At 47.6% G+C, this 131310-nt stretch overlaps 17 protein-coding genes across 17 annotated transcripts; 9 read left to right on the forward strand and 8 right to left on the reverse strand.

Moving 5' to 3' along the window:
• Positions 1-27290: 27290 nt before the first annotated feature.
• On the forward strand, positions 27291-31857 carry HER10_EVM0007245 (uncharacterized protein). Its single transcript, XM_035476806.1, has one exon. The coding sequence runs from the start codon at positions 27729-27731 to the stop codon at positions 29235-29237; it is 1509 nt and encodes a 502-aa protein (XP_035325811.1). The 5' UTR covers positions 27291-27728; the 3' UTR covers positions 29238-31857.
• A 5335-nt stretch (positions 31858-37192) lies between these two features.
• On the forward strand, positions 37193-38539 carry HER10_EVM0012514 (uncharacterized protein; the record flags this gene model as incomplete). The annotated part of the gene is made up of 2 exons (XM_035481908.1): positions 37193-37793; positions 37869-38539. The coding sequence occupies 2 exons, from the start codon at positions 37193-37195 to the stop codon at positions 38537-38539; spliced, it is 1272 nt and encodes a 423-aa protein (XP_035325839.1).
• Positions 38540-55264: 16725 nt separating this feature from the next.
• On the forward strand, positions 55265-57312 carry HER10_EVM0004240 (Ulp1 protease family protein; the record flags this gene model as incomplete). The annotated part of the gene is made up of 2 exons (XM_035473892.1): positions 55265-56443; positions 56500-57312. 2 exons carry the CDS (start codon positions 55265-55267, stop codon positions 57310-57312), a joined length of 1992 nt encoding a protein of 663 aa, XP_035325792.1.
• A 3852-nt stretch (positions 57313-61164) lies between these two features.
• HER10_EVM0002910 (uncharacterized protein) lies at positions 61165-63006 on the reverse strand (the record flags this gene model as incomplete). Its single annotated transcript, XM_035472603.1, has 3 exons — positions 61165-61872; positions 61927-62382; positions 62446-63006. 3 exons carry the CDS (start codon positions 63004-63006, stop codon positions 61165-61167), a joined length of 1725 nt encoding a protein of 574 aa, XP_035325781.1.
• A 3591-nt stretch (positions 63007-66597) lies between these two features.
• Positions 66598-68046, reverse strand: HER10_EVM0010485 (putative NADPH-cytochrome P450 reductase (CprA); the record flags this gene model as incomplete). Its single annotated transcript, XM_035479942.1, has 2 exons — positions 66598-67522; positions 67634-68046. 2 exons carry the CDS (start codon positions 68044-68046, stop codon positions 66598-66600), a joined length of 1338 nt encoding a protein of 445 aa, XP_035325829.1.
• Positions 68047-69360: 1314 nt separating this feature from the next.
• HER10_EVM0007159 (benzoate 4-monooxygenase cytochrome p450) lies at positions 69361-70920 on the forward strand (the record flags this gene model as incomplete). Its single annotated transcript, XM_035476725.1, has 1 exon — positions 69361-70920. One exon carries the CDS (start codon positions 69361-69363, stop codon positions 70918-70920), a length of 1560 nt encoding a protein of 519 aa, XP_035325809.1.
• A 425-nt stretch (positions 70921-71345) lies between these two features.
• On the reverse strand, positions 71346-72484 carry HER10_EVM0006496 (NAD binding Rossmann fold oxidoreductase; the record flags this gene model as incomplete). The annotated part of the gene is made up of 2 exons (XM_035476079.1): positions 71346-72387; positions 72447-72484. 2 exons carry the CDS (start codon positions 72482-72484, stop codon positions 71346-71348), a joined length of 1080 nt encoding a protein of 359 aa, XP_035325802.1.
• Positions 72485-73897: 1413 nt separating this feature from the next.
• HER10_EVM0003888 (glycerol dehydrogenase Gcy1) lies at positions 73898-75255 on the reverse strand (the record flags this gene model as incomplete). Its single annotated transcript, XM_035473550.1, has 3 exons — positions 73898-74299; positions 74391-74887; positions 75234-75255. The coding sequence occupies 3 exons, from the start codon at positions 75253-75255 to the stop codon at positions 73898-73900; spliced, it is 921 nt and encodes a 306-aa protein (XP_035325789.1).
• A 198-nt stretch (positions 75256-75453) lies between these two features.
• Positions 75454-77768, reverse strand: HER10_EVM0008710 (fungal specific transcription factor domain-containing protein; the record flags this gene model as incomplete). Its single annotated transcript, XM_035478221.1, has 3 exons — positions 75454-75525; positions 77005-77108; positions 77168-77768. 3 exons carry the CDS (start codon positions 77766-77768, stop codon positions 75454-75456), a joined length of 777 nt encoding a protein of 258 aa, XP_035325820.1.
• A 1380-nt stretch (positions 77769-79148) lies between these two features.
• Positions 79149-80507, reverse strand: HER10_EVM0003629 (putative 3-hydroxyisobutyrate dehydrogenase protein; the record flags this gene model as incomplete). The annotated part of the gene is made up of 2 exons (XM_035473296.1): positions 79149-79746; positions 79795-80507. The coding sequence occupies 2 exons, from the start codon at positions 80505-80507 to the stop codon at positions 79149-79151; spliced, it is 1311 nt and encodes a 436-aa protein (XP_035325787.1).
• A 1038-nt stretch (positions 80508-81545) lies between these two features.
• HER10_EVM0004444 (uncharacterized protein) lies at positions 81546-82815 on the forward strand (the record flags this gene model as incomplete). Its single annotated transcript, XM_035474088.1, has 3 exons — positions 81546-82294; positions 82357-82471; positions 82519-82815. 3 exons carry the CDS (start codon positions 81546-81548, stop codon positions 82813-82815), a joined length of 1161 nt encoding a protein of 386 aa, XP_035325794.1.
• An 848-nt stretch (positions 82816-83663) lies between these two features.
• Positions 83664-85793, forward strand: HER10_EVM0003501 (monooxygenase protein; the record flags this gene model as incomplete). Its single annotated transcript, XM_035473176.1, has 4 exons — positions 83664-83958; positions 84022-84436; positions 84512-85088; positions 85206-85793. The coding sequence occupies 4 exons, from the start codon at positions 83664-83666 to the stop codon at positions 85791-85793; spliced, it is 1875 nt and encodes a 624-aa protein (XP_035325785.1).
• Positions 85794-86598: 805 nt separating this feature from the next.
• HER10_EVM0013100 (sugar transporter) lies at positions 86599-88393 on the forward strand (the record flags this gene model as incomplete). Its single annotated transcript, XM_035482468.1, has 3 exons — positions 86599-86672; positions 86732-87485; positions 87644-88393. The coding sequence occupies 3 exons, from the start codon at positions 86599-86601 to the stop codon at positions 88391-88393; spliced, it is 1578 nt and encodes a 525-aa protein (XP_035325843.1).
• Positions 88394-90647: 2254 nt separating this feature from the next.
• Positions 90648-91691, reverse strand: HER10_EVM0010828 (short-chain dehydrogenase; the record flags this gene model as incomplete). Its single annotated transcript, XM_035480276.1, has 1 exon — positions 90648-91691. Exon 1 carries the CDS (start codon positions 91668-91670, stop codon positions 90648-90650), a length of 1023 nt encoding a protein of 340 aa, XP_035325832.1. The 5' UTR covers positions 91671-91691.
• A 3113-nt stretch (positions 91692-94804) lies between these two features.
• On the reverse strand, positions 94805-97215 carry HER10_EVM0005498 (uncharacterized protein; the record flags this gene model as incomplete). Its single annotated transcript, XM_035475112.1, has 2 exons — positions 94805-96589; positions 96703-97215. The coding sequence occupies 2 exons, from the start codon at positions 97213-97215 to the stop codon at positions 94805-94807; spliced, it is 2298 nt and encodes a 765-aa protein (XP_035325797.1).
• An 802-nt stretch (positions 97216-98017) lies between these two features.
• HER10_EVM0003546 (uncharacterized protein) lies at positions 98018-101522 on the forward strand (the record flags this gene model as incomplete). The annotated part of the gene is made up of 4 exons (XM_035473219.1): positions 98018-98029; positions 98632-99303; positions 99366-99641; positions 99693-101522. The coding sequence occupies 4 exons, from the start codon at positions 98018-98020 to the stop codon at positions 101520-101522; spliced, it is 2790 nt and encodes a 929-aa protein (XP_035325786.1).
• A 1824-nt stretch (positions 101523-103346) lies between these two features.
• HER10_EVM0011051 (chromo domain-containing protein) lies at positions 103347-103934 on the forward strand (the record flags this gene model as incomplete). Its single annotated transcript, XM_035480493.1, has 2 exons — positions 103347-103723; positions 103832-103934. The coding sequence occupies 2 exons, from the start codon at positions 103347-103349 to the stop codon at positions 103932-103934; spliced, it is 480 nt and encodes a 159-aa protein (XP_035325833.1).
• Between the last annotated feature and the right edge of the window lie 27376 nt (positions 103935-131310).

The raw sequence follows: 131310 nt of genomic DNA on the forward strand, positions 1-131310 counted from the left end.
GCAGCCAGTGAAGGTGTTGGATCATATTATGCTCACCCACCCGAGGAACAGACATCAAAAAGATCAGAAGCAATAGAATTTGGAAAGAAGAGAAAATCCACAACGGGCTAGCCTGCTAGATCAGTTGCTCCCGGGGTCAACCCGGTGCGGCGAAGGATGGAACGCACCTCATGCTGGTTCATCATGGGCATGAATTGATCATTTTTGTACCAAATCGAATGTACTCTTATTCACTTCGACGGATAAGGAGAGTTCAGAAGCTATGCCTCCTTCAGGACCTCTTACCACGGCGGCGAGGCTTTTTTGACGACGCAAAAATTCTACTCTTTCAGGAACTATACACTGGTTGTGTGTTTCGGTCGAGAATGAAGCCATAATGGGGAGGTCTGGATGTAGAAAATTGAGATGGCAGTTTAGATCATTCTCAGAGAACCTAGCCAGTCGAGGGAACGCATATGCTCTGAGGAGAAACTCGAGACATATAAGCTCACGTGTCTCAACCATCAACCACTGTTTTCTTGACAAGTGCATGTCCGGGGATATTGATACATCTTCCACCAAAGAGGCTCATTTTGTCATGCGCCAAATCACCTCAAGATGTCCCTACACTGTGTTGACCATCATCGTTTGGCCTCTTCTTCCCCATTCTTATTGCAGTGGAATCTATTCTATTCGGTATGTCACGCTGCTTCAGATCCTTGACAATAACATCCTTACCCCTAAAAAGGGTATCCACTACGTCAAAAATCACCCAGCTAGGACAGACCTTTTCATTTCAGATAGCCTCTCAGAATCAGAGAATCAAGTTGAAATGCAGACTCGGCCGAAGGTCCAAGCACATAACGAATGAACTGTCATTGAGTAAAGCTCTGCGGATTATGACGGGAGGCCGCGACATACCAGGCACTTGACCACTCGGGCTCGATGGGCCGCACACAAACTGAAGGGGCGAACTTAACAAGTGCAGATAATGGAGCAAAGAATGAGCTTCATCACTTGCTGTAAGCTAGACTAACTAGAAGGACAGACCAAAGCAAGGTCTCCATCATATAGTAGTGAGCCCAGAGTGCAACTCAGAACCGGTCCATCACTGCTTGGCTTTCATCGTTGGTGCCTTGAATATAGACCGTTCCTCATCACGCAGAATCCGCAATGCAGTCAGGTCGACCAAAAGCCGCTAGCAACACAAAGTGAAATATCCACCCCCCCCCCCTCCCTCTGGGCTTGGTATGTCACACCTTCCGACTGGAACGTGCCTCTAGTTCATTTCAGGCGTGTCAGATCATGAATTATCACACCCTTTGATGTTAATAATCACTTCTGGGTGTTACTGTAGGATTGCATTCGTTCGGCTGGTAGTTTGAAACAGAAGGGCCTCAAAAACAAGCTCATCTTCCCCAATTTGAGGGCTTGGTGTCCTCTTTCCTTGATTAAAAGCATTGAAGCCAAACTAGGTATAAAATGAAGTGGAATAAGTCGGTTTATCTTCTTTTCAAGTCAAAACAGCCAGAGCTTGATTCGGGTACAGAATGAAGCTTTAGACTGAGGAGCCTGATGACACATTTCATCCGAGCCTGAATTGTCGTCAAGCGCTCTGAGACGCTACGGCGGGCTGCTTGATGATATGACCTTATCGATTAGTCTGTAAGCAGAGCCGGGAGACTGCAGTGAAACTAGACTACTGACCAGGGATCTGGAGTCATATATCGTCTGAGAGAAACCTCAGCTTGGGCAGTCTAGCCCACTTGGTAGACATGGCGTTCTCATACGATAGACCATCCTTTCCTGGGTGATATCTACTCGGATGCAAGGAAGTCAAGAAGGCATGAAAGACAGGTGTAAGCCCGTGAGAATGTGCCAGGATGTGACCTGCCAGTCAGCCACCATGTGTTACTACCCGTGGGAATTTGGCTGAACCTGACTCGCTGGCGGTAGTCGTGACTGCCAGTCCGAAAGAAGAAGTTTAAGCATTTCTGGGTTGAAGGAACAGATCATATGACGCCGCTGTGAACTCAAGAACTAAACACGTCTAAATTACTGGTAGCTCCAGATACGGCTTGTGTTAGAGTTCAATAACCCTGTCTCATTCGTGGTGAATAAGTACGGTAGCGATGAATTGAATTACTACTTTGCAAGAAAACCTTCAAGGTGAAGTAGCATGAAACAAAAAAAAAACAGAGAAGGCTGTTGTTACTCATTAGGTACTATGAACAACCGCCCCTTGCTCACTGATTGCTTTGGCACTTGGGAGGGCCCAGTGGCTCATCCACCGAAGAAACTTATGGGATAGATACAATACTCATTAGGTACTATGAACAACCGCCCCTTGCTCACTGATTGCTTTGGCACTTGGGAGGGCCCAGTGGCTCATCCACCGAAGAAACTTATGGGATAGATACAAACATACTCCAGTGAACAGCGCTTGGAAAGATGCCCTGATGACGTTCATCTGAGCCATCCCAAGTGAGTCTGTGTTAACGGACTAGTGCCAAATCTCATGACAGGCTGCTCAAAACAGAGCAGGAATCAAGGTAGTGAACTTGCAATTGATGGCCTGGATGGTAAATTCAGATAGGTGGAATGGTCGAATAGATGCGCTGCTTGTGATGACTGCCCGCATGCCAGGACCATCTTTCCGATGTGGATTTGGGCCCTTGAACACCAACAAGGCAGGTGATTACGTATTGCGTGTCATATCTTCTCATCATTGGAACAGCCAAGCCCCCCGTATCAATACATCTCATTCCAATTGCTTCCAGACTGATTGTGTCTTGGTACCACGCATCATACTTATGGGTAAAGTCGACGGACATAAGAAAACATACTGGACGGCGCAGGCCCTCATACTGAGGGTCACTGAGCATTCGTCACCCTCATATACTGGCGCCGATAGAACAGGGGTAGTAAGGGGAGTTGTTTTTCTGAGGTAAAACCATCGCTGGATCATGAATTTGATGACCTTGCCCTGTTTCGCGTGAGCGCTTTTGACCGTGTTGTATGTGTGGCTTTCAAGCAAAGCCGAGAAGACAAGTACAGAGGCGGATTCCGAGGCGCGCGTGCCATGACGTTGGGGAGATGCTGAAGCTCCAATGATAGGACAAGCAACATTCATGCCGCCAATTACTCTGGACAGTGAAGTCAATCTCCTTGGTGAATGCTGGAAATGTTCTTGCACAGGAAACCCTTCATGAATCGCGCAGAGACCTCGCAATCACTACGGTAGTGAATACATGGAGTAAATTCAAGTAAGCAAGACATAGGCCATCGCGAATAGCGACAGCTTCACTGAGAATCGACAAGGCGGGAAAAGAGACAAGGTGAAGGAGGTTGAAGTTGTACATTCCAATTACGAAATGTCTTCCCTAATAGCGGGCTCCACACATTCTCCAATAGAAAATATCATGCAAGTTGGGCTGACACGTTGTAACCTGCATCTCAGAGAACAAAAGAACCACAAGTTGTGGAAGTGCCGGACTGGGAATTGATAGGAAATGCTTGGACACCGGTGACTTGATAGATTCAGCCGATTTGTAAGGCTCGTAGGGAGGGCTCAGATATGGTGTCGTGTGGCTGATTACTTCCTCGAATAATCCCGGGGCTGGCTGGTCGAAAAGGGCTGCTACGCCGAAGTCTGCCGCAGCCTGGCCGCCGTCCAGCACCATGACCCCACGTGCATTGCAAAGAGAATGACAATTGCATGTCGTAGGAGGGGGTTGCGCCTGTCTGAGCTGAGAACCGGCGTTGGAGACGTCATGAACGTAGATGTACCGAGGGATAATGCTGCGAAGGTAGGCCGCTGCGATCGGTAGGACACGCAAAGCGTGTTGGGCAAGGGAGCTTCTGGCGAGAACGTAGACAGAAAATTTCTACCTTTTGATGTGCAGCACTTTGAAAAGCTTGATCAGCGTATTATGTGCGGGTGCAGTCACTAAATTTAAACCTGTCGGATTATCGGCAGAAGGCGGGATCCGGAAGTGTTCGGGCCGTACTTACACCCAACGGAAGAATCGTGGCCTCTGCCCACCAACATCCTTCTTCCGCCATACCATATACGCAGTCGAATATGCAATTGCTGGTTGAGCCTCGAACCGATCGGTATACAGTTGCGGATTAAACCTTGTACTAGTGGGTATACGATTGCTGGCTGAACCCCTTACCGGCCGAGAGGCTTTGCCCTGCTGAGCATCCCTGCTGAGCATTACAATCGCTCCAAGCACATACGGCGCAACACTGGTGACGAATCAGACCGTACAGGCCAGACTTGCCGCCGAAGTTATATACCGCCGTTCCGAGGTCGATATTATTGGGCGCATGACGATGATGGCTGTCAACGCGCTGGTGGGAGTACTTTGTGGACATCTTCCTGGTTGTCCATTGCACAGGTGGTGTTTTCTTTCCAAGGACCACCAAGCCACTTAACGCAGGAAATAGTGGGCACTCAGGTGTGGCAGTCACGTCCCTCCAAGTGCCCGCCCCTGCACCGTTTTCTCCCCGAACGCCATCCTTTCCTACCAAAAACGAGAATTCCCCCCGACTTTTTGAAATAGAAAAAGTACCTCCTGGAGCACTGATTAAAGCACTTACGAAACGTATCTTCTCCGACCAGAGAACTCTGAACTGGGTGTGTCGTTTTGGCCAAGATGCTGTTCGAGGCGGGAAGATTCAGGTTATTTGGTGGAAAGGGCTGAGTCGAGGGAAGGAAGGAAGGAAGGAAGGTGCAAAAAGAGAGGCAGGCATGGAGAGGCAGGCGTGCCTTCTTTCCGTTGGGCAGCCGGCGCTCCACGCTCGAAGGTCGCTGTTGTGGCTGTGGTGGCTGCATAGCCCAGCATTGCTGGAAGTTTTTGTGGCCCTCGTCTTTCCGTGGACCGTACCTGAGGCGAAGCAGTCACTTTTGACCCATCCCAAAGTGTTTGTCTTGGGCCCTCTGCTCAGAACAGAACAGCTATCCTGATAACGAATACGGATATGACTGTCGACCGTCGTCGAAGCCAACGTTCATCGGAAGGACCTGGTTCGTCAAGTCGGAATCCCGAGGCTCTTGTCTGGGAAAAGATCCATCCGTCCTGCACAATCAACAGGTCTGCATCGTATTTGCCCAAGCGGAATCGGGAGAAGGCATCTTGGCGTTGGGAGGCATTGGTGGGGAGGCCAGCCAGGAAGAGCGCATAAGATCAGGTGCCTCAGATGGGGGATTTCTCTGGCTGTATTGGGAGAAAATGGAACACAGCATAGTCAATCAATGTGATCATGAAAGTGCACATCAACTTGACGTATGCATTGATCTCTGCGTTTCTACGACGATGGGAAGCTCCCCATGCTGACTAAGGTTCATGGAGAGCGCCACACAAGCACCTGGGCCAAGGACGTGTGGCTGGCCCGACTGGCCGATCTGACAACAGGTAGGCACGTGTGTAGGTAATCGTGCCACTGCCAACGGTTTGCACCGAGGCTTATGTAATACACCACACTGACAGTCGCAATGCGCCCAATTGTGCAGGCAATCAATCATGACTGCGTCCACTGCGTCTGATCAATTGCGACCACATGACCGACAGCTGAGCAACAGATGTCCATCACGACGAGAGACAGTTACATATATACTGATTGGCAATAGCGCACAATCAGAGTGATCGGACTCTTGTGATCGTCTCAGAATTTCCAGCACTGTCCCGCTGTGCAGGTGCGGGAAAGTGGTGTTGGCTAAGGCAGCTGGGAGTGGTTCTTTGGAAGTGAAGCTATCGTGACATTCAATTAAGTGCGCTCGCTCGGGAAAAGTAGCTAGACAAGTGGCGATGCGGTGGTCGGGCGTGCTGTCTCAGACCCTCAGACCCTCAGACATGGGCCAACCGAAAGTACGTACTGTCGTGCCACATACACCCAGTCCCAAGCTGCTGGCAACGCCTGGCACAGCAATCAATCTGTGCTGAGCTCCTTATGTAAGATGTGTCGCGCGGTGAGCCAGTCGGTGCATTTGCAGTTGGGACGCAGGCGTACCTTAGTCAGGTGTGCACGGCTAAAAGAGTGGTTGGTCAATTCTCACCAGCACCATGCTCATTTCGAGACGTCGAACTGAATATCCGTTCTAAATGTTCTACTCCATTGCAACGAATCTTACGAACTTTCATCTCTTGGTTCCCAAGTCGGTGCCAGCTTTTGCGGCTCATGAAGCCAAAAAAGCATGGGCTGCTGCGCAATACATCTGCCCCGTTCCTCTCAACATCGCCAATCGCCTTGCACCCTGATATCTTGGGTACGCAACTTCATGAACATCGAGTGCACATCAAATGAGGGAGGTGGCGCTCTGCTGATCGGCGACATCTTGTGAAAGTCTCATCCTGCTGGACCGCGGGCGACGTATCGGCGACCGGGACAGAGATTGGCATGCGCACTCGAGCCCGCTCAACGCGACGCGACAGTTGACACCAAGTGAGGCTGGCGACAACAGTACTTGGTGGGAAAGACGACCAAATTCAACCGTGCGCACGTGCGCTGTGGTGTCGGCAGCTTTTGGAGTAGGCCAAATTCAACCGTGCGCCCGGCAGCATTTGGAGTGGGCCCACTACCAAATTGCCCAGCCACCACATAGCTGGCCCAAGCGGGCTTTCGGGACGCTCAAGCCACCTTAGCAAGCGTGGCGAGCTCGCTGTGGGGCGGTCACACCCGCGCGACCTTCGTCGTTGAAACACCTAGGTCATTTTCACAAGTGCTGCACGCCCATATCCGCTGTGAGCGTTTGACAAACTTGAAGCTGCACTTTGTACTCCATGTGTTCCGCCTTGTTAAATTCGGTCGGCTCAAATGCTGCTAGGTCCTCGCCTCATGCACCCTCTTGGCAAACGATCCTGGCCAGTGTTGTTCTTGCAACAGGATGCATCGCTGACACCGCCATGGGAAGCATGGGCACCGGAGATACCAAGTTGTTCAAGTTGGATGTGATGACAGAGATGCCCATCCACAGCAGTGAACATGGCGGCTTTGATTCGGTGCCAGAGTTATGCACAGGGCAAAGGGCGTTGACGCTTGTCGTGGTGGTATCAATCATCCAACTAGCCATCGTTGATTACCATCCATGATGATCAAAACCGCCGAGCCTGAATGGACCTGACAGCATGCTGCTGCTCGGAATGATGGTGTCAGATCGGCTGGCTAGAAGCGCCACCCTATCCTCCTGGATTGAACGGCAAAATTGCTGCTGTTAATTCTGTCAGTGTGATGTAGCAGAAGTGCCTCTGTTAGATTTTCGTCGTTGAGTGGTATTGATGCTGCTGCCAAATGGGTCAACTAGCAGCACCGTGCTTTCATGACATTCTCGACCCTCCGCGATCACAGACACACTGACAACGATCTGAGAATGATACGTGGAACAGCGCTCGATGGCGGAGGATGATACAACATGGCAGACCAACAACCTGAGGTACCTTCTTACTGGAATATTGGCGGCAGATTCGGAAGGTGGTCGGGCCGTTGTCAACGACGTCCGCCCACCAACTTCCTCCTTCCAACTCCATACGCAGCAAGGGCACGCAGTCAACAGAAGAGGTATCTTCAAACGGGCAGCCAGCTCTATTGCCGATTATTTTAGGACTGAGGCTCGCTGGTAGGATCACGATCGGCCCTGTGATACCTACCCTCGACTGCGGAAGCTCGACGGAGGCTCGATGGAAGCCTCGATCCCGCGGACATTGTCCCCCATCAGCGCAGCGCATTGTGTTTGCGCAGCTGGAACCCTCTTCTTGATATCTCTTTTCTCTCGAACTCACCTCTTACACCCGACATACGATCATCATCTGCAGGCGCAGCCTCTGTAATCAGACTTGCGATAGACCGACCTAGTGCGGCTGGCGGGACAAGACGAGCTCTCAGTCGACCGCAGTCGAAGAATATTTCCCTCATTCAACCTCCTGCAACAACCGCGAGCCCAGCTGCCGCAAGATCCGCGACTTCATTTGTGCTACCTTTTCCGACCCAGAGGAGACAAAAAGATGGCAGTTCAGGACAGTCCGACCTCCTTCCGCCAGAAACCGACTGCACAAGATTCATCTCGACAAGCCCTTTCGCGTTCTCTATAGATTTCCTTCCACCGAAAGTCGGCCTCGCCACACAAAGGTCACGCCAACAAGGTTCGTTCTGCCGAGACTACCCGTGGAAAGAGCTCCGCCGACAAGACTCCCAGCCCACTAGACCGCTGGTTCAGACCACTGATCGCTGAAAGGGCTTTCCAACACGCCCGCTTCGACCTCCTTCCGCCTGCTCGCTGCAGAATGATCTCACCCTCCTACACCACCGCCGGGATCCGCTAGCCAACAACCGCCGGGATCTCCAACTTCCGCCGCAACAAACACCAGATCTCTTCCAGGGCAATCATATGGGTTGGACAAAGGTTCTAGCCACTGCGGATATATTCCGCTTTCTGCGTACTTGCAGCCAGCCCAGATCCTCGATTTCCCCCCGCCTTCGTGCCTCCTCTTCACACAGAATAGCCCCAGAATCTCCGTCAATGCGGCCAACGCAGGTTGCCGGGCACTTACACTCTCTTCAGCCACGTCGACGGCACTCCCACTACCTCCAGCCAGTCCGACGGCAAGCACCTCGTCCAGCCACTCGACAGCAAGGTGCCTATAGTAGCCAATTCGACGGCAAGGAAAAGGACAAGGGCAAGGCCAGAGAGCCACTCAAACGCATGGTTGAGACAGCAGTATACTACCGGCAGCAAGTCGCCGAGCGAATGTATACGCCGCTCGGGTTTCTGGTTTGGAGAGAAACGGACGTTTTCGTGGGGCGGTCAGGCCGATAGAAAGCTCTTTTCCAACCATTGTGCTGTACGCGTTTGACCGGAGGAGTATAGGGGTTTTGGACTTTCAATTTTCAATGCACCACCATTACTGCCAAATGCTGCCAAAATTGACACTCGGGAGGTTCAGATATAGGGTGCGAAGGAGGGAGTCTCACCGCTGAATTCCGCAGCCCCATGAAGCCGCAGATTCGCCCGAATTCGCTACTTTTGCTGCCTTCAATCCAGACACTGCCGGTGCTGGAACGTAGACGGCGGATTCGGGATGTATCCGGGCCGCTGCAAACGGCCCTTCAGTCTACTTACACCCAACAGAGAAATCGTAGGCTCTGAGAAGGATGTGCAATAATACTGATCCATCTCGCACTGGAAAGATTGCGACAGCCAAAGATGGTGACCTGATGAAGAGATCGAACCGCAAAAAAGAAGAAGACCTTAGTATGACTGAAACGAGCAGTGGCAAGCCGCTTTTTGGCTGTAATTCCTACACAGGTATGATTCGGAGGATACATCAGGCCAATCAGGTCGCAAATCCAGAAGCGACCATCCAAGACTGTCCTTGAACCAGTAGGAGAAGGCGGAGGTGGTGATTGAGGATTCGTGCATTCGTATGATTGCGTCAAGACTCCAACTGTGATCAAGCCGTAGCACCACGATTTGGAATGCAGTTTGCTTCATCATTGTATGGGATGTCGCAGATTAAGGGGCATCCCATTAATACATGAAATGGCATCTGCAGACGTCAATGTCCGCAGTCAAAGGTTTGGTTTGTGGTAGGGAGCCACTTCTGTCGACGACACCAAGGTAAACCGGAGCGGAGATGGGCCCATATCCGAGGTGTGAGATTGAAGAGCTGACCACAAAGTCTTTGGGGAGAAACACATTGTCCGTAGCAAAGTACCATCTACTATTACTACGTTGACGAACAACTGGCATCGTTTACTCGTTTCCGGACCTCCATTCCTTTGCCTTCGTGTCACGATCTACGTCAGAATGCAAACAGATGCTTGCAAAACTGCATGCTGACACAGAATTCTCCCTATACATCTCCCTTGTCTCCCACATTGTCCGCCACGACATCGTGGTTGACATGAATACAATCGTTCATCATCTCGGTAGCCTCCACGGAGCTCGTATGAACCTCGGCCTGCCTTTTCCCTGACCAATGTCCCGTATTGTGTGGCATGCCATCGTGCACGACCTGAATGCAGTCGGCGATCGTCTCAGTTACTGTTAGTCTCGACCGAGCTTGTAAGGGTGTCGGGTGCGTCTCTGGTCACCTACGACTGGTTCAGCAATCTACTGCAAGGGTCAGAATAGGGACAGCCGGTAACAACGCCAGAAAGGCACTAAATCACTTTTTGGCCAGTCTCTTTATCTTGAACTTCGATGCTCGGAGCCTGGGAGAAGCGGTTATTCATTTCAAGCTCCCCGAATGTTTGAATGGTATCGGCATCAGCCGGAGCAAAGAAGGAAGAAGACGACCCTGCATTCTCGTGGGGTGGACTGATTGAGGAAGACTGGTACCCAAGTCGGGAAGCCTGAGCATTAAAGCCGGCGTTCGAGGAGCCATCGTCAAGTCGGACAACAACGGAGTTCCGTTCCGCGCGGGTGAGTGTGCGGCCAACAACTGCCCAACACTCGCGATCCTCTCTCCACGCCCAAAGAAAAGCGACGGTATCGGATTCGTTAGGGATGCGCGGTTGGGCGTATCTCAGAACCGACTCCCGGCGGGAATAATGATGGTCATTCTGGCTGTGGCGGTCGACGAATTCTGCTATTGCAGGCCGAAGAAGGCGGTTCGGAGATGAGAGGTCGCTTGCTGCGCTGAAGGGAAAAATGAGTATTTTGGCCAGAAGATAGTCCAGGGCAAGTTCTCATGTGTTCGGGTTGTCCGTTTGCTTCCACTCTCTGCCGCGCACTTCCTGCCTGGCCGTATTGTTAGCCGAAGCCCATCTCGAGATCGAAGAGGAAAGAGAAAAGTCATTAGTGCCAACCTTGATATTTGACTGCCATAGCCCAGCACGTCAGTAGGGCAATCGTTCGGTTAGCACGAAGGCCAATAAAATGATGGTCTATTGCTGCGTATGAAAATGGAGGGAGGAGGAAGTTACTGGGCAGAGCCTACGATTCCTCCAGCAGTGGTATGTAAGTGGGAAGGGGCCGTTTGTATGGCCCTGGCCGCCTTCCAGATCCACCTTTCCTGCCGACTGCACAACATAGGTTCAACATTAACCTTGGGCAGGCAAGACCCGGGGCAGAAGTAATAGGGAAGCACGCGAAAGGATTTTGACAAGATGCTTGTTTGCGTCTGCACAGCCAGCAAAAAACCACCACATGCATGGCAGAACCAAGCACACTGTCGGAAGGCAAAGCCTGGGAGGAGCAAAGGTATCTGCCTAGCGCTTCGCCTTGAAACCACATATCAGGGCCTGTCTGGAACCTGAATACCTTAAGCTCTGACTCAAGCGGTGTCGTGATGGCTTCAACGGTCCGCGGCTTCACCGCTCCTCACCATTCTGACTGCACAACCGCCAGGATCTCCACAAAAAGAAGGATCACGGGATTGACTCCAGAGACAAAACAAAGGACATACAACACCAGGTATTCGCTGGTCGTCACCGACCCAACTACTAATCCGGCCCTCATTGGCTTATCTATGGGAGAGCGGACGGGATCCCGAGTTTTCCAACGGGTATGGTCGTATGTGACAGCTTAACGGTGCAAAGTTGATCATATCCCCATCCAGAGCATGACGTTGAGCCACAGCTGGAGACCGGTGTCCATGGTGGAAGCAAGATATTGGCGTCGCAGTATTGGCCGCGTCTACCCCTAATTGACAGTGGATCACTGCCGAGGTCACTACCCTTCAAAGACAGACGGCTCAAGGTGGACTCTCAACCTCATGTCGCAGGAGCAGAGACCATGTCAACGTTGGCGCGAAGAGTCTCGTTAATTGGCTAGATGCGGCACCAGAATCTTTCGCACGGCCTATCGGGATCATGGTAGGTTTCAATTCAGCCGGTTCAAAGTCCGTGTCATGTCCGGCGAAGTGAAAACCGGATATGTGGAGCGTCTCCCGCGATTGAAAATGCCCGCCGCGGTCCTCCGGATTCACGCTGGTTCGTCCGGGTCTGGTGATGGTGACGCTTCCATGAGTCCCCTCCTTCCATCACGTGTCATCTGAGAAGCAGGGAATGGAAGAATTCTCAGACTATTCTGACTTTTTGAGTTCCATCAAACATGTCAAAAGCCCTCGCGAGTTCTTCTTTCACGATCCTATCAATGCCATCCATCCAGCTCATGGATACGGACCAGGGATCTGGGAGGGATCTGGAATGCCAGATGTCATTCTTGCTTCACCCGCTGGAAGCATAGAGTGGCCAGGCATGGGATCGAAGAAAACTGCGCGACGAGGATCGATGCGCGTAAAGAGGATAAACAAAGCCGGTTGTCAAAGCGATCCCACACATTCTGGAAACCGGGACAACGAAAGAAGTCATACAGATACTGTCATAACACCATAGATTAGAACGCCCTATTCTTGACCGTGGATGGAATATGCCAACAATGTTCCATGCCGGCCACTTAGTGACCTTTTTGGACATCAAAATCTTCACCAGCATCCTCAAGCAGCATTCGGAATCGTGTAACAGGCACTTGCTTCGTCGGGATTTGGCAGAAGGCTTACTTCTCAGTCATCACATTCCTTTCGGAGATGCCCGTGATTAGGGAAAATCAGGACGAAGGCGATGATCGTGGACCAGCGCCCTATTCACGCCACTTTCACACCTAGCACCTTTGTCAAACCCTGTCTTATGAGCGACAGAAATGGCCTCTCTCGACCATACTCACCCTTTCGGCTTACTGGCATTCAAATACTCGTAGTATCTAAATCTGTGAGTAGAAAAGCACGGAATTCTGTTGACTTTGTAGCAGAAACTGGAATTCAAACTTCAGAACTCGACTGCTAAAATTTTGGCATGGCTTCCGCTGTAATTGTCGTACCAAGATTCCATAATCTCATTGCTCAGATGATTCCCTTATCATTCAACTCATCCGCACACGCGAGTTTCTCTCCAAGCCAGAGCCCGAGCGGCGTATACGTCCACTGGACCACTTAACGCCTGTGATGTGCTGCTGTCTCAAGTACGCGTGGGTGACTCGACCCTTGCCCGCAAGTGGCAGAGCGAGGTGATTCGCCGTCGAGTTGGCTGAAGGAGGTTCTTGCCGTTGGATTGGGGAAAGAGGAACTGCTTGAAGAAGTGCTGAGTATTGCTGTTGTTAGTTGAAGTATTGAAACTTCTGGCAATCTATTGTTCGTCTGGCTATCTGCGGTGGGGGTGGCTAAGAAAGGTGACTCATAATCGGGCTGGTATAAGGGGATACTCACGTCCAATAAGTTAAGCTGGAAGTGACTGAAGGAGGTGCCGAGAGCGCTGGCTTTTGCCGTGAAGTGGCTACGGTAGGTGGAAGCGTCTGGAAGTTTCCGGGAACTTTCTGTCGACTGAGGGAAATATCCGGCACTTTTCCTGTTCATCGAGCCCCCCTTCCGGTTGCTGAGGAGCTAGACCCGCGGGGGAAAAAGCAAAAGTTTAGGCTGACTGCTGATTTAGCAGCAAAGAAAGAACACGGGCGGTGGGTAGAGGATTTATCGAAACCCAAGGGATGTCTTAGGAGAGAAAACGCGAGAGCTAGAAACTCGGGCAGCTGTTGAATCTCGGTTCTGGTGTTGGAGGGCACAGGGCGAGTATCTGGTTGAAGGACATGAAACTAGGTGTGTTGGAACGCCCTGTCTCCGCAGCCAGCCCTATGAATCAGCACCCAAGTGCCGGAGGGTTTCTGGATGGGCATCTTTCGTCAGGGGATTCTGGAGGAACGAGGGTGGTTGAAGTGACCCTTCCGTAGCGAGTCAACTCTCCGCGGAGGGAAATGGTGAAAGTCGGATTCTTCCACGGAGATCTGGCGAAAGGAAGCCTTTTCGCGACGGTTAGCGATATGGCGATTGAAACGTGTTCGATGAAGCTCTTTCCACGGGTAAGTCTGGCAGAGAAAAGCTGACTGGCGTGACTTTTCCGCGGCCAAAACTTTTTCTGGCGGAAGGATGTCGTCTGGCGTCCTGGAGACCCGGCGAGCTGCTTGAAAGCAGCTCGTTCTGCAGAGAATGCTGATAGGATAATAGCTTATCGAAGTGAGCTTTCTGGGGCGACTTCGACTTACGGCAGAAGGAAGTGCTGGAAGTGGAAACCTTCCATATCGAGCGGTCGGGAAAAGTCCAGCGCAATTGACGCTAGAGAAGGTCTTGTCGAAGTGACATTTTCCTTGGAAACCAGCGGTCTAGCTATTGAGGGCTTGTCGAGGGAGCTCCCCCCACACGTCATTCTGTGGCAGAAAGGAGCTTGTTGGAGTGACCCTATGGTATCGAGGTCAGCTTCCGGCGGAAGGACTCGAAGGAAGTCGTACGGCGTACTTGACTGCCATCTTCTCAACGGCCAACAGTCTAGCGATTGACCTGGTGATCGGTGTTGCGGCTGGGGTTTGGAAAAGTGACCTTTACATGGTGGATTTCAGGCGGGAGAGGTTCTGCGTGGTGGAACGCTATCTCGATGGCTTGAGACTACACAACTTGTGGGCCAGTGTCGACGGTGGAGAGACTGAGGCAGCGGAGAATGGAACGAGTATTGTCAGTCTCAACGACCTCACTAAGGTAAACAGGAGAAAGGGCTGATGAGATGGCTCGGAACCGCTTCTTTCGTCGGCCATACCCCAGCTGACCTGTGATGGAGGGGGGCGTTTAGTTCAACCACTGATCAGTGCCCCTCTTGGTATGTATGTCATGGTGCGTTCCGGCCGGTACAAGGTCTAATGATTGCACATTGACTGCCGTGCGTATTGGAGATGTGAACGGAAGAAGTTGGTGGGCAGGCCCTACGATTGCTCCGCCGAGTGAAAGTACGGCCCGACCACCTTCCGAATTTCTCAGGTCTGCTGGCACCTACACATGGTACCTTATTCCAACATCTTGCTTTTCCCCGGGGTACATCCGGCCGTTAGATTCTCGACAATGGAATGGAACCTTTCCTGACTATTTAACCAAAGATTCTCTGCTCCTCCCACCTTCTGTTGCGATCTTTCACCGGTACTTATTGCCCTGTATCTTCGTTTCCTCCTCGTACCACTGTACTTGCTCACCCGAGTATCATTGGGGCAACCGCAGAACCGACGACCCTCCTAACCTATCTCACTTACCACGCAACAACAGCTTCCCTGGCCGTCTTTAATGTGTCGACGGGTATTCTGCTGTCAATAGGCATAAGACGCAGGGGGGAAGCTCGCAGAAGCCATACCTTAGTTGTCCCCCCCGGTAATCACTCATTAAAACATCCTTCGCAGCAGCCGCAGACCCGACGCCCTTCCAGCCTCGCCTGCCAGAACAGCAACTCTCGCTGTCTCAAAGACTCCGTCGAGTAATCCGCACCTTTACAAGGGCTATCCCGCCAGAGACATATCTACTCCAAGTAGACAAATCACTCTTCAAGTCGTCGTTTTGACTTCAAAAATCAGTCAACAGAAACGAGAAGGCAGAAGATGCAGTGGAGGAAAGTTGGCTCTCAAGAAAGTAGGCGCTCGAGACGGGAAGGAGGTGGTTCGACGCGCCTTCCTCCGGGAAGTGTCGGAGAAATAGAGCTCCGGGCCGGAAGTGGCTGTTACGGCGGTGCAGTCATGTGTAGCCCGACATTTTCTTGAACTACCTAGCCCTGTATGGGCACAGGATGCCCTTCGTGTGAGTACGGTATAACGGCGCTGAGTCTACCAGCAGAACCGGAGGCGAGTCGACTGATGCTTGCTTCTCCTTTTTGCGAGACTCCGTGGACACTAAGGCGAAACGCAGCATCGTCAGCGGCTTGATCTACAAGTCGGTATCTGGTAGCGGCCTCGTCTAGGTACGTCAAAAGGAAGATCGTCTGAGATGTTGCAATGAAGTCCCCAATGATCTCGTCACTGAATGTCAGGTTCTGCCCGGATAGGGGTTAGTATAGGATCAATAGGGGAGGTCTGAGCAACAAAGGAGCAGCTTGAGCATATATAGAGCGCAGAGAGTACGCCTCGAGGGAAGGGCAGATTTCAGTAATTCCTCTTTTGAACCCTAACAGCAGTTGGCCTCTGTGAGCTTCTTCCCTGCGTCGAGCACCTATTGACACTGAAATTCTGCCTAGCAAGAACCGACAGCCCGATTATTGTGGCGGACAAGGTCAATGATGAAGATATGCAAATCCCTATCAACCGTGCTGTATACGATGAACAATGGGGAATTCACCGACGTCAAGAACGAGACTACGAAGTTCATACCCAGTCCAGCCCACATAACCGAGAGGAATGACGTCTCAAGCTCGGTATCAGGGGCGTGAGCACACTTGCGCTCGACGCAGTACGGGAGGGAATGTACTGGGCGTCGCCGAGACCCTGACCTCGAAGCTCCGAAGCACCCGATGGCGGTCGGCTACACGAGCTTCCAATAACTCCCACCCGTCGCCAGAGTTGTATTCCTTGAAGTGAAGAACGCCGTAGCCACCATTAGGATCGGTAAGGGCATCGAGCTGCCCAACGCACCGTTGAGGTATGACTCGTGGTCATGGAGGACCTAGCCCTCGTAAGATACGTCAAGATCAGGTTCAGCGGCGAGGCTTTCGGCACCGCGATCGCCACGGAGTGCATGAGAATGAGGGAAATTGACAAGGTCGAACACAAGAACATGCACAGGCTGAGCGCGTGCATGGTCTCGACCGCCGCCTACTTGCCCACCGATATTGAGCTCTCAATTGATATCCTGGTGCAAGCCTCCAAAACGTGCAACCCTCTTCGTTCCTGTCTCAAACACGTGCAATGAGAAGTCTATGGACATGCGGAACTCCTCATGGATCTCCCAGCACGTCGCAGAGAACAGGTCGTCCCCGAACATGTCGTCCCCTAGGTTATCGACGGAGTCTGGGTGCTAGGTGCCGAGGGGGAACATCTTCTCCCCCATCAGTCCGGTGAGGTCAATGACGAAGTAGTGACCCATGCATGCTCTCGCGCCCATGACCCAATACAACTCCGTGGAATCAACCACGACCTTGCTGCTATGCATGATGGACCCCGCGTGGATGAAACTGATGCCGGTCGAACCGACCCACGAGATGGCTTTGTGATTCATCCAGTATCCCTCGGACGCCGACTTCCAGATAAACAGGCACGTCCTATTGTTGCCCGGCGGGTCGGGGTTCATCGACCGACGCTGATCATTAACGAGAACATTGATCATGCCGTACGTGTTTAAGATCTCGGACGTCCCAGACGCTGTCAAAGATCTCACAGTCTTGCCAACGGACAAAACTTCATTTAAGTACACGAGAACCCTAGTCCACCACATCTTCAAATACGTTCTTGAAGTTGCCGAGGATCCTTCTGCATCACGCTTGTATCGTGATGCACAGTCGAGGTGATGCACGTGTACTGAAACTCGTGCTCGTCTTCTACATCACGCAGAGGTCCATCGTCTTGTTTTAGCTCGTGACTTCGTTCGTCTCCACTCGAAGAGACCAGCCAACGGGCCTCCCAACTTCTTGCACAGCCAGTAGTCGTGCCACACTTCCTCGACGTTCGTCTTGCTCACCATGCTGTTGAAACAGTTGATGGTTGACTTGTTCGACGCCTCCCATATCCATGACGACCCTTTGTTGGTGAAGTAGTAGTTCTAGACCATCTTTCAATATAAGGCGCACAACATAGCCGTTCAGCCGACGCACCTCTCTGAGACAATATATCCTGAGATATTATTCCGGACTAGACACGTTGAGGTCATGCAAACATCTAAACTTCATCCCCCATTCTCCTCGCTTGAGGAGTTTACTTAGAGAATGTAGTATCAAGTCCGTCTTGAGACTCCGTCTGTCTTAGGACTCCGCCTGTCTTAGGACTACGTCTGTCTTGGGACTCCGTCCGTCTCAGGTCCTTATCTGTCTCAAGTCTTTATCTGTCTCAGGACTCCGTCTGTCTTAGGACCTCGTCCGTCTCATAATTTTGTCGTTCTCAGGACTTATCTATCTTAGGACTTCGTCTGTCTTAGGACTGCATCTGTCTCAGGGCTTCGTCTCAGGACAATATCCGTCTTAAGACTTCGTCCGTCTTAAGTCCTCGTCCGTCTTAAGAGTTTGTTCGTCTGAGGCTTCGTCCGTCCTAGGTCCCAGGCTTCGTACGAATCAGGGCTTCGTCCTTCTTAAGAATCTATCTATCTAAATCATCCACCCGTCTTAAGAGGTTATCTATCTCTAGAAGTCCTTAGTCTCAAGAATCTATCTATTATGGAAGTATTTCCGTCTTGAGAGCTTATTTGTGTTATAATCCGTCCGTCTTAAGAGTCCATCCGTCTTAAGAGTCCATCCGTCTTAAGAGTCCATCCGTCTTAAGAGTCCATCCGTCTTTAGACTACGTCCGTCTTAAAACTATATTCGTTTTTAAACTATAACTATCTTAAGTATTAATACGTTTCTCATTTTTCCTAAAATATTATTTTAAAACTAGGGTCTTAAAACTATATTATTTTATATATGTATTTTTTTAAAATATTTAATTTAGTTTAATATTTATTTTATAACTATATCTATTTTAAAATATATTTATTTTAAAAATATAGTTATTTTAAAATTATGTTTATTTTAAAAATATATTTATTTTAAAACGTTTTATTTAATATTATATTACAAAATATATATTATTTTTAATTTCTTAGCTTTTTTACTAATAATTATACTTTTTAGAGTACAATATTTTAGTATAAATTTTTAAAAGCTTTATAAAATAAAAATCTTAATAAAATAATAAAGAGAGTATTAGTAGTACTAAGGTTATTTTATAAATCTTAAGTAAAATATTATTTTTATTTATTTTAAAAATCTATCCGTTTTTAAACTACGTCTATTTTAAAGCTATATTTATTTTTAAATTATAACTATTTTAAGTATTAATACGTTTCTCGTTTTTAAAATATTATTTTAAAACTAAAAGTTTTAAAACTTTATTATTATATATATATATACTTTTAAAATATTTAATTTAATTTAATATTTATTTTATAACTATATCTATTTTAAAAATACGTTTATTTTAAAATTACGTTTATTTTAAAAATACGTTTATTTTAAAACGCTTTACTTAATATCATATTATAAAATATATACTATTTTTAATTTCTTAGCCTTTTTTTATTAATAATTATACTTCTTTAAATTATAATATTCTAATATAAATTTTTAAATTAAAGCTTTATAAAATAAAAATTTTAATAAAATAATAAAAGAGTATTATATTATAACTTAATATATATAATTAAAACTAGGCCTATCCTGCAAGCTTATAATAACTATAATATACTATATATATATAAAACTAAAAATATAAGAGTTATTTTATAAAATAAAAACTATAAAATAAGTTATATATAAATAAAAAGTAATTAAGTAATAAAGTAATTATTATAATTACTCTAAATAAGTAATTATTAATATTTATCCTTAATTATTAATAAATAAAATAAAATATTATAAAAGATATATTTAAAAACGAGATTTATATATAATATAAACTTAAGCTAAGTTTAAAAACGGATCTTTTATAACTTTTAATAATTAACTTAATATTAAATTTTATAATCGTTTTTAAGTATTTTTATTAAGAACCCTTTTAATAAAACTATGATTAATTATTAAAACTTTATTTATTTTATAATTAATAAATATAACTTTAAGGAAGTTATTTATAATTACGATATTATTTATTTAGCGTAACCTTAACTTTTATTAATATATTTACTACGACTAGCTAGCTATAATATATTAATAATACTAAGGTTATTTTTATAAATCCTAAGTAAGATATTATTTTTATACTATTAGTTATATTATTTTTATATTAAAGGAGTAAACGAAGTACTTATTGTAGGGTTCGCTTTAGCCCTTAGTATAAATATTAGAGGTATTAAGGTTTCTGGGGCTGCTCAGTTAATAATAAAATAAGTGACTAGCAGTTTTGTAGTTTATTAACCTCATATTTCCCCCTGATTGTATAAGGATTCAAAACTTGTACGGCGATCTAAAAATTTTCCGATTGCTCATATTCCTCGAGTATCAATCTTTCTTCCCTTCCCAGAAGGAATGTTGATGGGATTGACACGAAGATTATGTAATGACTGAAGTCTAGATATCGTCAACTGCATGCTTGATTAGAACTCCTTTCCTTATTGCAGGGAAGTTGCCACTTTATATGCCTCTAAATCTCTGTGGGTTTTGCCCCTGAAATGGTAGTTATCTCAGCCCCCTGCCATTTCCCAGTCTTTGCATGTGAAAAAGACGGACCCACTAGACTGGCAACGGGTAGATAAAGAAAAGTTAGAGGCCGAGTATTTGATCTGGACAAGGTTCTGACTTCCACTGGCTCACCTGATGGACCAACATTGGGCTCGAATCGTGGCTTCTTTGTCTTCCTCCTGCTGTTGCTATACGGTTTTGGCCTCATTATTTGCGAGTATGTCTTGAATTCCTCACCCAACAATTGTATGGAGGTGTTTTCCGGGGGCAGAAAGCCATTCTGAAAGCTGAACCGAATTCTTTAGAAAAAGGTTTCCAAAGGAAGGCATAGACTTCAGAAGTAGGAGTATACTCTCCTAGGAAAGACAGCTTCCTTGCACAGATAGGTTCCCAAGGAATTGGGGAGATATTGGAATTTGGGCCTTGAACTCGAAGCTGGCTAGCCCGCGTTCCAATCAATTCCTCCATCAGGTTATTGAAGTATGGGTCGGTCAAGGTGACTAACAAAGCAGGATTTTCCCCAGCGGGCCTTGCCCGCCTGCGTATTCACGCCGAAGAGCCCAATTCTCTCAGAACCAGTCATTCCCTTCGATACTTTGACGAAACCTAGAGCGTGATCCTGAAAGCCTTTTGGCAATCGATTTGCGTTCTCCCGGAACACGATTAGAGAAAATAATTTCTATCTCAGAGGACTTGACTAATTGAGGCATTGGTATATCATTATCGCCTGGTCAACATCGGCTTGTATTGACCAGCCAGGTTCCTGCGTTCCATTCATGAAAGCTGCGTTGGAGGTATGGCTTCTATTCAAAAAGCACTGTAGGAGTGCCCTGCTCATTCATCCGGCACTTCCAAGGTCTCTTAGGGACTCTTTACCTTACATGGCTTACAACATGGGTCCTTTCACTCATTGGCCATCATTCCCGCTTCTAGACTTCTGGGAGATAGAGATAAATGTCCGCTTGAGGTCTTGAGCCACTCTCAGCAAGACTAGCACCTCTTTGTTTGTTTCATGACACTCCTTCTCCATCTTACTAGGCGTTAAGCCCTTCGTTCCATTCTATTCTATCTGGAGGAGCTTACCAACCTGCCTTCTTTCTGATTCTCGGCCTGGTAACATTTGAGAAACCAGACCGTTTTGGATTCGCCTCTTGCTTTCCTCACTTCCGGCACATCACGTAGCTGACTTCTCATACCGTAAGACGATTCTCGTTTTTGCATACTTCAATTTGTATGCAATTTCACTCCACTTCCGTTTCCTTGCCGTTCTGAGCCGAGCTTTCTTTCGTTATGCAGCGAGAAATGGCTATACTCACGTGCGAAGGTTTTGGCGCTAGCACCGAGCCCGCAGTCTTTTCCGACCAAACGCTTCGCCTTCACCTGCCAGTCAGGTCTGTTATTGACTGATTCAAGTATCTTCTGCGGTGTTTTGCAGGCCCAGGAAATAGGATTCGTGGCGTAGGATCACTCCCCCCTAATCGTAACTTCTTTTTGATGTTGCTTATTTCCTTTTTGTCCCCTCACACGCAAACATCAGTCGGTCATGCTTCCGTTTTTCCCTATTCTCCAAGCAGAACGGCAGGATCCAAGTGAAGATTGCCTCTCATTTCTGAGACCAAAACCAGCCTCAGGCGACACAAGCAGAAGGAGGTACTCCGTTGATAGCTGAAGGGCCCCTGGACCAGACTAAACCAATCCGAGCCCAACTCGACTGAGCTGAGAATAGGCCGAGAAGAGCGGTATAGGAAGCTATCAAGGTTCATAGAGTTTCGGAGAATACGGAGCGGACTGCTTGGATTGTGTTATCAACGTGGATGTCGGTAGTAGGACTGGGACAGTAGCCAATATGGTTAATGCCTCGACAGCCAAGAGCATTGTACTGCCAACGGCCTACACTCAATACACTATCAACACGCTACTTGACTAACTTTAGGTTAGACGTGGACATCGGCACTAAAACAAGGAAAGGAGTTGCCTAATGTGTAAGATTGGATTTCAGTCACACGTTTAGTGCGCCGCTAAGAGCTTGCGCGCCGTTACCATAACAATTCAGCGCACATCGCGGCCGGTTGACAGCCTCCTCTTCCTGACCCCGGCTTTGTTAAGCAAATTCTGGATCAAGCCACTGGATGTGAGATTACGAGTGAAGGCGAGTGTTTCTGAAACTTGGACGTTTATGAAATATCCTTATTGTGAGATTATTGTCCAGTCAACTTTCTGGACTTCATCGACTTTTAAGCTGGTATGAGTGACCACCGTCCCTGATAATCTGCCCTTGTCCTGCAAAACTCGATCTTCGATCGCCGCCTCGTTCTACACAAGGCGTCTTAACGAGTAGACAAACAAATTGGTTCTCAAAATGGGCACATGGTGCTCCTGTCATTGGCGAGGTCTGCGAAAGCTTAAGGTACCTTAGTCTACAGTCCACCCGAGCTTGGGGGTCTCCCCGGAGTCACGGTCCTCAGACACGAATGATCGTTTATCGCGAGTGCAGCAGACCTTGCAGAACAACTCACTCTTCACACCGAGCTACGGATGAGCATAGTCGAGGCCGAGATTGGAACATATGAGATGCTGGAGGTATTGCAGTTCTCCTGTAACCGGGCGTCCATATAGAACTAGCCGGCATTCTTGCTCAGTAACTTTTCTATTCGCTGCTTTGTTCAATGACTCCATCTTCTAGGATTACAGGCACCGGCATTGGTATTCCAGTAACCCCAAGGAGCATGGTAAAATGAATGTTTGGATCATATCAGTATGCACAATGCGGGTATTGATATTCGGCGGTCGTATTGTAAATTTTAAGCTTCACCAGCATTCACAGCACTTGCGACCCTACTCTCTCTGAGATGTTACGCCCTGCTCTGCAGCTTGTACACTGTACGACGCTTGAACTACGGCACTCACATGTCTTGAGCCCTATCCTTCTCTGCTCATGGTGACGGCGACCAATGGTAGGACCAATGACGCCGGCTTCACAAGACCATTGCTAAGTCAAAATCTGGAGTCGACATCTCAAAGGACAATCACCACAGCTGGCGATAACGTCGGACGGTGGTTGGAACCTGTGAGACCCCCTTAAGCAGTTGAGAACATCGTATTCGCTGACAGTGAAGGAGGGTTTTACGAGACCTCGTGGGATCGCGAGATGCATTCGCAATTCCTTCCTCTCCCTTTGTGACGCCATCTTGTTCTCATCGTGTTTTGACTTCACGGCCTCATCTCCTGAATCGCTCATCGCTCCCGGCATTCGCTCTGATTGCGCTATGCCAGTGTCGGACTCACGGTGACGCGCACCGAGCATGCGACGCAATGTTACTAGGTTAATACCTTCACCGACTCTCGAAATAGAGACGTATGAAGCTGGAAGGTTTGCCACTGGAGGTAAGATCCATGCTCGAAGCGACTGCTTGACTTGTTTCTCTTCTATATACCTATCTTGGCAGGTAGCTAATTCAGTAGAGAGTCCTGGTCTGTTGCCCAATACCACCCGCATCTGACAAGCACTTTCTAAAGTGCGCACTTTAGAAACGATCATCGGGCTTACCTACGACATCAAGGGAGCGCAGTTTCTTTACTCATTCATCCAGTCTCTCGACTGGCAGACGCAAATACCAACGGGCCTCGATGCCACTTCATGATGCTTGGGCTTGATGAGATACCGGACAGTAGCATGGAGACGACGAAGGTCGTCTCATCATAGGTCATTTCACAAGACTTCTGAAGATGGAGTGTCACTGGATTCTTCGAAAAGAGGCAGTGGATATGTGCGTCTTCTGACCAGCCTGTGCTTGCCAAAGTAGGCTGTTCAAGACGGACACCTCTAGGAGGTCCAAATGAAAAGTAGCACGCGGCGCAAAGCAATCTTGCCATGGTGAACAGTCGCCTGTGGGATCTCGAGCTCAAATCTTACTTACTTGCCGAGTGAATGAGGATAAGGATCCAGTTCTCATTGATACCCATAGACGTATGGGTTGGTCATGAAAGATCTCTCATTCAGAAGGTAAGATACTTCGAATCAAGATGCCTTTTCTCTCGTATAAGCTAGAAGGATTTCACAGATTGGGATGATTGGGAAGTTTTCATATCAGTTGATCATACATTGAATGTACGAGGACGATGTAAATGGTACTCAATTTGGTCCAGTCTCCACGCGCTATCGCCCACAACTGCCCGGAATTTTGGAGCTTACGTAGCACTTGCGTCTGTAAATGATTGAACTCTCAACTCTTCACGCCATATCAAGTCCAGCCTTTACACTGCTCTACCTTAGACACCACTGGACTCACCGCTTGCGAGTCCGGTAATTGAAGCGCAGCTACCTTCAAAGATACGATATCCGATAGGCGCTTTCCAAAGTAGCACAAGTTACTGATTGTAGTAAATGCATCGGGGAACCTCGCTCGGTCCCGCGTTCCAACCAGTTAAGATAACATACGAGGATCGCCCCGACTTACGTGCCATGTGCAGAGGTAGCGTAATCACCATTCGACTTTGCTGGGGTCTGAGGATGCAATCTGACAGCAATGACGACGAGGACGAGATATGATGGGGTATGACGTTTTGAATCCGAGTGACTTCTGTCTTAAGGCAACTAAGGATAGATTAGAAACAGGCCCGATGTCCCGGACAAGCGTAGTAGATTCCAATATTCGATCTTGCAGCACAGCGGTCACAAGCACGTTGTCATCGGGCGGCATGGAGCAAGAGTACACCTCATAATCTTTGGGTTCCCCTGGAAAGCTGTGTCGGTGATGATCATCCTGCAACCATTACGGTACGCCTGGCGCAAGGCAGCATCATCACAGCAATCGTCGTGACGCACAGCCTCGTCAGATCCACCTTTGACACAGCCTTGCCCGCTTGTAGATGTGATTTTGCGGCTACGGTGATGCGATGACATCGGGAGCAGAAAGGAGGGACCAGAGACTAGCCCAATGCCGGTGGCCAGTTTCTCGCGAGAGCAGGCGGTAGTGCTTCTTTCACCGGGAGATTTCTTGAAGCTGTGGCGAAAAAGGCAGTTTTACCAGAGGATTGCATGATTTCAGCGTCGGATATACAAACGTGGTTGACACAATGGGGGCTGGTGTGAGGAGACGAATGTCTTGGGTGGGTGTCTACTCACTTGAGCTGCGACATGCTGTTGGCATAAGTAAAACATCTTGGAGGAGAGAGTGGTGTAGTCTGGAGAAGGATCCTAGCGGCCTAGGCACTCTGGTCTCCATCTCAACTCTGAAAGAGGTTGCGGGTATGAGCGCTAGCCGTTTTATGTGCAAAAAATGCTGGCGGACTCCAAGCTCTCTTTTTGAGATCAGGAATTTCGGTTGCTTTTGGGAGTAGACCGGAAGGAAATCTTCATCTACCCTGCGATGAGTAGCCACAACAGGGAGACCACAGATCAGGCAGGAAAGACTTGCAAATCATCAATACGCCAAATATCTTTGCCACAAGCTATTCTGCAATATCATGGTGTGGTTTCGCCAAATGGTGTGAGGTATAGCCCGAGTTGATTGATTATGAAGCCGCCAGTGTGTGCCACGCGGTGGTGCTAATGGCGATGTCTGATGTGGAAGAAGCTGGTGGATGGAACCTCTGGCTTTTCTTGAGAGGCGAAAGGATAGGAGATTGCGTTCCCTGACGATGGGCCAGCGGTCAAGATGTGAGCGACTCTGCGATCCTGGTTTCTCCATGATGTCTCAGTGGTGCACCAATCAACGGCGCGAACGAACGAGACGATGGCAAAGTGAAGACACGCGTTCGAACATTAGCAGGCAGGACAGCGGATGTGGCCAAAGACAAACCGGAGAAGGAGCTGCGCCTGACGCGAGCGAGACAGAAGAAGCCGATGAAGTTGAAGTGGAAGAAGAAGCACCGGTAAAGCGGCGGAGCAAAGGAGTTGCCTGTAACCTGGATCTCAACAGGGGAAAGGCATGACTGGAGTTGAAAGGTCTTGTCTGTTTTGATCCCACATGTGTGCGCGCAACAAGGCTGTGCGACCACGATGGCACTCGAGAGCTCCGGTGGTATTCGGAAGCATCAGCCAGGGTAGATCGCTCATCAAATCCAGAATCTCCGCAACAAGCTGGCAATCGATGGATTCAGACGTCACGAAGACGAATACGCATTGCTGCCTTTCGAAATCATTCGGAAAAGAACGTCAGCGGTCTACCAGCCAGCGTTTCGAACTTCAAATCCATGAAAGCCGCCCTTGGAAGCTGTGAGGCCAGCCCAGACAGAATGTCGCAAACCTCGGCCACCTCTGCTGCCTCGTTGCGCAGCCTCAGTTGGCCTCTGGCTGTTCAACATTCTCGCAGGGTGGAATGACCATTACAGCGCTCTGTTGTGCTGGGTGCGTTGCTGACTGTGCCTGTTTGAAGGATAGGATAGCGCGTCGTTGGTCCCGCATTGCCCTTGCGCTGCCCTTCGTAACTAGAAACACGACTTCGTGGTAGTCTTCTTGACCTGACTCTGGGAGAATCATTGAGTTAGCAAAGCATCGCGCCAATAGACAATCACATATCGCAGTCGTCCTCTTGCCAGGACGACCTTCTAGCCACCTTGATCGCTTGCTAGTCCGTGAGAGCCGTGTTCGTCATTTCGACCGCCGACAGTCGCGTCTGCTACACCCGACCGAGTCCTGCAATCTGTCCAGCTGCGGCTCAGGTCTGTTGGAACGGTTTGGTGGAGCTCTGCGATGGAGAGAGCGGCAAAGGTAGTCGCAACGGCTGTGGCATTGTTGCAGTCTGCGTAGGTGGCCAGTCCACTGTTCGTGGATCGACTAGACTGTGGTAGATAGGATGCCGACATAGTGTTTCTGCGATTCCTGATGTACATCTGCACGACCTTGGTTTCGCTATCGATGCCGCGAACGACACCGCCGTGTTTGACTTGTCGAGTAGCGAAGTCATGCAGAAGATGAACGAGGCATCTGAGATGTGTTACCTGCATAACTGTCTTGTTGCAACATAATTATGTAACTAAGAGGCATACGTGGGTGCACGGACACACGGGGTAAGGCGACATGCGGGGCACAGCCTTCTCCTTACCTAAGCAAATGCCCATAGTCCCATAGTCGGGTAGCATACCACGTGATCTCGCGCCATCTCCACTCACCGAGTCCCACCGGCAACTCCCGTTCTGTCATTCACGACGTTCATCATCACCTTACCTTGTCCCCGACAAGTTGCGGCCCTCCGACATCAAATCCATCTCCAGCGCCGCCTCCTCTTCCTCCCGCTAGTATTTCTTTTGCGCAATTCTAACGGAGAGACCTATCCTGTTCGTTCCGACCGTTCATTTGCTGGCGTGGCTCATTGTGCGAGGAGGACTGGGTTCCCGTCAGAACCAATTCGAAGCGTAGCTTGCACCCGCAGCGTGACGCCTCGAGTTCGTGACTAGACGCCCCGGTCAATCTACTGTTCGTACAATAGCTACTCATGCACTTTGAGCAGGGTCACGATCGTTACCGGATGCGTCTTCTCCATTAGGACCGCGCGACGGACTTGCTGCTAAGGGCAAAGAAGTGCGATAACAGCGTAACTGTAAGTGTCGGGCTCCCTCTCTCTCCCTTGCGTGCTGTCGGGCTACGCCCCTCCATGTCTAAACCTACAGGATCAGCCGACATCGACTCCAACATGCTGCCCTGCGACTCGGATGATTGCGATTTTGAGGCACCCAACGTCATTGCGGTGCGTGAAGATGAGGAACAATCGCCTGAAGTGATTGAGCAGAGTTTCCGATTGCGCATCCGATATGCCTCCCCCGGTCTCGTCTCTTTCCGCCTGCTTGTAATCCCCGACGGCATGTCAACAAAAACAACGTCTTGGCTACAGATCAGAGCGGACTGCATCGAGTCACTTGAGAAGATGCTCTATGACAAAGCCAACACCAACGGCCCAAGCCCACCTTACCTCGAAACTGTCCGCTCGCGACTCAATGGCATGCAGTCGGTAGCCAGTCTCCAATTTCAGCTGCACCAGAACGGTCGTATCGACCTAGTCACACCCATCGATTCCGATAGCGGAAACACAACTGGCGGCGAACCCGTCTTGGAAACACGAGCATCACTCAAGTCCCTTGCGACTGCCTCGCGGTTTTCCGTGTTCTTTCGGCACGACATTCTGCGGCGGAAGACATTTCTCAAATACAAGAGGGCTATTCAAGACTTTCCATCTTTGTCAGACAATGACAAGCTTGCATATGAGTGTATGGTGGATGTACGTAGGCTGTATCATGGCGTTGGCGGCAAGGTGCACACATCCCGCGGCCTTCGTGATCCTTGTCCTCCTGCCGAGGAACATCGCGGCTCCCCCGATCCGACCACGCCCGCATCGTGCGGCGGTAGCACCGTTCCCTTTGACGATGTGCCACCTGATCGAGGTCTGCCCCCGCCGTATGATGAGTGCTCGAGCGAGGGACAGTCGCCGGAGACCCGACCAAGCCCTGCAGCCATAGTCGCCGAGAAGTCAAGACGCGACTGCGAACGCGATCCGCCGGAATATGTTGATCCTGGAAGGCAGAAGAATGCGCTGGAACCCTCCCTGGACGTCTTCCCCCTGGGAAATGCAGATATGTACACACCAGGCACCAAAAGAAAACGTTCGCCAACCACCGTATGCACCACAACAACGTCCGTGATAGACGCACCTCGCCCGGGCAAATTGCAATACCCGCTACTAGCCGATCGGGGCAGCCCACTGATGCATGCGCTTGAGCAACAGCAACAACACATCCATGATCTACAACAAATGTTCAGGGAATCGCAGAGACGTAACGAGGCGCTCGAAGCACGGTGCGATGAGCTGGAGAAAAGACTTTGTGAACTGGAAGAGGGTCAATCTGAAAATGTCGAGACGGTCGGGAATCTTGACATCACCCTTGATCAACTCCAAGCTAGGTGCGATACTCTCGAGAAGCAAGTGCCGGACGTGTGTGATGAGATGGAAGACCTCAAGAAAACATGGTTGGAGGAGTGCAGAGAGGAGCTTGAAGACAAGGAGCGCGAATCATTCGAGGATCGCATGGCGAAACAGGTGCGCGAGAGTGTCGAGGCTGAATTGAACAAAGTCAGAAGGAGGGTCTTGAAAGCCCTTCAACCACCATGAATCAACGAACAAGTCAAGCCGAAGTACGGCACCCACCGCATTGCTTTCGGTGTTGCTGGTTTCATGCTCCCTGCTCCCCATGGCACACAACTTCTGCACTCCGAGAGGAAGAAGATGAAGCAGAGGAGATACTTCTTACGTTAGAGGTGGTAACAAGCAAGCGAGCCACCAATATCGACCTTCCTCATCTGTTCCATCCTGAGACTCATCATGAGCGTCGCCTTCGTCGTCGGCACGAGAAATGACGACCATGCAACCCCCGGCCGCCCCCCTTGTGGCACCTACATACAACCCTTGCGTAGGGGTGCTTCCTGATACTTGGGATGCCATTATCGCGTACCTTGGGTTCGCTCGGGCGGTGGCACCGCCACCCTGGTTATAGGCCATGTCGGTATTGCTATCAAGCCTAATGACATGAAGTCGTTCTTGGCAAAGGCCGAGGAAGACTAGGAAAGCATTGGCTAGTACCGGACACTGAAGATTTACGAGTGTGGCGGGGATGAATTCGGCTACATCAGCTCAACCCGCGCCCAGCGCAGCCCATATGGGCAGACCTCCCCTGATCGCAATACCTCGAGCCTACAGTGACTACCCAAGATATGGGAGTTGTAAGAATGTCCACGGTACCCCTTTGGCACGGCGCGTGTCTTGGGTCACCCAAGTAGGATTTGCCCTCCGTCAAGCACCTACCTACTTACATGTCTTCCTCCCTCTTGAGGTGGCCAACCACTCGCTGCCCGCACGGAGACGGAAAGGCACTACGTCCTCGGTTGCGGCAGGCAGGCAGTGTTGCAGGACATATCCCAGGACGATGGGAGGAGGCAAGTGTAATTGTGAACATGATCCATCCCGATTGCTTCTGTCTATACCAGTGATCACGCAGGTAACTTGATGGGAGAAGAAATTTACGTGTACAAGGTCGCCAGCAATGGGGACTTGCCGCTAATTTGCGCCCTGTTGGCGCCAGTCCAACTCGTCGGCTATCGGGAACAGAGGCCACGAGGAACGGTTGCGGCAATGTAGGGATACACTCCCGGTCAACGAGCCGTCACCTCAAGTGCGGTAAAAGGGCAGTGAGCTACTCAACCATTTTGGTTCAGCATAATGACGGAACGCAAATGTTCAGCTCGAGTAGTCGGAATTTTGAGTTGTTGGCAGGACAGGGAGATCTGCCACTCGCATACCAGTTGACGTCTGGAGGAATCGTGGTCTTCGCCCGCTTCCCCTTCCTTCCACCTCCCCTAGTACGCAGCAATAACACACCATTATATTGACGCGTGTGCTAAGCGATCGGTTGCCCACTGACGAGAGAAGTATTGTTGTCGGCTCTCAGAACGCAATCACAAAGATAGCTACACCGAAACCCCATACTTCTCTCAAAGTAGTATTTGTCATTGACATGTGCTTAGTCAATATTGCCGGCTTTCACGCAAGCTTCAGGCAAATGGAAAGCATTCATCGAACCACCTCTTGACGATCCTCAGCCTCGACGATCCTCAACCTCGATGGTCATCAGCCTGGGCGGTCCACAGCCTCGCGGCTTGCTTCCCGTCGACCGATTGACTGCCAAAGCCAGATCTCGTTCTGAATACAGTGCCAATGAACGTGTAACGTAGGGCGAAGGCTTCCAGATGCCAACTGCTGTTAGCGTGGTCTCGCAAAGGTGTTGCTTGTTGAAAGAGATGTGCCACGGTCGCCAAGTTGAGCCACAACGCTGCAGACCATCGGGCGGCTGCACAGTTAAGCGCTGTTAAATCCATGTTGTCTTTGGCATCAATCACAGCCTTTTCCTCTTTAGGGAGGGTGACCATGAAGCGTCAACCATAAACCGGGAAATTGGCCAGTGTAGAACTGTCCGGCCCAAATTATTATGAAAGTTGTCGCATTCTTCATCTTCCTAAGAATAGTAAACTTGATGTTCTCGTAATCCTACCCGACTACCTTGATGAAAGGAGTTTCTCTTTCCGACGTAGCATCAGAAAAGTTTACACTTGGAGAAGCAAGCATACTTCAAGCAGCACACTCTCGGCCATAATGCAAGGCGAAAGTCAACCGCGTCCGGCCTCCTCTACCTCGAACACCTGGGTCAATGCCGCTGATTTTCAGAAGACATTTGACAGGGTGATAATCACCAAGAGCAGCTTGCTAAGAAGCTACAGCGTGCTGTAATGTCTGAGTATCTCTAAGTTCAACCCAATACTAACCACGTGAAGCAGAAGTACCAGCAGACCACTCTGAAAGAAGTGAAATGTTATCGGAGCTTATTCAATCTACCACAGTCGACCAGTTATGGAATCAAAATCTCGGAAAAGAATAGCCAGACTACACTTTCGGCCTTCCGCCCCTGTAGATAGGACGTAGGCCTCGAAGCCGCCCTTCTTGAGATGCGATCAAGCAAGTAATGGCGGCAAATGTGTATGTCACTTGAGCTGGAGGAGATGTGCATTTCTTGAAACATGTCCTGCAGCTCAGAGATGAGGTGCTTGTCGGAGAGTCGCTGAGCATCGAGCGTTGCAGGACGGGATCTCAATCGCATAGTATCATCGTGACGAGCCCTGCAATGAGCTGAACAGTCATCGATTATAAAGTTACTGGTACGGTTTTACGACATGGCAAGCGGTCCACTCATCATCAAAATCCTATAATCGGGTGGACGTTTCCACACTCCATATGGAACGATTTCGTGAAAGAAACAACTGACACAGCGCCTTGTGAGTGAAGGAAGCCGGGATAACTGGTCTTACCCTCACTCTCAACGATGGCGGGAAAAGTTCTTCTTTTTCTTCTCCACCCTCATGGATCGCTTCGCTCTTGGATTTCCCAAGCACATCGTCTCTCATCGAGTCTCTCTAGCGCTCCCCTCTATGCCAAAGCCCGTCGCAGCAACGATGACAGGAGAAAGGCAACAGGGAAGTCGTCCTTATGCCGAGATTTTGAATACTGCGTACCCGATGTGAATGAACATAGATACACCGACTGAGGGAATAGATCTTGTTAACGCGCGGCATACTCGAGAGCTCGAGCTACGAGCTTCAGGTAACTATGGAGGAAGTTGTGGTCGCATGGCGGGATAGGGGCAGGAGATGCAGCTCGGCGAACCTCAACGAAACGGGAGCAATCACTAGCGAATAGTCTCCCTTGCATTTGGAGCTTCGATACTTCTAGTGCAGATGAAGACCAAAAAGCCTCTATTCGATGACTGGAAAAGTCTCGCGGTGAGGATGAGAAAGAATTCTACCCCAAAAAATTTGGTATATCATCTTTCTGGGGGAGTTGGGTAAGCCCTGCGTCACCCTACTTGACGTCGATGAGCTTGCGAGGAAAAGTAATTCTGTCTTATTTGGTTACATGAAACGCTCGGAGTACGTTCACAAGCATCGATGAATCGTCTCGATCGCGCTTCCAGGATCGTATCCATCTAGACCGAGATATGCCAGACTGTCTTTAAAGCCTGCCTGCCTCAAGATTCACTGAATTTCAATCAGTGAAAAACTTGTTCGATCATACCAAGTCTCAGTGCTCTGCGCAATATCTTTTGATGTCAGAGACCATTTGATAGGGCGATCCACGAATGTGACCCTTGGAGCAAAGTCCACTTTGCTGAGGTGAGGACATCTTTCCTGGAAGAAACGTCCCACGCTTAGGATCACCTCCACGTCTCCAAGTATGCCTGAATACTTCCTCATGACATGACTGATTGAGATTTCACCAATAGTGAGTGGCTATCTAGGTACCAAAGTCGAAAAGAGGGAGGTAAATAGTGCAGATCAGTATTTGCTGTCAGCTGAGCCCATGATTCGATGAACTGGTTTTTTTTGTTATTGTTGTTGTTGTTGTTGTTGTTGTTGTTGTATTGTTTAACGCCGGTTTAACCCGCAAGGGCAAAGGGCGCTTATATTAGCTATTGTATACTATCTACCTCTATATATAGTGCGAGTTTAGGAGAAAAATAATAGTTTAATTATTTCTAAACTTTTAAACTATTATAAAATCGATCTTAGTAAAAGTATAGAGAGGAAGTATTATATAATAGAATAGGGGGTAATTACCTTAATATCGAGATATAGGTATAAGATATAATATAATATAGTAATAAGAATAGTAGTACCTATTTAGAAAGTTAGTTAAAATATCGTAGTACGTTAAGTGCTTATAATACTTAATAATCGGAGTAAGCGTAAGGGCGTAGACTTAGGTATATAGTTAGAACGCGTAGTATAGATTTTTAGTAGCCCTATGTTTTAGATACCGCTTTAATATAAGACCTTAGTAGCGTAACGTGCGAGATAGAGAAGCGGTCCGGCTGCTATACTGCGACTTTACTATCGACCTTAGGGGTATGATTCCCCTGTTAGTAGAAGCTGATCGCTGATTGCTAAGCTGTTCTCGTCTCCTCGGAGGCGGGGCGACCGCCTTCGATGAACTGGATCTTGATCTCTTTGAGCTTTTACTGTATGAATGAGCTCCACCAGAGACCAACGCCATCGATGATGAAGAACCAGATCAGTGAAGCCCATTCAAAATTACCATCAGCTCTCGCCTCAAAAGCTGATAAAGTTTTATTGCTAAAATTGTTGTTCAAACCATTCGTCTGGTCGTCTTCCAGTGTCATCTCGAAAACATATGCCGTCATGGCGGAGTGAACTTGCTGTGTAGTCACGAAATTGAGATGGATGGAACAGGAGCACACCAATGTGTCGATATCTACTCAGTCCGACGTGTAATGGCAATAGGGGATGTGGTCTTGCTGGTTGCGACGAGGTCGAAAGTCTAACGTTAAATGTCACCTGATGATTGTGCAGTAGCTCGTCCAATGCATGGACAAGAAAGCAAACAGCTATATCTTTAATCACACCAATAGCGATCTGGAAAGTACCACACAAGATTGGCCCCGAGTCTGTGATTCCCGAATCAATGACTTTGTGCTTATTGTCGATAACCTAGGGCAACTTGAAGTCTTTCCATGGCAGCGAATGAATCAGGGAGAGCACGAGATTTTCTTCGACGCAATCTCTGTCGTCCTTTCATGAGCAGAAAAAGTAGATGTCTTCAATGGGCTCGAAGTAGGATTTCAATTTTGGTCAATCAAGAAGCAGGTGAATACTGACTGACAGAGGTCTAGGTATCCGTGGAGCTAGGACATGTTGCTCCCGGAATTTGAGAGCCACAGCTTGAGCGCTTGTTCGTTTACCAGCAATTCTGAGGTATCTTGGCGGGCTTAATGGCATTTGGAAAGAGATTTGGCGTACTCGACTGTTTCAAATGGTCTGGTATGTATAGGCCACTCGAGCTCGGCATTAAGTCGCTTCAACTGTCCGCAGTCTGAGGTCTAAGTAGGATGAAACAAGAGCCTCTGTGATGCAAAATGGTCGAATACCTGATTGATTCTCTGAATTCTTGCAGTACGGCCGAAATATGCCTCTTACCAGGTGGACGTGTCATCTCGTGGTGATCTGGGTGCCCGATCTTGGTTGTTTCCTTTGACCATCCAAGTTTCGAGGAAAAGTCACCGGGAACATATGGACCCATCAACTAGTTGGAGCTCATCCGTTGTAGTATTGAAGAGCTTATTTTGACCCACGTCAGCCGAGTTTCGACCTTCTTGGAATGAGTGGATACAGTTTTTTGGTACTCGCCAATTGGCGACGTAATCTTGGATAAGATTCAACGACCCGAAATTTGAGAGCAAGGCCATCCAGTGGGGTTTGGTTAAGTTTGGATTCGGTCAAGCCGGTGGCGACCGGTGAGACAGTGGGCGCTATTTCAACGAATCGACCCCTGAATGTGAGGCATGCTTTATGCCAGCTTGAAAAGCACTATGTTCATCGTGGAACTGCTTGTCATTTTCTCAGCAAAGTCACGGTGGTGGTCTTGGATGGAAACGATGTGAACTGAAGACGGGTTCAAGGGCGTTGGACGATTGCAACAACGCAATGTCTCCCTTTCTGAGATTTACGACGAGTTAAGTGATACATTCGTCTCACCGTACATTAAACCTACAACCGGACATTGGCACATCTAAGCGACTACATATGTGAGAGAAACCGGTTGAGAGGTAGGCCAATGAAGCGGGTGAGACTGGATGCGACCATCATCTAAATGCATCTTTCGGGTGATTGATTCCGCTTAAACGCTTCACATGTCTATTTACGTTCTCTATTTCAGTTCATCCGTAGGATAACGACACTCACAAAGTGAACCGACGTAACTTGTGAGCGTGTGGATTAAATGGCTTGATGATGTTTGTTGTTAAAGTATTACACTGCTCCAAGGCTTGGGACGCGTCTTAACTAGTTTTAATTGGTGTTCCACTTATTCAAAACTGAGAAACGGGTATATTCTGATGATTAACATGTGCTTTCCTGTGTCGGAATCCCAGAAGCATGAACCTGATACTCTTCACTCAATCTCTTGTGCTGTGAAATGAAGTAAACGCAATCGAGGCTGCTATTTTGTGAGACTAATCGGGCTCAAAGAACCGGGACTCATACTTCAACAGTGAGAGAAATGACTTGTTTCATGATATCACCCCAATAAGGCAAATAGCATTGCTTTTCTCTCTGCGATTTCTCGGTCTGCCAGAGATGATCTATTATGATTATACTGTGTGGCATGCCGTTTCTTCACTTTTCTGCTACTTTTTTCACCCTTCTTATCATAATTACGAAGTTTGCTTCATTACTAGTCTTCAACAATAGGTCATTTTCGCCACTCCTGTTCACCGGGCTCATCGTAAAATTTCTCTAGGCTCATAACCCACTCAGTCTCACACCATCTTCTGACCTCAAATGAGACTTGGATCCCGAAGAAGAGCAACAATTTCACGTCCTCGTGTGCCGCCTCAAATGCATCACAAATTGCATATGCGATCGCTTCCTGCATGCCACCGGCAACAAAGCTTTCAACGCAGTATGGGTTTCGAATTGAAATCTCACTTTTGGCGTTAATAAAAGTCTCTCGCTTTCATTATGCGCCACGGTCTTTGGGCGGCTTGTAAGTGCAGTCAATGCCCTTGACAATGTCAACGCCAACATGTCATGCACTACATCTGACAATTACCCATCTCATCACCAGAGCTCCCCGATGACGACTAAATTCAGACATTAACGACAGATCCATTGTGAAAGTCAGCGACTCCATCTTGGACGGCTGGACAGACTCCCAGAAAGAGCCATCAGTTTGCACGATTATCCAATGTATCTCTGGTCTAGATGCCGGCGCTTGGGTACGTTGAGCCCAGTGACGAGAGCTTCCTCGAAAGGGTGAGGAGACAAACATGGCAGCTTCCTGTCGGCCCTTCTTGCCCATCTAAACCTTTGGGCTGCCCAATTTCGGGCAGCAGATGACTCAGCATCTGCCCGAGGACGGGCCAAGAGCTGTTTCCCTCTCATTGCGTGTGGTGAAAGGTGATGCCTTCCATTTGATATCTTGTCCCGGACGCCGCCTTCTTCCGCTTTTTGGTTTCTTCCATTTACAACGTTCCTGCGATGTTTTTGCAACTTAGAAACCTTGGTGAGTTCCTCTTCGACTTCCATTCTTTCTTTCTCTTCTCAAATTCGATTTTCCATTTCGCCGGTCCGACTTCCTCTTCAACTCCAGAGGGAACACGAATGGGCCGTGAGCTCACCTGCTTGAAAGCTCTCACTCGCAATGCACCGATTTGCTTTTGTGCTATCAAAGAGTTGCAGGTGCAGCTGAGCCTGCAAAGATATGAGGTACGTATATGCGCGCTTCATGAGATTGGTCGCCTCCTTCGTGATGTTTCGTTTCCTGATCTCTTTGACCTCGACACGCACGCCAGCATTGCCGCCCTTTTTTTTTTCCGCTCGCTTTCGGTGCTGTGTCTTTTCTTCACTCGCGTTTCGTTTCGTTCCGTTTTGTTTGTGTAGATACGCTCTCTACAGTCCAGGACTCTTCCCTTTCTGAGCACAGGTCTCATCCCAAGCACCACCAACATGTCTCTCAGCATAATCCCGAAGCCAATCGAAGAGGAGAACGATATCAAAGTCTCTCTCCAGAACCTCCACCAGGCAACAACAATCGCAGGGAACGTTCTCGTAGGGGGACAATCAATCCCTGAGCTCTGGCAGACCCTTCATAAACAGCATTGGCGCCATGCGTGGCGGGCTCATCAAAAAAAGACCCAGGAGCAGCAGGACGACGACCCCACAACCGACCCGCGTGACTGGGTAGGATTCGTTAAAGGGGTGATGTCTCGACGAGATCTTGATTTCGTAATTTTGGTGGTGTACCGCGACGAGGCCCAGACGCTGCGAGACAACTCTCACAAGGAATTCCAACGCCGATACAAGGCGTTTAGAAACAACATAACTGGGATGAACGACGAGGAAGTTGTTTTCCAACTCAGCTTCGACGCCATCACCTCCGTAGCGGCCCTCAGGGCCATGAACGGCATTCTCTCTTCAAGATCGCCCGGCGAGCGCATTGGGGCAGAAGAACTCTTTGCGGTGGCTCGACGCGAAATGCTCGTGAGGCACCGGGACCCATGCACCCCGCCGACTGTCGCCATTCAGGATGTGACCAAGGCCGTCAAGTGTACGTTTTCTCATTCTTCATTAACACCCTCCATCTCACTCTCTGTTCATGTTGCTCACATAATTTCGACTCTAGTCCTCCGAGCCCAGCAGCCCTCCCTCGCGCCCGCTCTCAGTCCCGCACCAGTGCCCGCTTCTGCTTCCGCTTCTGCTACCGCTACCGCTACCGCTACCGCACCCGCACCAGTTCTTGCACCAGCTCCCGCACCAGCGCCCGAACCCGAGCCCGCACCAGCCCCGGAGCCGCAGCCCCAAGCCCAAGCCCAGACGTCGGAGCCCCCTACGCCAAGCCCTGCTGGTCCAACGTCTCCCACCCCCGAATTCACCGGTCTGAAGCGCGCCGCCTCCTCGCTGGCACAAGGATCCAAGCCGCCAGCACCGAAGCGTGCCCGTGTTGCTTCAGACGAGGAGGAGCGCGGCGATCCAGAGCAGGAGCAGCAGCCTGACAACGACGCTGATGAGGACGACATCGACTTTGGGGATCCTTTTTTCAACCTGGGCGAGCCAGACTTCCTTGACAACGACTTCGAGCCTCTGAGCGACAAGCCAGAACGCCCGGCCGACCGCGTCCAACAAGAAGCAGACGTTTGGAGGGACCTCGTTCGTCAGATCCTCGCAACGCCCCTCCCAACCACGGCCCCAATGCTCTTCAATGGCCGCGTGGCCGCCTTACTCGACGCCGCCAAGGAAGTCGGCTTGCTCGCCGACGACGTGTTGGAAGAAGACCCTTTGCATGAGGATTCCTAGTCTGTGTGTGTGTTGTCGGCCGCTCGGTTTGGAAGTTTTCGGTTTTCGTGTCTTGTTATGTTTCGGCTTTGCTCCCGTCTCGTGTTTACGCCCCTAGCCTACTCCCCAATTTCGTTTTTCTCGGTCTCTTTCTTGTCGGTTTCTGTCGTTCTGGGCTTCGTTTTCTCTTTTCTTTTTCTTTCGCCAGAAGAGGAGCTCACGTCCATGACTTGTCGCTGCTGTTTCGCTTCTTGTTGTCAGTGCTGTGTTATTGCTGTGTATGACTTCTGTTTCGGTCTCGACATGACTATTGGAATCCGGTCTTGACCGTGGATTTCTGCATTTCAACTTTCGGCAACTGTTTTTCTCTGATTTCCCATTCCCATTCGGACCAATGCTAATACCCGTGTCGACGCACAGGATCTTAACTGCCCATCATACATCATCGAAAATCCATGCCCGACACTTCGGCAGCATCATGGCATTGGAAGCCCCTAAACCTTTATCACCGTGTATGGGCTGACATCTTCTTCAGGGATTGTGCAGATAACTGCAATATTTTCGAGATTCAACTGTGGCCTTGCCGTGACTCACATTCACCAGCCGAACAACAGCGCCTTGTGGTACCAAAGGATACATTCTTTTTGCGGTAAGTAATCCTACTACCAAATGTTTCGTGCTACATAATTCAAGTATGGAGAATCGCAATATTGTCTGCCGTTGCTTCTGCCAATTCATTGCTGCCCACGCAATCTACCATTTGCTTCTGATGTCTAAGATCGAACAGCCTGTAGATGCTATGCACCAGGATCTATGAGTGTTGATCAAATACTTACGTGTATAACCATTATTTAAAAGGTCACATCGGGCGAGGGCACCAATTCCCTGGTGTCGGAGTTATTCAATTGGTCATCTGCATAATATGTACCCCGTGTCAACTTGTACATTTCTCTCCATAGCTTAATCTCTTAAGCATCATCTCAAATTCTGAGCCTTATTGATGGAGACGAATGTTTAGCGCATTCTCACTTCAAAGAGGTCGCGAGATTTTTGGGTCTTGCGTCCTCAGCAAGATTGAGATTGTCCATGTCACAAAATTCTACTGTTACCGGCCCATGTTGAACATAACTACTTGTCCTGACTGGAAAGAGAAAACAAACCACGGTACTTGGTGCCAAAGACATTTTGGTCTGCTTCCATGAACTGGAGTGGGGTGCATTTCTTGGTCCAAATAAATCTTCTATGCGCGTGTGGTTCATGACACTGTTTCCGGTTCGTTCCAGGCGAATGGAATGAAATCGCGTTGGCGAGACGTTCACTCGAGACAGGTCAAAGTCTTTCGCTTATGCCTCTGGCTTCATGTTGCTATTTCTCTCTCGGAGTCTCTTGGTGTAATCGGAGCCATGGACAATGAGGATGGGATCGCGGACCCAGGCTACCAAACAAATCTTGTGCCGGCCTCGGTCAGGCATTCAGTCCATCAATACTGCAACGACTTTGCTGCCATCTGTCATATGTGGTTATGAAGCGATACTCACGCTGCCAAAACCTCGCACAAGAATTGCCGAGAGAGATTTTACATCATCAAAAACCATCTAACAAGCGGATACGAACTCTTCAAAAAGCGCTTTGAACTTTCGGCTTTTTCATTGTGTCAGATTTAGCTTATCCTTAGCTAGTATCCTTGGACCTCCCTCATTAATGCTCAAGCGGCACCCAATGGGTTCAGATTGGGGCCGGATGGAAGACACGTATTCGCGGACTTCACACTCTCTCATTATCTCCCAAAGCCGAGGAGAGCCCTAGGTCTGACAAAAATGCCTATCCCGCGTTCGAAATGAGTCGCTGTTTTTCTCTTTACTTATGAAAGATGGAGTGACCGTTCTTTTGCCAAAAAGACCGTGCTTCTATCTTCTTGTCGCCGTCCTAGCCCCCCCGTCTCCTCTAGACATGACCTTCCTATATGAGCCCGAAAACTCCATCTTCACACGCTTGGCCACTACCAACAACTTTGACGATTCTATCATCTCGGACATGCCTTACTCTCCCTTTGGCAACTCTTCTGATGCCGTCATCGAGATTACGCCGTTGCCCTGGAAGCAGAGCTTCTCGAATGCTGCCACTGCAAACAACCTTGCAGACGCTGTCATCTCGACTCTGTTGTTCCCTTCCGCTAAAATCTCGTCTGACATCACCATCACTTATTATCACTATGACGCCGTTGATATTCACGTCAGCAGGGTGACCGTATGGATGGCACGAAGGGTCAAGGAAGTGGTGTCTATTGGGGCGTGTGGAAGTGAGAAGATGAGAAAATGAGCGAATCCACGATTACTCCAGAGGTGGTATATGAGAGAAAGGTCCATTTGCACGGTCCTGACTGACCCCTGCCAGACCGACCTTCTCCGCCGACTGCCCAGACTCCAATATATGCCGTCATCGGGATCATGTCTTTCCCATCGGCTGAGAGTATCTCGATCGCTACCGCCGCCGACAACGCTTACGTGCGACCACCATGCTTCTGGGACTGCAGCTCTAATAAAGTTCCAACCACCAGTGCCCATCCAAGCTGGGGAGCGATACCTCGGACCGGAATTGACCACAAACAGTGCTACTCTACATGCCAAAAATCTTGCAATGTTATAAATTTGATGTAACAAGAGGCTTGGAAAAAATGGAAAAGACTAGATTTCGATGACAAGTCTACCTTTTAGATCATTTATCTCGCACTTGTCTGCAATTCTTTCGCCCTCATCTTAGGTATACTAGGTAAAAGGTGTAATAGCTGAAATTGTTATGCCTAAACACTAGCTTCGACCATTTCGTGACCTCCTCAACCCAGCAATTTATTCAGCCTTGGACTGCGATCTTCCAGATGATGGAGATTGAACGTGTAAAGGGGAAACTCTCTCAACACTCCAAGAACCAGCCGAGTCCGGTCCCGTTTCTGAACTTGAACTTGATTATCCTTCCCACAGTCTCCTCGGGATCACCAAATCCGACACCAAGATCGGGCATCAGCACTCTTGGTACTTGTGACGCTAGTTGCACACCAAATCCGCGGTTGTCGATGATCATCACACAGTGGCTCAATGCCTTGGCGAACTGAACCGCGAGAAGGCCTAGCCCGCCGGTGCCAACAACAATCTGGACTGACCTGTTTTATACCAGCCTCACAGACGGCGTGCTACGCAGTTGCACCCGCGAAACGCATCATCGGCGCCGCCTACTTGAACGATACTCTGGCTGTTAGATGCATGATAGCGTATTCTGCCTTATCACTCTACTCATGTAATCGGAAAGATCGTCGTCTGCGCCGAGTATGCACAAAAGTGTCTTATTACTTGGCTAGCGAGCATCTGAATTGCCTGCTGAGGATACTAATTTTCCACGATACCCACTACAGGAGCCGCATTGGCTAAGGAAATTGATAACGCTGACGCGATCGTGGGCCATCCAGCGTCATTAAGGCCCAAGGAGACGAAAATGCCCATCGGTCCGCGAGATTGATTCACCAGCGGCTTTGTGTTTCAAGCGCCTTGGCAGATCTGATAGTGGGTGTAACGGAGTATGCCCGCTGTAGCACAGATGAGGACCTCACCCTGACCGGATACGGGCACAGGCACATATGTCTGTAAGTCTCAGTCCTTGTTGAACTTGATTGCTTTGAATTAGCCAAGCTCTGGAGGATCTCGAATCACCTTGAACAGTGTTAGTCGGCGAGACCCTGTATGAAGCTACGAACCTGGGATACGGTGAGCATCTTCATGTGCTTCCAAAGCCACTTAACCATTGGCACTGTACGAAAACCAGCCACAGTTGATAAATGGGAAAAAAAGGATGATTGCGTCAATTCGTCAAAGAGCTGGATCTGATGCGCGATAGGTAAGAGTTCGACGATGGCAAAGAGGGCGCAAGTGTCAAATAGTACACGTAGGTGTGAAGTATAGGTGTTTGCGATCGATTATATCGACAATGCACCTAAGATCCTTCACCTGTCTATTCGGTATGCTTCTGACATATGCGAAAAAAGACGGAAACCATCGATTGGTTTCCCAAGCAATAAGTGTGGCACTTCTGGGTGTGGAATGCGGCTAAGCTAGATACTTATCCAACGGACCCTTAGTCACCAATGACAAGTAAACAAGCACACTGCCATTGCAAGACCTCAGCCGAGTTCTTAACCCCATATGCCACGACCATCGCCTGCTACGCCTCCAGCTATTTATTCATCAATCTAAGGAGCCATTTTCTGATACTGAGGCGGAGATCAGCTTGGCACGTAATAGACATACAGTTGACAAATCCTGCTGGTGTCAATTATGGTTCTCAGGATAGGTATGTTATAGGAGGAGCTTTTCGTCCTTTCGGTTTGATTATTTGCTGGTTACCATACTCATTCCCCTTACATTCGAACGGTGTTCCCAACCGATCATCCTATTACTCCCCAAGCCGCTCAACCTGGTTTTCTTGCCCCTGCCAACGAATCGTTAAAATAGCTATGAATTCCAAGACCATTCCCACTTTTCTGTGTCACGAGAATGCCAGAGTCGTGACGATGCTTGCCACAGGAGATGTTCTCGCTAATGTAGAAGGCTTGTCAAAAGAGGACTACATGTACGGCTTCATCAAGCACGGCACATTATTGATCTGATTGATCAACAGCCTTCACACCCTCTTCAAGAAGAAATATCTTAATATTTAGACCCGTATCGTCATTATCGCTATTACACTGAGTACTGTTGTCGTCAAAGTCGACGTGGAACGCGACACGGCTGAGTATGACTACACCGATTTCCACACTATGATGGAGTTTGAGGAACAACCGAAGATCGTTGCGCAAGTCCTCCACTCCTACCAGTAAAGTAGGAAGAGGAATTTGAGGTCAAACCAGCTGGAAAGATGATGGGTCAGTGGCCTAGCCAAGGGAGCCGACGGAAACCCCATTTTCTTCTTCCACTCCGTCACGAGGTTTCATACGCCCGAGTACCTTAAGAATAATGAGCTAATCCATACTTTTGAATGCGCATGATCTGATACCATAAAGTACCCAATAAATTGATGCAGCAAAGCCTGTATTTGAGGAATTATTTGGGCTCCCTATAAGAAAACGTGGGAGTCGCACCAGGGCGGAGGGGTGTCGGCCAACCTGGAATCAGGATTAACATATCTATGCTCTATTCCATCATGTCTTCTGTTAGATCTTCAAAGCACCTCAATTACTACCTCTGATATACCTGATACTCTCTGAAGATCTCTACCGTATCCCTAATCACATGTCGTTCTGAACCATAGGTCCAGACGACCAAGTCGTTTTCTTCAGACTGACTGATAGGCAGCATCACGACAGAATGACCCGCATCCGTAAAGCCTTGTATTTGACGTGCAGATTCACCGAACAACCTTCAGCAACAACTCTCAAGTCTCTTTATCTATCGACTTGACGGAAACGCCAATATCTCGCCACGCAAGCACCCCAGAGGTTTCATCACAGGCCTTCTCGCGTGTCCATTGCCGCACAAGAAAGAGGAAAGCCGACCAAATGATCCCAAGTGCGAAGTTCGTTGTCAGTCTGACTTAAAATATGCTTTCATTCAGCGTCGCAAGACGCGATAAGGCGCCACTGTTCCCTGGGAGCCGAGAAGGTAACGCGCCTCGAAGTACGCTTCTCCCCTTTGGAGAAGAGTCTGGGAGATGTGAACAGCATCCATCCAACAGCCCATACCAAGGCTTCTACATCGAGCTCCTTGATGCGCCTAATATTATTCAGGGACGTTCCACAGACCCAAAGTCAAGTCTCGTAGCTGTTCCCCTTAGCCTCATAACGTAGATACTGTTCGGCCTCACTCATGCTTCGTCGTCGAACACGAGCTGGCAACAAGAGACATCGTCTCTCTCGGTAGCGCAGTCGTCTCCCTCTTAGTACGCAAAAACAAGGATTGAATTATCATCTCCAGCATGTCCGCCCTAATTAGTTCTTCTTGGATGGAGAGTTTCGAGAGGACTGGTATCGAAAACTCAAAGAACAGTGAGCGCGTTTGAGTCGCTGCCAGCAATAATTTGTAAGCATGGTGTACTCGATCGTGTCCATCTAGTCAAGGTCTACTGATTGAGCATGTTCGTAAACTAATAGGGCGCGATCGTCACACGAGATGGCTGTCGGTAACTGCCTTCGATACGCTTTCTGCTTGTCATCGAATCTCCACACCAAGGCAAACCTCCTCCTCCTCATACAGGCTTCCTACAAGTCTATACCATTCGCTCTTCACAACAGCACCAATGAGGTTATCCTAGAAATTTACTGAATTTCAGGGTACCCATACCCCTTAATCACTCTGATCCAGAAACCGAAGATGCGCATAGAGAAGACAGTAGGACATCACCACCCTGGTACACTGCTACTCGGCCTACGTAATCTTTCATCTCTGTGGTCTCGGCCGTTCCAGAATCTGCAGCAACCTCCACGAAAAGGTTTGTGCTCCATGTTGAACTCTCATAGCTTTTGCTCAGGTGTTCTGCCAGTCTTCTCAATAGCAGGATGTAGAAATAGGAACAAGGTGTCTGACTTGTATTCGACGTGAGTCTCGGGAAGACTGCGTCACACGCCTATTGACACTGCAGCTACTTGAACAATGCAGCGTTGGCAATGACCTCTTGTTTTCCTTCTTGAAGGCGCCCTAAATGTACCACACAACCATATTTCAGAGCTCTGACATCAGTCAAGGGCTGCAATGTTGCTGGCTCAGGCTTGTTAACTTCTCGCATCGATAGGAGGCGTATTGAGATTTTTGATTAGGCGTCCCTGCTTTGTTACATGAGACTCCTATAGCTCTCTCTGTTGATGCCATGCTCTCGTTCGAGTCGCGAAGCCGTCTTCAACAGCCAGACCATGCCTTGGAGTTTCCACTTGACTTTCAGTGCTGCTGGAAGGCTTTCGATTCTTTCACATCTTCGCATGATCGCTGAAGCAGCTTAGCCACGCAGTCACAAACTCTCCCATATCTGCTATCTCATGAATCATTTCCATGGCTACGAGTAACTCGTACGGAAATAATGGTGGACCGCTTGGGTAATTTAGGCTTGCCATCTTAAGCCTGTTTCGGAAATTATGAAGGAGAAAAGCGAATTGAATTGAAGTACATCGGAACGGACTGGAGTGTTTTTGTAGAAAGATTGCAAATCTGCCGAAGCATCAAGAGAAGGCCGAGACCCCGATATCTTGTGATATGGATCTGAATTCTATCACTGCTTACGGCACAAACCCAAAAGACTCCTGTATGTTGTCGGACCAGTTCTCCGCTTGGCATGATACGCCTAGAGATTGCTCGCAATTGATGAAGGCCAGTGTCTACTCAAGGAGTAAAGCGGTATTTCATTAAATGGTTCCATGTCATCAGTGGCGCTGAATCGGGATGTTTATGTTGGACTTAGTTCGCCATCCTTTTGGGGCGTCTTGCTGCTAACAGGGTCCCAGACCTCATGCAGAGCTAAATGAGGTCAGACAATGTTACGGGATCAAGTCTAGGAAGCTTGGTCAAGGAATCTTTTAGTCGTGCAAGCATCTTCACTGATGTCTCTACCTAGCCAAATTGAAGCGATTTGGGGAGAGGATAAGGCCCTTCTCAAAGGCATTCCCTCTTGCATAGGTCAAAGCACAGATCTCTGAGGGCGGAGCGAAGTTGTTCTTCAGCCGGAAACACGGTTTCACTGGGGTGCTTACTGGATGACGATGTAATCAAACCCCGATGTTTCTTTCTCGGGTTTTCAGAGCATTCGCCGTAACGCCTTACTCTTGCAGCCATTTTTGGACCCTTTGAGACATGCTTTCGCCATCTTGGGGTGTCTTGAAACTCGTATAGAGATGGCCAGCCTGTTACTTGGTGAGTTTATCAGTGTGTAAACCGTTCCCGGCGTTTAAAATTTTCTTGCAGTGGGCTGAACCATTCTTGAATGGCCCTGCAAAGTGGTGATGTTAATCTTCTTTGAGATAGGCTTATCTTTGTACTCATCGACTTGGGTCAATATAGATACCAGAATGGCAATACTGCGCTCGTGGAATCTTTGGAGTGCCTGTAGTGGGATACCCCTGACCTGGAAGTGCCTTTTCTGAAATGCCATGACTCCATAAAGTTAGGACTCACAACAGCAGGAATATCAGAGGCATCACTTTCACCGTTCAAAGGCTTGAGACCACGCTCGTGAACTTGAGTGCTTTGACCCCAACATTCCCGCAATCAGCGGTTTCCACGGTTTGAAAAATACGGAGATATGGGAAATCAGTTGATCAGCTTCCTACAGAGTCACTACGAAGATGCCAGCTAATGCTTCCCTCCATCGCACGACATGTTTCATGATAACCACAACATATTACCGCCGACTTGGTACAAATGTGGTTCTTCGCTGCATTTATCGTGAGGACGTGTGTCTTACTAATACATGGTTCAGTCACCAGAATCAGTCACCGGAAGAGTGAGATTCAAGACCCCTCCGGCCAACACAAAAAGATCTCATAGACTGGCATCTGGGAATTTATCGTCAGCAGTGGCATGGAAGACGTCCATTACCGCGTTTGAATCCACGTATTTGACAATGACGGACCTTAACTCGACCATACCTTTGCCCCCTCGGGCAGGGTTATCGTGGATACAAAGTACGGCCACTATCTGGCCTTGGACGTTGGAAATCATGGTCTTGATGAGCTTGATAGTAATGGGACCTGGAAATAAGACATGAAAGAGATGGAATGGCAAGACACTATAAGGGCCTGGCTGTAACAACACCGAGCTGCAAGCAGACACTCGACTGATGTTTTTGTTTCGCAATGCAGTGCCCTTGCGAGGCCACTCAGAATCATACTCAGATAGCGACTTCACCATACCGGATATGCTGGGGAGCCTGCGTATCTCATCATGGCGATGCTGGAACGAAACTTCGAAGATTTCACAAGAAAGTATTAGAGCCAGATCATTCGCCACGTCGACTCTGATCAGTGTCGAGCGTGTTCTAGGTTCTTGGCACCATCATCCTACTTTGAGGCCTAAAGCCGAGACTTGTTTCGGACTTATCAGCTGATGTATTTGACTCTGCTGAAGTGAACAGAACTCACCATGTCCGTTGGCCAAGATCCTATTGGTCTAGAAATATGTCGCATGCCATGGAGGAAGGCATTCTTGACGTTCCACCTCCATCCCCTATGAGATTGTATCTCCAACACACTCACCGTTATGAACACAGAGACTGAATAGAGGCTGAGAGTAAACGAATTTCCCGCTAATTGATTTAAGGATCGTCCCTCTTACGCTGGTGACGCTCAAATTCGCCGATGTCGGCATAGGTATCTACCATTCCTTAAGCTGCCGAACGTATGAGGAAAACCTGTCGGTGGTTGACAAGCGTAGTACATAGAAAAGCAACATATCAAACGACGCCGTGTGCGTCAAGCACAGCAATGTTGACCCCCTTGTGCAGCAGCACCTCTGGGTACGTGCTCTCGGAGTAACAACAACTATATACCCGTAATTCCCTCAAGTTGATCAAGTCACCTGAAGCCTCAACCGTGGCTGCATTCTACTTTGAGGAGACTATGGCTGCGTGCCTTGCCAGTGCAATTTCATGAAGACTGTCTGTGCGGAGATGCCTTGCTGTTGCTTGTGTAGTGTCAGGTGGATTGCTTATGCTCATTGCCGCCGCTAATAGCTTTGCAGTCTTGAGGTGTTTGCGATTCATGATGGGCGCGACTGGGCATTCCGTTCTTTCCTGTATAAACACACTTACTGCCATGTGGTACTAGGAAGAGAGCAGCCTCTCTAGACCGCCGTTACGTTTACCCCCTACTTATTCAAGTCAAGAATTCAGCCATACTCACCTTCAAATCCATCTTCAACTTCCAACTGGAGAATCACTCAATCCAATAGCCACTGATTCTCCGCCATCTTAGCTCATCCCCGGAACGATCTTTATGTGGCATTGGAAATGCCAACAAGGGCATTGCCTCGTGGTGGACGCTCACTATCCCTTTCGGCGGCGCAACGACGATCTGAGGCATCATCCTTGGAATTTCCATCTTAGACTCCCCGCTGCAAGAGAGTTCCGCGTCCGTCAGAGACGAATCCATTGCTTTGGACAGGGTCAAAGGTAACATGACGGGCGTGGAAGACAGTTTAAGCATTTAACCTACCACATTTCCCTAAGGATCAACAATATCGGCCCATACTAATGACCACCCGTAGACTGTCAAATGATACCAATGCAGGGAACCCTTCATGAATTATAAGATCTCCGCCCCTTTTCCTATCATAAGTTTGTGCGAATGTACCGACTGGTGGGCCTGTTGCTCTTTAATTACTGTTCATCTCTGGCATTGGAAACTCACCGCAAAACACAGATTTACTAGCGATGTATGCTGTCGGCTACATTCCAGAAATGTTGCCAGTTCTTCGGAGGCTTTAGCTCCGGAATGGCTGCGCGAAAACGATGCCTTGAAGTGCTATCCACCATCTAATTTCTCTAGCTTTGTCATCATGAGAGACATACTGCTCATGCTCGCTAGGCTAATGCATCATAGGACTTCACGATCCAGGGTTTGCGCTGCGGACAAAGAAATTTTGTTTCGAGCGTGACTATGACTTCAGATCAGCTAGACTATGATGAAAGAACTATCCGGCGGTCAAGGGCGAACCGTCGTGCCACGCCATCGATCGGAGACACTCATGAAATCTCTGGATTTACCATGAACTCCAATTCGATCCGGGGAAGATGAATAGGTTTGTTGAACTGCAACACGATATTGTCCGACTTATCTCCACAAGCCGCTCAGGTGTTCTTCTACATGTAAGAAGAAAAGAAGGTGAATCTTGCTCCATAATTGAGATGGATAACTTAGCTGTAGTGAATGGCTCGCTGACTGTGGCTTGGGAAATACCTAAGCGACTGAGTCTCTCCTACTTGAGCGAAAGGTAACACACAGTGCAGCCATGGTGGACATACCGATGATTCTCAACAAGCCAAACTGGCCCAATACTTTCTTCAAAAGTTCAGATACACATGGTCATCGTCGCTCGAGTGGGGGGCTGGGTAGGATTGGTTCATTCACAGATTGTGACCGAGCATGTCATTGAGAGACAGGCGTCTAAGGAGGGCCTGGCATGCCGGGTGGTTGGTTCTGGGGCTCCGTCCAAAGATGGCCCAATACTCCCCATCGATGACTTTCCATGGATCAAAGATACCCCAACAAGCAAGATTAAATGAGCAGACTCGAGGCCCGACGAGACGGTGATACTGGCAGGCCAGCATTCGAGGCCGTTAGAAATCACAGCCTAGAGACCACCCACCAGGTTGATATGCTGGCCATGGCTTGCCATGGATAGCATCGTGGGGGGAAGGTCTATGTCACTCTGCATCACTAGATCATGATGGAAATGTGGACTTTCTTATCATATTCGAGGGACCTGGGCCGGCTGACCAAAGTTTGTTCATGGCTCTGCTCGATGACATGGACATTGGCATTGCTCTGCTCAAGCTCGTCTCGACTTGCTGATCCATGGGATTCTGCATCGTGTTCCACCGAAAGTGGCGGATTGGGCCATCAGGTGAGTAAGAGACCACAGCTATCAGTATTTCCCACACTTTCCTCATGTTGTCGAGCAACGCAAGGTCCGCAGTGGCCAGTTGCAGAAGTAAGAGCGAATACAATCTTGGTCTCAAGGACACAAGAGATCTGGGTTCATGCGGCCTCTCCATAAGTTCACGTCGCCAAGCAGCTTCGTCACCTCATCATGATCACACACCGTTTTCCTCAAGCTTTTGGTGGTGGCTGGGCTAGCTCGGCCGCGTTCAATACCCTCTTATAGGTGTTATGCGGATTCGCCGTGGGACGTGGAAAGTGGCCGCCAGTCTCAAGCAGACGCATGAACTGGCTGAATCTCACCGAAATCTCACCAAACTCTCACCAAACTCTCGATCACGACATTGTCCTGGAGTCTCGTATCAAGGATGACTATGGAGTTAAGAAGTGCTCGCTGGAATAAGCGTTGTGAGCCATGATATTACAGAAACGTGCCGTTATTCTCGACATACACACGGTGTATTGTGCACCTAAGGTAGGTGGCAAGCGAAGGTACCAAAGAATGGGTCATTCTTATGTAAGCGAGCCCAAGCCCACGGAGTGGCAGATTGTCAGATTGGCCAGCCACGTACCCCGTGACTACCTTACCTTACCTAAGCACGATTCACCTTTGTAGCGCGCACGAGCCACCTTAGTAAGCTCGGTGACCTGGAGCCGTTGCTGCAGGGCGGTCAAACCGCGCAGAGGAATCCTCGCCGCCGTCAAGGTACTCCGTGAAAAGACCCATGGACTGGATTCTAAGAGCGCTTGCATGAGTTCGTCTATCCAGTCCACCAGTCTTTCACCTTGGTTCTTGCTACAGCGATGCAATGGCCATGGCTGTGCTGAGATCTTGACAGCGATACGCATCGGCAGTGAGGCAGGGAGGCACGTGGACCGTTGAATTTGGCAATCGAGGAACCGATACAAGTCTCAACCTGGGCAGCATATAGCTTCGTGAGTCGTGTGGTGTTGGTGTTGTGTGGCTTCGTTTAGATGCCACGGGGGTGTGGCGTGGCTGCTGTGTGGCTGGATGTGGCTAGTAGTGGCTGATGAAGGTGACTTTCAATGGCCGAGCACTGAGTGCTGAGTGGACCTGAGGAACCACAGTGGCACAGATCCAGCGGGCAGAACTTCAAGTCGTCCAAGGCCCAAAAGCAATCAGCACGCCAAAGGGCCCGGCGCAGCCCGTGCTTGTGCTTATGTAAGGTAGTCACCACCTGGGGTCCTTCAACGGCAATTGATGAAATCTGCGTGTCACGGAAATCGTAGGTCGCTTCATAAGCACACGCAGGCTGGTCCCGTCATTGCCTCGCGCGTCAGATACATTGGTGTCCCACGTCCGAAAGTCGATGTGCGGGCTATCTAAAAGGACGGGATTGGCTCGACATTGGACGATCTGGGAAGCCTTCATGTGGTGACAACACATCTTGCTTCAGGCATCCACCCATGTTCCGCCTCAGACACCTGTGATCCCTCGCTGAGCACACTGCTATTTCTTGCTGCTTTGTTCTTCTCTAAGCTACCCTGTACAGACGTTGATGCCACGATGTGCTGGTAGTTCACCTGGGTTAGGCACGAGACGTACTGACGTTCCCGTCACGCCGTCATGTCACAACTTTCTCTTTGAACGCATGAAACGCTTCGTGCCATGATTTTTTGTCTTCATGAGAGTTTCCGCTTCGGGAAGTTGTAGATGAGCACAAGGCAGCAAATCGAGCAGCGCCTCTTACCTAATCACCAACAGTTCTTCTATTCAAGTGTTGGGCATCATCCCTTGCGAACACCAAACGAACAGAACACTCATGGGAGAGTGGGCAGAGGGATTATTGGCCTAATCAATCGGCTAACCGGTTCTTTGCCATTCCTGCCATCCTGTGGATAGACTGCACGGCAAGAAAGTGACTTGTCATAGGAGGGTGTAGCTTCCTTGCACCTTAGACAGGATGGTTGTGGGAAGATTGCTTGGCGACATTGTCGTGTAAACCCTGCGTGTTTTGGCCAAAATTTGGCATCGAAGCAGTCGCCGCCGAATCTTGAGGCAAACCCACATAGCTTGCGGATGATGAGGTGGCATGAGGGAATGGGCAACATTGCCATTGGTGTGTTCGGCGGGCGATAATGATCGAGAGTGATGGGCACCAGCCTCGGTCAGACAAGTGTGTTCGTGGGAGTCAGAATGTCAGATTGACAGTCGACGCGGTCAAGTCGCGCAAATCAGGCCGTGCCTCGGGCGTGTGTATTATGATGATGCTTCGCAGCCTCATTGGTCTAGGACACGGTCGACCCGGCTGCGCCAACAGCCTACGGAGCAAGAGACGGTGTTGTGAAGTTATGAATGGGCGGCACCGAACACCACAGGCGACTCGGAAAGCCATGGTTCTGGAAGGAATTGTCTCCGGTAGCCCGGTCGGTATGGCATTCCTGCCTGAAGTCATCGTGGCGAGAAACGTGTAGGAAACCCAAATAAATGATACCAGCGCCTTTGTGTTTTCGGGAGAGACTATCGACGATCGTGAGTGTACTGCTACGAGAGGCGTTGCGATGACATGAATGGGATGAAGTGGCATCGAAGCAAGACGATGAAGAGCGAAGCAGACCAAACTATCGAGACAAGGGGCTCCGTGCAGAATGATGGACAGTGCCGAGGGTCGTTGGAAGGCAGCAGCAGTAAACGATTCGCGTTGCAGTGCGACTTTGAGTTGGCGGCGATGACTTTTGCGCAGGACGTAGGTTACGTAAGGCATGCAGGCGACGGGAGGTAGCGTAAGATACCTCAGGTGTACGTGCCAGGCTTCGTTCCGGTGTCACTCAGCAGCTCTTGGTGGCAATAAAAGAAGGAGGAAAAGATGAAGTGGCGCAGGAAGGAACGTAAGGCACAGCCGAAGTGAACCTTTTGCCCCGGAGAGGGGAAATCTGAAGAAGTGGGTGAGAGTAAGAGGGAGGAGGAGAAGGGTGTAAAGTGAGGGAAGGAGGCACGACTTCCGTGCCTTACCTTAATGTACCGTACCTCGCCCGTGAGACCTGAAGGCGCAGGTGCAGGTATAGACACGCAAAATCTGAGCGGGCAGATGCGTGCCTTCCACCATTTGTTCTCCAAGTTCCAGCAGGTCGCGTCATTGTGGCTGCACCCGCAGGAACGTGTGACAATTGGAACTAATGAGGAAGGAAGGTGATCACTCACCCAGGCAAACTAGGTAAGTACCCACCTGAGTACCTTCCAGTGAGGTGTCTGAGGTAACTCATGGGGCGGATTGGAGAACGGGACGTTGAATTTAGGTTGCCCCACACACACCCCACGTCTCCCATCTCCCGTCTCCCGTCCCATCCCACCTCGTCTCCACCACATCATTCAACTGTTCTGTTTACTACCTCCTATCGTCAACACCATCAGTCGTCGCAGTCGATACTTCACCCCAGACCTCTTTTTTTCTTTTGTTCCTTTTTCCCACTCGCCACGACAACCATATTGATGGTTGCTGGACCTTGTCGTCGGGATTTGAGCACTTTCAAATCGCCCCTCCACGACGCAAAGCCCTTTGCCATTCCAACCAGCGTTACGACCGGCTTCGTTTTTATTATCCGCCCGGTCCAAATCTAGACGCTCCTCCGCCACTCTCCTTCAACCGCATCCACGTAGGCCAGTGTTGTTGCGTCGTCCCAAACTGCCATACTTCCAATGGCATCAATTCGGCGCAATGTCCCGCCCAAGTGCACCGACTGGCTTTGGTTCCGAGGTTGACCTGCACCGAGCTTCCAATCACATTGGCTACATACGAGTCAATGTTACGAGCGGGAGTTGGTGGGTGGCCAGCCAGTGGAAGCTTCGCACTGAGCTAATTCTGCGGGGCGTTGCCGCCAAACACCAAAATCAACCGCACATGGCGGCAGCTTTCGGAGTTGGCAGCCTTTGGATTCGGCCAAATTCAACCATGAACCCGGCAGTTTTTGGAGTACCTTAGACCAAGTTCAACCGCGTGCCTGGGAGCTTTTGGAGTCGGCAGCTCTTACAACTTCTGCCATCCGCACCCTCCTTCCACCTTCTGCCTGGACATTGCCTCCACCATCCGCACCAGTCTTTTCCAGCGTTCCTTCCTACAATCGCTTGCCTTGCGATCAACTGATTTAGTTCTCACCTTCCTACCTTTCTTCCTACCTTCCTTCCTACTTTCCTTCCCTCCACCCTTTTCCCTTCCGCCTGCCTTTCCAACTGACTCCTTCCCAACTGACTCCTTCCCACCTTACTTCTTTCCATTTTAATTCTTACCACTTGACTTCCGCCTCCCTTCCTCGTGCTCTTGTTCCTTCTTCTCGCTCACCTTCCTTTCTTTCAATCTTTTTCCTTCCTCAGACGCTTCTTCCTCACACTCTTTTCTTCTCCTCCGTCTTTTTTGACTTCCTCATGAGCTTCACGACCTCATCCTCCGGCCCTCGCGCACCCCTTCTTTTCTAAACAAGCCCATTTCGCCATTTCGGCATTCGTCAGTCAATCAATCTTTTCTATTCAATGAACCACCGGTATGACAAACACCAACGATACAGACCTCCCTGCCGCCGACCGAGGCACTTCTGACACCCCACCGCTTCTTAGAACATTGAACGAACTCAACAACATTCAGATTACTGAGGTCGAGCAGCATGTTGACCGCTTATGGCACGACCTTCAGGCCAACTTCACCAACACGAATGACGCTACTATAACTGGGGACACCAAGTTCATTTTTTGGGCGTTCCGAAAGGTCGATCGTCAAACACTCTGCCGAATCCTCGACAAGAAGCACAAAGACGATCTCCAACTAATCAAGACGGATATTCGACGTCGTCTGGCCAACCTGTGCCCGCACTGGGACGTTTCACCCGGCCTTTTTCTCGCAATTTTTGGTCCGGAGATTACGAAATCTCGAAGGTGCCTCGATCTTCTGAGAAACTTACGACGATCCTCCCCGCAGCTTTGCCTTGGTGTCTTTATTGATTCTTTCAATCGCGTACCGAGAACCCACGACCACCGATGGGGCCCTCGCTCAGTAAGGAACCAAGTCAGCGTGTTCAAACTCGCCGTGGGAGAGTGTATGTCATTCGCACATCGCACACCGACAGCTTTTGCTCACACTTTTGCTCTCTAACCAGTTGAACCTGCTCTAGTAATGCGTCATCAACGGTACGCCAAAGATGGCCCGCCTTCCGAATGCGATTCGAGTAGCAACAGCGGTGACTCGGACGATGACCTCCCCGACAACTCCAACCTCAACGAGCACAAACCAGACGCACGTCGACCCCTTCCTGCTGGGCCCTCCTTCATCATCACCAGATCGACACGTGGCAAACGATCATGTCCTCCATTGACACGGAAGCGATCTCCTCCAGCCCAACACATCGATGCATCCCCACCCCCAGAGCAATCCAGACGGGAGCGCCAGACTTTGACGGGTGCACCAAAGGGTTCTGCGCTTGTATTTCAATCCAAAGACAATCTTGGACTCCACAATTCTTCTCTACAAGCGGGCCCATCTACCCACGATGCTGAGGATGACGGTGACGATAACTCCTTTGTGCCCCAGTCAATACCTCGGGCTGCATCTCTTCCTCCATTAACACCGTCACCTTTTGGTACACGGAACCAAGACACACCAATTCCTCCCCAGCGCCAGCGCAAGCGTGCTCGACTCACTGAAGTCAGGCACCCAGACTGGGACGTCAGCAACGACAGCTTTGGCGGTGCGAGACTTTCACCTCTTGACAGAGATGGAGCAGCCACTCCTGTGATTGAGGAACCTGCTTTTTTATCCCCCGCTCGACCCGACCTCACCTCCAGCCCCGTCTTGATAACCATCAAAAGCGAAGAATCCCCTGTTTTGCCCCCTCTGAACACATCCCTAGCTGGCGCTACAATCGAAGCCAATCTTGAAGGGAGGTCCTCAAGGCTCAAGTATCGCTGTTCGATCTCGAACATCTCGGACGATATGCACTGTCTTCTTCCAGGACAAAAACTCAACGACACCATCATCAATACTCTCCTCAACCGTTTGTCCTCAGTCACTGGAAAGGTCTTGGCAATCGACAGTTTCGTCCTTGACTCGAAGAACATACCCGATCGTGTCTACAATGAGATTCAACATGGAGAGCAACACAAGTTACTCATGCCGGTGTGCAATGACGACCACTGGGTATTGTTCGTCTTTTTCTGCCAGGAAAACAAGGTTCGCCTCTTCGATTCCTGTCCAGGCGTTCTGCCTGCCGAGAAAATTTGCCGTGACGTGATCTTGCCGTTCCTCCGTCGGATTGGAGCGAGCGACGACGTTCAAGTTGACCTGGATGTGAGCGGAGTAAGTACCCTTTCAATCATGCTTGGACCCAATTTGAGGTACTGACACACAACCAGTGTGCTCGCCAAAGTAACAACATCGACTGCGGACTCTTCACGCTGTTGTTTGCGCATCAGGTTTCGGGAACTGGGACGGGCATGCCGACAGATGTGACGTCGAGGACACTGGATGCGCACCGACGCCATTTCCTCCAGTGTTTGCTGACCTCCACAGAGGCTGCTCTCTCACCCAAGGAGGCTGGGTACCTTGACGAGCTCGGAGAGACTACAAGTGATCGCTCGACAGCCCTGGCTCGATTGGCGCTTGAAGTATGGGACCGTCAATCTTCCTATCAATCCCTGCTCAAACCAAGCGACTTTTTCGATCAGTCAATGTCGAGATTACAACGACTTCACCAAGCTGAGGCGCGTCAGTGGGAGACATTGTGCATAACATCAGCCCTCGGTCTGACTCACGTGAGTCATGCTAAACTCCTGCGAAATGCTGTTCAGATGGAGTTCGAGAGAGGCGAGAGGAGGAAAGAGATAGACAGACGTCATCATCTAGAAGCTGCTGTCAGGAGTATTCTCACCAATATCCCCCCTGAACATCCGACTGGCTCTTCGGCTGCCCGTTCCAAGCCAGCGAGTAACCTCGAGATCAGTGCCATGCGCAGCTTGCGATCCGCCACAGAAGTGGCGGCTGTCTTTTTCAGGGAGGGCAATCTCATAACCAGCACGGATGATGACAAGAATCCCTTCACGATGTGCGTAGCATACATCGTCGTTGCCCGATTTATAAGACAAAGGCTATCAAGCATCGAATATGGTCTGGAGATTGAGATTGGTCGAGGAGCAGACAGGGACATTTTGGTACGTGCGGGACGATGAAGGGATCGGTAATATGCAGAGACAAGGCATGAGGAATGGAGGCAATAATTGCAAAGTCACAATCCATAAGTTATTGTCGAGGTATCACTCAAGTCTGTGTTCATTATCCAATAGGATCATTTTCGATGTGAACCCCGCCAGGAGTTCAGCATTACATAGTGACAGGCACTGGTAAGAGGCATGTCATTCTGTCTACCTTTCCCGCGTAGCTACCATGGGAACAGCACCCAGCTAGCCTGTTTCCAATACTATTAGCTGCACTTGAGAATATCATCCAATGGTATCTTCCCTAGTCAACCTCACCTTTCTGATTGAACAACATGTCCAGAGGTGGAATCGTGGTGGCCTGGCGCCGTGCTCCTATGTGGTCACATCTAGTGCCAGCTCCAGAGCTGGCTCCCTGCCTTGCGCTCACACCAAGAGTGCATGTATACAAACAAGAAAGAATCGGGTTTCTGAAGTGTTACTACCTCAGAAGCAACCTAGCGGACCTTGACGGGTAGTGTGATGCTGTGCTGCTGTCACCAGCCCACCGACAGACACCTCACCTCACAGTTTGGCGATGTGCAATCACCTACCTACCTTACAGTAGGTATTCGCTAATCTTACCCACTCGAAGTCAGTGATCAGCCTGAGGGCCGCCTCGGTGCGGCAATACATTGAGTGGCACATGACGAAGTAGCCACTTTTCACCGATTACACGCATCTCATCCCGTCGTTCATGGAAAATAATCATCGCTCTTTTATATAAGCTCCATCGACAGTTGTCAAAGAGTCTTCTCATCTAGTCTACCCTGCCGAAAGGTCCTCGTGGCATCTCTTTCATTCCGATTGTGACAATCTGAGTGAGATGACCATCTGAGTGAGACTCGTCGCACACTTCCACCTTGGTGACTGCTTGCTCTCGTGCGTTGCGTGACCGCATATTCAGGGCTCAGTCCATTGCTGGACACGCCAAGCACGAGATGGTACGCATATCTCAAGTCGAAATGGAGTAAGGCCATTTCCATAAGCGTGGAATGGAATAAGTTCCGTCGTCCGAGCACAAAATTTGGACGACTACCACTCGACCAGGTCCCCGTGAGACGCCTCGATACCGACGGCTCTCACTATTCGGGAGGTTTCTCATTAATAGCAGGGAACAAACATGTCTGAACCTGAGAGGGAAGCGCGCCGTTTAGTCCAAGCCATGAAAATTTGAAATTGTGGGCAATTTCTTCTACCAATCAAGACTTCACCACTCCTCACGTAACTTGGACCGTCGAATCAGTCGACTCACATGTCATGGGCTTAATTGCTGTTTTCAATTGCAATTAGGACGGAGAATAGCGGTTCAATTAGACAACTAGGGGCAATCCACTCCGGGTGGTGTTACGACAAGCGGCTCCTGTCTTGCTCTTCTGGCCAGAAACCGGTGGTGGCCTGTAGTCTCGGGTTTCGAACAGCGCAAAACTGCACATGAGCGACAGGAAGATGGTTTCTTCCGAAGGTCTCCTCCGTTTCAGCGATCATTCTTCACCGAAAGCACAAAGCCCACTGTCACCTCAAATTCATATCAACAACTAGTCTTCAAGTAAAGTTCTACACCAAACGCAAGGATGTCGTCATACAGAGCAAGGCCATCGCTCCTCAGTTGTAAGCCCAACTCAACCATCGTGAGAAATGAACTGAACTTGAGGAAATTCAATCTAAAGAAGTTGATCATTTTACTTAAACGCAAATCTCGGAGTCCCGTGTCGTAGTTTTAACCTGCCTGGTATCTGAGCCCGTTGCAATGAGGCTGGTCTACGTAGAAATCAGGTGCGCATGGAGAGAGTTGAATGCGAATGAGCAGACAGTGTGGGAGAACCTCCATTAAGGTTGAGAACTGCCTAGTCCACCCCGACTACTTGGGCCACTTGTACTACGCCAAGAACGCAAGGGACTGCGTCATTCTGAAGGATACGCCAGGTCCGTCGACATCACACGTAGTCGGAGGCTAGATTGTGGAACCAGAATGTCTTGACTGCCGAGGAGAAGGCCTGCAGAGATGGCGTAGTATTGGTACTTAAGGACCGCCACGATATCCCGAATCCTTCCCAAGCAGAAAGAAGGACGGGATCAGGCCCACTGACAGCTCTTAAAGTTCGCGGTGTTTATTGACCCAAGGTGCACCCCGAACACTTCTATCGACACGGCGCTTATCTCGGAGATAGATAGCTTGAGCGAGATCGCGAAGCTGACCAAAAAGCGGTGTACCAGGTGGGGATCGATTGGCACGAACCTGGCAGTGTCGAGTGCAAGGTACCTGCCATCTGCTCACAAAACGAGGTGGACGGGGAGAACATGGTGGTCGCTACGAAGGAGAGCCGCATGTTCGAAGGGTTTCAGGTCTACAACAAGCCTTTGTCGATGTCCCAGAGTCACCGCGCCCTCGAACAGGCTCAAGAGCTGCCACGAGGTCGTTGACGATGGCAGTACGTTATGACCTTGTGGGAGTTGCGGTAGCTGGCCCGTCACTTCATCGTGGTTGTTGTTGTTGTCCTCCATGTTGTACGTGGTCGTCCAGCTCGACGTGTTCTTGCTTCCCTCGGAGTTGGCACTTGTGCCGCACAGAACCGTCCTCGAGGATTTCCATTTCGGTTTGCGAATTGAATCTCGGCTCGATCGAGGGATCTCGAGGCCCAGGCGCTTTTGTACAGCCTTGTAGGTGCTGTTGTAGTGTTGCGTGGTGAAGGTAGTCATTGAGGATGATGCCTGGAACGTGTACTTCATATGAATCTTCCGGACATTGGGTATCGTGAAGGGAGGCGTGGGCCGTTGCCGGAACACGTCAGAAGTTTATAGAAAAGTATGTAGCCGTAGCCGACAATTCAATTGTTCTTGAAGAAGCACAAGGCGCCGATCTTGTAGCGTTTGACGTCAAAGGTCTATGTTGGTTTGTATCGGACGCGCCTCAAGCAAAACTCAGAAAGGTTTCAAGGCCATCCTGGAAGGAATCATCCGCCTGTTAGGTATAATATTCTCCTAGTTTCCACTACAAGGGGTTCGCTGTCACCTCTGCGTCATGTTTCGGTTGATGGAATGGCGATTATTTCGGAACTTGTGCTTGACGAACATTGAGGTAGCTAGAGAGAGATAGGCCCGGGAGAAAAGGATGGAGTGCTTGACATTAGCGTATAGACTGAGAAACAGTTTGGTCCCAAAGACCAAAAACTGAGAGCGACGCAAGTGTCCTGAATACAACACCCTTCCTAGCCCGGTCAGAACCGAAAGCTTTCTCAAAACTGCCTGGAGCGGCCAAGATGTGCTAAGCCCTTCAACGCGAATGCATGCCTGGGAGATACACCAAACATCGATTCGAGCGGTCTGAAATCAACGGTTAGTCGATTGAATTCCAGTGCTTTTTCTCGACGTAGAAAGGGTTCTCGTCGTTGTCAGGAATTGTAGTTATTTTGTGCTCGAGATTTGGGCCCTCAGACTGTGGTAGTATGATCAAGTGGCCGACTGTCATGATTGACTCTGACAGGGCTTCTGTACTAGCTTACTCCCTCGTGTCGCCGGTGTTCTTTTGAGGACAGTGCAGTCTCTGCGTCTAGAGGCAGCCCTCGCTGTTCTATGGCTCGCCATTAGCACTGAATTCGAGGAAGAAATTGATGAAAAGGGAATCAACAGAGTTAGAAAGATGCAGGTAGCTGGGTTGAAGACAGGAAATTAAAAGCCAAAACATCGTGATTGCTAAGACCGAGAACCCGAGATTTTGGCTGCCCTTAAAGTTGCGGCTTGACTAAAGGAAATGTTGTAATTTCCCGACGACTCATCTGGAATGTAGCGTAGGAGATGAAAACCAATGTTAATTGTTGAATGCAATCTCTACGTCGCATTGTCGCGTCTGTTTTGATTACTGCCCTCATATTCTTGTATGTGAGGTTTGCGTTCCGTTTCTGACACCCCTCCCGCAAGCGGACCTGACGCTATACCTAACCCGAGCTCGCGGTTAATGAGATCCATGCGCTCACGATCCGCCCCTGCAATACCTGAACTACCAAAAACTGAATCCATCTCTTCTAGGGTAAGTCGACTGGTTTCGGGGGTGAAAAACCAGATGAAGGCAGCACCTAGAGCGATCAAGATGCCGAAGACCAGAAAGGTACCGTATCGTAAATGAACAATCATGTCGGGGGTTATCTGGCCCACAATAAAATTGTTCATCCAGTTTGCGGATGTAGCAATGGCAATCCCGTAAGGCCGAGTTGAGAGGGGCCAAATCTCTGCGACCAAGATCCATTCGCAAGGGCCCCAAGACCAGCCGAAAAATGCGACGTATGCCCAGACGAGGACGATACATGCCCAGGCTGATGCTTGCTGAGACCTCCACTTATCCTCGTTACGAGAAAAGATGACAGCAATGGCAAGGTGACAGAAAGCCATACCGATAGCGCCGATTGTAAGAATTGGCTTCCGGCCAATTTTGTCGACATAAATCAGAGTGGGAATGGTGGCAACTAGCATAACAACGCCGACGACGCCTGTAGCCAAAAGGGATGTGCTGTTTGAGGACATGCCAAGGGCACCAAAGATCTGAGGAGATGTTAAGTTTGGTTTCCAAGTAAGTCAAGGCTATGAAGCACCTACGGTAGGCGCGTAATATAGAATGGCATTGATGCCCGACCATTGAGTGAAGAACATGGTAACGCTCGCGACCACGACTCGTTTGAACATTGACCGAGTTTTGAATAGATCGAGCATGGCAACGAATTGCAACTTGACGCTATTGATGAACGAAACTTTTGCCAAGTGGGGAAAGTTGGCTTCCGTTGTCCGCTTCTCGAACAGCGACTGGGCCTTGATTTCAAGGAACTCCAACTCGATTAGATTGATATCTGTGTGAGTAGATCGTAGCTTGGTCAAGACTCTCCGAGCTTCGTCATCGTGGCCATGGTGGACGAGCCATCGCGGCGTGAATGGCATGAATAGCATGCCAATGAATAGCGCAATCGCCGGGACTATCTGGAGTAATAGAGGAATAAGCCACGCAGCGTCTGATTGTGTCGAATCCGATTCACCCCCGATAAAGTGACACCCATAGTTCTGGAATTTTGTCAGCAAGTGACGATGCGTGGGCTAGACCTTACCGGTCCAGGTGATTCTCACTATCCAGAAAGAAACCATAACCCCAAACTCAATAGCAAATTGTTGAATGCCAAGCAGAAGTCCCCGGCACTCTGCTGGAGCGCATTCAGCCACATACATAGGCACGATCATGGAGAGGCCACCAACACCCACGCCAGTGATCAACCGACCGCCTAGGATTGCCGAAGGGCCGACATGAATTGCTGTACTCTGAGTGATAACCCCGACGATGAAGACTGCTGTGACGAGAATGACGGTGTACTTTCGCGATAGAGGTTCAGCCAGCAGACTCGCACAAAGGGATCCGAACCAGGCACCGAGCTCGAGTATGGCTGTGAGCCATCCTTTCTTCGTGGTGTTCGTGATGTGATCGCCCATATGGAAGCCGAAGGCAGGCATGGTGAGGATGCCGGAGAAAACACCCTGGTTGTAGCCGTAAAGAAGGCCACCGATGCAGGCAAAGCATGAGATGAGCAGGATCCGTACGTTGTGAGTGAGGCCATGAACTCCAGCGCTACCACTACGCTTGGAACGAGCCTGTACGGCCGAGCCTGGCAAAACTCTTTCGGTGGTGCCAGTCATACTTGATCGCAGGAAATCTTCAATGTGTTTCAAAGGTTATTTATGGAAAGCATTCTAGGAAAGGTCACCCAGATCAAGCTGCGACTAATCGTGTCGCTGCGATGCGTTCACTTTATATACTACGGTAGGATTACTTACATCATCATCTTCATTCATCACAGCCACTGCTGGCTTCCTGGCATCTAGGGAAAATGGCGACAGTCGCAAGCAGACCCCAGCGCAGGAAGGAACGGGTAACTGAGGAAAGGATACGAGACGCTAATTAGGTACAGACAGAATAAGATAATCCGGGGAATCTGGGGAATCCGGGGTATCACCGCAGAAAGTCAACCATGACGACACAATGCCAAGCTTGACCAAGCCTACTCAATTTGGGGACACACTTGCGTTCAGATAGAAGTGAAAGAGGCAACTTTGGTTCGATCCCCGGGCTTGAGTGTCAAATGCGGGGGATGATGTTGTCAGGGTTGGGTAGCCAAACCTACTCAATTGGGAGACGCACTGCGCTCGGACAGGCGCCAAAGAGGCAACTTTGGTTCAATCACTGTGCTCCTAATTTAGCAGGTTTGGCCATCAGCTGACTTTTGAGAATACTCCTCGAAGATGCAGTGTTTGCAAAGGGGGGGTGGGCTCGTCTGCTATCACAACTGCCGCAACAGCCGACAAGTGGCTCCTTGTGCGGAAAATCGATTTCCGACGCACAACTTTCCGTCACAATCCACCATGGTGAAAAAGCCACTAATTGGAAGATTTCCCAAAATACATTGAGACTGATATGAGAGAGGCCAACAGCAAATACACGGATGATCTTGAACACAATGCTCTGCTGAGTGAATTACGGAGGCAATGTACTGGGAGTCTATGTTCAGCGCCGCTTGGCCACATTCTAAAACAAACAAACAGAAATACGGTCATTGTAAAATATTTCATAGAGTCAAATGCTTCTTATACTTTATAGATATTATTTAATGAAGCTATCATTGATTCATAAATACTTAAATCTTAAGGGGACATCTCTTACCACTTACTGTCTATTTGGTATACAAGAGACTCACTCACTCTGCTTACCGTTCTCACCGTCGGCGGGTAATCCGGCCGCATATGAAACTCATAGTACCAGCTCAAATTGCGGGGAAGCTCTGCTTTCTAAGCACATATAGCGCCTGCCAAAACGTATTTTAAGCGACCTTTATCGTGAGAAGAGCTGCCTAGACTTGTACGTCTGTTGAACGCGTTTCTCCGCTTCGCTCAAGCCCCTGTTCGAGGTTCCGGCAGCTCATCAACCCTTTTTGCGGCCGGTCAGTATGACAGTAGCGGATTGGTTAGTACTCTCTGGTGCCCTCTCCGCTCGTGTGTGCACCTCATTGCTCCACACGCCGGGAATAACCGCCTGACTCTACATAGCCAATCGTGCCGGGCACGTCATTTGATATGTAAGATGCATCTTTCTAGAGATTAGTGGTACAGAACTGAGGTCATGAATCAGGCGACAGGCAACAGCCGGTCTGTAATCGTTGCAGCGAAGATAGCCGCACCTGCATCCCTTCCTTCAACGTCCGCTTCCGTCGCGGTAGGACAATCGGTGCATCGGACTCTGATGCCCATGGCAACGGCAAATCGGTTTTCAGCCAATGCCAAGAGTGGGTTCATGTGCCTATGAGACGTATGTCACTGCGAAACCTCATAAGAGACAATGAGCTTAGACAGCTGCAGTTGAATTCATTGACGAAACAGGCACAGTCGGTCTTGAATATGAGTCAGAATCACAGTTAGAAGAGGCGAAGTCGTCATCAACGTCTCCAGCGCCATTACAGCCTAACAAAGAAAGATCAGATGGTCCGCCTTCGATATCAAGCGTTTCGGAAATTTACAGTACGTCACCGGAGCTATCATCAAGTACACGAGAATCGCTCTTGCCTTCTCGCTCGCACAATTTTCAGAAGGACCGAGGGCAACAAAATACACCAAGGAACATCGCAAGGCGACAGGCTCAAGACGGCAATAGTCTATTCTGCGGCAGCGAAGACGCATACATCGCTGACGCCGGACATTCATTGATGGGCATCAACACGATTCATAACAAGCTACAGCTATCTGCTCCCGTCTCATCTTTTTTTGAGTCGCGACCATCATTATATTCAAGCAGAACTCAAGGCCAGCTGGGATGTCGAGACAATGCAGAGCTCGTATTCTACTTCCAATCCGACGTTGGGCGGCCATGGGTAAGTCATACTTGACCTGAGCATTGTTTTGGAAGTGCTAAGTGAAAGTGGCAGTTTGACATCACAGACCACAACTTCACCTTCGATGTTCTTCGGCTCGCTCCTTATTGCCCGCTGTTGCTCTATTCAATACTGGCCACTTCTGCCATGCATAGAAGCAGACGCGAGACAGATCGGAGGACTCAGCACAGTTTAATCACTAGAGCTAGAAGTTTCCACGAACAATGCGTCGCTCTTCTTCTGCCGATGCTCCAAGATAGTTTCTTGATCGCAGATGGTGCCTTCCTTGCATGCTCGACCCTCCTACGGTTTTACGAAGAGATCAATGGTACGTGAAGCCAGCGCGACCCTTCAAGAGCTGCTATGAATACTAGTTTACCTTCTCCAGTGGCTCAACCTCACGGAAGGGAAGACGTCCAGCACCTCCTTGGAGGCTACGTTTCGGTGGCTCAAATGCGTACTGGAAATGTGCTCGCGTCGAGTAATCTAGCCAACGCAGCGTTCTGGGTTCACCAACGCCAGGATCTGTTTGTGGCAATAATTAACAGCAGAGCTCCCAAAACATGCAGTGCGATCGAGACCGAAAGCCACCTCTACAGTGGAGAAGAATATGCATGGACGAAACGGGCCACGACCCTCCATGCCGAGGTGGTTGACTTTTGCTTCGGACCGAGATCAAATTCCGTTGAAGCATTCCTATCAATTGCTAATGACCTAGATGAGTGGGATAGTTGCAAGCCCGTCACGTTTACGCCAGTACATTTCGATGAACCTGACAGTTCTTTAGAAAGCCAGGGCTACCGGGATCTCTGTTTCACACTGGATTGCTGTGGTAAGCAGAACAAGAGAGTTAGTGACTGGAGACACGAGATCTAACCAGTTGTTCTACCAAATAGCCGTCGCTGTGGCGTATCATTGCTTATCGAAGCTACTCATGATTGTTCATGACCCCCAACTCCCCAAACACGGTCCAGACTACCTCGAGAGTCGAAAGAAAACTGAAGTACGCAACAAACGTTGGTAACAAAAACCGCAAGTATTGTCTCTGACATGTGCCGACACAGAACGGCGTATTGTGTTATTTGCGTCTCCTGTGCGGCATTGCTTCTGGGAACCCGGTTCCACCAGCAAGAACTGTCAGCTGCCTAGGGATATCCCAATGTACGAGACACCACCATAAGCACCCGAAACACTTGCTGACTTCGGAATGAGTTGCGGCGTGGGTCAATGATCCACTCGACCGAGACGCCATGTTAAGAGTATTGCGTCTAGTTGAAAAAGAGGACCTTTGGCCGACGTTGGACGCACAAACACTCTTGTTGGCACGATGACATCGTAGACATTAGATTGATATGAAATTTCGGGCACTCTAGCCCCATACATCCTCCAAAATTCGCTTCGACTGTTGCATCTTTTTGACCCATGCAAGTGCCTCAACCTCCCCCACGTTGCAAAACGTCATCTTCAAAGTGGCCAAGGTGGTCATGACATTCCGAGCCATGGCCGCAGCTCCACAGATGTATACCTGGCACGGCACATCGCCATTCAATAGCCTGAAAATCTCTCTTCCACTTTGGATCAATAGGTCTTGGACGTGCAGTTTTTCACACTCGTCGTCCCTGCTGAACGCAACCTTATACTTGAAGATGGCAGGGGTGAGTATTTCTCTCCACTCTTTCCACTCGTTTCGGTAAATGAAATCCACCGTGGAGTTCCTGAATCCCATGAGCAGAATTGTTTCGCCAATTTCTTGCCCCAGCTCCTTTCTCTTCACGCGTTCCTGTACGAACCCCCGGAAGGGAGCAATGCCAGTTCCGGCTCCAATCATAATAATGGGAGTGGATGCCTTGTTCGGCAATTTGAATGAGCTCTGCCGAACAATGCCAAACATACTCTTGCCTGCTAAAACTGCTCCTGGTCCATGGAGGTCGAATGGCATCGTTTCCGAAGGTTGAACTTCACTGGTCATGACAGACCGTTTGGTATCGTTGATCGCCGACTCCAGTGCTCGGAGATACGCAGTTGTCAGCCCGTAGCAGCCATTGTAGCGATGTGGTGACCTCGGGGGACAGGCCGGGGTTTTTGTTACGACCGCAGTGATGGAAACCGTTCGCGGATGAACGATTGTAGAGCTGGAGATGGAATAGAGTCGTGGCTTCATCGGCTTTGTCCGTTCAAGAATAAAAGATAATGGAATGTTCCACACGCCTACACCTTTGGCGCATGTGTTTTCCAAAACGTCCGCCAAAGTCGCGTGTGGGACTACGATCTCTGACTGAAAGTCATCTGCACTGCTGGAGATTCGACGCAGTTCTGCTTTTACTGCATCTGACTCAGTAAATTCTTGGAGATCGGCAACTGTTTCTGCTGACAGCAAGGCGCATATCTCGAGGTAGTATCGAAACAGCGCGTGGATAGTCGTAGGTGTGGGTATAGAAATGGGCATCTGTCCAGGCTGTTTGGCAGCTTCGATGGTTATCGGAACGTGCTCCTTGCCCGTAAGGCTCAAGGCTGCAATCAATCGGTCCACTTCGTGACTGGGATTACTTGGCCAAATCGCAAGGTGGCCTCCTGTCTTATATTTCACTGATCGATCGACCCCGAGATCCACGTCGATGTGAAGACACAATCTTTCCGCAGTCTCCCACAGCTTCCGAATCGTTCTGATCTCCAATGGCTGGGGTCGCTGTCCGCGATCTGCTATTGCCGGTAAGGGATGCCCATGGAAGATTTGAGAAACTGACAAATTGGTGTTTTCCTGTATCTTCAAGCTGGGTTGGTATGGGATAGTGTGCTCTGTAAAATTGAACTCTCTCATGAGAGTCTTCTCAAGGGAACCTCTCCATAACATAAAGTCACTCTCGGTGCGGCTGTTGCTATCGTCGCCACAGCCTGCCTCTCCGTATCGTACAGCTCCGAGTGCTTGCAGAACACGGTCGGTCTGCTCAGCAATGTGATTGAACTGTCTGTACTGGGAATTGCCGAGCCCGAAGAGAACGTAGCGTAGGTTCTTCAAGTCAGTCCTCGCGACATGTAGCGTATATAGAGTATTCCAGAACTCTGTCGCGTTGTCCGGAGGATCACCATCACCGTAGGTTGAGAGCACAAAGCCACAAAGATGACTTGGGTCAAGCTCAGCAAGGTGCTTGTGATCAAAATCGGCGAGATCAGCTGCCAAAATACTGAGTGAGAATTTGTCCGCCAGAGTTTTGGAAAGCCGCCGCGCAACAAGTTCTGCCCTGCCGCTCTGGCTGCCCCAAAAGATAACCACGTCCAAATTCTGCGTTGTAGTTAGATTGGGTCAAGACTCAACTGAGGTTGATATTTCCTTACACCAATCGTGAACGCGTCTCGTATGTTCCGAGATTGGACTAATTCGGCAACGTCTGCCTTTCCATTGTTGTGGTGTTGTGGTACTATATGCCAAAAGCTCTCAGGAATATGGTCATTGATGGGCAGATATCGCGACCAAATGGCTTTTGTCAGTAGGAGAGTCGACACGACCCAGAAGATAATTGCGTCGCTCTTTGCAGGCGTGAGGAATAGTTCAACGATGTCAGAGGAATGGTTGAACATTTTGAGATGCTCGATTTCGTGATACATGTAACAGGATAATGAGCGTACAATTGTGTGTATCCGGAAGCCCAACACTATATAATTACTTCTTAAGACGATGATTATGGTTATGTGCAACCTAGTCTGACCAAACTTACCCTGTGGAGAAACTGAGAAATACCAAACTTGCCCTTTGGAGAACTGAGAAACACCAAACTTGCCCTTTAGAGATCTGAGAGGCACCAACCTTACCCAAATCGGACGGAATGGGGCACCATAATTACCCTGTCAGACCAGCAGGTTAGCCCGTGTTTGCGGGGTTGGCTACTCCGCCGCTTGGCCACTTGAATACATTTTCCCCACGGGTTCCGCCCTATGAAATCATAGCATTTTGACGACCATGGTTTGACTTTGGCTGCGGGTTTTGACTACTACAAGGGACGTCTCAGGGCCGCTCAAGATTATAAGCCCCCCCCCCCCCCTAAAACTATAGCAATTATGTGTATTTATGGCGAGTTTCATTTTCAGTCGCTTGTCACCACTTTGCTCATGAATCACACATACTCTAGTTCCAATCATGGCACTCATCATGTTGTCTATCGGCATTTTGGCCGTGTTTCTTTTCTGGAACACAGCTGATCACGTCTATGCCTACTTCCGAGACAAAAAGAACCTACGTCGTTTTCCTGGGATGACGACGTTTGCATCGTTCACAAATATTCCCTGCATGTATTACGCATTTCGCGGCAAAAGGTTCGCAGCCTTCCACATGGCCCACGAAACGCTGGGACCTATTGTCCGAGTTGGTCCCAACTCCATCTCCTTCAACGACGCCCAAGGGTTCAAAGATATCTACGGCCATGGCTCTCCAGTTCGCAAGGGCGAGTTTTACGACGTCCTAGCTGGATCGCACCGCCATCTTGCGGATTCGGCCAACCGTGAAGAGCATAGCCGCAAACGTCGTGTCCTGGCGGGTGCGTACTCTCAATCGGGTCTTGAACGCTGGGAACACATCGTCTTTGACAGAACACAAGCTCTGATGCACCAGTACGACCGTCTCTGCGAAGACCCCGAGTACACGCCGACTTTGCATGCGGACCCTCGTTTCCACCTGTCAACGAATGGCGGATATGTTAATCATCGGCATTGGATGATTCTTTTCGCCGAGGATGCAATCGCCCAGATCGGTCTCAGTGCCGACTTGAATCTCATTGAAAAAGGCCACGACATCCTAGAGGTGCAAACTCTGGACGGCGGAACGCGAAGTTTCAGTTACAGAGAGGCCCTCTGGAGGTCGCATGTTATACAAACAAGCCTAGTATGGTCCCCGAAGTGGTTCCGGTGGCTCCGAAGCCTGACAGCGTGGCATCCGTATTGGTCCGATAATGCCAATTACACGCACATGTGTGTTCATCTTGTCCAAAGGCGTTTGTCACGACACCAAGCCGGCGAAAGCCTGGACGACTTCTTCTCATACATCCTCGAGGACAGAAACAAACGCCCAAATATGTATCCTATGGGTGAGATGGTCGCAGAAACCAGCATCATGCTCAACGCGGGATCAGACACTACCGGGATTGCTCTCACGAATGTTTTATATTGGCTGCTCAAGAATCCTCGGTGCTTCAATCTCTTACGTTCAGAACTGGACTCCGTCCTTGACAAGATAGAGGGTGTGCCGGCCTACGACAAGGTGAGACACCTTCCGTACTTACGCGCATGTCTTGATGAAAGTCTTCGACTTACGCCACCGAATACAATGAGTGTTACTAGACTCACTCCACCGGAGGGCATGCGGATTATGGGCAGGTGGATCTCAGGCAATACGACGGTTCATTCTCCGCCGTACACTATGCATCGTAACCCGAACGTATTTCCTCAACCAGAGGTCTTTCTTCCCGAACGATGGCTCGAGGAGACGGCGAAAGATTTACAACCCCAGTTCATTACCTTTAGTGGAGGGTCGAGAGGATGTATCGGGCGGAATATCACCTATCTGGAGCAAACACTGGTGTTAGCGGTCTTGGTGCATAGGTATGATTTTGAGCTGATCGATGATGACTGGACTCTACCACAGAAGGAAGCTTTCACATGTTCACCAGGCGATATGCCAGTAAAGCTCTGCAGAAGGAAATAAGGGACATGATCGCAGAATACATGAGTCCACAAACCCATAACTCCAACACGATTACGCAACGTAACAGCTCGATTATGTGATTATTATTAGCGACGCTAAATATGTCGCAACGTCCCCTACGGTGCTTTCTACTTAGTTTGATACCATGCGAGCTCGCTTCAAGGGATCGTTGAGTGGATGGTACAGGAGCGAGTCCGGGCTCAGGATTGCCATTACTGCATTCAGGTCTCCGACTCTCATGAAAAATGGTAACAATCATGGCATTCATTTCGGATCCTAGCGAATGGTGATAACCATTTTCTTCCCCACTCTGTTGTTCCTTCTCTCTTTCCAAGACTTGAATTGATATCTGCCGGATAGAGTGACCAGATCATCCCATCACCACTAACTATGGACAGCTCGGTGTCTTCCTTGTCAGTGCTTTACTAGACTACAACGTCGCGACTGGTCTTTGCGCTTTCAATGATGGCTTCGATGATCTTCAGGACATCCATCGCTTCAGACGCAGTAACAGGAATGATGTCTTCCTGACCAGTTTCAACAGCGGCAGCAAACTGACGATAGAACTCCAGGTACGTGAGAGGGTTCACACTGGGTGTAGGATGCTCCACTGGAGACCCATCACGAATAATGATTAGTTTGCTCTTCTCCGGCCCCTCTATGCCATAGCCATGGTCTGTAGGACTAATCCCTGAAGAGAGCTGGTCTTCTTGGGGGTCTAAGGCAAGTTTGTGGTAGCTTCCGCTCGTACCACGAATCCAAAATCGCGTTTGGGGCGCTTCGGTGCTGTGACTGCTGATGCGAATATTAGCGGAGAGGCCCGTCGGATAGACCAGTTCAGCGGAGAGAGCATCGGGACAACCAAGATCAATCTCGCCTCGCGAATGGGCCCACATGCGGGCCCTAACAGCCGATGGCATGCCGAACAGAGAATAGACCTGATCAATAAGGTGGGTGCCGAGCTCGAATACGACGCTGCCAGCTGAGGCAATAGTGAGTTCGCCAGCCCAAGCTGTCCTGGGATTTGGTTGGTATCGATCAAAATGGGTGTTGAACTCCCATATGCGGCCCAGAGAAGCATTCTCGACCAGGTTTTTGACGACGAGAAAATCGAGGTCCCAGCGACGGTTCTGGTACACGGTGAGCAATCGGCCGTGCTTTCTAGCGATCAAGATGAGAGCTTCGGCTTCTTTCGATGTAGGCACGAACGGCTTTTCTGCGAGGACGTGTTTTCCAGACTCTAGTGAGCTCTTAATAAAGTGGAAGTGGCTGTCGGGCGGAGTCGTCACCACGACCACCTCCACGTCGGTGTCATCAAGCATGTCTCCGATATTTGTGTAATGCTTGATTGTAGGGTAGTCATCTGGGGCAGAGTTTCCAAGCCGCGGACGCCTCTGGACAATGCTGATTAGCTTGAACCTGGGCGTGGCGTTGATGAAAGGTATGTGGAATATCTTCGCCGATATCCTGGGGTAGCTTTTGAGCATCGCTGTGGCAATTACCAAAATATTGGGAATGAAACTGACCCATAGCCAATGATTGCGACGTTAAACACCTTAGCCATTATAGCGACTGAAAGACAAGTTCGATGAGGTGGAAGAAGGTGGGACAGTTTATGCGGATAGGTGCGTTGGTAGCAATGTCACCCACTTCAAAGCGGTTGAGAACAGTTGGAGAGGTCTTTCTATACTGCAACACTTGCGACCGTATTCTGATGGATTGGTACATGCGGAAAACTGATGATTAACGAACGGATATTTAGTAAGCAGATCCCGATCAGCCATTCACCACGGCTCGGAAAATCGGCAAATAATCATGTAGGATAATAGATTCCTCACATGTCACGTAAGCTCATACTGAGGATGCTCTCCTACGCCTTGTGGTGCAATAGTGTTCCTCAAAATTTACGAAATGCCTGGAACCTTCCTGGAACTCTGCTCAAGACCTTTCCACGCTATGTGGAGGACTCGAAGGTCTTCAATGTCTTCGTACTGCACATGTATGGCAAGCGAGCGTTTGGAACATGATGGGGGAGGTGCATTAGGACACTTCTCGCTTGCCATAACTCTGCTGATGCGGTTTGGGTGTCCCATACTGCAAATAGCCCGGCAATCCAGACTTTCAAAGGTTGAGTGACGTTGACACATCTAGTGCGTACTTTTTGAATTCTGCGTGGGACAACAATAGCAGCCCAGAACACCTCGCATCTCATCACGTCATTACGAGACCTACGTCTTTCACCAAGGCTCGTCTTCACAGCTCAGTGTATTGGATAGTCGTGCTTAGCTAATTATGATGATGAAGTATCCTATGAATGTAGAGTACGTGAAGAGAAACAAAGCGTGCGTCGTTCGTGGTATTTGACGGGGGAAATGGCGATGTTTAGCAGTTCCTGTTCACGACCGGGCGCATTGGGACCACCCAATGACTCGGCGAACTTGACTCATTTCCTGAATTTTAAATTCTGATCGCACAGCTAAAGCTCTGCCCAGTAGGGCGTGCCGTAATCTGCTGGGTCTGGCTCTAAGGAAAGCAGAATCACAAAGCCAGCAGACTTGAATATGTCATCGCGTCAAAGCTATGTGGGCTTGAACGCTGGCCGACGTATCCTTTATATCAGCCTCGTATATTCTGCCGCACGTCAGTCTACGCCGTGCAAAGTGGGATATCAAAGCCCTGCGGGAAAGAGCGCATCTCTGCCGCCCCGACCTTATACGTACGACACAGAGCAAGCACGAGTTATTTGATGAACAAAGACTATTGTGTGTGTGAAATACATCTTTGTGGCAGACAAAGACGTAGTTGTAGAGCAGATTGTGGACGCAGATTATTTTCTTGCTTTTGCATTAGCCAATTCAGGTTGTATGGCACACTGTATCGATTGACAACAGCTAGCGAGGTTACTCTCCGTCTCGAGGCGGTCTGACCATGTTATTGCAGCATTCCGCACCGAAGCCCATTGGTGTATGCCTCTGCTTTACTCATCGTCGCCAAGAAACACCTTGCCGTGCATCTCCGGTGGTAAGAAGGACCCGTCACATACTTTGAATCGATCAGGAATACTGTCCACAATGGCAACTTCATCTCTTGTGAGATCCCATCCATCAACAGCAAAGTTCGCCCGGATTCTTAATGGATTTACCGACTTCGGGATGACAGACCATCCTTTCTGCAGGCCCCACATGATGAGTATCTGCTGCACCGTTTTGCCCTTGGACTCGGCCAGATCAATCAAAGTTTCATTGCGGTAGAGCGGAGAGCCAGCCGAGCCAAGGCAGGAGTAGCCGGTGCTGTGTATGCCCTTGCTCGTGTTGTAGGCCACAAGTTTGGGCGAGGGGTTGTTTGGGTGAAGTTCAATCTGGTTGACGGCGGGAACCACCTTGGTTTTGGCATCATCTGTTAGCTACGAGTGTGTGGTACGGGTTTAGGTGGACTTGGGAACTTCAGAAAATGGATGGTCTTCCTCTTACCTTGCATGTCGGACTGCTGAGGAGCCTTTCAAGGTGGGTAATACCAAAGTTGGATACCCCGATGTTCCTGACCTTGCCTGTAGAAAGAAGCTTCTGCATCTCCTCCCACGTCTTGATATAGTCCCAGTCGGGCAGGTGCTTCTTGAGGTCGGTTGGGTCGGTTGACGATGGCCAGTGGATGAGATACAGGTCGACATAATCAGTACCCAGCGCCTCCAATGATGCATCCAGTGCCTGAGAAACGCGGGTGTGCCACTGATTATGGATCTTAGTCGTCAGCCAGATATCGTCTCTCGGGACCCCGGAATTGCGGATGCCTTCGCCAACTTCGGCCTCGTTCCCGTAGGCGGCAGCTGCATCAATGTGCCTGTAACCGGCCACAAGGGCAGCCTCAACCGCAGCTCGCACTTCGTCCGGTCTAGATTGCCATGTGCCCAGGCCGATTGCGGGAATATTGTCTCCGGTATTTAGGCTGTGGACACGTCTGTTTTTCGTGGCTGGTTAGGTGCATGATGCAACAGAGGCTGCGAAGGAGAGGGGATCAAGGCTGACCGGGTGTTCATTACGCCTGCGGTTGAAGTCATGGCTACAAACAGCTTCAGCGATAGCGCCCCGTGTTGTAGGTCCAGCAAGCGTTCCCCTGATTCCAAGGGATGGGAAGGACTGGAGAATACAAGTATGTCAGGAGAAAGCACACTCTTTCGAACCCAGCAACTCTTTGAAAGAGGCAGAATATACGTCAAGAAATACGTCACCTACCGTGACCTTTCAAATTGTCCAAGGGGCACCTTTACAGTGCGGCATATTTGTGTATTTCGCAAGGCTGCCGGTAGAATGACTTACCCGAGACCGGAAGATCGGCCATAGCACTGGTGGCGCACAACTACATACGCAGCCCAGCCTCCGGAAATGCGGCATCCCCACCCTCATCCGCTAGGCAGCCTGGCTCATCGATCCGACGGAGTGTTTTCCGTGTCGAATACCGACGGTTTACTCTTAGTGCAGACTTACTCCTAACATGACTTTCTTGACCGATGAAGCTGAATGGTCGGTCGCTCTGGGTTCAACAGGTCAAGGTGAGGAGGAACACGCTCAACCAACCTATGTGAGTTGAACGCCTGACTGCGGAAATAAACTGGACCCCCATAACTCAATCCACAGAATATCAGTCTCATCGTAGCCAGTTGGCGATGGCGGGTTATCAGATATCTCTCTGATCGTCCGGGTGATCGGAAGCAACAAGCCAAGAACGTCAATGAAGGCAAGCTGAGGTGAACCGGGTGTTGGACAGCAGTTGGCCAGCATGTCCCACATTACACGAGACACATGACAAAGGAACCCCTAGCTTCTTTTCTGCTATCCAAGAGGAAGATTATCGCCGTAAAACGTATCAAATATTGCCCTCTCAGTGAGCCAATCGGCCGACATGTCAGCCGAAAGGATTGATTCAAAATTGAGAGGCCCAGACATGTCCAGATCTTGAGGCAATGGGAACGCCGCAGCGAGCGCCTGATCGTCCAGAACGCAATCTTCGAAGCCAGAACGTTCAAGAGTCTCCATGAGCGGGAGTTTCTCGGTGTCCAACCAGCCATCAATCTTTTGACCACCTTGAGAGGTGTGTCTGTTCACGTCGGCTTTCATCCGTGTGGCGATAACCTGGTCTGCCTCCTTCGTCGGCTCCCAGCCGTCAATGAGGTCCCTCAAGACGGATGAGGCCTTGCCAGCGATCGGGTACGAGTTGTGAATTTCTGACAGGGCCCCCAAACAGCTTTGGAGGAGTTGATAATGGCAGTCCAACTTTGTTATTCGAAAGTTGACTAGGTGAATGGTCCCGGCGATGAAAACGAAGTGAACAGTGGGCGATGGCACCTGCCGGATGCTGTAGAATCTCTGATACTGCTGCGCTAACCTGGTGATGTTGGTCGCCGCAATAGCGCATGCGCCTGTCGACGTGGATGTCGACCCGTCGAGGTTGGTGAGTTCATCGAGGACTCTAGAGAACTGGAGGAAGGGGCGGTGAAGGAAAGTAAGTGCAAAGTAAAAATGCATACTTGTAGATCAGTTAGCACGATTTCGTATTTCATCGTCGGAAAAAAGAAGCAGTAAGCGGGGCGGTAGTCTTTCTGCTCGGCAGAACGATGTAGAGATGCAGGGATATGAAAGTGTGCCGACTCACTGGAGAATTAATACTTCGGACGTCGGGACTTGCTTATCGTCCTGGCCGACCAATGCGAACTCAACTGGCAGCTCTTGGTACCAACGCCACAAGTCATTGTGTGCTTGAGAGGCAAAGGTGTACAACTCAGCTGCCGTGCTTTGCCGACGCCGGCCATAGAGGTTGATCATGATTCGTGAGATGACGAGAGATAAGCGCGATGTTATGTATAACAGAGACGCCCGATGGGAGCCCTCCTCAGCTGCGTCCAATTCATTCGGCCGATCAGGGAGGGGAGTGGTGATATCCCAGTCCATGAAGAACGTCGGCCTGCTACAGTACGAGCTGAACAGACTGAATGACAAGGCTCGTTAGCAATCGGCAACGTGGTGTGGTTACTATAGATTGAAAAAGACATGGGCTCACTCACTTGTCCTCTATATGACATCCCCAAAAGACGGTCTTTCGGAGCTTGGCCGTCTCAGCTGTCATATGGCCCGAGGCGACAGCCTTGCCACAATCAAGATGAAGGGCGAGTTTACTGGCTATCCGGAAGGCCATGCCTAAGTAGAGATGGGGTCAGCGAGCGAAAAGAAAAGTCGAAAAAGACGGCTTCAAGTACCGCTGTAGGTCCAGCCGAGGGAGTTTTCCACCATAGCTCCGTAGCGCGATCCAAGAATGAGAGCCGTTTGAACGGTAGCAATAGTCGGATGTTCCATTTCGAGCTCAAGCAGGGCGCGGGAGCGCTTGGCAAACTTCTCCCCGGCGATCCCTCCGCTCGGGCAAGAGTAGTTCCTTACACCCTCATCAGGGCTGATCATGGAAGCCATGGAGAGGATTGCATAAAGGAGGCAAGGAGTGTAAAAGTTTCGATCACCGTTGCCGCCTCTCTCATCCCAGAGTCTGCGATGTCGCAGGAATATGGCTCTGTCAATGACCAGGAGGTGACACGACTGCCATTTCCAGAATAGGTCGAGCAGGTGTGTAACAATGGGCCCGGGTTCAGGAGACGCTTCAAGGGCGGCTCGGCAACGCCGGCTCGTTTCCTCTTCCGTGGCGACACCGTTCCGGTCTTCAGCAGCAGCAGCGGCGGCGGCGGCGGCGCCTCGGGCTCCGAGACCATTTTCGGCGTAAGGAAACAGACTCGCCGAGCCGAAGTACTGTCTATTCCTGGCGCATGTTTGGCCGCCAAATTTTGCTATTGGAGCGGCGACCTCGTCCATTGCGGAGGGGAAACACTCGAGCATATCTTGGACGCTCAATTCAGGCTGGCTAGAGAAGGAGAGCGAGGCAGACAATTTGGACGAACGTGGTTCATCGGTGTTGGACCAAGACTCCATGTCGGTGGCGGCCTGTAGCGACGTATGCCTCTGGCTACTACTATTGGGACTCGCTACGTTGGCCGGGCTGGAGAAGGCAGATTGGTGATGAGGTTGGACATCGGTGGTGGTGGCCGCGGCTTGCAGGCCAACATCAGGTTCGGGCTCGGGCTCGGCCTCGAGCACGATCTCGAGCTCTGGGGACGGATCATGGCCGCTATTTGAGTCGGACTGGGCCATACTCTTGATCGTCTCTTCTAGGGCGGTGATTCTACCTTGCAGCGCCTTGGTGTCTTGAGTCTGTCGTTTGCTCCTCCGATCATCTCCATAGCGAACCTCGCAGTGCTCATTGCGACTGCGACACGCAGTACATCGAGGTCCATCGGGATCTCTAGCAGACGAGCTGGAGATGTCGCATCTCCGCTTATCCTTCTTACAGCGTACACAGGCGTAGCTGGCTCGTCTGGCGTTTCTGCCACGCGTCATTGTGTTGATAGTGACCGAAGAGAAGAGACTGAAGAGGAGTTAATGTTTGAAAGAGTTCGAAATCAATCAAGTGGTCCAATGCAGTCCCTGAACATAGGTAGGACAGTTGTTGAACGCCGCGCGCATCGACCACAGACAACCTGATTATGTAGGTAATTGAAATCGTGATGATTGCTGTGTAGGCACACAAGTCAGTTAAGTGTATATTGAATGTACTAAACTTCCCCTCACGCGATCTTCAAGCCCCCCTTCCCCACAAACTATCCCGTCCTAGGCTACCATCCTTTGGTGACTTTGGTTGACCCCGTCTGGGATAGGCACTGCAATGTAAAAGGGTTCCGCCTAATCCCTCCCAGAGGTGGGTCTGGGGTAGTTGCAACGACACCTTTTTCGCCTTGCATGTTCTCCCGGGGATTTAGTTTTAATTAATATAGCTGATGAATTCCAGCAACCTCGCGACCCCCATGTGAATAACGTATCTCTTCTTTCTGATTCACAAGGCAATTTCTCTTACAAATTGCTGAATCACATATGAGGCCTTCGCTTTTTTCGAAGTCACATTTTATTGTTTTTTCTCTTTTCCCACGAGGTTGGCGTGATGGATACGGTTTGCATTTTTTCGGAAATGCGGAAATGCGGCAGTTTGTTTTCCGTAACTTTGGTACATACATTCAACCCCAAGTAAGCTTCCTCCATCCGCCCTCTTATCTTAGATGCAGAATCTATCCCATTGAGAGTAGTAGGGAATTTGATGTAGTCATAACCAAGCAATATCCCAGACAAACCGAACGAATTGCCTCATGGTTCCCAGACCCGGACTAAAGCTCCAGCCGTCACACCAGACAATGTTTTGCCCCTTCCAGCTCGTGCCGCTCTTCGTAGAAGATTCAATGCTTGGGTGGCTAGGAATACAGGAACTTTCAATCTCTGCGCCTCTTCCACAGCGTTCTCGACGTCGCGCAGAAGTTCTCCAAGCCCTCCTTGTTGCTCAGCCGCCGTCGCCGCCTCATGCTGCACCTTTGTTCCAGGTCTCAGACACTGCACCATCTCCGGGCCAAACTTTGTCAGTAGACGGCTGCCTCCAGCCGCGTTGACACAAAGCTCATGCACCTGGTGTAAATTAAGACCGAGGAACTCAGCAAAGGCCAAGGTCTCAGCTGCTGCACAGAGATGGATCCCGCGAAGAAGGTCCACTACTAACTTCAACTTGGCGTCGTCGCTCTCAGCCTCTGCCTTTACAGGACCAACGCCGCCTTTACCCTCCGTGTATAGGCGGATCAAGGTGCTGTCGTCGTCCGAACCCCATCCGCGACCCAGGCCTGTGAAGTACACTTGCTCCGCTATAGAAGTCATGTGGCAAGGGAACCCAGCTCGCCGGGCTTCAGATGTGATGATGCTGGTGTCTTTGAGGATGATAGTAACCGCACTGGCCAGTTTCAGGGACGGATTGAGAATGCGGGGAAGCCTATTTTCGAACATCCAGCTCCATGCGTCTGAGGTGATGATGTGTTTGCCAGTCGTCTCAAGGCTAAGACCCAGGCGGCTCGCAAGACCCATGGCCTCGCTAGCAGCCAGAATTTGATTCGATGCGAGGACTTGGTGACACATCTTCATGTTGCTACCAGCGCCAATACCACCATCAACAATGTAAAGTTTCGCCGGGTCGGACATGGCCTGCAAAACATCCTGACCCTTACCAATAGCCTCTTTTGAGGCACCGGCCATAATCGATAGGGAGCCGTTCGCAGCTCTGATGGCTCCGCCAGAAACTGGACAGTCGATCAACGCGATGTCTGCTCTATCGCAGTTGGCTATTTGTTCAGAGAGGTTCTGTACGTAGCCGCAGGGTACGGTGGAGCAGAGAAGTAGAACGGCGCCAATGGGAAGCGCTGGCACGGCCGGGTCTTTGCCGTCTAGCAGAACTGTCTGGGCTTGTAGAGGCGTCGCTACCATGCAGATGCAAACATGTTGATCTCTGGCAGCCTCGGCTGGTGAGGTTACAGCAGTGCCGCCAGCAGCGACGAACTGTTTTAGGATTTCGTCGGAGATGTCGAAACCTTTGACTTTGTATCCTTCTCGAACGAGGTTTGTGGCCATTCCGAAGCCCATGGCGCCAAGTCCAATAAACCCGATCGAGGGGAGTTCGCCACGAACCATTTTGGCGTGACTTCCGAGAGGAGCAAAAGAAGAACTAAGTGATGTCCGAGAGGAAAGAGTTATACCCGAGGCTTTGGGTAAACGACAGGAGGCGCGTGTCGAAAGAAGTAGGTAGATGGTTTGGGACAATGGAGCATGCTGAAAATCTTGAAGCTATATGCTTTTGGAGTTAGTTCGGAAACCATTTGTCAACGAGACAATTGTCTGTTCTCCCGATGCTTGCGGAGAAGCGGCCAACTACTTCTATTTTCCCTTTGAGAAATCCGGACGTTCACGTGGCGGTATGTCGCCGCGACGGTCGGCTATCGGAAATCAACCCAGCGGCTCTCATCTGAAAGGCGGAGATGCCCTTCCGATAATCTTGAGCGCGGTGTACTCAAGGGTTACGGCGTCGACCTTTGTCGGTTGCTCACCACCTTGCATGTATCTCTCTCCGCTGCTTAACGAGTAATCACAGAGATGTTTTTCAGCAATTGTTTGTAAAGCCTGTTGTTACTCTGCGCTAAAGTCGGGGTGCCGAGCACTGTAGATCAATCATGACTTATTGACTGAATGAAAATGTTCTTTACACCCATGCAGTTTAGGAGTTCTTTTACTTCAAGGTACTCAATTTCCTATGTTCTAGTTGGCTAGTCTGATGGCCGTGTGTTGCCCGTGTTGGTCCAGCCAGTTCAAATTGATGCCACTTCCGTACTTCCACAAAAACTACTTTCTCGAAAGCTGAATTCCCACCTGATGACACTGAGAATTTCCTATCCGAAAACCTCGAGAAACAGGTAGGGGAGCGGAAATGTTGGCAAAAGTCGCATATCGGAAAATAGCCGTGTGAGTTGCCGTTGGACTTGTGCTACTTCCGAACCGGTATTATCGGCTTCCGTATTAGGTATTCGTCATGATACGACAGCATGAATGCTTTGAACGGATCAGGGAACCGTGGAATCAGTATAAGACGCATCACTTGCCTGAAATATGAAAACGTCGCGCTCAGTTCGACACATCTTACCCAGATAAATTCTCCAATAGTACTATTCCTTCACCATGTCTGCGACCACCACAGCGAAAACCGTCAAGGCCATTCGATACTATGGCAACAAGGACGTGCGTTACGAGGATGTCCCTATTGTCACCACGCTGAAGCCTGGTGAACTTCGTCTCAAACCAGCCTGGTGCGGCATTTGCGGAACCGATGTTCACGAGTATAGCCATGGTCCTTTCGTCTCTTACAGCAAGGAGTCCCCTCATCCGCTGACCGGTCACCATCGGCCTTTGATCTTCGGCCACGAGTTCTCAGGCGTTGTTACCGAGGTGCACCCCTCGGTAACGTCGCACAAGATCGGCGATGCGGTTGCCGTTGAGGGCCTTCTGACCGACGATACTTGCGAGCAGTGCAAAAACAAACGCCGGAATGCGTGCGACCAGACGGCTTTTCTCGGGCTTTCCACTAGCCCTGGAGGTCTATGCGAGGACATTGTTATCCCTGCTTTCATCTGCCATATTTTGCCTGCTCACGTTGGTCTTGACGCTGGCGCTCTCGTTGAGCCTTTGTCGGTTGCCTGGCACGGCGTCACGCAGTCGGGAATCCAGCCAGGGCAGTCTGCCATTATCTTTGGCGCTGGACCTATCGGCTTGGCCTTGATTCTTTGTCTACGAGCGCGAGGCGTAACCAAAATTTTGGCTTCCGAGCCGTCCCTTGCTAGACACGCGCAAGCGTCAAAGATTGGTGCAACTCACTGTTTCAATCCCAACATTGACGATGTCGTTCAGGGTGCCAAGGACCTTTGTGATGGGTATGTACCCCGGGTAGCCATTGGGCACTCCCGAGAACCAACAAACTGATGAAATCGTCTAGTCTTGGGCCTCACTACGCATTTGACGCTTCCGGAGTCCAGGCAACTCTCACGACAGGATTGAAGGCCATTCGTAAGTATGGCGTATTCTACAACATCGCCGTTTGGGTGACGAAGGTTAGTGCGAACACATTCTAGTCATACACAAATCCTAACTAGCGCAGCCCCAAATCGATATCAACGAGCTGTTATACAATGGCAAGACACTCAAGGCAGATCTTTCCTTTACGCCAGACGACTACCATGGAGTTATCCAGGCTTTGGCCGACAATAGAATCACCAAGAGGGAAGTGGAGAACTTCATTACGTCACGCATTGATATGAAGGATTTGGAAGAGAAGGGAATCAAAGAGTTAATGAACCACAAGGATCGTCACGTCAAGATTCTTGTCCGCGTCGACCAGAGTCAGCCCATGGTCTCTGAGGAACCACTGCCTCCTCCATCAAAGATAGCTCTGTAGATTAGTATCAAGTCGTACATATCAAAATGCGAGACCAGATCCATTCAAGGCTATTCATTCAGCAAAAGGGTCCGAACATGGTCAATGAGGGTAGAAAGAACAGGAGTCGCCAATGTATTCATCATCGATGGAAGTTCGATGACTAACTCCTAATAGCTGAAGAGCAGAGTAAGTGATTTCACAAAAAGACTGGTTTCGACTCATCGAAGCGTGTCCGAGAAAATACACATCATATAAGCTTGATTGCCGCTGCTTCGCCGCGTCTTAAGCGTCATCAAGCGGTCCGCGATGGGAGGACTATTTGGCGTGTTCGCGTGTCATGTATTCTGCCAACCTGTGGAACTTGATGTGCTATTGCTATTGGTATAACTTCCCACCGAGAAACTCATGCGCTACTGATGTCTGCCCGCCACCGAAATCTAATCATTACTTTGGAACTCTACAATCTGTCTGAAAGAAGAAACCACTCTTTTGATCGACCGCGGCGCGTTGAAAACACGAGTTATCGATTCTTGCTAAACATGTACCTGATTTGCGGAAAACGAGTTTGAAAAAGGTGTCATCTGGTTCGGAAGTGAGAAACAGCAACTTCGTCTTCCGGCAGCCGGTGAACCCCCACTTCAAGATGTCCTGATATCGCGACACTGTTCCGGCGCGTTTGCCGATTTTCCGAATGTCAACAGAACGCTCAGGCTTCAGCAATACGGCGTGAACGAATACATAGCCTCAGGACCGCCGAACTATTAGAGGTGCATGCTACGAGCAACGAGCACAAAGCAACACCCTTGAAAACCGTTGATAACCTATCCGAATCAAATTTGGCTGTGACAGCGCCAAATCGCGGCAAGATGGGCTCCTACTCCAACTCTCAATTTGTCTCCGAAGCGGATATCGAGAACGTTAAAAATGCGCCGTACCATTATCTCAATCGCAACCTGAAGGCGCCTGTCGCTGATGACTTCATGTACGCTTTCAAGCACAATAACCCGCTTCCTCTACATGGCAAAGGTACCGATGTGGTTGACTTCACTGCCGACGACGAGAAGAGCAAGCAAACTATCGCTGAAGAGATTTTGAAGAAGCTGGAACAGGCCATCCAAGCCAAGGACTCCAAAACATTTTCTGGACTTTTCTTGGCGAGCGGTACGTTCCGTGCTCCGTAACACGGTCTTGCTTCGACGAACACTCACATTTCATCGCGGACAGGGGTGTGGAGAGATAAGCTTGTTTACACATGGGATTATCGGACTTTTAACGGCCCCGAAAGAATCGAGAAAGCGGCTGCTGATCTGTTCCCTCGCACGCCCACCTGGAATTACGCCTTTTTGGACCCGAAACCGTCCGTTGAACGACCTTACCCGGACTTGGCCTGGCTTCAAATCGTATACTCATTCGACACGGACCTCACGCATGCCAGCGCCGTTTTGAATGTTGTCAAGACCGATTCGGGATACAAGATCTGGACGCTGCATACGGTCATCGAAGGGTTGCGAGGTGTTCCTGAACTACCGAGCAAAGATGGCCATATGACTGGGTTCAAGTCGTGGTATGAACAAAGAGCACAGGATGATAGCCTTGAAGGTGTGGAACCCGAGGTAATCGTCATCGGGGGAGGCCACTGGTATGTTTCCCATGCCTGACTGACACACACACACACACAAACACACACACGAGGCTGACTTGATAATCTCCTCAGCGGTCTCCAAATCTCTGCGCGCTTAAAGACTCTCGGCGTTACCACCCTATTGGTTGAGCGGAACAAGCGCATTGGCGATAACTGGCGCAATCGATACGAATATCTTTCGCTGCATTTACCACACTGGGGAGATCATTTTCCCTACTTTCCGTTCCCCGAACATTGGCCGACTTATACCCCGGCCGCGAAAATGGGAGACTGGCTTGAGTGGTACGCAAGTGCCATGGAACTTCACGCCTGGACCGACTCCTCCGTCAAGTCTGCTGAGAAAGATGCCGCGGGACGTTGGCAGGTCGTCATAGCTCGGGGCACCGGCGACGCCGCGTCGACTCGAACCTTTCATCCCAAGCAGGTCATCTTCGCCACCTCTCTTGCCGGGGTACCATTCATACCGGACATTCCCGGCATGGACAAGTTCAAAGGCGTAGTCAGACATTCGACTCAGCATGACTCGGCTCGCGAGTGGGTTGGGAAAAAGGTGCTTGTGGTTGGCACGTCTTCCTCTGGCTTTGACACCGCCTTTGATTTTGCTCGACGTGGCATTGACGTGACCCTGCTGCAAAGATCGCCTGCTTACGTCATGTCATTGGATGAGTCGGTCCCCAGGGTACGTTTTTCTTGGTATTGTGAATCCCCCAAGCAGCGCTGACCGTGGTAGATGGTTGCTCCCCTGTATGCCCCCAAGGATGGCAAGAGGCCTGATGTGGCCGCGGCGGATCGCATCGCGCATGGTCTACCTGTTGGACCTCAGGAGGAGCTGTTCCGAAGGACGGCGCAAGACATATGGAATGCGGATGCTGAGCTAATTGCCAAAATGGAGAAGGCTGGCTTCAAGGTCTGGCGTGGTCAACGCGACACTGGTCCCCATACTCTTGCTTACACCCGAAATGGGGGCTTTTATTTCGATGCCGGCGCTTGCAAAGCAGTCATCGATGGCGACATCAAGGTTGAACAAGGGTACATTTCTCACTTCACAGATAGATCTGTGGTACTCAACGGAGACCGTACTCGAGAGTACGATCTTGTCGTCTTGGCCACCGGGTTCTCTAGCACCGTGGAGTCGGTGCGACAGGTCTTTGGCGACGATATTGCTGACCGGTTCAAGCCGATCTGGGGCATGGATGAAGAGGGCGAGCTAAATGCGGCTTGGAAGTTCACTGGGGTCGAGGATTTATGGCTTATGGTGGGTTCGCTTCAACCTGCGCGTTTCCACTCGCAGAAGCTAGCTCTTAGAATCAAGGCTATCCTCGAAGGAATCAGTCCCGCCCCATACTTGGAATAACAAAGTATATTCAAGTAGCAAGGATTTCTAGAGTCGATGAAAGTAGAATTGGAGAAACCCCTGTTATTATGAGTGAATTATGGGCACATGAAACGTGATTCATTGCGCCCTGAAGGTCTGGGGGTGGCATCTATTACTCCTTGGGAGAAAGCCGGCACATTCTGTGCTTGATTCTGTGTCACTCGGCTGAGTTAGCATGGGAGGTTTAGAAAGATTTGTCTGTTTACTGTTTGGGAAAATATTGGAATTTTCGTTGGCAAGGAACCTGACCTCACCTGGCATCGACTGAAGTACGGGTACCACTCTTTACTGGTAAGCCATCAAGTCGAATCGAAATCTGTCTTGTGAATCAGTCAGTTTGATGGATGCTGCAGGGTGATGGTTACGGAGCTTTGCCCTGTCGTCCTACTTGATTAATCGAACGCCAGACAATGTACAGTAGCGAGGGGGAAAAGGTGGCAAAGGCCTTGCCCCATGCGGCTGAAGGAGGTTCCGTAAGAAGTAGAATATGGGTTTGTTCGCAGCCACCGAAGGCTTGCAACTTACGTTGCCGCTTTTCCGGATGTTTTTGTCGTCTTCTACCCCGGGGCTTGTTTAGCTTTCCTACCGCTCTACAAGTCGGGGAAGACATTTCCGCGTTTCCGATCTACTTTGCATCGGCATATATCCTTATCTGTCCCTGATCAGAGGAATATTTCACATGGACAGAAGCTTCACCGAAACGATATAAACGCAAATAGACTTCTACCAAAATACGCACAATTCTTTGGGCACCTCCTTCTCCATATAGCGCAGAATCAACACAATGCTAGGATTAAATCTTCCAAAGACGTATAATGTCTACTTTCTGGCTCTTATTTCAACTGTTGGAGGGATGTTGTAAGCATACGTTCCCTGAGGCTTTTTGTGTGCCTGAAGCTTTGCTAATTGATCCGCAGATTTGGTTTCGACATCTCCTCCATGTCGGCTGTAGTCGGCACGAATCAATATCTGGAATTCTTCGACAACCCGACTGGTGCTCGGCAGGGCGCGATAGGGTCGGCCCTGGCTGCCGGATCTGTACTCGGATCTGCCCTAGCTGGTTACGTCTCGGATAAGATTGGGCGCCGCGATGCCATCTGGTGGTCTTGCACATTCTGGATGGCAGGCACTGTTATTCAAACCGCTGTACAAAATTGGCAAATGCTGCTTGCCGGAAGGATCATTAATGGCATCACAGTCGGCGTCACCAGCTCTCAGGTACCCGTTTACCTTGCGGAAATTGCGAAGCACGATAAGAGAGGATCCATCATCATTATTCAACAGCTTGCCATTGACGTCGGATTCACCGTCTACTTTTTCGTGGGTTACGGCTGCAGCTTCATCCCGGGCCCGGCATCATTCCGGACTACGTGGGCGGTGCAGTTTGTTCCCTGCGCCCTGTTGATGGTCGGTTTGCTGTTTCTTCCCGAGTCCCCACGCTGGCTGTTGTCGAAAGACAGAACGAACGAGGCACTTATTGTACTCGCCAATGTCCAAGCCGGGGGGAATATCGATGATCCCGCGGTCTTGGCCGAGTTGGAAGAAATCCAAAACACCTTGCGCGTCGAACGCGAGGTAGGGCGCGGATGGCGCAAGTTTGTTAGTAATGGCATGTGGAGGCGGACGCTTGTTGGCTTCATGGTTCAAGCCTGGCAGCAAATGGCAGGAGCGGTAAGTACTCATATTACTCCATGTCCATTATATCTCGACAGATTGCAAAGCGTTCTGGCGCCCATGCGACATCATGGGTCCGATGAGGAGAAGAACGAGACTTCCTACCACGTCGTGTTGTTGGTTTCTATAACAGGGGATACTAACTATTGAGCCAGAACGTTATAACATACTACGTCGTCTACCTCTTCCAAATGGCAAACTTGACTGGCAACATCAACCTTATCGCATCAAGCATCAACTACATTCTCGCCCTCCTCTGTACGATTGTTGCGTTCTTCTACATCAACCGAACTGGACGCCGTCCACTACTGATTTACGGCGCCATTGGCATGGGAATATGTCACTTCATCATTGGCGCAATGATTGCGGCGTTCAAGCAACCGGCGCCAGGAGGCGTGGCTGGTAACCTGAATGTCCTTGTCAAAGTCGTTGGACGACCATCTCACGTCATCATCGCCTTCTCTTATCTTCTCATTATGGTGTACTACTTTACTCTGGCGCCCGTGACGTGGGTGTTCTCTGCTGAAGTCTGGTCGTTGGGAACAAGAGCAACAGGGATGGGCATTGCGACTATTGGTAACTGGATCTTCAACTTCGCCCTAGGACTCTTTGTACCCCCCGCCTTTCGCGAGATTGATTTCGGTCTGTTTGTTATCTTTGGTTGTTTGTGCTTTTGTGCCGCGGTCTTTGCATTCTTCATGTACCCAGAGACATGTGGAAAGACGCTCGAGGAAGTTGAGATAATGTTTGCCAACGATGGACCACACCCGTGGCATACCAAGGTTGGTAACAGCAGGCTGGACCAAGAAGTGCAACAAATAAACGACAAGCAAAAGCAAGACATCGCGATAAAGCGCATGCAGAAGGCGGAAGCTGACGAGGTGGAGGTTACACACTCGGTCTAACCCATGATATCCGCCAACTACCACGCTAATGCCCATGGTACTTTCTTCAATCCCACTTTCCAAGAGAGATACGAGACCTAGACGCAACTAGTTGTAACATGGAGTCTTTTTTAGACTCATTCGTGCGTCAGAGCGATATAAATCAATGAGCAGTGTCGTTGTGATACGTTTTTGTTTTGTTTCCCCCGGCGACGCCAGCCCGGGAAATGTTGTTGCGGCCCGAGGGTTCAAAGGCACGTGAGTGGGAGAGGCTATTGCCCGGCGATTTCCCGGGCAAAGTCCGGTAAGGTATCGATCGGTACGAGGCACGGGCTTCTGAGATCACGTGGAACCTCAGCGAGCTGCTTCCATTGGTTCGGATGGTGGGGTACACCCGAGAAGGTGCATTACTTATGTAAGCGTGGATGGATGATTATGTAATAGATGCCTGATGGCGGGTAGGCGATGGTTTGTTGACAGCGTCTCATGTCGTGGGCCACCCCCGTAGAGGCTACTCGTACAAGTGAACCAATGCATCCAACGCACCAACGGTCCAATATTGGGCATGCCAGGGAGCAATATGAGTTGTCGGTCCCTTCAAGTCAATCACGGGTTCGGGGCTTTATCAATTCCCAACTGCCCGTACTTACGTTAAAATCAGTACATAGGTCGGCTTATACTTTGTCACGCTATGGATCAACTGATTCGAACCAACTGACCTGTGTTGTGGACACAAACATGAAGACTCCAATCGTGAGTGCCGTAGCGAGGAGTTTGGTAAAGGGGTCCCCCTAACATAAAGTTTCCGGTCCACTCACCAACCATCCCCGAGAGCATACTGGACCAACCTTAAAAGGAGAGAGAAAACAGCTCGACGAGCTGGAGATAGCTCAGAGGGTAGTCACTCCCGTAGTGATAAATGGCGGGTTGAAGGCTCTCTACATCACTGGCCCGCGGATCCCTTTCTCCAACAATTTTCAGTCCTGCACCGCGTGTTTAGATTTCTAATGAAGATCGGAGCCAGATTAGGCAGCGGGGAACCTAAGGCTGTGATCTTTTTGTGGCAAGCTTGGATAGAAGGGATCGAACAAGATGATGGCGACTACTCGTTAGGCGGTCGTACAGGATGAAGATCGCAAGACGGCATGAGCACATTGGTCAAGCGGATACCTCCATAACTTTTCATACTTCACGTACCTACTTATACCGGAATCTTACCTACCCTTTTGGGCAATTAGGAGACAGCGGGCGCATTCTTCTAGAAAATGACGAGCCGAGCCGCAACAGACCGGGCTGCTTCTACTTTGTCAATGTGGCTCTGCTGAGAAGAGAACAAAGAGCATACTCGGGTCATGATGTTTTGTGACTTAGGCTGTGCATCACCTGCCCTACCAGTCATCACATGGGTGAGAATGGTGTCATGTATATGTCGACCGCGAGTTTCCGCTTCCGATCGGCAGTTCAGTGACTGTTGACCAAAACGCCTCTAGCCATTCTACTCAATCTACGCAGCGGCAACACTTTTCAAGCGCAGCATGGGGAGGAACTCGTAGGGCCCAGACTCGGATAGCATTGTGGCTACCTTGCAAGTTTGTTAAGCTTGTGAAACCTCTTCCTCTTCATTTTAGCTCTGATCTGCACATAGAAATGTCTACTCACGCTGCGGGGAGAAATAGTAACGGTGTAGACCTCTGCGCCAGAAAGATGCCATTTCCGACCGCTAGACTATGAGGCTTTCAAATTTACCAAGTAACGCACAACTGGCTGCTTAGCGGACTGCGGGCGATTATCTTCCTCGACTTGCCCTCACAACCGCCGGGTTTTGGGGCAACCTATCACCTTGTTCGTGGAGTCTTTTGATCTAGATCCCATCAAGTGTTGCTTTCATACGAGGATTTTACATGCCAGAAAGATGATTGCAGGTTTAATTTTGCAGCTTTCTCACACAAAGAGACATTCAGAGGGCAGTACCCTACTAGTTGAGTCACGTATCAACACCAACTATTATGAAAGAAGGGGTACTTGGTGCTTCGTTCGCAGCAGATTAACTTTGGGTACTCTCTGGTTGCTATATCGAGTGTGCAATCTTATGCCTGGGCATCACCATGGGAATCGTGGATATGTAGCAGGGAATAGAAAGGGTGTGTGGGAATTGGCCAAAGGAGGCTATCAGTGAGCACACGAGAATAGCCCAATATGAAACTTCTCGAATGAGGAAAACTATCGCGGATGCCACTATAAATTCATATGTGAGCTGCTGTAATCTAGACATGACTTATTTACCGTCCTCAAGTGCAGTCATCCTGCAAGACTCCTCCCACAATCTGTTCGCTGCCTGTTCATCAAAAGCCCATGAGGCGTATCCGGTGTCGGTCTGAGAAGATGGATCAACCGCCAATTTCTGCTCCACGCAATCAGCAAGATATCGCCCTCCCCTCCCTTCCCATTCAGCACCGACCGCCGCCAGCACACTTGTTGCCGCTCCCTGGGCCGCGTTCTTCAGATACCGGATCTCTTCCCAGTCCCCTTCAGGCATTTTAAGCGGGTCATCTTCCATGTGCCGGGAAATCATGGTCAACACGCTGCCTGGATGCACAGAAATGGCATGCAGTCCCTTATCCCCGAACCGACGCTCAATCTCGTTGGCCAAGTAAACGTTGGCCGTTTTGGATCTTGCGTAGGCCCTGAGCCCGTGATATGGTAGGTGGTTGTAGTTGAAGTCGTTGAAATCGATCGGACTAAGTCGATGGAGGGACGAAGTGACGGAGACCACGCGAGAGTTGAAGGAAGGGGATGAAGAGGCTAGCAATGCTGGCTGTAGTAGCCTAAAGAGAAGAAAATGACCAAGATGGTTCGTCGCGAAATGTGTCTCGAACCCGTCGATGGTGCTACTCTTGGGGCATGCCATGACTCCCGCGTTGAGGACAAGTATGTTGATTTTGTGGCTGTTCTTTACGAGAAAGGTTTGCGCCGCGTTACGCACAGAGGCGAGGGAGTCGAGAGACAACTCAAGTAGTAGAATTGGTGCACCGCCGTCTGTAGGTGAAGTCGCAATGATATCTTTCATAGCCTCCTCGCCACATTTGAGGTCTCTGACACCAAGGAAGACGGTTGCGCCGGCTGCGTGTAGAGCCCGCGCTGTTTCGAGGCCGATGCCCCTGTTCGCTCCTGTCACAAGCGCGGTCTTTCGAGACAGCCCACCACCAGCAAGTCCTTCGTCTTGGATGATTTGCAAGGCGACGGGCCGTGAGTCTCCCGGACCCTGGGGATGTTGGTGTGCTGCGACGTATCTAGCCATGTCTTTTAGATGGGGTTCCAAAGGTGCAGCATTGGTAAAGAGCAGTTAATAGTAGTTGAGTTATGGCGTTCCGCAAGTATTTAAATAGACATCATCCTCATTATAAGTTGAGATACAGACGTCCATGTCCTGCCCGAATTGTCAATTCCCTCACGTGCTTTCCAGGCAGCAGTGCAGGGGTTGGCAACCCTCAAAAAGCTGACGGGCGGTTTCTTTCCCGAACAATCTCTCACGTCCACTAAGGAATTGCTTCACGTCCGTAATCCTATTGGTCCGAGATTAGAATGATGCGGTGTGAACAGTCAGCTGTGGATGGCCAGTTCGGATTGAAGCAAATGAACGCGATCAAACAACCTTCAAGCTCTCTAAGCAGGGATCCGCAGATCTAGACTCGTAGTATGTATGGGCGTTCAAACCTGTGCAAACGCGAGCGCCATCCCTGCAACTCCGCACGCAGCTTCTCCAAGAGTTCGCCTGTAGTCTGAACTCCGAGTCGGAGCGTACAGGGTAGGGCCGCGGTGAATAAGAAGAGAGCGGCCGCATCCGAACTCTTCGTACTCAGGCCACTGTCATGCCTTCTGAATCGAAGCATGTTTTCACTGCGCACACATTACTTTTTCTCATGCTTACTTGGTTTCGACTTCAGCGGCAGGCCAAACCTCATTTCTCATAGCCAAGGAAGCTGAGCCCAAGGCCGCTATTCCCTAGTCCGCTTCCATGCGCACGAGTAGGTAGGGTCTTCCAACGAGCCACGGTATCGCTCATGACGACCTCCCCTAATTAGACTATAATTATTCCAAGAATCTTATTTCAGAAGTTGTAGAGTATTGACAATCGTAAAGAAAGTATTCGGTTCCTCCTACAATTTGAACATAAACCTTTTGTTTGCGGGCTCTATCGAAGTATTGACGATGCGCCCGCTGACTTTACCGATTTCTCCAACTTTCCAGAAGTCCAGACAGACATCAGTCACTGGGGAAAGTCTCGATTGCGCCAATGAATATGCCGTGGTTTATATTCCTCAGCCAACTTGAAAGGAACTGACCCAGGAGCATTGCTGAGAAGACGGCCGCCTTTTCCGCAAATGCCCTGGGCAAGTCCGATATCCAGGTCTGGCCACTCAATTGTCTTCGGTGCTCGGTATGATCCGGAGAGGCATGATCCTTGACTGGGGCAAGACTGACGACACAGAAGTCACTGACCGTATATCAAGGGCAAACCTAAGCTCAATAACATCGTGAACAACATTCTCAAAGACACAGCACCGGAAGTCATGAAAAGTCAATAGTGCCTGGGGAGACATCATCGTCAAGCCCGATTATTGTTCCTATATTTGGAAAGATGTCTCGAAGACGCTGTATGAAGATCCGCCCGAATATGAGTCACTATTCTCACCAGCAGACTGGAGCATTCCAACTGTAAGCTCGAGACGTTCGGCGTATGAGGGTATTCACCAGTCCCGTGGACGACATGCGGCGGGAGCATTTATTGCGGTTGAGTTCGGGGCAATCGACAGATAAGCTGAGTATGGAAGTCGATCTGGACCATGAAAACGGCCCTTCCACTTACAGACCACATCTGAATCATCATGGGCTCTGCCCGCTTCCTCCTCCTTCCACTTCTGTATCCAGCAATCAATACCGCTTTATTGACCTTTCGTGCCAACCGTACAGTTTCCCTACTGACGTGTCCTATCCAAAGTTTGGAAACGTTCATAATAAGTCCAGTCATAAGCGCATCGAGCCTGGCGGCTACTGGAGTGGATGACTTAACTGTATTGGGAGCAAACCAAACGATTGCGCCACAGAAATGTGTTTGACTAAATAGACCACCCAGAAGTCTGGCTTGAACACTGTGTTACCGGGCAATGGACGGAAACTTCAAATTGAACAGAATTGAGAGTGAAAATGTGGTTTTCGTGTGCAAGAGTGCAGGCATTGCTGTTGTAGCTGGATTTCTTCCCTGGTGGAAGCTTGAGAAGGACGCAACATGATACTATAACTACCAGAGATAGTTCATGAACCTGGTATATCGGTACGTTCACCTCGTTCCGTGCGCCCGTATCTCGCAAGACCGTTCGTTACTGACTGGCTGCAAGTCAGCGGAGTGGACTCACTGACATACCATTTAGTGATGGGGAATTTTGTGCCCACGGTTGGTGGTGTCGCTGGTAGCCGACTTGACAGATATGACTGTCGAAGTAGTTCTAGCAGCTATTTCCAATTAAGATGATCTTATCGTAGGTCTGAACACAGAATCTGAAATCCCTTCTTGCTGAAAGTGAAAGGTGGTGGTGCGGTCGATTGCATGTCTTAGAGGAATCTGTCAGGTACTTACTTTTACACGATGGCAAGCATCCAGCTTGAATGATTGGCCGACGATCTCATGCTTGCTTGCGCCCAAGAGAGGTCTTCGACGATGGTTCAGAGGAGAGCCTGCAAGTGCTGCATACTTCTTTTGGGTCTTGCCTCGATTGCTGGCAACAGACCGTTTGGCTTCAAAGTGAAGGTTGACCCAGAGGACGAGTGTGTGCCAACTCTGAGGCAACAAGCTCTGGGTGAAGATGTGGAAGGCATATCTGTCTCCTGGACAGGAATCCCGGTATTTCATGAACATATCGTCTTATGCCGGGGGCTGACCAAGGTGTGGGGGGTTAAGAGAAATAAGCCAGGATCTCGTGAAGTGAAAGGACTGATGATAGGGGTGCCAACATCTCGGAGCTTTAGACTCTCGCATTGAGAATATTCGCTCAAACAGATTTCGACGACCCACTATTCGTCTTATGGCGTCCAGGAAGATACGTGGGAAATATCTGCTAGGCACGGCTCTTTGAATGACTTTGACGGTAAGAGAAGAGGAAAAGAAGTTCTGCTTCCTGCTGAACGTTGAGAAAGGAGCTCGACCAGACGATAAGAGCTGGTTTGGGAACTTTGGTGACTAGGCGCATGACTACTGCGGAACGAAGGATGAGTGTATAGAAACTTGGGAGTCCACTTATTGAGTTGCGATGAATCACAATAGAAGTATAAGGATTACTTCTTAATTGATATTCAACAAACACCAAGGGTTGCCTTCTGGGTTAAGGAAACGCAAGGTAGTTGAAGGTGTATCAAGGGACAAGACTGTAATCGCCCTTACTGTAAACTATTTGCAATCTCTACCAAAACCCTTCCACCGATAAACTCTTGTAGCTTCGGGAGAGCAGAAGCGTATCGCGTAGCAACCCCCAGCATCGCAGCGTACGGTTCCTCAGCTTCGTTTGTAATCCATCGCGTAATCCAATCATTTCCCTGGTGTCCTGAATTTTTGTGTCCTCGAATTGCCTCGGACCAGAGCTGTCCCTCTCCCGGACGATGTCCCCGTTTTCTGACAGTGTAGCTGCGACCTTGGTGGAAGTCAACGTGTTGCTCAAAGAAGCGATGCCACGCCCAGTGATCGCCGCTCCAATCCGCGACGTACTCGTCTCCGAAAACACACAACCTGACCAGGTTCTTCAGAGGTGAGATGGCCGCAATGATGGCTTCGTGAGAGAGTTGACTCGAGCTGTCCCACGTGTTGTCCTCAAATCCGGTACGGTCGTTGGCGGGCTGGAACCCAAAGGACAGCTCCTCGAGGGTGGTGAGATGCGTTCCGATGGCCTGGAGAACGACCAATTCTGGGTCATGCGGCCACGAAAAGCACAAAGACCTGAGGTTGCGGAAGTCGTGGGTTGAGAAGTGGGTAGTCAACTGTTTCGGGTTTCCCTGGAGGTAGACAAAAAGCTCCTCAATCTGCGGGGCGTAGTGGCCAGCTAGAGTCAACACCGTGTCGACGTAGGCCGGCACCTCGTTTTTGGACATGGTAGCTGAGATGCCGGATACAGCGAATGTGCGGAGGTTGGGGAGCGGGAACTTTTCTACCAGTCCGTGGGCCAATATCAGGAATGATACGTGAGCCGAGGGTGAGAAATTCTCGAGCAGGGGGGCGGCCAGGAAGCTCTCGAGAACACTTGGTTGTATGCCCTCATCCGCAGTGAGAGAGCACCAGAACTTCCGCAACTGGTTGAAAGCAATGGGGCCATCCCGGAAGAACAGCAGGGAAGTTGTACCGTCGTCGTCTTCAGGAGCCATCTCCCCTTTGAATTGGGCATTCCAGACGAACGACTCGAGTGTGAGCGCAGAACGGCGGAGAATGATCTCGGCCAGGTATGCAGTGCAGCCGTCTAGAGCATCCGAGAGTGATGTATGGTTCTCATCGTATCCAAATGACATCGAGCGTATGGATAATGAAGGAGTCGCCGGCATAGACGGCGCAACATCATCAATGTCTTCAAAAAGAAACTTGTAGTCCGCGAAGTGAAGCTCGCTCAGGCATCCAGAAAGAGAAGGACAGGCCTTTTGTAACATAACTCGGAGCAGACGTGGTTGAACTTCGAGCCCTCCTGTATCCATCCAAAACACCCGCTCAACATTAGGCATAGCGGACCTGGATTCCAGGACCTGGGTCAAATCATCAATCAAACCCTGCCAGTAATCGCGCCACTGTTCGTATTCGTCATCCGTGGCGCACCCGTAGTCGAGACATAGGTCCTCGTCGACGGTGATGGTGAGGGAACGGATAAATGTCCCGATAGCTGGTCCTTCAACTTCGGTCTCTCGCTTGATGTGACGGAGAAGCTCCCAGGATGTCTCGCTACGAGTAATCCAGACGTCAGAAAATTGATGTGGGCGAGCAAGTTGCCGGCACTCGCGATGAGCCAGAGCGAAGAAGGACAAGAAATGGCCCCTTTCTTGGTCGGCGATGAACTCGGTGATTCGCCACAGTATCTCATCTGGCAGATTCAGAAGGCGACTTGAGTCTCTTTTGCGGTGAGGGAAGACGCGGAATGCTGGTCGTACTCTGCTGCGCATCTGCTTATCTCGAGGATCCTGCGAGAAGGTCTTTGGTGAGGCCAATCGTATTGTGAATTTGCGGTTAGTCATTTTGGGCCCGGTAAGGTTGGTGCATTGAATTTAATGTAACTAGGATGGAGATAGTAATGAGCCGTGTCAACATCCTTCGCATCCCATTCATCCATCCATTTTATCATCTCCAGTGCAGCACCAGTTCCCTTCTTATCCAGCTCTTCCCTATCAACCTCCTTATACTTAGACACTCCTCCATTGTTCTCAGGCTTGATATCCTTGACGTAGAGCTCGACGCGATACTTCTCACCTTCTTCACCGTCTGTAGTCGCTGTCGCTTTCCCCCTAAACTCGGCGGAAAAAGCTTCATACTTGGCGTTCTTATAGCCGGCCGTCCGCATCGCCGCCATTTCTCCGACCGCAATCTTGGCAGCGTCCATCAATGCATTCGCTTCCTCCTTCTTGCGAGCGTCATCAAGGGCATTGATTTTCGTCTTGATGTTGTTGGTCCAGGCTTTCGTATTCTCGTAGAGCTTCTTGTATGGCTCAGCCGAGTCCTTGGGGACGGAGGGCATGAGGTCACGGATGTTGACCTGTTTCCTCGCGTTCTGATGATGAGGCGGTTTCACTAACTGAGTGACAAGCTTTCTCATTTCCTTCATATCTGTGCTTGGTTCACCGAAGTTCAAATCTTTTTTGCCGGTCTTCGTGATGATGTGGTCAACAAACTTCGGGAGCATTAGCACGTCGTCTTGTGAGATTTGAGAAATCGAAATATACCTTTTTGAAATCACAATTCTCACAGTTCGGAGCAAAAGTCCTCTCGCCGCCAACGATTCCTTCGATCTTGTAATTAAAATAGAAGTAGAACTTTTCTACGATGTGAATTCTTGCCGAGTTGCTCTGGACGCTACCGCCGAGTGCAGCAAACAGCAGGACGAGCAGGTAGATAGCCTTCATTTCCGGAACAACAATGCATACAGAGTTTGTAACTGGTGAAGATTTGAGAAGACTGATGGAAGAACCAAGTAAGGAACAGCTTCATTTTGTATCAGATCAGTTGGCTTGGAGCAAGGTAAAGATGCCAGTTGGACCTCTTCTGTCTCAATCAATGGGAGTAGAGTCGGACGATGGTTCAGTTGCGTGGCACAAATAGACGAAGATGTTCAACTAGCTCAAGAACCCATGTATTACTTCTCCGTTGCCCGAAGATGGGGCAGTGTGGTGTAGCCGTGTTTGGTGCATCCTGTAAGTATCCGTGAACAGCTTACGCCTGGTGATCTTGGACATCCTCACACGAAGAACTCAATGTTACGGGTAGTTGCCCGTCTCCGCCCTCGGTGTGTATTTCTGGGTTCAAAGTCTTGTAAGGTAATTGCCAAATCTGGAAAAACGTGAGGAGGCAGTTCACAAGCCGAATATTAACAGTCGTGCGTGACTCAGCTCCAGACAATCTCACACGGCATGGTCGCATTGGTAAGCTTACGTCTCAGCCTGTGTGAAATTGCTTGGTCTATTTGGACATCATGTGAGTTTGCCTAGGACCATAATAGCGCACGAGGAGAGAGTTGTTGGACACCGACGTTGGTGAAAGCTGAGGCTGTAGCAGGAAGTTGCGAGCATCTCGATCAGCTGCCGACCATACAGTGCATCCACATCCAGAGACGTATTGTTTATCTACCTGATGTATTTCTCAATTTGGCATTTTGCAACAGCCGGTATGCTTTCGCGTCTCCATCTTCTCTTCGTTCCAAGCAGCAATAGCAATTCTCACTTCTTTGCAACTTGACCTTTCTTTATTACCCAAAAGCCGACTCATAAACATGATAAGCTTCCTTCTAGCTCTTTGGAGCCTCATGGTTACCCAAATGGCAGCAGCTTGGGACACTTCTCAGCTAGAGAATTACGCCAACTCGATAAAAATTGTTGACTACAGCTCTCGCTCGCGCCCGGACGTTTTGCATCCCAGCACTTTCGACAGCCTCTTGGACACTTGGAAAAGACAACAGGAGGTTTTTGCATCAGCCAAGGCGTCACGGTGCCCATCCCTTTGCAGCGATGTCGGGCCCTACCCTTAGAAGTGGGCAGTTTACGCCGACCTCGATCGCCTGAAGGCTTGCAATGAAACGCTGTTATTCGACGTCAACATCTTCAACAATCTTCCTGATGGTGTCGCAAGGACCAGTATCAGGGTATGCACAGCAGACTTTGACAGGCCGTCGCCTTTAACCGGAAGAGATGACGATGCCTCGACTGAGAGCCGGCCATCGAACGAGCAACTCGTCACTTCTGCCATTCGTCTAGCCTTGAGCGGTAAAAAGGCCGAGGCACATTTGACGGATGATGTGCTGGCCGCTGGCCGCCAGATTGTCAACTATGTCAACAACAAACCCACAGTCAACGGCAACCAGCCCACTCTCGCATTTAGCTCGGTTCGCGACAATATTATGATGGGACTTTACACAGGACACCGGGCCCGCCAGCAAGGAATTCACGAAACACTGCTCGAGAAGGTCCTCGCCGAGGTCCAGCAGAACGGAGCTTCCGACTCCATCCTCATGGAGCTCTGCGACAACGACCCGAAGCGCGGCGCTAACTACATTGTGGGAGTTGCAGCTAGCACTGTGGGCAACTTCTCGTTCGTGCAAGAGGCTGCGGTCACATGGGCCGATGGGAAATGTATGACGGATAATACTGCGATGACAGTCCTGCCAAAGGCGTACTCCGGAGTCACATGGAACGCTCTCAGCGTGCATGGAATGCTAACAGACCCTGCCTCAACATGCGTGCCGATCAAATATCTACGGACGAGTACACCCATATTCATTTTGCGTTTCCCAACGTGACGGAAGACTTCAAAATTGACGTCTCCAACATTCAAACAGAATTTGATCGATTCAAGAAACTTACGGGGGTGAAGAAAGTGGTCTCCTTGGGTGGATGGGCTTTCAGCAACGACGCAGCCACGGTCCATATTCTGCGGAGCGCTGTTCTCCTACAAAATCAAGCCGCCTTCCAAAGAAACATCGTCGACTTCCTTGAAGAGCACGAACTTGATGGTATTGATATCGATTGGGAGTATCCGGAGGTGGGATCCATTCGCCCTTTTCTCTCTGGATACGTCACTAACAGATAGTAGGCCATGGATATCGACGGCACTCCGCCTGGGAATGAACTTGAAGGTGACCTCCTAGCTGTTTTCATCAAACGGCTAAGGGAATCCATGCTTAAAGGCAAAAGCATCTCCTTCGCGGCGCCATCATCCTACTGGTATCTCCGAGCATACCCCATAGAGATTATGGCCCCGTTCGTCGACTATGTGGTGTACATGACCTACGATCTCCACGGTCAATGGGACCATGGAAATGCCTTCACATCCCCCGGATGCCCCTCTGGGAACTGCCTCCGATCACACATCAATATGACGGAGACCATAACGGCCCTGTCTATGATGACCAAGGCCGGCATGCCCTCCAACAAGATCGCGGTGGGCATAACAAGCTACGGACGATCTTTCCACATGGCCGAGCAGGACTGTTATTCGGAGTGGTGTCTCTTCACGGGCACGAGGGTCAAGTCCGAGGCGACCCCCGGAATATGCACCGGCGAGCCGGGCTACATTGCAAACGCCGAGATCGAAGAGATGAGGGAACACTACTTGACCCACATCAAGTCCGACCTGCTGGCGGACATCATTGTTTACAACGATACCGAGTATGTTTCTTACATGGCGGATGAGCACAAGGCCGGCCGCAAGGCGCTTTACGATATGTGGCACATGGCTGGAACCAGCGACTGGGCAATCGATCTTCAGTCATATTCCTACGACGACTATTACAATGAGGACTACGTACTCAAGCCTCTCACGAAATGCGACGGCACCTACGACAACATTAATGACGTTCATAACGACAAGGGCAACATTCCGAACCACTGCATCAGCAAATATGTCATCGGGGCTCTGGGAAAGATGCTCGAGAAGGCCGTCGGTGAGTACGGCAAAATCATGGACGACGGCTACGACAAGAAGTTTGAATATTTCGCAGACGCTTTACGGCAGCAGTGGAGCGCCGGCATGTCAAACCTCTTCTCAAAACATCTCGGCGAGCACTTTGATTGTTTCCGGAAGCAGGGCGGTGGACTTGTTGATCATGCGTGCCCGCCTTTTGAGAAATCCCCCGGGCTATCTGCCAAGATAGTGCTCAAGGTCAAGGACGAGGACAAGCTCAAGAAGTTCATCCTAGAAGAGTACGCCATTGACTGGGATAACATTGAGTTTGTCCAGATCCCGCAAGAGGATAACGGGAGCGGCCACGGCTGCAACTTCGGCCCATGCGGCTTGTATTTCATCGACGGCGTGCCGCATCTGAAGAGGGACGCCGACGTCCCAAATCCCAAATCCTCCGTCGCAGAATCCATCTCCAACCTCCGCAAGCTCCCAGACGTCCTCCGCGATACAGCCAAAGACATCAACGATCTCCCTGCCGACTCCTCTCCCGAAGACGTCATTGACGGGGCCATGCTGCCGGTGTTCATGGTCATGACGGCGACGGAGGCGATGAACAAAAATGCCGACATCGGGGAGGAGCTGGAGGAGACCGAGCGCAAGTGGATCATTGGCATGATCGTCACGGCGATCCTCTTCGTCATACCGGCCATTGGTAGCGCGCTGACGGCAGTGACGGGAATCGTCATGATCGCCCGAGTCGCGACGCTGGCGGCGGAGGCCGGCAGCGCGGTGTGCGGCGCGATTGACATCGCGGAGAGCCCAGAAAACGCCGTCGCGGGCATCTTCGGCATCGTTCTGGGTATCGCCGGCGTCGGGTCCGCGGTCAAGGGGGTCTGGAAAGAGGCGGCCTCATTGCGGCGTGGCTTCAAGGCGGCTGACCTTGCGAGTCTGGGCGGAGATGTGAAGAACAAGGTTGACTTGGTGGACTCTATGGTCAAGGTATGTCGGATCAAGTTATGAACGGAGGATCAAGGCCGCGGCAAGGCGGGTAGATTGATGGTTGCTTGAGCTGGGGTTTGGAAGCTCGAACGATGTCTGGACGATACGATAGCCATCTAGGTGACATGCCAAAGTTGGTACCAAATTGTTAGCTGATCGCCCCCAGAAGAGAAGAAGAAAGATAAGAGAATATGAGAAAAGAGAGAGTAGACCTTGACCACCTGTTATCCGACGGGCAGCCAAAATCAGCAGAACTCTGATCAATCCAAAGCCTGAACTGTCTGGCCATAAGTCCGTCAATTACTAGGCATGTAATGGGCGCAAAGGGCATTCTTGGGTAGTCAAGTTGGCTGGCTGTTACCTGGCCAAGTAGCCCGTCGTGACCCCTACATCTCAAGTGTGCCAGCTTCTCGGTTGCGGTTCGACATTTCCTAACGCGGTGCCTCGATTGAGGCTGGAAAGATGGCGAGGAACTCGGCAACATAATGCGAGGGATCATATATCAAGAGGGGCTAGCTTCGATCGGGCCAAATGCCGGCAGGGCATGCTCAATGGGCCTTAGCCTACGGCGTAGAACTTGACGCTCCTCGGCAACTTGATCCTCTTGCATCGATGGGCGTGCGAACTCCGGTGTCTCTCGTTCCTGGATGAATGTCAGTCCCGATGAATCATGGGTTGTCAGAATCACAAAAACCTACGTTAACTCGATTTCAATGCTGCGAAAATGACAATGACCTGGAATAGGAGAAAGTTTTCGCATGGGCTGCAACCCGACGGCTGCGGTCTTGGGTGAGAGTATCGCAACAGACGGTGATTTGTTCCTAATGACCAATCAGTTCCAGTTCTTCGTCGATTAACATGCTGCATGTCTGTCCAAATTCGGAACGATGGCTTAGAAGCACGGCGAGAGAGTATGGGTGGTGATGTCCGTCAACTCCTGCGCTGCCGTCGAGCTTTAGGTTCCCGTCAGCTGTCGAACGTTACCCACAAGCCACGCGATATTCAACACTCACATTCCTACTGCTATCCGCGCCGTCTTTTCCACCTGGCGTTCGCTTCCGAGCGTCAAACTTGGCCGGTCATCGCGGTAGTAAAGGCGTTGAAATCTCTGGGCACTTCTGCTCATCATCTTCCATCACACCCGCCTGGCCGAGAAAGTTCGAAGGAGAAACAATGAATCGAGTGGAACAGGGCGCCGTGTGGGGTTTTGCCTCGTCAATCTCGAATGTGGGGACCGCCTTGAGCGGGACGGACTTCCCTCTTGCCAGCCTCGTGTGTTGGTCTGGGGACTCCAGACCAGGTGTAGGCGGAGTAGTACGCGCTCGTGAATGGAGAAATTGCGACAATTTCCGGTGTATCTCATGATAGTCTGGTCTCGTTTGTCAAGGTAATGAATCTCTGTAGTTGCGGACAGCGAGGTGAGGGCGTGGTGATGTTGCGAGAGATGCAGGAGCGAATGCGCTGGAACGAATGCGTTGAAAATGCACGTCGAGAGACGGACTTTACTCCTGCCATTTTGGTCACCGGCAGCAACGTTTCGCCTCCGTCTCAAGCGGACGGTTCCTCTCTTGCTACCGTGCAGCATCGGGACGTACCTTACGCTTTAATTCACACTGAACAAAACTCGCTTACCTGCATTACCTCACTTTACCTTACCTTATGTAAGAGGAGGAAGTTGAGGTCTTCATCCCCAGCTATCAGAAGTCCAAAGTCGGCACACACACAACGTCATTGAGTCTCCCAGGGAGCCGTCTGCAGCCAGAGCAATTCTTCAAAATTCACCAAGGGCTAGCCTTCAACTTTCTACTTGATCGTCTTTCAGTCTTGAGACCGCAACCTGCCACTATGGCCTCGATTGAAGAGCGATGGGAATTAAGAAGCATCGTGTCTCACCAGCGTAAAGACCCTCTTAGCTTCTCCGTGGGCAATAACGCCGATGTTTTCGATTTTGAGATCCTCTGGGGAACAGGGGAGAAAACATGGGAGCCAGAAATCTCGGTGCAAGAGGACGCACCCAGCATGACTTTTGATTACTGGGAGGGGCTGGGAGGCCGGTCTCAGTTCATGGAGAACGCTGACTACTGGATCCCGTTGGCCATTGTCAGGCACCGCCTTCAGAAGGAAAACCCCAATGATGACGAGGAATACTCGATCCAATGGGTCGGATCTCGTGATCGCACGTGGGAGAAGAAGACCAACGTCCCCCGGGCCCTACAGCGACAGTACTAGGATACCGTCGTTGCAAGAACAGGGCTTTCACGCAAGCGGACACTGGAGAATCAAAGAGTTCGAGCATCTTTGAGACTGACGACTTCTGCCAAGCATCGCAGGTCAACCAAGAGCGCAAGACGTCGCCATCAAGCCGCTGAAGACAACGACGTTTTTGTCGAGGACTACGCCGACGACGATGTCGATGACGACTACCACCCGTGAGCATCCGATATCATGCGTTCATTTTCATCATTTACTAGAATCACGGAATCTTTTTGCTATTCGAACCCTGGGGCCAGTATTTCTCATAGATGACCCACCAGTAATAAAACCAATCGTCTTTTTGGCGCGATGCGGCTCAGTGTAATCTATCGCGTGTGCCTGGCCAAACGTATGCCCGCTGTTGTATCATTCATAGATACATATCCGTGAGAAGTTCACCTTGCTGTTCATCCGTCTTTTTCCCCCTCAAAATGTCGTCTGCTGATGTGACTTTGACAATAATCATGGCGAGTATCTGGAACGAGCAGCAAAACTTGCTGACTTGAGGTGCTGCTCAGAGCAAATACATTTCCAGTGGGTTAGTGAGCGGCATCTCATGCCGGAATAGGTCCTCCATTATCATAGCTGCGACCTGATCACTTATCGCATTTCCAAACCTCTGCAACCAATTACTGGAATTACCGTTATCAGACCAGCCGCCGACATTACGTGAAAACATCACGTTCCAACTCTATCTAATCAGTAAGAAACGCCCAAGGCCATCATTCTAAACGCCGCTTAGCAACAGATCATCCATCGACCATGATGTCCAGTTCATATGTAATGGGGAGTGTCCGGATGTTGTTGAGATGGCACCGTCAAGGCACAAGTCAAGTTTTAAGTACCCCATGCAGTCATTGGCATCGTGAGCTTGATTGAGGAATAGGGCAACCCTTCTCAGCAAACAGATGTAGCCATTCAGACATACTTGGAAGGACAGTGGCGATGACTGCGACCGTTCCGATGGCGTCAGAGTCCGCCGCAGGGGATCATAAGACCCTGTCAAAGATTGAGTTCGATTGGACTGAAAAAACGAGATCATCTTCATATTTGGGCTTGAAATTGAACCCAGGGGAGTATTCCCAAATGCATATGCGGTGTGATCTAACTTCGATCTCAACTAGGACTCCATTCGTCCATACATTCGGTTCGACGAAGTTAAAGATATCGAAGCATGGAGATGCCCAAAAGACAATAGCAGCAGCTGTTAGGTCAGAATAACGTCAGCATGTTCGACAAGATAACGAAAAAATGGAAGCTCAAGACACAACGTCATGGATAGGAGACGGTAAAAGTCATCTGGACATCATCTCCTGTTCCCTTCCCTCTCATTGTCGGTAAAATCTTGGAAGGATAATACGATCATCACCATTTTAATTGTCTAGACTAAGTAGATGTTCCAAATCTACATCGAAGATGAACATTGGCCTAGCTACGTCAACTTTTTTTTACATACAGGCAGGCATGGGCTTTGCGCTGTGTGACGATCTTGCTACCTCTCCATCGCAACCAAAAACAAAACAACATACAACACCAGGTATTCGCTGGTCGTCACCGACCCAACTACTAATCCGGCCCTCATTGGCTTATCTATGGGAGAGCGGACGGGATCCCGAGTTTTCCAATGGGTATGGTCGTATGTGCCAGAGTGAGGGCATCGCAACATTCATGATGGCCACGTAACACTGCAGAACAGCGGTCCCCAAGCTGATCTCTCGTGAGCTGTACTTGCGCATGAAGGCCTGTGAATGCAGACAGCTGTCGTGACTAGGTTCTGATTGGGCCTCAAAGTATCCTGCTCCACTGAGAAGCCAGCAAGGCGAAGGATCAGTGACTTGATGCGCATTGCTCTATTAGAGTCTCTACGTAGGGACAACATGTTTCGAGTGTCGAGCTATGCAGCCTCCCTAGTCAAGCCTTTTGAATTTCCGTGCAAACTTGTCTTGCATATTTAGCTGCGAAAATGCAAAGGAATAAAAGGAAGCAATCACTGAGCTCCAGAGGAGGTCCTGTTCATTAAGTCTAGTAAGAGAGGGTTTCTAACGGTGCCCTGGGCCTATGCTTGATTGAATGATAGTTGAAGTAGTTGAACATGCATCGTCATGTTTGCCGTGTCATGCTTTTTCTGTGTGATATTCCTCTCGTCAGGCAACGCGGGAAAGGGGTTATGTCAGCTGAAAGACACAAGGTTGGGTGATGGGCGATTAGATGTCAAACACGATCTAGTTCTCGGCATCAAAAGCCCCGATATCCAAAGAGTGGGCTCAGGCAAACGCGGCAGCAGTGAATTCTTTGGCAGCAGTCTTCCGGCTTGGCTTCACAACACTATCGTGCCCTTATACTTGAGATTGGCATCCTATATATACTGGTAAAGGAGAGGTAGGCAATGGATAGCTGAAAGAAGCGTGGTAGCGATGACCGTCAAAGGACATCAACAACATACCGCCCTTATCCCTTTGACGCAAACAAGCCACGTCCAGCGTGACTCGGCAGCTTCCGAGTACAGCAGGTTGAGGAATTGTAGTTGAGATTGTTCACGACCATTCCTGAGTCCATCACTTGGTCGGGCTCCTAGCTAATCCTGCCAGTTGACATCTTGACACTTGTAAAGCTAATGAAGCCAACAACACATGTACTAATTCTGTGAGTGAAAGGATTTTAATTTGGATGGCTTCCGGCAAAGACAGATGTTACGCGTCACTAGAACACATCGAGATGACTTGAAGTGGATCCCGCTACACCTGAAGGCAATTCTCATTCTGTAGCATGTCAATTTGATGGATGAGCCTTTGGCTCTCAATGTATCAAACTGCGGGACATTCGGGGTTGTGATCGATGCTGGTATGGGCTTCAAGCTATCTCTCGCCACCGTGTGATAGCAATATCGTAGGACCAAGGTAGGAGAGCCTGCACTGAGGCTTCTGGCAGGTGTAGACGCAGCTATCTGGAGTCGACTGAGAGGGAGACATTGTTACTTTTGGACCGATGAGAATAGGAAATGCCCCCAGGCTGCAGTGGCGTGAGCGGACCGGGATGCGCATGTTGGACACAGGTAGGTGTAGTGTGTGAAAGTGTGAATTCCTTGAACAGCTAGGAGAGTGGGTAGAGCCCCTATTATACATTGTTGGGGGCCTGGCCCCCTGCACAACCACTATGAGGTCGTACTTCCAACAGCGCATGCAGTCATGGCCCAGAAGACTCAGGAACCAGCCCAAAGAAGAATGCAGCCTGAGACGAACTGCCGCTTAGCGTTGAAATAAAACACCTTCATTCATACCAAAGGGAAAGTATATCGAGATTTTACACTCAGTGCCATCGGGTGGAATGAGATTGACGAGAATCGCTGGCGGTGTCCATCACCCCTGGTGAGGGATGCCGTGTGCCATGGCTCACAGTTCACACTCTTTAATGGTTGAGATTTGATCTTACAGACACAGAGCCCACATTCTATCTTGGCAGGCAAAACGTGAGCTGGTCTCACTTATCAAAAGATACTACGAGCTCCTCATGGAGATGGATTAGGTAGTCGGGTCACCACGGGCGTGCCCCGGGGGTTGAGTCGACGGCGAAAGGCTCATCGCGCAATTCTGTAGTTTGCGCAAATCATCGTGTGTTTTCCACTCAACTAGATCTCGGGTGGGATTGCTGTTTAGGTTCAAGCAGATCCCAATTCGTATCTACTGGAGCTGTCCATTTACGGCCTCATCCAAACCATCAGAGAGAATGAGATTGGTGTCCGTGTGTCTCTGAGCGAACACCCTCACCCTCAGACAAGCGACACTCAATTGCTGATACCAGCAGGTGATGTGGGCATCTTATCAGATGTGTGAGCTGTCTCACAAACAATTTACTTTCTTCGATAACAAGTCACTTGGATGTGTAAGCTGAGGCTGGAGGAACATACTTCCTCGTGATTTCATGGTCATGCTTGTTTCCTCGCAGGAATTCTTCATAAAACTACGGCCCGCAAGACATCAGTCAGTCCGCCGAATACCAATGAGATTGCTAGCCCGCGATCGATGTTCTTATCATGAATTCAAGAGCACATGAGTTATGAGCTCCGTATCCATAGTAGGAGTAGTCATGGAAGCCGTGACGTTCAAGCTTCCGCGATGATTTCCAGAGGACCTGGCAAAACTTCAGCCTTCTCAGGCTCATCATCCCATGGAGTGAGCACCTTTAGGGAACCTTTTAGTGACTTTGAAGGTTACCAATCCTCTTGTCCTCAATTTTCAATGTACTGGACATGATTGAGCCGTATGGGATAGAAAGTAGTCTCGTTGAAGAGAATAGACAGACGCCTGGGGATGGAAGGTTGGGTATTGGCAGTAGCCGGAAGCTGGTGTTGAAAGAATTGACTTTCTTCGATGACAAGGTACTCAGGAAGCACAAACGCCATTGCCGCTGGCTGCTCATACGCAGAGCTGGAAAGTAGAGATAACAAGGGACAAGTCTCCGAAACAAAATGGAAAGTATCTGTTGGTATCCCTATCACAGGGATATTGGTCGATTGGTTCGAACCGTGGGTTGACGTAGTAGTATGTCAATTGAACTATATGAATCTGCTGCGTACGTGTAGAAAGGAGATTCCAACCGTAGGTTGGGTGGGCTGCGGTAATCGACTATACGATCGATGGGTGGCCCCTGCGCTGCCGCGAGGTCGAATTGGACTTCCAATCCGACAGTATCGTTAGAGATGCATGCAAGGCTGCTTGTGATGTTTTCACGGCGGACGTCCTGGCCAACTTTGATGAGCAAACTCAGCGGTGTATATCCCGGCTTATGAGCAGATACAGTGGCTTGAAAGTGAGAAACAATCGCGAGCTCAGGTCATGTAGCCGTCGTGCCACCGGGCTAGTACTGTTCATCCTATACTAAGACTTTCTTCAAGCTTTCGTATAGCAGATGATTGATTGCAGGCCAAACCTTTCAGCTGCTGTACGACCCTATCGAAACATCCGCTCGGGCCAGGATAGACTGGCCATCACAGACAAACCTGTATGGCCCATTGTCGCAGCGCCACACATGGCACGGCTCATTACTGCCGTACGATACCGCTCACCACGGGACGATTGCCCCTATTGATCCTCCACAGGAATTAAGTCGCTTTCCACTGTATACGTCTTCCACTTGGATCCTCGCTTGCTAATACCAGTCCAAACAGTGAGTCCCCAGCATTGTCACAGCCCTTTGCAAGTGGGAGAACACACTGTGCAAGTCTCTGCCCTGAGGATTAGCAGCGCTTCCTATCCGCCACAATGCACTGCCCTTCTGAAGTGTGCGAGCCTTACCGTAATCTCGTCACCGCCCTACCCCCCCTTTCCCCCGAACTATTTCTAACTGGGAACCTGGATTATCGCTCACCACGGTCGCCATCAAGATGTTGTATCATTATGATCCAGAAAAATATATGGAATACAAAGGGCACATGGAAGTGAGAAAGGTGCGTCCGCAAGTGGTAAGCCGCTTTGCGAAAGTATAAACGCCAGGTTAGAAGGAGGAAAAGGAAATGGGGATTGCGCTAAGGTTAGCGTGCTCCGCCACGGACGAAGGGCCTTCTTCAAGGGCAATGCGTGCCTTGGATTTAGATTACGGATCCTTTCACCTTTGAGAAGATCTCTTTGGAACGAAGTGAAACAGACTGGCATTCTCAAAATAAAGCATGGGCGGGTCCCACATCAGTCAAGACATCGTCCGGAAACAGCTAATAGTAAACGCAGCATGACTGAAAATTGGACAGTCTAGGTGAGAGTGAACTGACCTTTTCGTATGTAAATCCTGATTGGGCTGTCTTCAACGAGGGATATGGTTGGCTAGAAGTCATGTCGCTGTGGCTTCCAAATGATGGCAAAGATTTGCTACGTCTCCTTTACTCAATCAGGTCAGCCGTCCCCCAACCGTGTATAGGCATGGACTAATTCAGTCAATAACGTGACATGACGGTTCTATTCGTCGCGTTTTCATATGCGCAAGATGGTTCGAAGCAGCAAAATCTCCTCCGCGGGAGCTTGTGTGATTAGGAGAGACCCGGGAGTTCATGCTCGTCACATCTCATCATAAGTTGTGGTCGCTGTTCTGATATCAACGAAGCGTTGAGCATTCCAAACCGTCACGAAGGTCAGGCTCTAACTTCTTCTATATTGAGCAAAACCTGACGATTGTCATATCGCTGATGACGAAGAGAGCAGTGAGCCCAGAACCCACGAGCAGAATCTCCTGAGAAGTTGATACTATCCCGAGAAAACTTGGCTGACCTACAGAGCTTTGTTGGCGTCACTGCGACGCGAATGTCGTCAACTACTTGATTAATTATATGCTTTGCCTCCGGTCTTGCTCTGGGGGTACGTTTTGAGATACGTCTATGGTTATTCACGGGTCGGTGAACAAGATATACGCTCGCTAGGCCGCGAGGTTTGACTAGTGATGTGGTGCCTCTGCCTTTTCTCGACAACGATTTCAATCCAGATATTACGTATGGGACAAATGAGATGACTGATATGTAGTGCAAAGTGTGTGGAAGTCGGAGGATGTACCAAACCCCCGTCACATCGGCTTACCCTCCGACTTGCTTTGAGGATAAATGGACGATGAAGACACGGATTTCCTGGATTCTCGGATTCTCAGAAAGGGGAGCGCATCAAGTGAAGCAAATTTATCAGATCAAGCCTCACTTAACGAATTGATGATAAAAAGATGCTGCACGACTTCACAGCTCAAGGACCAGAGGTTCAGGGGGTGCGTTCTGTAAAGGGGACCATTGGGAGATGCGCACGGCTGACAGTTGCTGCCAGTTGTCGGACATTCGCTGGGTGAATGGACTGCTGCCCAAGCTCGGGCATGCTTACATAATCGATACCACTTCAGGTGGAAGTGACTAAACCTCGCTGGGGATACAGTGGGACAAGTGTCTTCACAGTGTGCAACACCACCTCCCGCTGAATTCACCTCCTGCCAATTTTGAATCTCCTGCCAGGCTTCAGCAACTACTGACAGAGTCCCGTGGCGGGGTGATGTTTCCAAAGCTACGATTGCGTATGAGTTGAGAAACATGACAAGAAAAATCATGGAAACATCGGGACGGACGTAGACGGCAAGACGGACATCAATCGGGATTTGGCGATGGGCGACCACCGTAGCGCTGGGCAGGGCTACCGGTGCAACACTGTTCATGACGCTGAGGTGGAGCAACGCACAGCATGTAGGTATGAGGTCTTCTGCTTGATGTCCCTTGGGAATCATTGGCCACAATGGCGCCTTCTCGAACGTCGGGCTCACCCGTCGCAAGTTATACGGCTCCTGCAGCGTGTTCGGGAAATGTATCTGTTGGATTTTGGGCAGTCGACAGAAAAGGTTGATCCGGAAGGCGATCTGGGTCGTACCTTACCAGCGTTCCTTCCACTTACATCCCACGTCTGAGGGTCATCTGGGAAGGAACCGTGGGTTCTGCCCACTTCCTCTTCCTTCCCCCTCCATAGGTACGCAGCAATAAACCACTACTTTGCTGACCATTCGTGCCTGCCATACGGTTACCCTGATGTCGCATCCGGCAACAGCATCCTCGTGCCCGCGATGGCTTTCGCGTCAACGACGTCGACCTGCGGCGGGACACCGCCAATACATAATCCCAAAGGTCGACTGGTCGCCGGTTTCACTTTCAACCCTCACCAACGAACGCCAGCTTCTGGGTCAAATTCAGCGGTACGCCCCCCGGTCCCTTGGTGCAAAGGAGACGACAAACATAGATCGACCTTCGGATGAGAGTCCACACTTCGCCCCCACCGTGCACGACTGAAAAGGTTGTTCTTCTATCCCGTCAACATCTTCATCGCCTGTATGGTTCCGCCACGAATACACACTAGTCTACGAAAAGCGCTGACTTCTTTACCAGTACCATGTTATCACCCTAAAGCGTGTAACCTAAGACGACTCCAACCGACCAAGTCCGCCGAACCAACGACGCGTGCATAGTGTTGCGGCCGTTGTCTGACGAAGGCACTTTTCTGTTGATCGCTTGTGGTTATTGGGGGTGTTCAGTGTGATATGGGTTGGATGCGAGCACTCGTGGGACTCTTCGGTATCGACGAATCTGTCGGACGAAGCTGCGCAAGCTGGAGACGGTCTCAAGCGCACATATACCTGGAAGAGGTTTGCGGACGACTTTTGCGGTAGTGAGGAATCCAGCATCTGCTTTCTTACCGAAGTCCGTCGGGCGTTTTCCATTGCGCAGGAGCAGCCTCAGTTGTCGAGGGTGCCTTGGCTCCTCATGGTGGATGTGCGACGGTCCTCTCAAGCCTCTCTTTCTACCTACAGCCTATTCAGCACTGAATACATAAGAATACCCAAGGGAAGACGACTGACTGAAAGTCTCTTTTAGTTGGTGTTGAAGGTGCATGTTTTAGCCCAGGATCAACAGCCGTGCGTGATTGATCTGGTACATCTGCACGACGAATCCCCCAGTCAGGTACTCGTCAAGCGACGACGCGGAGGTTGTCGAGGAGCCGAATTCTGGGAACATCCAACCGAAGTGCACAGCCGGAAAAGCAACAATGGACTGGTGCCCAAAGCCGAGCATGCTGACATGATCACTACCACTTCAAAGAAAACAACTCCTTCCAATGGAACTCGGTCGTCACTCCCTCCAAGTCCACCTTCCTGTGTAGGCGCACAATCCACAACTGCGCCAGGGATCAAATGGACGGGACGGGAAGTTGCGAATTGTACAAGTGGGCCCTGGGTGCCTGCCCGGTTGCTTGTGCCTTGCACGGTCACTGGTAAATGCTGCGACTGGGTGGGCAAGAGGGGTGGGGGAAGCTTGCCAAGTTAGGGATGCAGACGCGGGCACCAGGGTGGGTACCTGCTTACTTTTGACACCGGGCCCTGGGACTGAAGAAGGCGCAGAGACTTGGTCTTTCCATTCACGAGAAACAGTGATGCGAACAACGGGAAAGCAAAAGGCTGACTGGTCCCATGTCCAAGAGGCGACCTCCCAACAACCGACACCAAGCTGTGAGAACCGCAAGACCGCAGTCTTTGCCATTGCCTTTCGCAACCCGATAGCTCCAGACAGTCCTCCGAAGAAAGCAGTCATCTGGCGCATGCGATGGGATTCCCTGACACATGAAGGAGGCGAACCAGGCATACATACAACTTGTTGGCAAAGCATTCTTGCTTTCCAGCACTGAGCCATCCATGTTCGCATCTGGGACAAGCCCAGCTATGGGTCAATTCAGCCTGGGCCCAAAATACCGATGCTATGAGGAGCGAACAACCGCGTGCTGTCTGGGTGGGAGCAGGTACTCCCGTTGCGTCATGACAGCCAAGCTACCCCAGACCCAAGGTTTTCTCTTCTGTGCAATAGATCGCCACGGCACACGACTATCTTCGCGTGCGCACCCCCGGAAGACTCAGGTGTGGTCACAGAGGTGACGCACCAGATTTCCAGTATCCGACTCAACCTTCCCTCAAACCTTTCGGCCCTCTGTCCCTTCCAAGAAAAACGTTCGACCCTTCTACGTGCCTTCCTATCGTTTCGTGGTGTGGGGCCGTGTCAACCCGAGAGCTGTAGGGAACAAAAAAAGGCAGGCAGTATGCATAGGGTAGATGCTTTCCACATCTTTGCCTGCTTCCGCATGACGAATCCTCCCATGTCAACGTCCTTCCGCAGCCATCAGTATCCTGCCCAGCGTCGCTTCTCCCATCCCGGTTCGCTTCAGTCCGCTGTTGAATTACACTGCCTCGCCAAGTCAACCTTGAGTACGTACCAAATCTCGGTGCAAATATTTCCCGCTCTTCGCCACGCTCCTTTGACGAGGGCAGCACAAAGTACCTCCCAAGGTAGCAACACAGCGCGTTCTGCTCAGCTCGACCGACTAGCCTCACATCGATCAGGTCACCAGTACCACTCATCAAGGGGTCTGCCATCGTATCTGACTGGGAATCGTCAATGTCTTTGTCTCACCCTACTGACTATTTGATTCATTTAGATTGCAAAGCGATGCCTTCCCGCGGCCCCTCGAACTCTCCTTGGAAAGCGGTTGGTCATCCGCTCAAGCCTCAACAGCTTGACAATGGCTCTGCAAGGCCAAGGAGAAGAAACGCACTCGACGATGCCCCGGAGTGCTGACTTCTCAGAGCTTGAAACTATCCTGACCTGCATCAACACGCGGGACGCTTGGAGTCATAGACGTGCGCAATGGAATGATGTTTCATGAGTACTGCTGACGAGCTCTGATTACGGCTATGTGAATGTGACGGTTAAAATTGAGTGTGACAATGAGCATGATGAAGCGACGGTCTAGGTAAATGAACATAGTAGATGAGTATGACGGTCATGAGTGAATGGGGCAATGAGGCAAATGAGTGTAGAGGCGCAAATTGTGCCATAACCGCCGCGCTCACCGCCCAAATCGGACGTGGTAAGAGTAAGCCGATGAAAGTCCAAGAACGTCTCCGGCCCTCAACGCCATCCATGCCATACTTCTTGCAAGACGTGGCATTGGTGCAGTAATGCTGGCTGTATTTGGTCCCTGCTGGAAGGTCTCTCCTGGACGGCGGTAACCTCTCTGGCTATGGACAACATGGGATGAGGCCATGCAACCAGACTGAGACGGCTTCATCAACTGTGCCGCAGAAGAACAGAAAGATGGCTTGATGACGGAATGCGAGAAACGTTTCCCGACCTTTGTTACCCTGAATAGTGAGTGTAAGTCTAGGTAGAAATCACGAGCAAGGACCGGACTATATAAACCAGTTTCCTCACGCCTCGCCATTGGAGATGGTCCATAACCCGTTTCCCGAAATCATTGAAAGCTGCTAGGCAATCATCGCAATGGTCTACTCATTGCCTGTAAGATGCCAATTTGTTTTGGTAACTTCTACCCTGCACTCCTTGGCTGTCTATATCTGTTCATGAGCGTTGCAACACTGGCCGGACTTCAGCCCATCTCATAGTGCCGTTCATATACCCCGGATTGACGATTACCACGATGCTTAGTCCAATAAAGCCATTAGAAAACGCTAGCTCAACCCAGCCCTTCACTCCAAAAGCTCTCAGCAAAAGATACCAAGCGTCGTCATCAATCCAGATCCACAAAAGAATGTCGAAAAACAATCCTCAAGACCGCTCCCTTCTCGGACACAGTCGGTGTCAACTAATGCCAACGTTATCTAAGTCCTCCTTTTCAGCATTGCCTTTGGACCTAGCACAGGGACGTGATCATCAATCCAGATCGGGCTTTCTAAGTCAGGATGGTGAGTAAGCCGCAAATCAATACAAACAGAAACCTGCAGCTGGTGGGGCACAATGGCAATTATTAGGAAGACTCAAGCCAAGGTAGGACAGGTGTAAGTTCCGCAATGCAAAACAATTCTCGTGTTGCCTCCTTTGGGTTCAAGCGACAGACAGCCGCCGTATGACCTGTGTTGATGAGAGCAGCTCTTCTACAGTGCGCGCCATCGTGATGGATCGACTTACAACATGAACGTGAAATCTACAGCCAAAGCGGCCGATATTCTATCAGAAACCACAGATATCTGTCGAAAACGGCGCTCCTTCGAGCATTCCATCATTTCATGAGGTATTGAGTATTCTTTCATTCGCAGCAATTTGGCTTTACCAAATGTAGGTCGCGTATGTTTGATACTTTCTCTCGTGCCGACGCATCCTGTCCCTTGAAGATGGGCATATCTCTAGTACAATCCGACACGACCAACACGAATCTCTGGATTCTCCCTTGGTTGTACTTCTTTGACCGTCCCCGCCTTGTCAGGTGGTCAAGTCTGTCAGCTGTTCGTGGAATATGCTGTTAGTAGCGAGAAAGGATTTGCTTGTGTCTGCTGTGAGAAGAATTGAGCATATCATGTGAAACCTTATTTGATCAGCTATTCCCACCAGAGAAAAGTCACAAAATTTATTCTCACAGTATATCTCAACACTCCAAACTGTCAGTATGGATTGCTAGATGATCCAGCTAGGATCCAGCACTCAGCATTGAGACACCTCAGGTCTGAGGAGCGGTTGAAGTCGTATATAATTCTCTTTACTGCGAGCTCAACGTTTAGAATCTTTCATCAAGTGGCTCATAATGAGGCTTGCTGTCCAAGTCTATTTCCTCTTTCGTGTCTCCATATTTCGGCTTACCTTGTGTTGAAGAGAGAGAGAGCGCCCCTCTCTTCCTCACAACCGAACTCGTGTATGAATTGAATGCTATAACTTGAAAGCCTGCACGACTCTAGCGCCGTGACTCAAGCAGAAAAATGAACTTGGCATAGCTGAACAGATATCCTGGTAGCTGCCCGCTGATCTAGAGCTGAAGCTAAGGAAATAGCATCGATACCCATCTTCATATCCCAAACCTGCCGTAGTCCCTAGACTTGACGCAATTTAGGTTTCTCAGCTTCCTGCCGTGGTCTTTCCCCCTTCGCCTGGGATTTAGACACCTTGCGACATCCCTAGGATAACTGATAACAGTCTTTGACTTCCGTTTTACACTCTTCTTTCATTTTAAATAACCGATTGGCATGGATTAAAGAGAGTCCACATATTCGTCAAATTGTAGTGCCATACACTCTGAAGGTTGTTTGACGTAATACCCGGACGGGCAGACGGTCGGTGATACCTGGAGCCGCTCAAGGTTGCGCCGTCGTAACTTTTCAACCTTCTGGATCTCCTATAACATAAGCTTGCCTCGGGAACATGAGAAAATGCACCGTCTGCAGGTCTTTAGCAATGCCTACCATACATTCTGCCCAAGTACCTAAGCATGAAGATCATCAACAATGTGACACTAACCGAATGCAACAACAAATAAGGACGATCTCTTCGTAACGGAGGGGGCATGGCTGGAAGAAACGAGGATCTCAGGGTAATGTTATCCAGCCTGGCGTGAAATCGTTGGATGTACCATGACAGGATTTTGCTCAGAGTCCGAGAAGCTGCCAAGCAGGTCCTATGAAGATCGAAAGGTCAAGACAAGGGCTTTGTTCTCCAGCGTCACAATCGTTGATCAGTGGCTCTCCCACTATAGATACGCCCTCGGTAACTGCGCCAGAACGCTCCAGACTCTAAAGAGAAGTATGATGGCTAGGGAAAGCTTTTAGCTTCTCAGAAAAATCTCAGACTATGTATCTAGAGACGTACGTTTGTGTCAGTAAGCTGATAAAGAGCCAGGGTATCCCTTAGCACGTTGTGCGTGTATCTTTGACTTGTACATGTCGCTGTCTTCCGCCGTCCTTTACCATCATCACAGAGCCCCTAATTACTAGACGAGACTGGAGGTCTTGAATGCCTCCAAACCCGCAAAAGCAGTTTTGCGTTTGCAATTCGCGCAGTCGCAAGCACGCCACTCAATTTTCCCGGATTCCAATGATGATTGCATAGGACTGCGTTATGATACAAGGTAAAAAGGATCAGACAAGTTCCTTGACTCGTTCATGCACATCATCGGCAATGGCGGCGACCTCACTCAAGGAGGTCTAGACAAAGTTTGTCTGTGTCATCGGGGAAGCCCTGAGCAGGGTTGAAAACGAACTCCCGTCCCCGCTCACTAGTCGCCGATATAAGCATGAGGCTACTCCTGGTATGTCCTGTTCACTTTCTTGATTATGACCTCAACCTATTTGTACAGGTCGGTGGTCTCTGTAGACTCAGTGACCGATCTCCTCGTCGAGGTTGGTTGATAATCGACAGTTGACTTGTATTCGTGCGAATGAACTTGAGTTATTGGGATGAGAGAAATACAGACTGAAGTGAGCGGGTGATTGAAGCTTAGAGATGAAAGCTGGTTGCTGACAGTAAAATACATCAGAGCCTGAGTACGTTTAGTTGAATGTCTGGGAACGGACGCCTGATGCCTCAATTCACTCGTAATCCCACAGTTCAGCTTCGGTCCTCCGGAGGTGGATACTTAGCTGTCATCAAGTAGGAATAGTTGAATCTAGATCAGAATCATGTGGGCGATGACTATCTAGAGGAATGAGAATAGAGTTCGTGCTTCAGCATACAAAGTCTGACAGGGTACAGCCAAAGCCATATGAAGTCATTTCTATTACCTTGTCTACGGTTGCGCGTCTGCGGCTAGCCCTCACGCCACGCCTCCCAGGGCAATCGATCAAAGTTGAGACCAACTCCAGGCTCCGCCATCTCTTGTCTTAATTCTCTCTGCTTGTACACAAAGCTCTTCCCATCGTCGTCGTCGGCTTCCTTACAGTCTGGGTACGTAAACTGCACTCCCCAAGCGTTTTCCAAGGGAATAAGCGAGCTCAGGTTCTCTACCCCTTCAGGCAGAGGCTGCGCAAATATCAACGTTGCATGAACACGACACCCCCATCTGGATGGCATGATGCGCCCCATATAATACAAGCGTTTCTTCAGCTTTCGCGCTGTAGCTGCACCCAGCACGTTTTCAAGCTCAAGTGTGACATCACGAATGAATCCTTCCACGTTAACAAAAGAGTCGTACCAGCAGTCCACCGCAAACATTTTTCGGCAGTACCCCGCCGTGCCCGGCATACCGCACAGGTGTCTGAGTCCATCTCTCATACCAAGATAAGCCGACAAATCCGACTTCCAGTCGGACAAAACCTCCCTACATCCTCTCCTTGGAGCGATCGAAGACTTCGTCGGTGTAGTGAGTGGGAGAAACTCTCGCATCTTCGGAGTCAGGTTCTATTGTAGCTTTATCTCGGAGAAAGAGTAGTTATCAGGCTAGATAATCGGAAATCAAACGTCTGCGGTCGTTGTGTCCTCGCCTACTTCTTCTCGAGGTTTACTGGTTGCTTATCCTGCGGTGTTTCGTTCGTGTGCTCTGCTTTCACCTTGGGTTGGGTGTCCATACAACGGAATAGAGCAAATCAAAAAGAAATGAGCTTTCCACCCTCTTATACCATGAAAATGTCTCTCGCGCTTGCTGTGTTGCAGACCCTCCGCTGCCCTGTGTCTACTCTGCCGGGTGTATGTGAACAAGCCCGCTGTTCAACAAAGCACAGTAACCCAATCCGTGCGCCGTCAGTCATGTCTGCGACGAAAGGAAAAACATGCCAACTGCTGGTCGGAAAACAAAGACCGAACGAATCCATCTTGCTGTGCCCCAAGGCCGGCGGGCAAAGTACCCTTTGTTAGTTCCCATACATCTCGCCCCCGCCCGTTCATTGACTGCTCCTAAGCCAACTTCACAAACCCAACTTTGTATCCATACAGCAGGGGTTTGATAGTTACACAACCTCCAACTTCCTCCCTCATTCTCTGGTGTAAACCCGAAAAAAATGGCTCAGTATTTTTTTTTTTTTTTTGAGTGCGGGTCATTGCTGTCTCATCGACCCAGCCACGTGCCAGCTCAAGGCATTAACAGCCACAGATACAGGTTTGCAGGCAAGCTGTTACATGGGCCCATGGGTCAACTTTCATCAGCAACAAACTATGAGATTGCCTGACGGCTGTTTGATTAACGACAGATAGCCTTCGTCAACGGAGAGCAAAGGCCTCTCAGACCCCATAGAGAAACGCGGTTACATCCATCCTGTAGGAATAAAGTAGAACAAAGATCATCTATCACCGGAGTATAACGCAAAGGTCTTGCAGACGGCATATGGATGGGCGAACCCCCAAAGGTTCTACTACGTGTGCTTCAGCTCGTTGACGCGGTTGATCCCAACAATGACAAGGGCACTTTCTGCCATGAAGGGGCGATTGGACCTCCTGGAGAACCTCTGGTCAACAGACTGAATGGACTTCCGGCAGGAAGAGTAGACTGACTGCAAATTGAGGGTCTGAACAACCTTCAAATATGAGCCGTCAGGTCGTCTCTCTCACATATATTGTAAACTGACCTTGGAGTTTTCAAGCCAGCCGTCTCGCAGTGAGCCGACCATAGCGTCCCAAACCTACCAAGGTACCGTTCGCATATGTCTGCTTCACTGTGAATGACTCGAGGGCGCAAAAGGATGGGGAAGAAGGGATCCGTCCGCTGTTCAACAGGTTGATCGTTACGGCTCAGGCGTGACGCAGACCAGAAGGTTGCAAAGGTACGGCGGCTCCGATCATGACGGCAACGCCGTGGCCGAGTAGACGATTTGCCGCCTACACGCCCGGCTATCATGCCACACGGCTGGAGGATAGATGGCTAGTTATGCGAGATTTGGGTTGATTCTGTCATTGTTTCACGTAGCTCAGAACAAAACTACCCTCGAAGGATCGTCAACAACCGAAATGACTGATCCAACGGCGTGATGCCTGATGCTATTCTCAAGGAATGCAGATCGTTCTCTCGAAGTAAGCTCGGGATGTAATCCGGCATGCGCTTCTATTTCGAGAGGTTTAGCAACCAGGTAGTGTGGCTTGATTGCAGTTGTATTATTGACTGAAACTCCTACTCTTGGTAGTCGAAGTTGCTCAACTTTCTTGCTCAAAACGTTCAACGCGTCAGTCTTGTATCATAAGCTTCAGGTGGACTGCGTATCTCGCGTAGCAATGTCCTAGCTGGCTCAGTCGGTACTGATTCATATCCATAAAATGGTTAAGTATGTCTTGTCTACCAGCCCGGGCATGTGAGCATGAATCTGATCACCGACAGACACGTAATGCTCGAAGATCAGACGGCAGCTAGCATCCATGGCGCCTGTGGAACATCTCAGGATAACGCGGTGAAGATAATGTGATGACGGACATGTAGGTGGAAGAGAAAGAAAGAATCCCGGAATGGCTTCAAACGGCACTGGATGATTAGACTCTGTGCGAAAGGAATTTGTGGCTTCTGACCAAAAGTGACACCAGATTCGGCTTTCATGATCCGACAGCAATGAATGTAGATTTCGCGCCGATTCACCTTTTTGCGGCCATCGCTCTGATGTTAACCTGCAAGATTAGCCAGTTTGACGCGCAATATTAAGAGAAAGCTCCCGCAACAGATACCACCCGGTATCCACGGTTTCACTCTGCCGTGTTTCGCCCCATTGTCTTCCTCTACCGAGCACGCGTTGCTACAGACAATCACTCTTCGAATAGAGTGAATCTTCCAATCTAACTTCAAGTTCCTCTCATCGAGTGATTGCTGCGATGCTGATCCGTCTAAGTTGATGCTTCGGGTCGCCCCAGGAGCCCCCACCTTGACACGGCCAACAATCTCCCAAAGCCCTTCGCCGCTGCCGGCTTACACGGCAAAACATACTCGATATGAGCAATGAATCCGTTCATACGGAGCAGCTACTGGTCCTCGGCTCTTGTATTACCATAGTCTTTCCCAACGTCATGTACACACTCCTTGTGATTGTTCCTTGGCTGCTGTCGGGCCTTTTTAAACATTGTGCGATCCATGGCTGCACTGTTTGTGCGGGACGGAACTCAGATCATTCCACCTTCAAGAAGCCCGGTCCTTGGTCGATAACTGTCTTTCAATACAACGGGCGGCAACAGGGGTGCGCATCACGATGATCACGCGTCGACAACATAATATTGTTGTAATGGATTAGTCTTGCTGGACTTGAGTCTCGCAAATTGCAGAAATTGCAGCAATGAGAATCACCAGCCAGGACAATACGGTTGGACATTTTCAACCTTGAGGGAAAGCAACATAATCTAATCAAGTTTATCTTGCATAGCTACTACATCTCACTTGATGCTTGAACTGCTTGCCGCGATTGATCGGCAAACTCAGTGATGACCCACAAATCCCGGCCGGCATGGAGACCCACCATCCGCCGTACGTACAGGACGGGAGCCGGAGCTGGTCGGTACAACCTATTCAAATTGAGAGATCCACATCCGCGACACCCCATCAGCGAGAGAGGCCGTAGAAGCAGCTGTAGAACCGGGATGAGGCATCTAGACGCAAGCAATACCTGCCTACTCATTTCACCGCGCCCCTGCATTCCAATATGAGTACTCAGCACGCTCCAAAATGCGCTTGGCACTTTGGTCCACTCCAGCACCGCACCATTCACAGTTGCCGCACCCAGCAGATTGTGTTTCACTTCTTTCTCGACGCAGAGATAGCCTCGGCTGTAGGCTTTAGTCATCTTGGCGTATCGTTTCGGGGATTCGCCCACTACGCACGGCTCAATGGGAAAATTCGGGCGAATCGCAGAGGTGGGCAAGGTCATATGAAATGCGCAGGAGGAAGATTACGTCGCGGGGTCACAGCTGCTCGCTTCAGATCGAGTCAAACAAACACCCAACGTGGAATTCCTCGCAGACCCTTCGTTCGAGACCATGCCGTTTGCCAACCTGCCATAGCAGACCAAGGCTGTCGTCAGCGCCTCTTTCATTCAGCATTCTCAGACAGCCGCGTGGGCGAGTAGTGTGCTGAAAGGGGGACGAGCGATGGGGAGAATGTCTCTCTAGCAAAACTGTCACTCGTTTGCGTTTGTCCTTGCCAGCACTGCAAATGCAAGTGTTTCGGGCGGTGCAGTAAAAAGGGTGGGTGTAGAGATAAGTGCACATAGCCGTCTAAGTGGCAATACGTGTAAGTAATTGTGACGGTGCAGATGAATCTCGGCCAGAGGGACGGAAGACAGAACATCGATGCCCAAACAAGAAGCACACCAATCAACAGTCCCGATCTCACTGACTACCTACAAAGCATCTCCCTCATTTAGGCGTATGCCATGCACATCGAGATATTCGCGTTCAAAGCCGGGCAAAAACGCCTTTTTGCTCCGACGGATGGGGGCCAACTGTCGCCTGCGAGTTCGCCTCTTCCAACATCTTTGGTAGACGGTCAACCCACGTTCTCAGAGCCAAACCCCGCAATTCGAATGCGCCTTTGGATATAGCATAGAACGATGGGATCAACAGCGAAAATTTTGGCTTTGGACCCGCTGGCCTCGAGACGTGGTGATCTCCGCTTGCAGTTTGGCCCACCTTTATCCTCCGGAACTGTGACAAAAGTAAGTAGTGCCCCGCCCTTAAAAGGTATTTAGGCAACCCTATAGTCTTTAAACCCCGTAAATTACTTTTTTTTACTTATTTATAATAATAACTTAGAAACTATAAACTCTAGTTTTTTATTAATTTTAATAAATAATAGTTTTTTAATTATTAAAGTTAATAATAATAATATTTAAATACGTATTTAATAAATAATAATTTATTAATCTTTAATCCTTATATAATTTATAATTATTTTTATTATAAATAATACTTAATTACTAAACTTTTATATTTAGGTATATTTTATATAAATAGGGTATTAGCTTTATATTATAATTAAAAATAATTAAAATAATAATAGTTATTATTAAGGATTTAAATTTTTATTAATTATATTATTTTTTATAGTTAGTAATTAGATTTTATATTAAATACGAATAGCGTTATTAGTTTTAAATTTAAAAGCTTTTTAAATAAATTATAATTATTATATTATAACGTAATTATAAATATATAGAGATATTTAAAATATATTCTAATTATAATTAATAATAAGTATTCGTACTTATATTTTAAGTATTTTAAATATTTTAATATATTAGCGATATTAATATAGAAATAAAGTGTAATAAACTTAGTTTATTAGTTATAAATTTAAAAAGGTTAAAAGGGGGGATTAGCTAGCTTATTAAAAGATATAAACTTAGTTTAAGTAGTAATATATCTTATTAAAGGATAAAGATCTATACTAAATATAAACCACCCAGAGTCCGGAACTATAATAAGGTTCGCAGGTCTACTACTTACCCTTATTAAATAAGTATCCCGATCCGGTTACTTATTACGGCCAGCTAGTTATAATAAGTATATTAGTAGAAATTAAGGCTACGAATATTAAATAAATAGTATTATAGTCGTAAATAGCTTTCCTAAAGCTATATTTATAAGTTATAAAGTAAGTAAAGCTTTAATAATTAATCGTAATTTTATTAAAAAAGGGTTTTTAATAAAAATAATTAAAAGTAATTATAAAATCTAATACTAAGTTAATTACTAAAAAGTTATAAAAGTCTATTTTTAAGCCTAGCTTAAGTTTATACTATATATAAGTCTTATTCTTTAACTAAATAAGGTTAAATAGTTTTTATAAGGTTAAATAGTTTTTATTTAAATATATTAAATATTTAATATATCCTATATATCCTTAGCTTAGTTAGATATATTATATATTTAAAATATCTTTATCTCTTATTATTATATAATTTATATTATAATTCTTTTATTCCTAGGGTTTTTAATATTCCGTCCCGTCCTATATATATAATATACTATAGCTACTAAGTACTAATAGGGTATGCCCTAGTTTTATATTAAGTTATAATATTAGCTTTTCTTTAAAAATCTTATTTCTAAAACTAATATAAGTAATAAATTATTCTTAAATTAGGAATTTATAAGTTTACTTTTTAATTTATATTAACTTAAAATATTAAATCGTATTTAAAAATAAAAACTAACTTATTATTTAAAACTCGTCTATTAAAAAAACTAAATAATAAAATTCTTTTTAAGTCTTATTTTAAATAATTAAGTTATTATATTTATTTATTTTATTTACGAAATACGTAGCCTTTTTATATAAGGCCTTATTATCTAATTTTTTAGTATATTAAATACGTTTATAATAAAAACTCTTATTACGATCTTTAGGGTTATTTATTTAATAGTTTTGTTAGATTAGTAATTAATATTAGAAATTAAAAACGCTTTAAAATAAGCTAAAGAGGAGCGTTATATACTAAATACTAAAATAGAGCGTTTTTAAAAATAAAAAAATATAGTTTAAAAAATAATATATATGGTACGTTATAATATTAATAATATAAAAGAATTAGAGTATATTAAGGAGGAAATAGAAATAAAATAGTATTAATAAAAAGGGCTTACCTTTTTTATTAATTTTAATTATTTTTATAAATTTTATTAAGGAATAGGATACGGTTTATCCTAATTATTTTATTTTTATTTTTATCAATTAACTTTAGTTTATTAAATTTAAATATATTAGTTAGGAGTTATAGTATAGCTAGAGTAACTCCTAAAAATACTAAAAGTTTATAATTAGTTCTTATATATTTTTTTATATCTATAATCTTTTTATTTTATAAAATACTTATAGCTACTATTCTTAACTTTATAATTAATAATTTATTTAATTTCGTATTTTAGTTTATTAAGTTTTATAATAATATAATTTTTATATATAAACCCTTAAGTATTAGTTTAAGAAATAAAATATAAAAGATTAGATAATATTTTATTATATTTAAAAGTCTTAATTTATAGTTAACGTTTAAGATTTTTAAATAATTTTAAAAGTCTAAGTTTTTATAATTTAATTTATTACTTAATTATTTTATTTTAATATTATAATAAAAAAATAGGTACTATCTCTTTTTTAAAATTAGTCCTCTAATTTTTAATTTATTCGTATTTTCTTTATATACTAGCGCATAAACTTAAGATTTAAAAATACTTTTTTAGATTTTTTAGTTTTACTATACTAGCTACTACTTTAATAGCTTATATTTTTATTATACTTTTCTATATATTATTAACTAATATTTATAGTTTAAATAAAACAGGGATTCTCTTATACTTTTATTAATTATATTATTATATACGAATTAAGCTATTAGTAATAATATAACTTAGTTATTCTAATTATAGTTTATATAATAATAAAGGTATATTTTAAAATTTAATTAATTCTTTTATTTAGCTATTAGTTTATAAATAAAAAAATTAATAATTTATAATCTATATTAAGTTACGAGATTAGGGATCTCTAAAACTTTAAAATAAATAAAAGCCTCTATTAAAAATAATTTCTTTTAATTTACTATAGTTAATAATAACAATTTTAAAAAAATATATATTAACTCCTCTATGCTACTAGCTTTTTATAAAATATAAAATAAGTAAACTTAATAAATTAATTAACTATAACTAAGATATTATTATACTATATATTTATATACTATATATTTATAAGTAGTTCTTTAGATTTTAGTAATTTAATAATAAAGTCTTATAAAATTAATTACTATACTTCTATAAGTAATTATAATAGTTATAGCTTGTTATAAAGTTTATATAAACTATTCTTACTTTTTTATAAGTTGCGTAATTCTTAATTATTTTTATAATTTCTATACGTATAGTAGATTTATTATAATACTAACAAATCCGTTTTTATATTTTAATAATTCTTTAATAACTATATATAGATATATTATAAATTTTTATAATAAGTTTAGGGTTATTCTTTTAATTAAGCTAGTATTAATCTTTTAGTTATTATAAAAGCTTCGTAATTAATATAAAGCTATTATCTTTTTTTTTAAAAATAACTTATATTTTTTAAAGACCGTAATTTTATAGTTAGGTTTTTTATTAAAAGCGTCTATTTTATTATTTTCTAAACCTTTTAATAGATAATTTAGAAATTATATTTAAATAAGAATTCTTTATTTAACTTATTATTTATTTAGATTCTTATTTATTATAAAGTTTATAAGATTTTTATAATCTATATAAATTATAATTTTATATTTAATTTTAAATAGTTATAATCTCTATTTTTAAAATACTTTAATAATAATTATTAGCTCTTTATTATAAATTTATTAATTTAATTTTATTTTATAAAATACTTTAGAATAAAAATAATATAAATAAAGTTTTTCCTACTTATTTTATTATTTTAAAACCGCTCTTATAATAAAATCCGAGGCGTTAATCTTAACTTTAAAGGGTTTTTAGGGTTTAAAATTATAATAATTAGTTTAAAAACGACTATATTCTTAACTTTAATAAATACTTTTTATACTTTAAATCCTAAATAAATAAGGTATCTTTCTATATTAAGTTATTAAGAGGTTTAATAATATTAATATAGTTTTTAAAGAATTATTAATAGAAATTAATAAATTTTAAAAATCTTTATACGTTTTTAACGTTTTATAATATAAGCTAGTCTTTAATTACTTTTATTTTTAATATTTATATATAAATTTATTTTAGTATAATAATATATTTAAAAGTCTACTTTTATATATAGAACTCTACTTAAAAAGTTTAGTATATAGTTTAATATCCTAGAGTTTTTAAAATACTATATAAATATATTTTTATAAATTTTAAAGTTAGGAAAGAAAATAAGAATATTATTAATATAAATAATAATAAAGATATTAACGAACTCTTAGAGTACGTAATTAACTATTATTTAAAAAGTTATTAAAATATTAATAAGTCTAAAGGGTATAACGAAATACTTAAAAGTCCTTTATAAGTCTAAAATACCATTTTCTATTTATTTTTTTAATTTAAATCTAATTAAATACTTTTTAAAATTTATTATAATAAACTAATTAGCTCTATAAAATAAATCTCTAAGCTCAGTAATAAGTAATAAGGTAATAATTCTTTTTATAATTTCGTTAAGTTTTTATAGTTAATAATAAGTCTCGATTTTTCCTTTTCTTTAATATAAAAATAAGGGAATTTTATAAAAATTTAATAATTAAATATCCCTTTTAGCTTCTTATTAATATATTTATTAAAATATTCTTATTCTTTTAATTTATTAAGTATATTAAATAGAACCTAAGTTATATTCCTTTTTAAGTTCGATTTTTATATCCTAATTACTATATTTTAATAATCCTATTTCTTTAAGTTTTATAAATAGTTTTAAGTATATATAGTACTTCTTAAATATAATTTAAAATTATTATAATCCCTAATCATCGTTATTATATATAAACGCCCTATAACTTTTATTATTTTAATAAAAACTATATATCGTATTTATTTTCGTTCTTTAGGAATTATTAAAAATCTATTTAAACTCTTTTTTTTAAATCGTTTAGTAACTAAATTTTTTTAAAACCTAGCTAGTAATTTAATTTACTTATAAATTATATTTTTATAACTACGAAATTCTTAAAATAATATCGAAGTTTTTAATTTCTATAATATTATATTATAGTTATTCTTATTAATCGTTAATATATATTAAAAGTATATAGTCTCTCGATTAATATATCTATTATTATAGTTAACTTTTCTCTTTTTACTATTTATAATTTATATAAGTTACTTTTTATATTTATAATAAATCGAGTTTATTTATTACTCTTAGTAATATAAAACTTCTTTATATACTACTATTAATTATAATACGTAGTTTATATCCGTATATTTCGAGTTTAATTTATAAATATACGTTATTATATTACTTAATTATATATAAGAACTTATTCTTAGTTTTTACTTTTCGTCGTTCTTTTATAATTAATTTAATTAGTTTTTAAAAATCTATTCCTTAGTTATACTTTTTATTTAATTTATTCCTCTCGTTCCTTCTAAGTTTATAATTTAAAAATATAATAAATTTAATAATAATTGTACTTATATTTATCTTATTTTATATAATCGCTATTTTAATATTATATAAAAAATATAGGTTTAGTTTAAATATTATTTTATTAAGTTTATTAAAGTATATAAGTATCTAATTTAGTAACTAATTGTTAATATAAATATCTTTAATAAGTTAATTATTATATTTTTAAAAATAAAATTAACTATTTTTTAAATAAAAGATATTAAAAGTACTTATTATTAAAGTATTTTATTTAAAATAATTTTTATAGAATGTATTCTTAGTATTAAGTAAAGAGCTATTTCCTTTAATTAGTAATATTATAAATATTTTTTAAAATTATATTATTTAGTTATTTTTATATAAGTTAACGTTTTTATATTATAGTTTTTAAGTTCCTTATTAAAACTAGTATTATTTATATTAAAATAAAATTTATAGTCAATCTTTATTTAAATACATTATTAAGTAACGTTACGAAGTTCGTTTAAATTATAGAATAATTCTTTATTAAAAATATAATTATTAAAGCTAATCTTAAGTTTATTTTTTTAAATTAGAAATTTATTTTTATTTTTAATTTTAAAATTAAAGTTAGGCCTCTTAATTATTTTAATTCTATTTTTACATTCTAAGTCCTTAAGCTATTTTTAACTTTATAAATAAATTTTTATTTTATTATCTTATTATATTATATAAATAGACTTAGTTAGGATATTATCTAATTAGGGTCCCTTTTTTTAAGGATTATTTCTTATTATCTTATTATATTATATAAACGAGGTTACTTATAATTTTTTTATATCAGGTCTTTTTTAAATTTAAAAAGTTATTTTTATACTTATTTAGAGCCTTTATATAATTTTTAAAAAGATAAAAGTATTTTTATAATAAGGTCTATTTTAACCCTTTTTTTATATTTTTATAAATTTATAAGAGAATAGTAATATATTTAATATTATTATTTTTAAGGGTAAGAGGTTAGTATATAAGTATTTTTTTTCTTAGTTATTATATTATAGCTAGCTAGTTGTAATAAGTATATTAATAGAAGTTAAGGCTATAATAACTAAATAAATAGTATTATAGTTATAAATAGCTTTCTTAAAGCTATATTTATAAGTCGTAAAGTAAGTAAGGCTTTAATAATTAATTATACTTATTAAAAGGGTACTTAATAAAAATAATTAAAAGTAATTATAAAATTTAATACTAAGTTAATTACTAAAAAGCTATAAGAAGTTTATTCTTAAGCTTAGCTTAAGTTTATATTATATATAAGTCTTGTTCTTAAATATATTTTTATTTATATATTTATTTAATAGTTCCGTATTCTAAATATACGGGTTGTATTATAAAAGATAAATTTTATATTTTAAATATATAGAGTTCCTTATTTCTTATTATTACGTAATTTATTTTATAGTTCTTTTATTTTAAAAAGAGTTACTCTAAGTTCGTACTCTTATATATATAATATAATAGCCGCTATAGGTCCTATGGGGCAGGCCCTAGCTTTATTATACGTATTAGGTCGTAATATATTATTACTAGGGTTTTAATATATAAGGTAGTATTTAATTATCTATAGTTCTTAGGTTTTTTAGATAGTATTTTATTTATTCTTTATTATTTTAATAAATAAGGTAGTTATTATTATAATAAGCCGTTTATAAGAGTTATATATAGGGGACTTCTTTATTTATAACATTAACTCGTTTTTAGGATAAGTTAATATTAAATATACTTAGGTTATTAATAGTCTCTAGCTATATATCCTAGCTTATCGTAATTATAATACTTAAAGTCTTTTTAAAATAGCTATTTTCTTTTTAATAATACTAAGGTTTATAAAGTTATTATATTATCCGTAGGTAGTACTTTATTAATTATTATTTTAATTATTATAAGGTTATTAATTTATTTAAAAACTTTATTAAGATTATTATTAATATTTATATTTAGTATTAAGTCGTTCTTTTTTTTTTATATTTGTAAAATTAGTTATTAATTTTAATAATAAGTTTATTATATTAAAAAAGTTTTTAGTTTATTAAGCTTAATTAGTTTATTTTTAACTTTATTTTTAGTCCTTAATAAAATATAAATATTTTAATATTATTAATAAGGTTTAGTTAGGTATTAAAATATTTAAATTTAGTAAAATATTTTTTTATTAATTTAGTTTATTATAATTATACTAGGTTATATTTAGCTTATTATTTTTATTAAAATTTTAGAATAAGGACCTAAGAGCTTTTTAAATTTATTAAAACTATAGTAAATATTATATACTTTAATAGAGCACTTATTAAAAGTCTTTTTATTAAAGTATTTTTTTAAATAAGTTTAAACTATTTAAGGGCTCGTTCTTTAAAGAAATTAATAGCGTATATAACTTTTTAGTTTTATTAATAAAATCTTTATAATAAAAGTTTTAATAATTTTTAATTTAAATTAAAAATCCTTTGAAAATATTTAGGGTACTATTATAAATAATAAGTACGCTAAGCTTAAGTTTTATTATCCTCTCTAAATAGGGTATTAATAATATTAATAATAGTTCGGAAAGTATTAATTTCTTTTAAAAGTTTAAATATTAGTACTTATTTTTATTTTTTAAGTTAAATAACTTCGTTTTTAGGTTTTAAATATGCTAAGAGCTATTTTTAAACTATTAAATTATAATTTTAAAGTTTTAAAGCTATTTATAGTTTTATTATATATAGTTTATATTTTAATAATATTTACGTCCCCTTTTTAACTTTTTATAAAGTCGTTTATAAACGTTTTTAAAAATAACCTTATTATTAAAATTAATATTTATTAAAACTATTTTTATTTCTTTAACTAGGTTTTAAATAGGTTACTTAAAAAAATAAAAAGCCCAGAATAAGTAATTTAGTTAAAATATAAGAAAATATTATTTATATTATTTAGTTAGTTTTTTAAAATAAACTTATTAAATAAGAGTAATTAAAATATTATAACTAGTTAGTTATAATAAGTATATTAATAAAAGTTAAGGTTATAAATATTAAATAAATAGTATTATAATCGTAATAGCTTTTCTAAAACTATATTTATAAATTATAAAATAAGTAAGGTTTTAATAATTAATTATAATTTTATTAAAAAGGGTTCTTAATAAAAATAGCTAAAAGTAAAATTTAATACTAAATTAATTACTAAAAAGCTATAAAAGTTTATTTTTAAGCCTGGCTTAAGTTTATATTATATAT

The sequence above is a fragment of the Colletotrichum scovillei genome (assembly GCF_011075155.1).
Source record: "Colletotrichum scovillei strain TJNH1 chromosome Unknown Contig00014, whole genome shotgun sequence".
In the NCBI taxonomy this organism is placed as follows: domain Eukaryota; kingdom Fungi; phylum Ascomycota; class Sordariomycetes; order Glomerellales; family Glomerellaceae; genus Colletotrichum; species Colletotrichum scovillei.

Bases quoted from the DNA above. Each gene is read 5' to 3' on its own strand.
- HER10_EVM0007245 (XM_035476806.1), top strand. From the start codon at position 27,729: ATGTCTAAACCTACAGGATCAGCCGACATCGACTCCAACATGCTGCCC.